We start from the raw sequence: 143,282 nt of genomic DNA, 5'->3' as shown, positions 1-143,282 counted from the left end.
CCTACTTCGCATGGTTTCCTGGACGCAACGGTCGCATTTCTCAGCCGTACACTTGTTCATATTCTTGCTCTCTCTATCTCTCTCTCTCTATCTCTCTCTTTCTCGCACACACACACACACACACACACACACACATATACACACACTCACACACATACACACACACAAAGTCTCATTTCCACCTTTTTGTGTATCTCTCGCTCCTCTCAGGCGGCTCGAGATGAAGCGGAGGCTCCACCCGTCGCACCCCCCTCTCCCACGGCGCCCCCACCCGTGCAGGGAGGGCTGTGAAGACGGCTAGTGCCTCAGGAGGGTCGGTTGGTCCGCCTCCAACCCCTCCTTCCACCACACAGCAGTCACATCGGGCTTGCCTCACACAGGTGCACTGCCCCCACCCCCACCCCACACACACACATACAAATACACACACACCCCTCAGGATGTCTTAACATACTGTACACCTCCCCCCCCACCTTCTCAGAATGCAGAATACTCAGGATATGCTCTGGACAAAGCACAGGAGTTTACATTTATCTGATAATGCTTGAACATTCACATCAGTATTTTTTAGGATCAAACAAGATGACAAAAACATTTACTGATCTCAAAGGTGTATGATTGTTATTTTTGTGCAGTGTGCGTCATTACTGTAAGCCTGTAAAATTAGCCATCTGAATGTCTAAATGGTGAAGTTGGATTAACGTTTTCAAAATGAAATATGGGCACATAAGGCTAAACTTATTTTGTATTTAAAAAAAAATGTGTTTGCTCAAATGAAGGAAATGATTGAAATAGAATTATGAATTGGATATGAAATTAATCTTTCACAATGACTCAAAAACAAATTGTTTCTTCTCAGTGTATTTAAATCCACATATGGTAATGGTCATTTATGGCAAAGTATGGGAAATGTTTCTGTGTTTCTGTTCTGTCACAAGATGGTGTGGTTTGTGAACCAGCACTTTCCTTCTTTATCTTCTGGTTCTTAGAAGTTTTACAGGCCTTCAACTAAAGTGACACTGTGGGTTGAGATTGGCTTTTTTTTTATAGCTATCAGCGTAATGTTTTTTTCATCATTGGCTTTTTTATACTGTATATTGACAGATGCATATGTCACATGTCCTTTCATTTGGTCCATCATTAGATTTAATGTAATACATTTATATTATTCCCTCTCTGCCCTTCTGGCATCTGTTTTTTAATGGATGTAACTATGCTACAGCGGAATATAAATGTATTTTAAAATGTAGATATCATGGAAATGTCTGTATAGATACAACAGGACATTTTGATACATACAGGGGTAGTACCTCATTGTATACACAATATCCTATATTTCTCATTTTGTCATTGAATGGCCCACCATGCTGGTATTGAATGTTGTTATCCATATTGTGTATTTACTTACTTTGCATTTCCATACTTCCGGTTGATTATGGATTTACCTGGGCGTTGATGCTGTAAGAAATCAGCGGATGTTATTATTTGGCTTCAACTCCTGCATTCACTGCCTCTGCACACAACTCAGTACCTCCAAAGCTTCGGATCATCCTCACACCAATATAGTGCGTTACTCTGAGCCAGTAATCCTAACGCTGCAAAATTTACTTGACATGCTCCTCAGCCTCCATCTACTTGAACAATGCAAGTCAGCTGAGTGATGCTTCTGTGGTACCAATGTTGTCATGTTCAAGCACCCTGCATTCACCAAACAGCCTTTATTTGCAACAAAGCCAATTTTTTTTTTTTTTCACATTCAGACTTGCATATGAATATAAGTGTTCTTTTTTCAGGACAAACAATATATTTTCTGCTGGGACAACTTCAATAAGTAAAAAAATCACTTTTAGTCTTTTGTAATCATGAAGGTTTATTAGAACCCTTTGTTCCATTATAATATATTTGTTGACATCTGTTCATTGTCATCGTATGCTAAATCATGTATTTTGTTTTGTTGCTTTGAGCTAGTTTGCCCAAGTTTTCATTGCCTTTACCTGACAAAGAGAAAATTGGAAATGGTCATTCCTTATACCTCAAAAGCATAATTTTGTTGTATTTTTTTTTAAAAAAACATTGCTAATAAATTTTCCTTGAGTTTTCCTATCATATTGTTTGTTGTGATGTTGTTTGTGTGTGGCTATGTGTTTTCATTCAATTGATTAAAGTATACAACAGGTCTGCACTATAGGGTGAGTGTGAGTCTCTCTTGGAGTAGGAAGGAAGGGCGTAGGTTTAGTCTCAGCTTTGGTAGGGACAGATCCCCAACTCCTGTTGTCACGATGCCAACATTATTGTTTCAATACCAATACCAAGTGAAGAATCTCAATTTCGATACTTTTGCGATTTTTTAAAATTTGATTTGGTTTGGGGGCCCCCACCTCCTTGACACCATCAGTAATACTGAATATTGTGTGATCATTCACATCAGTGGCAATCAATTTGATTGACTCTCCACACACTCACACACACACACATACACATAGAAAGTGATGGTTGTCATAGATTTCTATTTCATATTTTGGAATTCATATAAGTGTATACTTTATACTTTATACTTTATCATATGTTATGATCTGCATAATTACTAATAGCTAAACATATTTAGTCATTTGAATTAGGGCTGTCAATTGATTACAAAAATTAATTTAATGAATTACATACTCTGTGATTAATTAATCTAAATTAATTGCATATATAATTTTTGCTGTGAAAGTATTTTAAATATTTAAATTCAAATGAATCATTGAATAATCAGCATTAGTGACATTAAAGTTCAAAAACTCTTTTACTATTATTTTCACTGTTCAAATAATGGCCATAATAATCTATAATATGACCTAATATGCGGAGGAAATAAATTCAAATGTGCTTCGGGAAGAAGTTTTTTTTCACTTACAAGGCATTTCAGGCCACAGATACTGTATAACCTAGGGGACACAATGAAAATAAATTAACACTCCCCTCAATGTCAACACTATTTCTTTGCATTGATGTGCGACTTTAGAGTTGACGAACTCCGGTGATATGCAAATTCATTGCTGCAGACATTGCAGAGGACTTTATTTTAATCAACACTTTATTTTTATCAAAACCATCAGGCTGTTTTTTAAAAGTAAATGTTCCAATCAATGATCTAGGCAGCACATTTTCTTCTCTCTCCTTCATTTTACAGTCTAATTGTTACTGACTAGAACGGCTCGGGGTCAAAGGTCATACGGAATCGATTAATCTGTGCTATTTTTTTTAATCAGTTATTTTTTCTCAAATTATTTAATCGAAATGAATCTTATTTTGACAGCCCTAATTTGAATACATAATTTTGATATTTACTGTAAATTATTAGGCTACACTTGCTTTTTCTGAAACCTGACTCTGATAACTTTTCATCTGAGACCTTTTTGTCTGACTCCCCTTTTTCTGACAGCGGTTTTCCTGAGACCTGACTCTAACATTTTATCTGAGACCTTTTTATCTGATGTCTGAAACCTGACTCTAACATTTTATCTGAGACCTTTTCGTCTGACTCTGCTTTTCCTCAGACCTGACTCCTTTTCATCTGATTTCTGAGACATGACTGTGTAATTACATAAAAACTTGACAGCAGTTTTCCTGAGACCTGATGCCTTTTCATCTGATGTCTGACACCTGACTCTGACAGCTGAGGATGTCCTAAAATGTACACCTGAGGATGTCCTAAAATGTACACCGTACTCCCAACTGAATACAACCGTTTGGCCTTACATTACTGAACATGATTAGCACCACCAGGATGAAATAAACACATTACTGTAGCTGACTGCTACTGTACTGGCTGAAGTATCAAGTGTGTTTATAAGAAAATAAGTGAAATTAAGTCTATTTTAAAATCTATTTATTGACAGGAACTTATTTGTATAACTCTGCCTGTCATCTGCAGAGACTGAGCACAGGGAACTGATTGATTGCTTTGTGTTACATTTTGGGAGGATAACCACCGTGTTTTAAATGTGGTGAAAGCAACTGTAGACTTTAGAAGGACCAGGACTGAATTGAAATCCCTCTCCATCCTGACAGAAGAGATGGAGGCTGTAGAGGTACATGGGTGTTAACCTTGAAGACAGACTGGATACAGTAGTGTAATAGTGTCGAGCAGACTCTATATCTTGCGTAAGTTTAAAAAACACTTAATTTACAGTTTAGAAAGTATTTGTTCATGTATTTATTCCCTTAGTCACAAAAGTATATTTAAAACACTAAATTCTCACAATGGTCCCCTTGTAAAGTATGTCAGGTGGGGCAGAGGACATTTCTTCTTTCTTTTATTATTCCTCTCTTTCTCTCTTCCTCTGATCCATCACTCTTCTGTTTCCCTTTATCATCCGCATGTCTTTTCCACACCTGGCCAACTATTGTTGTTGAAGGTTCCCAGGACCCAGCGTTAAGACATTCCATGAGACACTAAAATGCATGCAGCAGTGTATCCAAACAACAGAACAGTCATCAAAGGAATCCAGTCCACATCGTCCGCTTAGCCACAGAAGCGTGTGTCCAAGTGTCATCTAAAAGTCAGCTTAAGAGTTCAGAACTCTGATTCCAGTCGTCTCACCAGCTCCAGCAACATAGCTCCAGTCAATATTGCATGGGCATAAAATGAAGTGCAGTTACTCCAGTTTGAAAGGGGACACTTGAACGTCATCACCTACGCTGCGCTAACTGGCAGAATCCACGGCAACGATAAGTTCATGTTTTCTAAATTCTTCCCACAGGTGTTCATATAAAGTCATATTTGTATGCCCTATTTAGAGGATTGGAGTGACCATAAGGAAATAAACGTTGAATACAAGAACACTGTTGACATGCCATCCATTCAGCAGTGAATTTCCACACAAAAAGGTGTCAGATAGTGCAATGTTCTCAGATACACCTACAATAAACAAGAAACGACACTCAGGAAATGATTGCTTGAATACATGAAGCCTGAAATATCAACAAATTAATATCACCCCTATTCATCATTCAACGTCGACAAACATCATTCTCTGTCCATGACAGACAAATTCGAATTGGAAGACAAGATGTTGTTTGTGGTGCAGACCAGCACAGATAACAATCTTCCTCCCTCTCATCACACACCCAAAGTCATGGCTAAAAACCTGGAGCTGTCCTCCAAGGATGTCATTGCTTCAAAGTCTTCAGTCCATCTTTTCAGATCTTTAGTCCTGTCATCATTCAATTTAGTTTGTCAGGTTCATGCGCATTATGCGTTGATGGCGTCAGCCACATCGGTGAAGACCAGCCGGCTGGGCCTCTGAGTGGTACCCTGGCTTGTTGTCAGTGTCTGGAAGGAGGAAGGAGAAACATTTTGGTGTACTGTTGAGTCCTCACGTCTCATAAGGGAATGCAAAAAAACATTATGAGAAAAAGAGAGACAAAATGCAGAGTAAGGAGAGAAGATGAGAAAGGGAGAAAAACAAGAGCAGAAGAAAACATGGGGAAATAAATACAGATGGAGGTTAAGTGTGTATGCCAAGTTTCCTCACTGAAGGACATGGTCAAGGTCAGTTGAAACAGTGTTTAGTCACAACTTTTCAAATAGATTAAGTTCATACCAAGAAAAGAATCAGACAAAGGTGAAGAAGCAAAGCTGCATGCATTCCAAATTCCACACTGACTTTGGGCTTTGATACACAGAGAAGGGGGCAGCCGTGGCCTACTAGGGGGCAGCCGTGGCCTACTAGGGGGCAGCCGTGGCCTACTGGTTAGCGCTTTGGACTTGTACCCGGAGGGTTGCCGGTTCAAACCCCGACCAGTAGGTATGGCTGAAGTGCCCTTGAGCAAGGCACCTAACCCCTCACTGCTCCCCGAGCGCCGCTGTTGTTGCAGGCAGCTCACTGCGCCGGGATTAGTGTGTGCTTCACTTCACTGTGTGCTGAGTGTGTTTCATTAATTGGGATAAATGCAGAGACCAAATTTCCCTTTTGATCCTCACAGGATCAAAAGTATACTTATACTTAAGTTTTCGACCACCATGCAACTGAGAGGGGTCAAGAACAAGTAGGTCTGAAAAAATTGAGCGTGAGGATGTGGCATAGTTTTTGATTTAAGTTAAAGAAGGTTCAAGAGACAAGGAGAGAGAAAGAGGGGGAGGGCTGGTTGTGACAGTTAGGTACAGCATGTCTTTGTTTCCTATGGTTTGATCTGCAGAGAGAGCTTAAGTTCTATAAATAAACATGGATGGGTATGAAGAAGCCAACAATGGATCACAAGAGTGATAGACACTCAAAGCAAAGACACAACTGGGCATACTTTACCACACGGTACTACCACCATTTCACCAGTCAGGTGTCATAACTTAAAGGCCATGCAAAGAAAAAGAACAAAAAAGCAGCAGATATGTCTTTTAATAAAAAAAAGATTGATTGGTCAACAGCACACAAAATCATGTGATCAAAACACTCTTTGGAGCGACAATTGATTTATTACAAATGGCGACCAACTAAAGCAAAAACATGCATACTCTTACTCAAATAAATGTAAAAAAAAAAAAAAAAAACAATTCTCCTGTGAGAAAATTGTCATGAAAGAAAGATGTCATCCAAAATAAATTCTCCTGTGAGAGTAATATTGAAAATTGCAAGTAATCTCCTAATCCACAGACTGCGGCATTGGCTCACCTTGGCATTGGGCCCAGCTGGGCTGCCGTCTCGCCCATGGTCCAGCAGCTCCTGCTCCAGGTCGTCCTGCTCCTCTCCCGGGTCAAAGTTGTACATGGGCATGAGCTGGTGCCGAAGCTTCTCCAGTCTGGCAGCGGGGTCAGAAGTCACAGTGTTAATGGTGTGACTGATGTACACAACTCCATTATGAAGGGCAGTGTCTGCTACCCAAGTATTAATCTCAGTTTATCAGTGTGTTAAGGTGCGCATAAGAGCTTTTACCTTTTCCGTTTCCTTACATATAACAGCTGTGGGAAAGACATCAACAGTCAAATAAGTATCAGTAAGCAACTTAGAGATAGATAGATAGACATTAGTTGGAGGCAAGCCTATCCTATAAGATAACATCAAGAATGCTAATACAACTATCATATGTAATATGTTGGGGGGGGGGGGGGGGGGGGGGTTGAGGGAAAGCCCTGCAGCGCATAGTGAACACAGCTGGAAGGATTATTGGTGCTTCACTCCCCTCCCTGAAGGACATTTACACCACCCACCTCACCCGCAAGGCGACCAAAATTGTGAGTGATGCAAGTCACCCCGCTCACAATCTGTTCGATCTACTGCCCTCTGGGAAGAGGTACAGAAGCCTGCGCTCCCGCACTACCAGACTCACCAACAGCTTCATACACCAAGCTGTAAGGATGCTGAACTCTCTCCCTCCTCTCCCCCCTCCACCCTCAGCTACATAACATCCTGGACATTGGACCCACAATGGCCGCGTGCACTACTCCACTTGCACACTTGCACACTTGTACACTTTACAACTTGTTGTTGTTGTCCTGAAAACACAACACTTCTGCTGCTCTTACATAACTCGCACCACTATGTCACTTTCTTTCTTACTTAGGTCAAACAGAACTACCCAAGCCTTTTATTGGCCTGACTTTGCACTAGTATTTTATTGACTGTCTATGCACAATTTCAACCAAATTTTGCTGCTCTTATTTTTTTCATTATTATATGTGCCCTCTTATTCACTTACTTTTTTGTTTACTTGAATGTTATGTTTGTCTGTGGACTTAAATTGGTAAAATATGTCTTGTCTTCACCGTGGGATAGTGAGAAACATAATTTCGATCTCTTTGTATGTCTGGAACATGTGAAGAAATTGACAATAAAGCTGACTTTGACTTTGACTTTGACTTTGAATTAAAGTCACTGACAAGTTTGTCATAAACCTATATTGTCAAAAGTTCTAGGCATGTGATTGACTATAATCTTGGGGGAAAATAGTGGATCTAGGTTTTGCATTGCTCAAGAAAGTCTATAAAAGTGGCAGCTGTAGAAAGGTAGTATTACGGTCAGAGCCTGACATTCATATTAACTAAGAAAGGGATCCATTCATTCTGTGGGCCTAGAAGGAGGCATGATTGACACCCTGCAAAAAATGGTCATCCAAATCCATGGTGTTTAATACATTTTGGACATTGGCACAAACTGAGTTTTGTGTGGGCCGGTCGAATAAAGGCTCGTCTCACCACGATTATCAGCAGGCCAAGGACAGTGATGATGGCGAAGGGCACGAGCACCATGCCCATACCCGCAACCTGCTCCGCCAGCTGGGGCAGCCCTGTGCCATTGAAGGCTGTCTGGTTGCCCGACAGCGTGGTGGTCAGCAGAGTAGTCAGAGGGATAGTCGGCGCGGCAGCAGTCGTGATGTTCTCCGCGGCAGTCGTGAGCCCCACGGTGGTCACAGGGAAGGAGGTGGGGGTGGCAGGCACGGCGGACAGCGAGGGCAGGGTGGTGGGGTTGGGCGTGGGAGTCAGGAAGAGGTCCGGTCCTGCAGCTGTAGACACCGCCATGCTGAGATGCACCGAGGAAGACGAAAGAAGAGAGAGAAGGGAGAAAGAGAGAGACGGGGGGGGGGGGGAGGGGAAGCGTGGCAGACGAGACAAACGATCAGACGGCGGCGCTGTGTGGGGGTGGTACTGGAGCTGGGGCCCGTTATCTCAGCGCGGCGTCTCCGATCTGCGCCTCAGTGCTGCGCCTCGGCTGGCACAGGGCCGCGGCTCGGCTGCTCCCAGGATGCTGCTTCCGCCAGAGACATGTCCCGGCGCCCCGACGCAAAAATAGACCTGCAAGACACGGGGCCACGTCTCTCATCAGCACTCATGATATCATCATCACCATTATGCTGATTTAGTCATTCAAAGACATCTGATTGAATCATGACAGTTAATTACAGCTTGATCTTTTTTTGAGTGTGTGTGTGTTAGAGAGAGATGGAGAGAAAGAGAGAGATAGAGAGAGATAGTCTGTGTGTGTGTGTGTGTGTGTGTGTGTGTGTGTGTGTGTGTGTGTGTGTGTGTGTGTGTAGTGGATGAGCATGTGGCACTGAATGTCCAAACCACTAAAAGGCCCCCTCACATCCAGTTGAAGACCGTTAGGATGTTGGTTTTGTTGTGTGTGGGGTCTAAGACAGAAGGAAGCCTGCTGTGTCTAACCACAACTTTGCGAGTATTGCAGTCACACTGGTTCGAACTGACACCGGCAGGTCAAACACAACCAATGTCATTCATGCACGTGTGGTTTGCTTGTGTCGACACACTCCAAAATTTAAAGAGAACTTCATTCATATCTTTGAGCCGGCATCTGTTTAGCTGAGGGCAACTGTTTCTCAACTTGTCAAGATGTCAAAGTGTTCTTAGACAGTTTCTGCTTTGCTTAGTTTTCTTGAGAATCGAGGTCTTGAAACGATTTGGCAATAGCAGGGTTTGGTGTTGCAACACATACACCATATGCTTAAATTGAGCATCTACATACGCATGTGTGTGTGTGTGTGTGTGTGTGTGTGTGTGTGTGTGTGTGTGTGTGTGTGTGTGTGTGTGTGTGTGTGTGTGTGTGTGTGTGCATGTCTTTGTGTGTATTTGTGTTTACTTTGAGGAATGAAAGAAGCAGAAGCGGTTCAGTGCACCATCTCGGGTTCCAGCGGCCCTTCCCTGCCCGGGCAGTAGCAAGTGTTGTGGGCAGGATGTGGTCACATGGTAAAGCGAGAACACAGCCTGGCACAGCCTGGCAAATACTGTACCGAGGAAAAGCAATACCCAGAAGACGCGGCTTACGTATGTGAAGGGGCGTTCAAGAGGGAGAACACAGGTACACACGCACATCACATCGACGCACATCACATCGACATAGATACACAGTTTCACCTGCCTTAAGGGGAATTTGATGCTAGGCATAAGGAACTGCAAGCAAAATGCCACCACAGCACTGTCGATGGTTGAATGCAAATCAAATGTAAACACTGTAGCTAGAGATAAGACACAGGAAATGTCAGATATTAAGTTTATGATTTGTCTCAAAATATTTAAAATGTACAATGTGTAGTTTTTTTGTTTTAAGTCATTTCAGGCTCCATGCATTCAGATGACGTTTCCAGTTTTTAGGTCCAAAATGTAAAGAAATACATTCTGAAGCCCAAAACACAATAATTAAGCAATATGACACGAGTGGGAGTGGGGCTGGTAAAGGCTGGCTATCGCCACGGCTGTAACTACGAGGGCGCCGAAGGCAGTTACAGTCGTGGTGATATCCTTTACCAACCCCACGACCATGAGTGTCGTATGGCTTTAACAGTTCCATTACAAACTAATTTATTTTAAGATACAAAATTGTGTTTTCTATTGTTTATTTTAAATTGTTTGTTCATTCACCCTAAGCACACAAAAATAGTTATAATCTTAGCCTTGCACCAGAGGAGAGTCAAGTTCAGTGAGAGGCTATGTGCTTGTGCACACACTTGCCTACTTAATTGTATGTCACATTAAATTGAACATTCACCTACTCTTTATTTGCTCCTTTTTCTCACTCAAATGTGATGTTATGAAGTCACTGCTCTCTCGCTTTGAATTAATGGAATGTTCGCATTGGATCATTTAAAAGTGGGGATGTCCTGGGATATCACCATTAGTCATTCGTAATGACTAATACCTCTCATCCTATGTTATCTGAATTACTTCATTGTCATCTAGAATAAGAAGTTAAAGGCAATTTGTATAACTTACAAATACACCACACATGTAAATGACCGTGTTAGTTTTAACATGAAAGACACTGTTGGAAAACACTGACATATATGTACATCCATAGACTGTATATATAGAACAGTCTATGTGTACACTCAATGCCCTAATGCATCAGGAAACACAGGACTATCCCAGCCACTATAGGAGAGAGTGTTCAAAATCATAGTCTCTCTGCCATTTGACAATGGTAGTTGAAACCTGATGGGAAAACCAACCCAAGGTTATGTAGATAAGTGGTTTATTGGCCCAGCGATTTGGCACCATCTTTAGGATAAAAAATGTAATGAGGTTCAAGAAAGAATTTTGTAAGAGTGTAGTTGTCCTTGGAAAGTATTGATATGTTGAGCTGCCGAATAATTTCCATATATGTCACAATATAGGAACTCTTATACAACTAGTCATATGATTATCACTTCTACAGCTAGAGGGTCTATCAAGGACTTCAATTGTTTAAAAAAGCAAGACATATGGTAAATAACTTGATAAGTTGACTGCATTTATTGCTTCCAGAACCACATCTGAAAGCTTTTAAGAACAGCATCTACTATTTCCCTAAAACAAAACAAGTAAGAGGAAAAAAGACAGGCCAGACCAGCAGGATCATCATCATCTCTACAACGACTGACTCACCAACAAACTCAACAAATTTTAAGTTGCTCTGGACCTGATTTATTCTGGCTGCTGTACTCGAGTTACATACAGTTAAAAATATTGTCCAAATCAGTCCAAGTCAAATGCCAAGGTTAATTTTGGCACCAGTTTAGCTCCAATTAAAAGGACCTCCTGTCTAAGAACAACCCAGGGTCAATTTTGGATGGTAACGAGTGTAACATTTCGCTGTACACCAAAATTATTCCAATCGAAGTAGTTTCGAGTAAGACGGGAATATGCATTTACAACGAAATAGCATATAGCAATAGCCTTGGGGCAAGCTTGCTTCATCAAAGTAAATCACTATAGACCTACTTTAAGCCACTTTACAACACTTCTCTGATAGAGAGGATGCCTACAGACAACCCAAAGTAATTTTAACTTTGTAAGTGTACAGAAAGGTTATAAAAAAAGTACTGTTTGTGTAGTCAGTTCATTACATTATTTCTTCTTCCAGTTGCTGCCATCTTGCTATATGAAGTCCATACAAGTCGATTAACGGATGTCACACAAAATATCAATGGACACAAAAGGAGGAGAGTTTGGGAAATGACTTGTACAGACACAAGATGGCACTGAATAATACCCAAGTACTCCTTTGTATACTCTTTCTGTACACTTACAAAGTTACAATGACTTCGGTGTGACAGTAGGGATCCTCTTTACAATACCACAGAAGTGCAATGATCTTTTGAGCCTTGTCAATAACCAGATTGCCCCAGGCAATTGCCATATGGTATTTTGTTATTTTGTTGTAAATGCATAAACCAGTCTTACTCAAAACTACTCAGATCAAGATTTTTCTGTCCTTAAAGAAGTTTACACTCATTATAATCCAAAAATAGGTTGTTCTTAGATCGCAGTTGTACTTTAAACCAAAGCAAATGTCCCTAAATGGAAATGTACCAAGCAAAAATTTTTTTTACAAATCAAGGGTCAGGCAATTGGCTTCACCTTCTCATGACAGTGCAGAAAGATGAGTCCCCATGAAAGAGAGGTAGATTGCCCCACTACCGATAGGCACCTGACTGTTCCCCAGTTACAATTTACCAACAAAAGTGTCAAAGTCAACTCACACAGGTTATGGCGAGTATTTCTTGCAATGGGAGGAAAATAGCAGATTATTTTTCTCTCTTTATGTGACCTTGTGTGCTGCTGCCACAAAAAAATAGATGTGTTGTCCTTAAATGACACTGTTCAATGTCTCCTATAATCCTCTTGAAACACACACAGCACACAGTGTACATACACACAGTGAGGTGAAGCACACACTAATCCCGGCGCAGTGAGCTGCCTGCATCAACAGCGGCGCTCGGGGAGCAGTGAGGGGTTAGGGCACTTCAGCCATGCCTACTGGTCGGGGTTCGAACCGGCAACCCTCCGGTTACAGGTCCGAAGTGCTAACCAGTAGGCCACGGCTGCCCTGAAAATGGTAATTATGGGGAACAGACAATGTTCTACTGAGGCTTTCAAAACACAACAAATATGAGGTATTTGGCTGATTCGCCTACCCTGCTATAGCAACTATAGCCTACCCTGTCTACCTTTCTGCCAACCTCTTCAAGAAGTTCCTGCCCATGTGTTGCTTCCCCACACCAGTTAATTCACACATCAATGGAGAAAGCCCTTTGAGTTGCCATTCCAGAAAAACTATAACAAAAGACCAACAAAGATATTACTGATATTGCTCAAATAAATGCTTCATGATCCTCTGAAAGAAAGAGGGAATATGCCAGGAATGCACAGCAATATCGGCCAATCATTAAACATTTTATGGTCTGCGAATCACACCTTTTGAGACATTTCCTAGTATATTTATGTCCAGTTCCTGTTTACTTTCTAATGTTTTAAGCACCGTGTGACATCCAGGTTTGAAATGTCACTGATCTCTCTCTCTCTGTGTATGTGTGTTTGTGTGTGTGGATAGCTGTGAGAGTAATCCCCTTATGTAACGGTAGACTCTGACACTTATTTAGTCGACAGGAATAAGCCAAAGACCACAGCGCTGCCTGGAGTGTGTACTCTCAGTCTGCTGGTACTGAGGAACATGTGAACCTCCCAGCCAATCAGACAGCTTAGACCCATCTGAGCCTCCCTTCTCATCCAATGAAGCTCCAGCACTGCACAAAGACATACACACAAATATTCCCAGGAGGAAAAAAATTATGCCCCACTGCCTCCTCGATCAGTGTTTTGTTGTTGTTGCTGTTGTTTAACCAGAGTCCTACAAAAAGTCTATCACATTGCAGCAACACTGGCCTTGCAATCCCTCCAGCGTCACTGCATGGATAACCCCTCCTGACCTTCTAGATTAGAGATGGAGGTGCTTACCTTATCTGGAAGGAATACACTGACACAGCTGATAGTAGGAGCCACAGGATAGGGTGATGATGAGGACCCTGTAAGAAAAGAGATAACCTCTCTCTCTCTCTCTCTCTCTTGCTGTCTCTTTCTCACTGTTTTTCCCTTCCACTTCTCTTTCTCCTTCTCCCTTTCAGATCCAGAGGAAGAGGAAGAGGAAGAGGAGGAGGATCTATTGCTGAAGGGTTGTAAATTTTTTAACAGCAAAATCCATTCCCGGTGAGTCAGTAGTTCCGGGAGACAAGGATGCACCAATGGTTGTGCTGCCCACTCAAGCGTTACTTGCAGCGCTCTCCAGAGCTCTCCCTTTAGACCCCATTGTTTTCCTCCTGCTCCTTGCAGTTGAAGCAGCGCAAGCAGCTTCAGGGATGCTACACACACACAGAGGCTGAGCTCCCCGAGCCCCTGAGCAAAGCCACCAGGCCATCCCCCACCACTGTGCCATTGGCCAGCTGGGATGTTATCGGACATTCTGGTTGGCTCCTTGGGCTGTCCATCTGTCTTACCAGGGATGTCAGCAGGATTTTATGGCTGTGCACACCAGATGCCATGACTGCATCCGGGTAGACAGCTAATGGAAAATTAACCCTTTCCTGTCAAAGCTGACCTGAAGATATACTGTACAAACATGAATGTATTCGCTCATAATAGCAGTCAGTGCTTGCAGTTTAGCAGTGTAGAATTAAGAAATTGACATATTTGATCATACTTATATGTGAAATAATAATGGTAGATCAGTATATCATAACCATTAACTAAAGAAAGTAAACAAATGGGTTGGAAAGTTGTTTTACTGATAATAAGATGGATGTTCATGTGTTAACTTTGGAATGCTTTATGCTGTGCTATTTTAATGCCCTTAAGCCCTTTTCCATTAATTTTGTTGGGGTATTTGAAAAGCCTTTTCTCAAGATTATGGCCTTTGTTTTTATTGAATCAGTAGGGTGTCCACTGAGGGGAGGTCTTAAGACTTTCAAAATCAAGTCACAACTTCAAAGAAAATTACTGTTTGGTTCTATATTTAGTACAGGGTCCAATGCCTGGTTATAAACTGGTTGAACAGAATTCTTATTGATCTTATTGGTCCATCCCAAACTACAATTCTCTCTCTCTCACACACACACACAAACAGAGAGAGAGAGAGAGAGAGAGAGAGAAAGAGAGAGACATGCACACAGACACAAACACACACACACTGAAAAGGATGGATGGCTTATTGTACTGGAAAATTTGGAAATATCAATATCTACTTTACAATTACAATAACAATTTTGTTCTCAACAAGCACTACAACACAGAACAATAATATTCAGAAGATATTTTTGTTTGTATGTTTATTGAGGATGACTGGAAGTTCTCAAAAAAGACAATGCAATAATGACAAATAATGAATCTTAAGATAAAAAAAACAATTTATATAATTTATAATTTAATTATTTAATATAATTTAAATAACTTTGATATATGGCATCTCATTTTAAATGTAATTTTTTCTCACTGTTAGGTTTTTGTTTTCTCTCAATGGTGTTCTATAATGATCATCCAGTCCGCATTGCTTAATTCACATCATGACATTTAGCTCATCCTGAATGAGTCTCCCGTCATCATAGCCACAAACTCTGGGAACATGAAAATTAATTCATGGTTAACATAAAATAGAATAAAGGTATACCAACAAGGTACCATTTTATTTTTTGCATTACCATAGTAAAGTAAGAAAGTACAATTTAAAATATACACGTACATTAATCTTGCATGTCGCAGCTATTTACACTGCAGCCATATTAATATTTGGAAACCAACAGTAAATGCTGTTACCTTCGTAATCAATGGTTCCATCACCATCTTTGTCAGCCTCCTTCATCATCTGCTCCGCCTCCAGCTCATTCAGGGGCTCTCCTGCATTCATCAGTACATATCTACCACAGAAGGGAATTCATACATAAAGAAGGGCATTTACATAAATAAATAGCTCCTATATAAACTTCAGTTCATATTACTCCCATGAGAGTCACAAAGATCATCAGTCCTTCCAAATTTAGCTACATCGGTGCAAAAATTGTTTCGAAGTCCATATTCCCGTTCTGATTATTTCCAAGCAGTAGCTAAATAAAAACCAAGTTTACACAGACAGGAGCACATAATACATTTCATTATAGGCAAATAACACTTATGTACAGACATATATTTTAACGATGAACATACTTCAGTGTGTTCCAATCAATGTAGCCCTTGGCTTCTTTATCAAAAACTTTAAAAGCAGCCCGGAGCTCTGCATCCTGATTCTTTGTCCTCTCAAGGTACAAGGCCATCAATCCCAAGAAGCTGTCACAATTGAAAGTTCCTTTTCCTGCAATTGCACAAATATGACACCAGAGGTCAGTAAAGCCCTGGCCTATTGTTTGGAGATGGGTAAAAAATTGCTTGAATGCAGGTTTTTTGTGGATTATGTAATATGTTCTTTCCTCCAGTTATGCATTGCATTGTAATCCTTCACTTAAACAATGAAAAAAAAATGGTGGCAGATTCCCATTTGAACACTTTTCACCACCAATATTCTTCAAGTTCAAGTACAAAAATCATGAATTGTTAAAATTATCATCCTAATATCACCAGAATGCATTTAACGCCGATCGGATGTAATAGGAAAAAAACAAGACTTTTTTCCACTTTGCTGTGCGCTTACAGTCTTCCTGTCTGACATGCCTTCCAGTGAAAGTGTGCAACAACAGTCTGGGTGCTACTCTCTTCCTTACTGGCAACTCTCTGCCGGCAATTTCCTCAAACTCTGACATTTTTGTTGCATTCCTTTCTACAGGTTTCTTCTGGTATTCACCTTACAATTCATGAGGCCTTTGTGGCTTTTAACCCACATGTCCCCAAAGTGACCCCCATCAGTTATTGGGCCATTTGCATGACCGCTTTAAAACAACCCATTAAGGAACTGACAGACAAGTTTCACATGTGCCACTTGAATGGGCTCTAGAATACAAGTCACTCAGTTCCACTATCATAAAGGGAACCACAGTATGTCTAAATTCGAATTTGAATAATGTTAATTCAACGAAAAACTGACTCTATTACATTGACTTGAGAGACTGACAAGTGCATTGACTGGGTAAAATCCACAGAACCGTACCATTTTGGTCCACATCTTTGGCCATCTGGACAAGCTCCCTCTTAGTGGGGTTGATGCCCATCAGACTCATGAGCCTCTCCAGTTCCTGGGTCTTCACGTCTCCATTTCCCTCCTCATCAAACATCTCAAACACTCCCTTGTACTCTGTGATCTGTTCTGGAGTCAGTTTGTTTGCCTTTTTGGTTGGAAAAATTAAAGAAAAAAAAAAAAACACAGTGTTCAGTGTTCACAAACATTTAGGTCAATGTTATATTGTCAGATAATTTTAATTTAATTTCAACTGACCATAGAGAAGAATATGAACTGTTGACTAAATCAGTGAACAAATTAATAGGTTACTGCAACAACAATATCATTTCTCTCCATTTGAGAGCACTGGAGGATGTGTTAAGACACATGTAAAGCTCAGTGTTTCAAAACTATGAAAATGTGATCCTGTTCTTTGTGAACACAAACAGGAAATAATTAAAAGCCTTGTCTGGGTGCCACATGCTAAATAATGAATGGATTTAAGATTTAAACATACCATTCTAGACACGAGAAATCCTCCACTGAGCCCACCGACACGGCTGGTACTTGTGACTTGAAGTGGCAGACCAAATCTGTCTTAAGATTTGTTGGGAGGCTATGTAAAGAGATCCCACAGGATTTAGATCTGTCTGGTCCTTTTAAGGCATACAGCTGCAATATCCACCAACATTTATGGTTTTGGGAGGAGAGAAATAGAACTTGATACAATTCATTGTAAAGAGTTAAGAAAATATGTCTTGAGAACATTCAATCACTTAAAAGTACATTTATATGTGTGATTGCTAAGAATTATTATGTGCACAAATCAAACATAACCCATATGACCACCAATCAAAGGGACTAACAAACATTACCACAAAATGTGTGAACCACTCACACAGCAAACAAGTAAATATATTTGTAGATGTAATACATTTGTATAATAGTGCTCCAATTTCAAGGAGCAATATGTACACTCTTAAAATGAATGTGTTGAAACAACTTGTGTTGTTTTTAACACATCTCATGTGTCTAGATAGGGACAACACACTTTGTGTTGTTTCCTTTTTTATTTGTTACACAATATGTGTTGAAAATAACACAACTTCCATTGAAAACAACATAACTTGCATTGTTTTTTAACACACCTCTGTGTCCAGATATAGGGACAACATATTCATTTTAAGAGTGTAGCAACTCTTGCCCTTGACTAATAACTCAGGCGTGTCATAGCTCAGGCGTGTCAGCAGGTGTTGTGAACTCCCAAGTGAGGGGCTTCCTTGACGAACACCAAATAAGGACACTGCTTGGGCTCCTGTGTTATTTCAACCATTACATTGAAATCCCCATCAGGGATGCTGGATATAATGACACCGCTGAATGTGAACTTGTGAATGTGAAGCCAAATGCCTTTCTGAGTTAACAAATTCTGGAGGTTGTGATTTTTCTGATGCTGTGTTATTTCATCATAATAAATGGCAATTAATAATTACTTTGGACTTCTATTTGATATGAAAAGATATTTAATGGTAAAGACTAAAACAGCCCATGGGTCACCTGAGTCACTGTAACAAGAGTTACAATCGATTGTGATCTTATGGTAAAATCCCTACAGTGTTGCATTAATCCCTTCAACATTGATAGCAATCATAAATCAGAAATATTGATAACAATCAATTCCCTTAAACATTGATATCATAAAATCACAATATGATCTCAAATACTGTAAGTGAGTCAAGCAGTTCAGCATGAAGAACATGCAAATAAATGGCAACCTGCACAATCCATTGATTCATGATCTTGTGATATATGAATCATAAACATTGACACATGTTTGATTTGTCTCAGTAATATGACCATTTATTCTAAACTTTTTACACCATGCCCTCTAACCATCAAATTGCAGCTTTCCCCAACAGTGCTACCAAGGCAGAAGTTCACAACAGAACTCACATAATGATGACACACAATACTGTTATATACTTCTGGCAAATTAATGTCAGCGCAGCACAATGTTGGTGTAAATTGACATCAAAGAACATTTTAATGAGTGTAAGAAAAGAATAAGCTTGGCGTTGCGCTTTACGCCACCTTGGGTCCCGGGTGCACGATAGGGGTCACGGTAAGCTGTAAGGAGAGCTGGACCGAGGCGCAGGGCAAGTCGAGGCAAGACGAGATCGAGGCACACTTAGTGAAAACAGGAATCTTTAATGCGAATGCACACTACAGCAAACCCCGAAACAACATCACTGACCGACAGGGGACTGAGGGGAGACAGAGGGTTTAAATACACGGGTTAAACAAGGCTAACAAGGCACAAGTGGACAAGAAACAAGAGACAGGTGAACACAGGGCTGGAAATCATAATTAAACTAGCAGACTAATAATGAGGAACAGGTGAGGGGCAGAGACACAGGGAACTGAGACATGGCAAGACAAACAAGGTAAACAAAGGAGGGACAGGGAACACATGATCGTTACAATAGGGGCCCTAGTCTGGAACACCATAGTTCATAACAATTCCCCCCAGAAAAAAAGAATGTCAGGCAAATCAGCGACGAGAGGGGAAGATGAAACCAAAACTTATTGTGATAAACAGAAGCAGCAACACCTGCAAACGCCAAAAAAATGCAGTTGGAAAAATGCAGAAATGTATTTACAGAAATGGTAGACCCACATACATTGTTTCCTGACTGTTGATGCCTTTTTATGCCAGTTGTGAAGTTTAGGCGAAGTAGGAAGTAACGTTAGGAATCTCTGATCAATGTGATTGGTAAGGCTAGACAAATGATTTCAAAGTTAGTGCCCATTGCGATGCAAGTGTTTCTCAATCGAGAGTCACCAGACTCTATTCACTTTGTGAGTTGAGATTAGTTGGCTTTTTCCAGGCTAATCTGCATCTGGCCACCAGCCTGATCAAGGCCATTTTATTAAGTAAACTTTAGTGCAGTTGAAGTATAAATAAATGTACTTGTGGCATACTTGTAAGTGTACTATCGTAATACTTCTTCGGACTGAATTGGCCCACTTTATAATAGTAAACTTGTAAGTATACTTTATTTTGTACTGCAATCATACTCACAACTGTACTATAAGTAAACTAGTGAAGATACTATACTTCTAGCCCACTTTTTTAAGTTCAAGATAGTATGCATAAAGTATTTTTTGGGTTTAAAAATAGTAAACTTTTAGGTGCACTTATGTACTGTTAGTTTACTAATGGTAAAAGCGCTTTACAATCTCATGCCTCACATTCACCCATTCACACACACACTTACTTTTGGGGTTAAGTGTCTTACTCAAGGACACTTCAACAGGGTCCAGTGGATTTGGGGTGGAATCACCAACTCTCCAGTTGCTGGATGACTTCTCTACCTCCTGAGCGACTGCTGCCCACTGCCGTCATGTACTTGTAAACCAACTTTTTAGAGTTCATGATAGTATACTTTAGGTATGTCCAGCAAATTATATGTTTAATAGATTTTATACTGATAGATAGTATCCCGACAAACATGGGACGTCCCCGGACCTTATGCCGACATTCACGACGTCCCCGATTGGTCCCGAACGTCATGTTCTCTAGCGGACGTTCCGGTGACCTTATTGACGTCCGGAGCAAGTTATTGTTTGGTTATTGTGTGACGTCCGGTGCAGGACTTTCTGGGGACGTCACCGTCAGGTCCCTCGGATGACATTTGCATTTGGTCATTTCAAATACCTCCTAAGGACCCGAAAATAACGTTATACCGGGGACATGGGGGGGACGTTTGTTTATTCACACATGGCAGCGGAGTTGAGAGTGCTCTACCGCCTGCAGGACGGAGACATACATCCATGTAGCCTACGACTTCACGTTACACGTCTGGGGATGACTAAAGTTTCTATCTATCTAGTCTCTAGCAGTAGCTGCATTAGCCTTCCGTAGTCTAAGGCAACATATCATACATTTTATTAAGTTGTGCGTCTATGAGCAAAGTAGAACCATATATCTACTTTGCTCATAGACGCACAACTTCATAAACTGGGAAAAGGGTTGTGAACGTTAAACTCAAAATGTATGTGCTACATAATTCAGCATGACATGACATGCTGAATTATGTAGCACATACATTTTGAGTTTAACGTTAATGTATAACGTTACAAACTAGGGAAGGGATTTTATCAAAATGTTAGCTGATGTGATGCTTGGTGTAACGTTAGCAAAGTCGCTGTTCTTAGCTTCTAGCTTAGCCTACAATGCGCATTTCTTCAGATAACTGTCATTACGTAATGCATGTAACATGCTCTAAATAGGCAGTGGTTTATTTAACGTAGTCACGTACTTATTATCTGTTTTATTTTCAGAAACACACACACGGCCGAATTGGGACTGAACCGGCTTTTGGAGCTGAATACGATGCAATAAAACTAAATGTTAAAAATAGACCAGTTTAGGGTTGTCTAGCAACAGAAGTGACTACTTAATTTGTAAAGCAAAACGATCTAGCTCTACATTGCAGAATAATTAAGGATACTGCTTCTTCATGTCTTGTTTAAATGTCATTGTAATTTATTTGACGCATGCTCGCGTTTAAAAGTGTCACGCATAGGCCTAGCTGTCTCGATGTTACAGCAGCTCCTTGTGGAAACAGCAAAGAGTGCACATATCCGATGAGATTTCTAACGAGGAGCAGAAGCTCTCACCAGAGCCTTACTGTTTATTAATAAAACAATGATATAGAATAGAAACATCTGGAATCTATTTATTTCATCTTAAAGTTGGCTACAAAGAGCATTCATAGCCTAGAGAAAACGATAGCCTACATTTTTCTTTATCTGCAATGTTCCAGGAAGATAGGCTTACATTTATAGGCTGTCCCTGTTTGATCACAGGTCCAAGAAAGGATAGAGGATTATAGAGGATATAACGTCAATGCATTCTAGTTATGTTTCATGTACTTTATTTCATGTTGAGTTTTGCTTCCCATCATGCATTGCGATTCATTTAGTATTTTTGGCTATTATTAGTTTTTAATATTTTGAAACAATATTGAACAATTTATCTTAGGCTAACCTAGGCCTACTCTGATGATGTTTTGAACAATATGCTACGGGATATGCCCATTAAAACGTCGTATTAGTTTATTAAGAAAATAACACCGTAGATGTGAAAGCAGCACACCCTTGCCCGGTATAAATATCGATGTCTACTCATCATTAGTGTAATGCATTCGGAGGACGTGATTTCATACATGCGTGAAAATATGAGGCGAGTAAAGTTGATTGTGCATTTTTAGATCAAGTCATTCATGCGTATTCATGTTCCGTCTATCTCTCTCCTAGCAACGCTGAGACTTACAGGATGTAATACCATACCAAATCACGCTTTGTGTTTTTTTACCATAAACGTCGCGCGCATAACGTCGCGGTGACCATTACAGGACGTCCTCTCAAAGTCTCGTGGACGTCTTTTAGACCTCCCGAACAGAGGTCCGCGGGACATAAAGGGAACCCTACACAATGTCGAGGAGGTGACGTTCGCCAGGGGACCTTTAGGGGACGTCGCCAGGACTTTATTTTGTTTACTGGGATACTTGTAAGCTTTCTTTACATGGACCTCACATCCTTCTTTTAAAGTAGGCTATTTTACTAGGTTTCCCTTCAGGCATTATTTTTATACTTGAAGCATACTTTGTACCGTCCTGTCTTAAAGTTCACACCAGTGGACTACACAAATGTTCACAGCTGATCAAACCAACCTAGTTTTAACCCAAACACAGTCTTTATGGAAGGGTAATATTCAAATCTGTCATGTAGCCTCTCAAAGATCAGTCCCTGTCTACAAGCACAAGTAAATATACTTAGACTCTTCTGTCAGTATAAGACAAGTATATTTAAGTATAAGTACCAATAGACTAGATATACTTAAACCTTATCTCTGATCAGTTCACAAAGTCAACTATTTTTTTTAATAATTAACTATTATTTTTTTAACTATTTGGTAACACTTTAATTGACAGTATTGACATAAGAGTGACATGACACTGTCATGAACACATGACACATGAAACCTAACCCTAATCCTAACCTCTAACCCTAATCCTAATCCCAACCCTAATCCTAACTCTAAACCTAACCCTAACCTTAATCCTAATTTGTTATGACAAAAACCGAATGTCATTTAATAACAGAAGCGTTATGTCATAAACATTTACGACTTGTTCATGACATGTTCATGACAGTGTCATGTCACTCTTATGTCGACACTGTCAAGTAAAGTGTAATAAAGAACACATCTTTTTCCTTTCAAATACAGGACAATTCCGTATTTTACGGAATGGTTTGCAAATTCAGTCGGGCTTTGCTCCATTGACAAGCCTCTATGTGTAAGAATCAGCCGACCTGTCATGAGCTCTCTCTCTGCCTGGTAACACGTGCTGATTGAAGTCTGATGACCTCCACCTGTTCCTGCTCTGCTCTGCCTCACCCTCGTTACCTACCAGCTGCACTGCATTCACCACTCATCATGCCCTCTATATAAAGCCTTGCTTTTCAGTCCACACTTGTCAGATCGTCTGCAACCAGCACCAGTTACCTGCCTGTTTATTGAAAACGCCTCTGACTCTTTGCCTGTGATCCCGGACCCGCTCGACTACTTCTGTGTTCTCCAGCCCCGGTAATCTTGACCTGCCTTCCGTCCCTCTTCTACGAATACCGCCTAGTCCTTGACTGTACTGCTGCTTCGTTTCAATTGCTGTTGTGTGTGTGTTTCCCCCAGGACTTCCCGGATCATCCAGCTCCTGCCTTCGCTGTTCGGCTACTGGGGGAACACACACACGCAGACTCTTGGAACTCCTGTACCCCCCCCGGAACCCCTGAAACCCCCAACCCTTAAATAAACTTTTGAACGTGACGCAATTGTGGTCCTCGTCCTGTTTGGTGTCTGACAGTACGATCTGACCAAACATGGACCCAGCGCACGGTCGAACCAGCATGGAAACCGACGAACCAGAACCACCCACCGCCATGCAACGCCTGGAAGAGACAGAGAGAGAGGTAAACCGCAACACTGCTGACATTGCCTCCCTACTTCAAGCCGGCTTGAGCCAGCGTCAGCAGTTCCAGCAGCAACAGCAACAACTTGCAATGATCATTCAACTTCTCACCAACCTTTCTCCTCTGCCTGCTCCCACCGGCCCAGCCCCAGCCAGCCTGCTCACCGGCCCAGCACCCGAGTCTCCTGCCCAGTCCACTGCTACCGTGGCTGCCGGAGCCCCAGAACCCAGGATCGGCAATCCAGAGCGGTTCAGCGGCGACCCAACCCAGGTACGGGCGTTCCTGACGAGCTGCCGTGTCCAGTTTACCCTGCAACCCAGGACTTTTGCCACTGAAGGGGCGAGGGTCGGTTACGTGATCACTCACCTGACGGGCCGAGCTCGACTCTGGGGAACGGCGGAGTTCGAGCGCCAGACCCCAGCATGTGCAACCTTCAACCTATTCGCAGAGGAGATGCTCAAGGTATTCGATTTGGAATCCACAATAGCCGAGGCATCTCGGATCCTGATGAGTATTCGCCAAGGCAGAAGGACTGTTGCGGATTACTCCATCGACTTTCGAACCGTGGCAAGTCGGAGCTCCTGGAACATGGAAGCATTGGTGGATGCTTTCCTCCACAGCCTGGCGGACTACATAAAGGACGAGCTGGTTTCCCATGATCAACCCCCCACTCTTGATGAAGCCATTGCTCTGGCTGTCCGCATCGACCGCAGGATCCAGGCCCGCCGTCATGAGAGAGGGCGCCAGAGTCCATCCACCAGCACACGGAGTGTCCCAACTGCCCTTCTGTCCGCACCTGCCACACCATCTAGCCAGCCGGACCAGTCTGAACCGATGGAGATCGGCCGCACCTCCCTAACCCCTGCAGAGCGCCAGCGACGCATCACCTCCAACTTGTGCCTGTACTGTGGTGGTGATGGTCATCGAGTCGCCACCTGTCCAGCAAAAGCCGGAGCTCACCAGATGTAGGAGGAATCCGGATGAGCTCAATGAACATTCAGCCCTCCATCAGCCGTAAACCCCTCATCCAAGTCTGTCTTCACCTGTCTGATTCCACCCACACCCTGGCAGCCCTGGTGGACTCTGGCGCAGAAGCAAACATTATTGACACAGGACTTGCTCGTCAGCTGGGCTTGGAAAGCCATCGCTTGTCCACTCCTGTTCCAGCCCGGGCCCTGGACGGTCACGCAATTGGCACAGTTACCAGCATCACAGCCCCCATCTCAATGATGGTGTCAGGAAACCACCGAGAGACCATCCGCTTCCACCTGCTCAGCTCTCCAGGCCAACCCCTAATCCTGGGCTACCCTTGGCTCCGTCTCCACAATCCTCACCTCGATTGGGCCTCCGGAACTGTGAAAGAGTGGGGAAATGCCTGCCACCTGACCTGTTTGCGTGCTGCCTCGCTGCCCCCCGGCTCAGTACCCCCCAGCATTGCCCACGACATTTCTAATGTCCCTGAATGTTACCATGGCCTCCGAGAGGTGTTCAACAAGACCAAAGCCACATCTCTGCCCCCACACCGTCCGTACGACTGTGCCATTGATCTCCTCCCTGGGACTGCTCCACCCAAAGGTCACCTCTACTCACTATCCCCTCCTGAAAGAAAAACTATGGAGGATTACATCAGGGACTCCCTGGCAGCTGGACTCATCCGCCCGTCTTCCTCTCCTGCTGGTGCCGGGTTCTTCTTTGTGGGAAAGAAAGATGGTTCTCTTCGCCCCTGCATTGATTATCGAGGTCTGAATGATGTCACAGTGAAGAACCGGTACCCTCTGCCTTTACTCACCTCTGCTTTTGAATTGCTCCAGGGATCCACTATTTTCACCAAACTGGACCTTAGAAATGCTTACCACCTAGTGCGAGTAAGGGAGGGTGACGAGTGGAAGACAGCATTCAACACCCACACCGGCCATTATGAGTACCTGGTAATGCCATTTGGCCTCACCAACGCCCCAGCGGTATTCCAGGCGCTGGTGAATGATGTGCTGCGGGACATGCTGAATAAATTCGTCTTCGTGTACCTGGACGACATCTTAATTTTCTCCAGAACTCTGTCCGAACACACCCGTCATGTCCAGCTGGTTCTTCGACGGCTCCTGGAGAACTCTCTCTATGTCAAGGCGGAGAAATGCGAGTTCCATGCTCAGACTGTGTCATTCCTGGGATACATCGTCGCTGAAGGCAATATCCAGATGGACCCCGCAAAGGTCTCGGCAGTTACCTCCTGGCCAGTTCCGGGGAATAGGAAGAAGCTGCAGCAATTCCTCGGTTTTGCCAATTTCTACCGGAAATTCATCCGGAACTACAGCTCCGTCGCCGCTCCCCTCACAGCTCTGACCAGCATCAAACACCCCTTTTCCTGGACCCCAGAGGCCAACACAGCCTTTCATACCCTCAAGGCCCGGTTCACCACTGCCCCCATCCTCCAGATGCCGGATTCAGACCGGCAGTTCGTTGTCGAGGTGGATGCCTCAGACGTGGGAGTCGGGGCCATACTCTCTCAACGGGCAGAGGAGGACAACAAGTTGCACCCCTGTGCATTTTTCTCTCGCCGGCTTTCACCTGCAGAGCGCAATTATGATGTTGGAAACCGTGAGCTGTTGGCTGTCAAGCTTGCCCTGGAGGAGTGGCGTCACTGGCTGGAGGGGTCCACAGTTCCGTTCCTGGTCTGGACCGATCACAAAAACCTCGAATACATCCGCAATGCCAAACGTCTTAACCCCAGACAGTCCCGCTGGGCCTTGTTTTTCACCAGATTCAACTTCACCCTGTCATACCGCCCAGGTTCTCGGAACACCAAGCCGGACGCTCTCTCCCGTCAGTTTCATAAGGATGACGCCCCTTCCCAGGAACCTGCATCAATTCTGCCCGATCCCTGCGTCGTAGCTGCCCTGACCTGGGATATTGAGGAGGAAATTCAAGAGGCCCTCCGTGACCATCCCAGTCCCAGTGCATGCCCAGACGGTCGTCTCTTCGTCCCAGATAATTTGAGGTCCCGGGTCATACAGTGGGGACACAACTCCCGCCTTGCCTGCCACCCGGGCTCCGCCCGCACCTGCCATCTCCTTGCCCAGCGCTTTTGGTGGTCGTCTTTGAGAAGGGATGTCCGAGAATTCGTCCGTGCCTGCCCCACCTGCAATCAGAACAAGTCCTCCACTCGGCCCCCCGCTGGTTTACTCCAGCCCTTGCCTGTGCCCACACGACCCTGGTCCCACGTCTCCTTGGACTTTGTAACTGGCCTCCCACCATCAGGTGGGATGACTGTCATTCTCACTGTGGTTGACCGGTTTAGCAAGATGGCACACTTCATTCCCCTCCCTAAACTGCCATCTGCCAGAGAGACTGCCCAGGCTGTTCTTGATCATGTCTTCCGTCTACACGGGCTGCCCAGGGATGTTGTCTCTGACCGAGGCCCGCAATTTACCTCTACATTCTGGAAGGAGTTCTGCCGTCTTCTAGGGGCCACAGTGAGTCTCACCTCTGGGTTCCACCCCCAGTCCAATGGTCAATCCGAGCGGGCAAACCAGGAGCTGGAGAAGGCGCTGCGGTGCATGGTTTCTCGCAAACCCCAGGCTTGGGCACAACAACTGATGTGGATAGAGTATGCTCACAACTCCCTCACCTGCTCTGCCACTGGTATGTCACCTTTCCAGTGTGTGTATGGCTACCAGCCCCCCCTGTTCCCCAGCCAGGAAGGAGATGTGTCCTGCCCGTCTGCCCTCGCCTATGCCCGCCGTTGCCGTCGTACCTGGTCACAAGCTCGTGCCACGCTACTCAAGTCAGCTGTCAGCTATGCCACTGGGGCTAACCGCCGAAGATCGCCGGCACCCGCCTACCGTGTTGGCCAGAAGGTGTGGCTGTCAGCCAAGGATCTCCCACTGCGGGTGGAATCGCGTAAACTGGCACCTCGATTCCTCGGCCCGTTCCCTATCCAGAGGGTCATCAGCCCAACCGCAGTCCGGCTCCAGTTGCCAACCTCCATGAGGGTGCACCCTACTTTCCATGTTTCGAAAGTCAAGCCGACGCATGAAAGCCCGCTGGTCCCCGTGCCGCTTCCTCCTCCTCCTCCTCGCCTCGTTGACGGTGGGCTGGTGTACACCGTTCGACGCCTGCTTCGGTCCAGACGGCGAGGTAGGGGCCTCCAGTATCTCGTCGACTGGGAGGGCTATGGACCTGAGGAGAGAACCTGGGTGCCAGCCAGTCGGATTGTGGACCGGACACTCATCGCCGACTTCCACCGTCTGCATCCTGATCAACCTGCAATCCGTAGGGGCCGCCCCAGAGGGGTCCCTAACCGTCCTGCCCGCCCGGCTTCCTGTCATGTGCCTGACCCTGACCCTGTCTCGGTACCTGTCCCGTCTTCTGTCCACGACCCTCCAGCTCCCTCCGAGGATGAGGATGTTCACTCGGACCGCTCGGAGGAATTCTAGCCCTCCACCGGCTCCCCTCCGCCCTCCCGACGTGGTGTCACTCTTGGGGACTTCTGGGGCCGTCCCTTAGGGGGGGGGTTCTGTCATGAGCTCTCTCTCTGCCTGGTAACACGTGCTGATTGAAGTCTGATGACCTCCACCTGTTCCTGCTCTGCTCTGCCTCACCCTCGTTACCTACCAGCTGCACTGCATTCACCACTCATCATGCCCTCTATATAAAGCCTTGCTTTTCAGTCCACACTTGTCAGATCGTCTGCAACCAGCACCAGTTACCTGCCTGTTTATTGAAAACGCCTCTGACTCTTTGCCTGTGATCCCGGACCCGCTCGACTACTTCTGTGTTCTCCAGCCCCGGTAATCTTGACCTGCCTTCCGTCCCTCTTCTACGAATACCGCCTAGTCCTTGACTGTACTGCTGCTTCGTTTCAATTGCTGTTGTGTGTGTGTTTCCCCCAGGACTTCCCGGATCATCCAGCTCCTGCCTTCGCTGTTCGGCTACTGGGGGAACACACACACGCAGACTCTTGGAACTCCTGTACCCCCCCCGGAACCCCTGAAACCCCCAACCCTTAAATAAACTTTTGAACGTGACGCAATTGTGGTCCTCGTCCTGTTTGGTGTCTGACACGACCAATCAAATCGTCCGGGCGGGATTTAATATTGACAGAGCAATAATAATAATAATAATAATAATAATAATAAAACTAACAGAAAACAGTAATTAAGGCATTTGTCGAGGAGAAGGATGCTTTGACTGTCTACAGGATTAGGCTATTTTGTTGTGTGGATTGGTTAGGTCTATCTAATTGTGTGCAGAGGCATTTTTCCTCCTGCATTGGTTGAAACCCCTATAATCACGTCCCAATGCTTCAGTTCCAAACTCATATTCTGAATAGAATTGAGTTCTGGCTACGTCAGGCTAACAAATCACTGTTAAATTTACAGTATTTTAAAGTGATTTTTTTTTCGCCATGCGCTCCTCTTTTGTTAAACCTTGCGCCCAGGGGTGTGCTAATTAGCAACATAAGGTGTTGTCTGGCGCATGATCCAAAAATCGCTATCTTACACCCTCTAAAAATCATCATGCCACTGACCAAGAAAAACCTGGTCTACAGCGAAAGGCACATATAAAGCACAGCTGAAGATGCACTATTACGAGATGTAAGCAGCAACTCCTCTGTAGGATAAATATCCTTAGGATTTTTATTCAGTCATTCGAACATTATTGGGGTAAGTGTTGCTTTTTTCAGGCTATGTTTTCGATGGTAACCCCTTTTCAATCTATAGTGAAAGTAATTAACTGTATACTGTTTTGTCATTGACTATAGACCACGTAAAGTTAGTTTCACTTTGCCTATGAGTTCAATAATAGACGAGTGCAGATGCGTGTAGGCTACACTCTGCTAGTCACAAACAGGTTTTAGTAAAGCAAGGTTTAGTGGAATCCCTGTTCCATACGGTCTCGCGGGCAAGCAGATTCCTTCAAATGCACCGCTGACTATCAAAATACTGATGTGCTGTTTGAAGTTGCGCTGCTTGCTGTTAAAGGGAATAACAGATGACAGATGTCATCTGGGAATGACAGATGACGGATGTCATTCTCATTGGTACACCCAAAACACACCCATGACTGATTAAGAAACATAAGAACAACCTTTTTGCTCTAAGCACCTGACATTTGACCACATAATCGATAAAATTAAATTAGTGAATGTGGACTGATCATGCCTTTAATGTCTATAAACTTTATACCTCTGACCATCCGCTTGAACGCCAAAATAAGGCCCAAGATCTCCCTGAAAGATGATCTAGGTGGGCGGGGCAAGGCTAGATATGGATATCACATGACCCAGAAAGGGTAGCTTTGGCTTTCCGAACTAGCACTTTGACATGTTGAAGTTAAGGCCAGCATTGTGTAAGCGCTGGAGCACTGCTTTCGCTTTCACAAGCCACTTGGAGCTAATCACCATGCAAATAGCCAGGGCGCCTTCAGATAAAGAATTATGACACTGACATAATCTACAACCCTGGCAAGGAAATGATGGTTGCGGGCACAATCTCCAGGGCTGTCCTCCTATTAACCACACAAGAGGACTGTGAGCTTGGGAAAGAAAAGGTTGTGTATGACATCCAGCCAATGTATCCTTTAAATGGCGCTATCAGGAAACAACTAACAGTTGCAACAGAGCTGTTTATAAAGCTGCACATAGAGGGGTGACCGGACAGATAGAAGTGTTTGCCACCAGAAGCAGTCTTATTGGCATGCCAAAAATCTCACTACTCATGGACAACTTCCATATGATAATTCCCAGAGGCTTCAGGTGGCTCAGACGGCTGTACACGGCGCACCAGGGCATCCACATATGCCAAAGCCCTGGTTAACTGGCCTGGCCTCACTGAAGATGTAAAGATGATGGTTGAATCATGTCCCTCCTGTCAAGACAAGCTGCCTGATAACCAGAAGGAGCACCTCCTTCCTCACGCAGTGCCTAATGCACCATGGACAAAAGTAGCTGCTGATATCTTTGAATTTCCAAATATTCTGAGGTGGACGTCTGACAAGTAATGTCATTGCTAAGTTTAAGGGTGTTTTTGCAAGGCATGGTATACCTACCGAGCTGATTGCAGATCATGCACCCTCTGCTAGTGCTGAGATGGCTCAGTTTGCAAAGAAGTGGGGCTTTAAGGTAACACAATCTAGTATGGCCTACCCTGAGTCAAACGGGTTGGCCGAGAGAACCGTCCAGTCAGTGAAGAATATGCTGAAAACCACGACACAGACCCTCGACCCTCACATGGCCCTGCACTTCAGAAACACACCAATCACAGGGCTGAAATACTCACCTGCACAACTTCAATTCTAGTCAGAATTTCTCTGCTCAGGTGTCATGATAGATGAGGCACTGTTGCTCATCTGTCCATCATCGTACAAAGCCTGCCCAAGCAATTTGATTAGTTCGAACAGCATTAGTTCGGGAATAGTTGCTTCTCAATGGAAGAAGTCCATTGATTGAACTTCCCGACCTTAAAATTTGAGGGTGGGGCTAAGTTTGAGCTGGCTTTCCAGGCTATTCTTTGCTGGCTTTGGGTATCGGATGTTGCAAACCCATTTTAGGTCAGAAGACTGTATCAAGGACAGGAAGTCCGCAGAGCTTGGATTGACTAAGAGGATGTTGGACATCACCATGGATGAGCAGGATGGAAAGCAGCAGCTCTTCCACAAATCACCTCAGTTTTACTTTTGAGCCATTTTCAGACATGATTTCCAGACATTGCCCCATTAGGTCCAGATTCCTGTGTATTTCTGAAAGCGGCTTTATTGTGTTGGACAACTGTGGAAATGAATACTTACTGATATGTCTCCTATTGGATGGTATGGCTATTATCCTTAACTTCCTTTCCATAAATCTTCTTCCAAGCCAGGTGGGTCAAACTTTTTGCTGAATGTGGATTCAGTAAGAGGAATGTTCTATCAGTCCCTCTAGATTTTCCTCCTTGGAGAACTCAGGAATAGTGAACCCATAAATGGGTGACAGTCTCATCTCAAGGATGGGTGAAGTGCCATCTGAGTTATGCACAATGGCACCCCCTGATGCGGCAGCCCCTTGTATTTCACGTGTCCCCATACATTCTATGTCAGTGACAGAGGCTGCCCTGCTTACTAATGCCTGATGGCTTGGTGAGGCAATAAGGGTGCATAACAGAGGCTCACATTAAGTGATTGGCTACTGTCCCACTTTGCCACAGGTAGCAAATTGGCAACACTGGCAATGTAGTTTAAGATCCCTGAAACTAGAGAGCGAAATAATATTTCAATAAATGGCTGGCTTGAACGGCTGTTATGGCTTAATGTGGCAAAGCATAGGCCTATGTAATTTTCCCAATTTAAATGTTCTAATTCCTTTGTTATTTCAAAACCTAGCTAGCATTCTACCACTATCAAATCAAATATGATATATTCTCATTTGAGCTGTTGAGTGTTAAAGTGATAAAGGTTACTATTCTAATTCTTAGAAAATGTTGAAAAAAGGCTGTTTACTACATATGTAATAATTTTCTTGAAAGGTATTGCAAAACTATCGAGTAGCCTAGACTAGCATAGCTAGCCTACTAATATAGATGCACGCTCCATTAGTTGATAGGCCAATTTGAAAACGACAGTTGATTCAGAAACAGTTAAAACACGTCAAAATACTGAGAAAATCAATAACTAAAAAAAAAAAAGTTTCTCTGTGGCTACAGATATGCTGTTTGTTATCAATAAGCTTTAGTTAAGGCTTTACTGTATTGCAGGTAAACATACAGATTGTATTGTTTATTTTAATATATTCGATAAACTAATCGGAGGAATTTATGGGTATTTGATTTTTATCCAGGACCCCTGTCGGCGTTCAAAATTCGGGTGGTCGCTCCTACTGAGCGTGACAACGTTACTGCAGCGTGGGGTTTCCCAAGGCAGGCTGCAGGGTTACCGCGCCCATCTCTTCGCTTTCTGATGGCCGGGTGAGGACAGAATTGTCAGTAAACTGTTCCTTCAAGGAAACCCACGGGAAGGGACGCCAAACGGACACATTACGGCGTGAAAACTGATGTATGGACATCAATGATTGTTCCTCCCTGTGATTAAAACGGATATCTCCGTCTTGTCGCCCTCAAAGACAGTGTGATTTTTCACAGTTGACACAGGTTCTTGAAATACTGGGCTCGTTCGGGAAGTGCCGCTCCTCCGAAGCTAGTTAGCAAGCTAGCTAGTCTTGTTTGTTCGTTGATCTGTGGATTTCAGAGCAACATTATTGTTTTTCCGGTCAATGCGATTTAAACAAAAGCCAACAACGACTGAGTACAGGTAAGGGGATATAAGTACTGTTTAATCTGTGGATATAAGATTCAAAAATCACTGTTCGTTATTGCCAATAGTTCTCTGTGTTTTCTGGGGGGTGGGGTAACGTTAGTATTTTAGATAGCTAGCCATCACAGGACTTCCTTCAGACATCAAGCTAGCTAGCTAGGAGAAATGGTTGAACTAACGCTAGATTACTTGGCTACATCGTTAGCTTCATTTTAACAGTTAGTAGTTGAGGTTAATTAGGTTCACCCCAAATAAAGTTATCCTCATGAAATTGCATTATGAACTGGTTATGTTTGATCATTTTGCATTTCAATCTAACAAAAAGTTACAGTAACGTTTAAACCGTGTTGTATAACGTTATGTTAATATTAGCTAGCCAGATAACAGAGAGGCAAATTAGCTGGTTTGCAAACGACAAGCCTCTGAGGGAATTGGCTAACTCACGTTGTGTAATTGGCCTGTAATTTGATTTTTTTTTTTTAGAGTGAGGAACGTTATAACGTTAGTGAGACATATTCTGTTTGTTTGATAACCCGTTAATGTTAATCTTACGGATTGGTTTAAGCAACACATACAGCATTGTAAGTTGTTTGCTAACCTCCCTGATTAATCAGTTTAAGTTGACGTTAAAATTGTAACTCCAGTCATTGATAACGTTAACGTTACGGTTAGCACTAACTTGGCTGTTTATGTATCATCTTGACTTCCTCAAGTAACGTTAATTTACTCTTTAGGTTAATTGAAGACATTAAGTTGTATCTTCATAGATTGACGTTATCCAGCAATAGAAATAGACAAGTGTGATGACGAAGCTGGCAGTAGTTCTAACTTAACGTGTTTGTCACAACTCTGTGATTGTTAAATAACGTGTATTACTATGTTTACCTCGTTAGTTAGTCAACATTAACTAAGGTCACCATCATAATCCCAAGTCAAGTCTCGGGTCATCCTCTGAAGTAAACATGTTACTTTAACATCTCATTTTGCGAATGAAATATTGCTAGATATCGTCAATTGGCAAAATATCACTTCGAAAAATACTTATCCCTTAGGAGAATCAGCAAATGATATAAAAAAATCACCTGGTTAACAGTGACGTTAGCTAGAAAGTTTGCAAGTAGTTGTCGTATGAGTGTTGAATAGTAATTTTTAGGTGGCGGAAACGCTAAACCTTGCGTTCTTCATGTAATGTCAATCATAGTTAGTTCGCTCTTTACAACAAGTTTTAAATTATGTAACCATAGCTTGTTACATCGAAGCTAGACAAATATGTGTTAAGTTAGTTCATTTGAAAGCCAAATTACTTGACCAAGCTGACAGGCTTCCCTGCTGGGTCGATTAGTTTGACTAACGTTACTGACTGTATTTCCTGTCTTGATCGTACTGGAAGGAGTATGGTGATTCACATTGGCTTGGAAATCAAATGTGTAAACAGTTATTACTAGCTCACCCAGTTAGCCGTATCAGCCAGTTAATCACTCAGTTTTGCTATTTAAGCGTGCGTTTTACTTAGGTGGTGAGCTCCCAGGTTAATTGGTTCTAATCCTTCATCGAATTAAATAGGACCGACGCCTTTAACAGCTTGATAATAAGATGACGTTAATTGGCTTATCCTGTGAGATGTAAAGTTACACGCTGTGCTGCTACTGTGATTTCTCATTCCACCAACTAACGTTACAGGCCTAGTTTTAAAGTCTTGTTTGTAATAAGTGCTAGCTGGTTTGCTAACATATTCTTCCGTTGCTTGCTAGCGAACATTAGCTAACGTAGGTCCCTGCCCAAAGCCACAATGATGCGCTGTTCGACAGTAGACGAGTATCAGTTTGTGTAGATCAAGTACAAAATCACAGTTGATGTAAAACGACATTGTGTTGCGTTTTCGATTATAGTTGAATGCAAGCTAAAACTGTATTATACATGTGTATTGTTATCATAGCTAACAAGCTATCAGAATGAACAGCCTACTTTAAAGGACGAGAAACAGCTAGCTACTTAGCTTAGCCCGCAATTGAGGTCACTTGAATGATTGGTGAAAAATTACCCCCGTTGCATTGGATAGAGGGTTTAATTTAGCAAACCAAACTAGTTTTAAAATCCAAGTGTACTCTTAACAGCTAAACGAAACTCGGACACTATTCTTTACCACACGACCGGGAACTTATCGGGATCAATGAGTTATGCAGTATTGGGCCTAAATAGCGGTAGCTACAGAACAAGATGGCGTTTGCAATCCTTGCTGGTTTCACTCTGCAAGACATCGATTGAGCCTTCGAAAAGACCAAGACAATTTGGTGTGGTGGCAATTCTACATGAGCGCCATGGTTTATCTTAAATAAATGTTTTTTTTCTTAGGTTAAGGCGTGACTGTTTCTCTAAGTGCAACAAATGCACCGATTGATTCAAACTAATTATTCATCTCCGCGTTCGTACATTTTTGTATGGTTAAATGGACCAGGATCCCTGACGAGCTGTGGGTACATCTTTCACATGGAAATCAAATCTCACGGCAGTTTACTTAGTCTGATGCAAAATAACTGGACTTTTTATCCAAGTGAAATACGCCTAGGTATTTACAACTGTAATCGCTTAAAATGGGCAACGAATTGACACCGTCTGTAGGTGAAGTTTGTCTCTTCGAAATCGAATCGAATGTATCTCTGCCATAAAGTGCTTGTTCAGAGTTCGGAAATCGTAAGCACCATTTCTCATGCATTCAAGTCCCTGGTCAGAAATCTAGCACAAATAAGGCATCTTTTTTTAGAGTCGTCCTGTCAAAGACATTGTTTATATGTTAGATGTCTTTTCGCGTCATAAAAAAAGAGGTTTTGTGTGTCAAGAGACAGATGATGTCTTAAGTGTATCTTATAAGAATACCAACAGTCAACAATGCTTTGGCAAATTACATAGATGAATTAAATGCAATAAATTGAGCTCCAGAGGTTCATCTTGTGCTAACTTAGATGGCGTTCTGTTGAAGAAAATAACTTTTGTATGCTACATGATTATTGTAGCACACCATAGTATTAAATAAACGGATTCTTATCTATTCATACCATGCCTCGCTATTTTTGGAAGTGACCTGCCCCTCTCGACTTCCCAGTAGTCATTCATATGTTTGATCATTCATATGCTCAGATCTGGTGATCACCATATTTATGATAGGATGTGAAGACTACATAATTATTATATAGTCTGCAGTGGGGGGGGGGGGGGGGGGGGGGGATAGAAACGTGAAGAATGAGGTGGATCCCTGTTTAAATTGTCATTATTAGGTATTTTATATGCATTATGTTTTCAGATGTTGATGGGGATTAGTGAAACCATCAGTAGTGGGTTAAATAAGAGGTGCTGGAAAAAGATTATGTCCTAGTTGTAAACCAGAACATGCTGCTGTAGGGTTTCCTGACCCCGGGGTTGGCTTTGGCCAGCTGTTTTCCTGTTGGAGGTTCTGAATGGGATTAAAGACTTACTGTCTGTGGATTTTAGCTTTTAGGATTACTGCTGCCGTTAGTGATATTGCTGGTTATGGTCTTTTCTATGATCCTGCTTTAGCTGAACTGAAATTATTGAAAGAAAGTATCAACACCACTCAAATATGATAGAGCCAGGAAGTTGACCAGCATGAGTCTCTTAAATTGTATTAGTTTCTGACTAATCCAGTATTCTATACATGATGTGATCTATACATGATGTGCAACTAAATGACAGCCAGGACAGTGTCTTAGGGAATCAAATGACAAACCACACCACACCCTCAGAGTTGCTTCTGTGTTTGGCACATGCAAAGGTATGTCAGTTTTTGACAGCCAGTTTGTCTTAGAAACTGTTACAGCATTATGATATGGCATATAACCGGGCATATGATGTGTTGTTTTTAATTTGACAAACGTCATTCACAATGTGAATTTATTGTTGACATAATGTCCATGTAGTCCCAACATTTTTGTAGTATACCTGCCGTTCCAAAGTCTGCTTGTATTATATTGCTGTTGATAGAACTTTGTTAGAGATGTTAGAAAGTTGAGATCCTAAGCCAAAGTGCCAGTTTGACAGTCAGCCCCTGATGGTTCCATTTCTTTGTACCAAAATGATCACTCCTGAGGGTTCACATCTTTTTCACCTTTGATGGGTTTGCATCTGGGATGCATACCACAGTGGCTCAATTTAGGCTGCATAATGATGGATATTAATGTCATAAATGGAGCTTATTTTGTGTCCGAGTGCAAACATTTGCAATGTAGTCCAGTTATTCACTGTAGCCTATGTTCATTAGGTTTAGGGTTAATGGCCTAATGTATGAATAAATGTGAATGTCAAGTTATGTAATTGAAATGGATGGTGATTTATCATAGTAAGGCCTAGTCAATTCACAGATTTCAAACATGGAGGTTTTGTTTTTGATGTGACTTGTCTGTCTGTGTGCAGGAATAGCCTATAACTACTAGGGATGTAACTAAGGGTACACATATTGGTACTGAACCATTTCGATACCGGACGTTAGGTTCAGTATTGATGTATAGGTGTAGATGTACCGAATGCAGAGTTAAACAGTGGGCTTTTTTGCATGCTGACCATGTTTCAAATTCCAGTTCCCACACAAACATATTAAGTGGCGGGCCATATGTCAGTTAAGTTAATTAACAGCAAAAGTATTTGACACCTTTTCAAAATATTATTCCTGCTTATATGGGTTGAGCATCAACTATATTTGTAGTGAATGTTAGGCTAGCAGCAGTACTTTCAGGCTTACTGTGCTGAAAATTAACAGAACAGTGACTTCAACACAGAGGTACGTACTAAATTGTGATTTGTTTTGTATCCGTTACACCCCTAAAATGACCAGCCTGGTTTTCATGAAAAACCTATTACATTGAATGTATTGACAAATTTAGTTTCACTTTTACTAATGTTTTTCGCTTTCATTTGGCCTCAGAGCATTTTATGTGGTTTAGTTTTGATTTGGAGGCATTTAAAATCCTCCACAAACCTCTGTCAGCAACAGCCCACTTAATAAAAGTTTGCTAAAAAAACTGATGTGATGTGAATGCAAGAAAAGCTTTCATAGGTTTTGCAGTTTTCTATCGAGATAGAAAAGTGCATAGCCAAGATTAGTGAGAACAACTGATATGTTCATTGGTCTTTCACATGACCGTATACCATCAAAATGGATTTGAAAATTAGTACATTTTTGACCAATGCAGCTCCCATATTCCGCCTTGATCCGATTCAGTTTAAGTTGAATTCTTGCACAGAAGTGAGTTGTCACTATGAGCAAACTGCCATTCGGCGGGGTGTTATTGGAATGGTGAATAAAGCGTCGGGCTGGAGTCGTCTTCCTTGACAGACCCTGAGGAAAGGCAGCGTGCCACACCCTCGGGTCCCTTCGCCAGCTCCTCTGTTTGCCACACTATCAGCTGACTCTTGTCAGGTGCTTGTTTCGATGATGAGAAGGAAAGGAACATAGCCTGACGAGCCAGACCCACATTAAAATGTAGGGTCTGGGCACTCACCGTTCGCAGTGCTCAGTCCGAGGGGCGGGATAATCAGTTGTCTTTCAAATTCCCTCTGCACGCAATAGGACAGCGGCAGCGCTATGAGTCCCATGCGTTTCCCACCAGCGGAGCTAGTTGGCTAGTTCAAACGTTTGGCAAGTTAATAAAAGCTTAACTCGTGTCACACTGTTCGCCAACAGCACCACCTAACGACTCTATACACGATTTCATTGGCATGATTGAGTTTCGATTTCTGGAGCTCACAAGCCAACGGAGAGTTGCTAGACTAGCCCTGGCAGCAAATGTAATTCGCGTGTAGATTTCTAGGCTAAAAGGAACAAGCTGCATGCCCAATGCTATGGACCTTTAGAACCCAAGACACAAAGCTGTGGGTTTGCTTCAGGTTCTGACTTTTAAGAGCCAAGAAATCCTCTTGATATAAACAAATTGCACAACGTTTAAAAAAAAAAAATAAATCTCATCCTCTCCTGAGGGTAGCTGTTGCATCAGCTGTATTTGGAAGCTTCCAGAAGCAGGAAATCGCTTGCTCAGTATCTCCAAATCTCTACTGTGCCAAAAGAAGGGTTTTCTGTATTTGGGGTGGGAGCGTGGTTGGGGGTAGGAGTAGAGCCTACTGGATAGTATAACAAAGTGGAGTAAGGTCAGCAAATGTTTGTGTGGATGTACCTCAGTTGCATTTTGAGATTTATTCTGTGGCAAGTGTTCATTGAAGGTGAAATGGAGGAATTATTATTATAATGGTGACGTTTGACAAGCAAGATGAGAGGATTTGGAAACACTGAACAGGTTAAAGGCTGGCTCACTGGGTCAGGGAAAGTTAGTTTCCATTAATTCACACATAATGTGGAGTGATGGTGTATTATGAAGTGGAGTTGGTTCTCAGATCCTCACAGACCACTCTAAAACTATCACCAAGGTAAGGAAAGATTGGTAAGATCAAGTTGGTATGCAAGGTATGTCTGGGGTATTGTTGCCAGTGGGAATATTGTTTTTTTGCCATTGTGTTGAACCCTTCAAACTATACAGATTGTGTATAGTCACAATCAATGATGTGTGTTTTGCTTGGATGAGATATTTAAGCATAAAAGGGGATGAGTAATAGACCATCAGGTAAGGACTGGCATTTTACTGCTGTAGGATGAGATTAAGGAGATAATCTCTGATGGCAGCTAAGGAGACAGCCATGTGCCAGTCTTAAAGTCAGAGATAACTGTTTGAGGAGTGCTAAAGCAAGGTCTCTCTCTCTCTCTCTTAGGATAAGTTTTGGGGAAACGGTTAACTTTTATCATATATGAATCTTATTTAGCAATGTTATGCGAGTCAAGGACCTGCTCTCTGTTACCCTTTCTGTCAGGTAGCAGTTTGATTTCCTTATTCTTCTGAAAGCAGTAAGTGGTGACAATTACATGTTGATGCTTAGTCTGAACCTGAGAGGTGTGTGTGTGTGTGTGTGTGTGTGTGTGTGTGCGTGTGCACCTGCCCTCTGAGGATTGGGGTCAGTGGGATAGGTGCTGTTTTTCCCATCAGCAACTCCTCATATCTTAACAACCTTAAACAGGATTTACCTGTCAGAGGCTGAATCAAGTGTGTCCGAGGATTATGTCAGTGGCAAAGTGCAGAGACGACAACAGCAACATGGATATAGAAAGGATTATGGGTAGAGAGAAAAAACTTGGTCTTGCCCTGCCTTTGTACCACCACTCTGCCTGCACATTTTATAAATGCTAGGCATTTAGCAAGCCTATCAGAAGTTGGCAATATTCAGCAATTTTCAGTCCCCACCATCTCCACTACCAGTGTATGTGATGTCTGTTGGGCTACAGCTTCTAGGTTTGTAGGCCCAAGTAAAAATGAAACTGAAAGAGAATTGTGTGTCATTCCCATCGGATCCAAAACACAGGTCCACAAATAAGTTGGTACGTCTGTGGTTAGATAACATTGTAAAGGCTGCCAGTGTTTAAGGTTGATCATCACTTCTGTGAAGATGAAGTTAAAAGTGTGTGAACATCATAGGCTACGTGTGTGTGTATGTAATGTGAACACTCGCAGTGGGCGAGCTGGGAGAAGAGTGTATTTGGTGTTGTGTGGGGCTGTGAGTGAGTGAATTCTCTTGATCTGTGTGTGTGTTTCAGACCGTGTGTGGGCAGCTGGAGAGAAGCAGACTTCTAGTGGAGGAAAATGAGTGAACTGGACCAGTTACGCCAGGAGGCTGAGCAACTCAAGAACCAGATCCGAGTAAGGACCCATTCTTCCTCCTAGTCTTCCTTCTCACACAAGTCTTGCTGTATGGGTTTCAGGCAACAAACTAACTCTTGGAGTCCAGGCTAGTTTCACAAAGTATTCCCCGAATGAACACAGAAATACAACAAATTCCTCCGATAATTCCAGTAACAAAATGGATGTGTGCCAGACCTGATAGTTTTATTTCTGTGGGTCTGTGGCCAGGGAAACACAGTGACAGCCTGTGGTAGCCAGACCACGGACAGGTTTGCATAACTGAAAAACATGCAAATCTGGTGATGCCCATTTCCATAGCTCCATGGCATTATATAACTGTGCAGAGCTTGTAAATGGAAGTGAAAACATGTCGTAAATATTATGATGTAAAAACAAGGAAATGGTTTAAGAGAATGTGTGTGTGTGTGTGTGGCGGGGGTGACCGAGGGAAAGATGAGTCTTACCCTTGAGTAATTTTTTCTATCTCTTCATCCACTTCCAGGATGCCAGGAAAGCATGTGCCGATGCTACGCTCTCACAGGTAACACTCCATGCTAGACAGTACCCTGAAACGTCATGCCCTTTCCTCCCATCCCTGCACACATAAACAAACAAACAAACATACACATTCCATCACTGCTCTGTAGCCAAGAGTGCCATACACTACCGTTCAAAAGTTTGGAGTCACTTACAAATTTTCATTCCACTCCATTATAGACAGAATACCAGCTGAGATCAGTTACATTGTTTTTTTTAATCAGGGCAACAGTTTTCAGATTACAGTATGTGCTTACATAATTGCAAAAGGGTTCTCCAATGTTTTCTCAGTTAGCCTTTTGAAATGATATCAGATTAGTAAACAGAATGTGCCTTTGGAACATTGGATGAATGGTTGCGCATAATGGGTAATGCAGATATCAGATCGCCCCCTATTACCACCAGTCCCGTGTTTCCGTCCTCTTACATATGTCACTTACTATTCATTTCCATACAAACCAAGACGGCGGATTCCTAAAGAAACGCAAGCACCCACACCACAAGTGTATCTAAATTAGCTATGTACTAGGGCGATATGCGATTCGAAACCAAAATCGCGACTCTCATATCCACGATACTGTGTCGCGGTGTGAAAAGGCAGAACCGCGACACACCCTTTCTAGTGTTTCACGCAGTGCTTTGCAGCTTACGCGGCTGTATAAGCAACACACTCCCGCTTTACTTACCGGTAGCCTACATTGTCCAAAGATAAATAAATAAATAATAATTCCATACCTCTCGTTGCTTTCATTGTAGACTATGTGTTCAACTTTACCAAACAGTATAGAAGTGAACCCCCTCTCCTTGCCCCGCTCTCTCGCTCTCCCTCTCTCTCCTGCTTAATTGAACACTCGCGGCTCCGCCAACACAATCCAAATAAAACATTCACTTTCGAAAGCAAGGACGCATAGAAGACGACTAGCTAAATTACTATTAAATCAGCTTAGCATCATTAGCATGCTGCACATTGTAAAACTCTGCATTCAAGTTGACTGATCATCTCAATACCAAAACGTTTCCCAAAAGGGCCTGTCCCAAGGAGAACAAGTATTACCTTGAAACTAAACACACATGGGGGAACTGAACAGTCCAATCGGTAGACTATGATAAGCTAGCCAACTATGCTACTTTGTTTACAATATTTCCAGGCTTCAACCAGACAGCTGAATTAAAGAGGTAGAGTTGTGATAAAAATAGTAATAGGTTAATCTGCATACAGTGTGCTGTCATAGGCTAAATATCAGACATTCAGTAGGCTAAAATATTTTTATATCAGGATATAAAATAATACATATATATCATACTATATATTATATTCTAATCCTCTGGTGTAAGGTAGGCTATTAAAATGTTATTTAATAAAATGTCTAGACCTCTCCCAAATAAATAAATAAATAAATCTAGGTTCGTATTGAACCGTGGGTCAAAAATCGTGATACACCAACCTCGCGATTCGGTTTGTATCGTTACAGCCCTACTATGTACCAAAAATTACATTTTACCGTGACTCAAAGAGCTGTAAACAGTCTTGTAAGGCTGCGTGTACAAATCCACTTGGAGCTCCAGTGGAATTTTGATGGTAGCGATGAGAATTCTCAGTCTAACCTTTCATGTGCTGTTGAAAGGGTGGAAGTAGACGACCCACCAGGCCAACACTAACTTCCGAGTGCGGTAAACAAAATCGGATATTTCAGGCAGTAAAAGCCCCGGTAAGAACCAAACCAGATTTTGTTCAAATCTACACACCTACTGAAAAACTGGCTACTGAAAAATGTAAGGTTAATTTATCAAATGTTATTTTGAAGTATTGAAAAACTTAATTGTTTTATAATTTTCGAACGAAATGGGTGATAAATGGAGGTGTTACGATATTGCATTAAAAATCAGCCATTTCTTTCTACATTAGTCGAGAACCCTTTTGCAATTATGTTAGCACATAATGTATTCTGAAAACTGCTCCCCTGATTAAAAAACAATGCCACTTTTGTCTTGTCAATTATTGACATAAACATTACAAATCTTATTTATATACAGGGGTAGGTGACTTCAAATTCAATACCCCAATATACAAAGACTGTTTGTACCTGCTGTTGTCATCTAGGGGTGCATGAATAATTAGACGGTTTATCTGTTCTACAGTAATTATACTGAATTTACAGGTAATAAATGCTATAACTGCTACACAACATATGTTGCATTGTTAGAAAGAGCAGCAGAATGTGTCACCACTGATACAGATATAAAAAGTCACTCTAGTTTCAGTGGAACACTATTATGCAAGATGTATGCAAAATAGGTGAAACTTCAGCTTCTCCATCCATTTGTTTCATTTGTTTATTGTTTTTTTTTAAGGTGTGCTCCCCAGCAAACACTGCAGTTGGAATATCTATAGTACCATTGTCTCGTTGTTGACTTCTTGGGAAAATGCTCCTTTTTCTTCAGATTACCGCCAACATTGACCCTGTTGGAAGGATTCAGATGCGCACAAGACGAACATTGAGGGGGCATCTTGCAAAGATCTATGCCATGCACTGGGGCACTGACTCTAGGTAATGTCCTTTTAAACACACTGCAAATAAGTGTTGATGCCATTTTGGGCAAGCATTTGTGTAGAAGAAGGTAAACTTTATAGACAGGCAGCGACGCTCTGGTGATGGTGGTTATGTAACTTGACTATGCCACCTGTCTCCATCGTGCACCTCTGTGTGATTTGGAAACAGAAGAATGTGGCCATGTTACTGCTCATATGGTCATAAGCGGTCTTTAAGTATTCACATGCCAAGAGTGTGTGAAATGTGTTGTCAGAGTTATCATGTTTTATTTTGTCTTGAAGACAACTGTGTGTTCATCTCATTTCAGCTTATTTTCACTGTCAAGCTAATCCTTTTGACATCTGCATTTGTCAAATGGTCGGGAAGCTGCCAACAGCGTGGTAGCAGTGCAAAGTTTATAAAAAAAAAAAGGCTCAGTTCAGTGCCAGTAGTTCTGTCAACAGCGGAGGGTAGTTAATCCTGTATCATGACCGGAGAAGCTGATGGACAGGACTAATTGAAATGACACAGAACGGACCGGACAGGAAAACTCTTCATGAGCACTTAAATGGGCACACACAGATGAGAAATCTATTCACTTTTAAAGACAAGTTTACTAATAGAGCAATGGCCAACTTGTTTGCAGACATATTGCAGAGTGACACTGAACCCATTTTTAATATCTCCCAGTCTGTTAAAGAAAACAATTCTGGGGAGAAAGTCATGTCCACACAAAGTACACCCCCCCCATCCCCTTGCGCTTCAGCTATCAATCCCAAGCAAGAGTCTGCAAAGCATATTCTATATCACAATATAACAAGCAACAAGCAATATAAAGTCACAGTATTTAGTTCTGCACTACCTTTAAAGAGATTGCCGTGAATATTAGTTTTAATTATTGTAACATCGAAGGTAAGGCGTCCTGGTGAGCAGGTGATACAGGTAGCAGGTAGACAGGTGGTTTCCTACACCCCAGCACTGTGTCTGGAGTGGGAGACCATCTACACTGTAGGATGGTATGACTAACCGGTGAGTTGTTGCAGCAGTGTCACAGTCCTAGTCAAACAGGCTTCTTACACATCAGGCCAGACATGCCTTGTTTAAGAGCTTTTCAAGTGAAGTGCAATGGCAAGAGGGAATTCTGCCCTCCATCTCAGTGTTTTAATTAGACAAGGTCTCATTTGTCTGGATCTCCATAAGGCCATATGAAGATCCACCGGTGATCAAGACTTCTTAATTACACTACAGTGCAGTAGACACATTTGAACTGCGATCCTCTTTCTGGTGTAACTAAAATATGCCTGAATTAGCTTGTGAGATGTTGAACATTGTGTGGTTGTCTAGTTCTGTGTACATTTCTTACAGCAGTGTGTGTGTGTGTGTGTGTGAGCAGTGTATGGGGACCTGGACGAATCAACACTAAATCCTCCTGTTAGAAAAGAGCTTGGTCATGTGACCTTTCAGCTTCTTGTCTTCTCATGAGCTGTTTATAACCTCCTCTTCCAATACAGGCTCTTGGTCAGTGCATCTCAGGATGGCAAGCTCATCATCTGGGACAGTTACACCACAAACAAGGTAACGAATTTATCCTTTACATTTGGCACACATCAGAGTGCCTGAATTTGAGATGAGTCTTAAGCAGTGAATTCAATTTTAACAAATTGTGCCAGTTATTGGCAGGCCTCCTTTTTTATATAATTCATAGTCCCAAAATGTGATTGGCTCTATAGGCCATAGACCCGTTTCCAGTTGTGTTTGTAAGTTGTGGGCTTCGCTGTGTCCTCTCAGGTCCACGCCATCCCACTGCGCTCATCCTGGGTGATGACCTGCGCCTACGCGCCCTCAGGGAACTACGTGGCCTGCGGTGGCCTGGACAACATCTGCTCCATCTACAGCCTGAAGACCCGCGAAGGCAACGTGCGCGTCAGCCGCGAGCTCGCCGGCCACACGGGTGAGAGTTGATGCAGACCGCAGATCTGCACTCCACACAGCTGCCCATCGAGATACCCTTGTTCTTAAGGCCAGCGCTCACTGACGACGTCTGACGCGTATCAAGTGATGCCAGAGTTTAGAACTCCATTACTTTTAATGGAGCAAAGCCCACTGGCGTGTGTTGACACCAAAGTTCAGAAAATTGTTCTATCAAATCCATAGACGCGAATGTCGCCGCCAGTGCAGGGCTGTACAGTGCGACGACGTATTTGTCACACGTGCTACACAAAAATCACTGTGCGATGGATGATTTACCAATGTAGCCCTGGTGCGATACAATTTTGCGTATGACACAATGCATGCGTGTGAGACTGACGGGGAGGCTACAGAAATTAGCTTCCTCTGTGATCAGTGATAGTGGCGCGTACGTTCGAAAAAGATTGACCAGTCTTCTACTATTTTTGCGGGTCGCGAACTGAGCACTTCAGTTACGTTCCCGGTGTAGCCTCCCTGTGAAACGCTTGTTTGTTTGTTTGAAGTTTGTGTGTAGGCTATACTTCTGTGAGAAGGATAATAGATGTAGGCTACTTTGATTTTAACTTGGTAATTGTGGTCTACGCAATTACAAAGCATGTCCACTTTTGTGTAGGCCTATCCAAACAGTCCAACTGATCTTGGACAACAGATCTTTTAACCGCTGTAGCACCAGTGCTACATTTAAAAAAGTTTAGTGCATTGACACACTTTTTACTGCCTAGTTGTCAAACATTTGAGGATGTTTTAACTGTGATGCCAGACCGTTTAATTGTAATGAATGAAATGGCCCTTGCAGCACATATATTCGTTTTGATATGTTGCACAGGTTACCTATGTGTAATGGAACTGTATGATGCTGCCACAAAGGGCACAAAGTGTTCACGCGTACAGGAAAGGGAAGTAGATTTAACATTGATATCATTGTATTTAAACACACTTCTCCTGACACAATGTTTTTTTTTTGTGGGTTTTTCCTTAAGGACTTGTTTTTGCCAGTCATCCACATTCTTTTTGACTGGCCCAGTGTTGTTCATGCAAATTCAGGGGTATTCCCAGTCAATGTGTGGTGAGTTTTGTTCCACTTGGCAGCAAAGTTGTGAATGTTGTCTTGTCTCTCAGGCTACCTGTCCTGCTGCCGTTTCGTGGATGACAACCAGATTGTGACCAGCTCTGGCGACACCACCTGGTGAGTTGGGGGAACTGCATATAGGTGACTCCACTGCTCCCCCTGGTGTGTCCTGAGGGTTTAGCTTCAGTAGTGGTTGTAATATCCCACGGCTGACGTTATTCCAAGTGTACATGCAAGCGTTGGTCAAACTGAAGTTTGTGTTTCTGTGCAGTGCCCTGTGGGATATTGAGACTGGCCAGCAGACCACCACGTTTGCGGGTCACACCGGTGATGTGATGAGTCTCTCCCTGGCCCCGGACACCAGGTTATTCGTCTCGGGCGCATGTGACGCCTCAGCCAAGCTCTGGGACGTACGGGAGGGCATGTGCCGGCAGACCTTCACTGGCCACGAGTCAGACATCAACGCCATCTGCGTGAGTGAAGTCCTCCATCCTCTCTCCCCTGTTCATGCCTTTTTCCCCCTTTGCCTCTTCTCTCCTCTCTTCTGTAATCCTCCCTGTCTGTTCTCGTTTACCCCATTAGTATCAGGTAATCAAGCTCCCTCTTAACAGGTGTAGAAATAAACGGCCCCACCAGTGATCCAAATCCACTTACGGAACATTTAAAGCTAATTAGACTAAAGGCACAACTGTAATTGAGTAGGGCCGTGTAGTTAAGCTCTGCATGTCTCACAGTGTGGCTGAGTGCTTGGGCTTCAGTTCAACCTGGAATAGAACACATGCAATAGTGACACTTCAAACCAGTATATCAATGTTGTAGTAACCAGGGCGGGAAACCTCATACTCCCTATCTGAGTGGTATAGAGGGTAGGGGTGGGAATGGGCAAAAATGTGACAATACTATTGCGATATTTGGGCCATGATATGATATTTTACAAACCGAAATTGCATTATCCATTGCATTACAGGCGTCAATGAGAGAACAGTCATAGTCTTTTACTTAGTCTTTACTTACGTGATTTTGGTTTTGATTTTCTAATAGGAGTAAGTGTTTTAGTATGAAGCATCTTTCACGTAATGAATGCGCACTCTAGAAAGTAGTCTAACCTAGGCCAAGCGCTTGGTGTCTGTAACTGTCAGTGCACGTCCGCAATTAATTGCGTTCTTCAAATGGAGAACACATCCATGTTCCTTCTCGTCTCATGGCCACTCTATGTAATCCTTCTGTGTTTGCAAAATTCCTGACAGTTCCTGATCGCTAAACTTAGCAGTTGATGTAGAAGCACCTAGCATAACTTGACTTCAGCGGTGACGAGTCCTGCTACGAGAGAGAGGGCGCGCACCTGGAAAGTGGCTCTGTGTGTGTGTGTCCCTGCATGGGGTTACGTTCAATTCAAGTCAGAAGTTGGTCCGTTCGGTCTAGGGATGTCCCGATCCAGCTTTTTGCACGTCCGATCCGATACCGATATTGTAGCTTTTAGCATCGGCCGATACCGATACCGGCCGATCCAAGCATGTATTAAAGATTAAAGATATTTACTTATTTTGTTGTTATACTCATGTTGAAAAGGGTTTTACTCTTAAGAACAACTAGCCAACTTAATTAGGTTAGTTTGAATAATCCACAGTGGTTGGTAATGAGAAGCTGACCTGTTTATTCTTAACAGGGTTAAATAAACACAAAATAATAAATAGTCAATTAACCACACAAACTGAATTGGCATCAGTGCTCTGCTCTTGAACAACAAGAGTGTAAACCAAGGCTTAAAAAGCCATCAGTGCAAACAATATTGTAAACTGTATAAAAAAGCAAAACACACAGAAAAGCTGAGTAGAAAATAAATAGTCAATTAACCACACAAACTGAATTGGCATCAGTGCTCTGCTCAAGAGTGTAAACCAAGGCTTAAAAAAGCCATCAGTGTAAACAATATTGTAAACATTCTAAAATTATATATAAAAGCAACACACACAAAACCTGAGTAGAAAATAGTCAAATTACCACACACACACTGAATTGGCTATAACAACACAAATAACGCCTTCTACAGTATTGCTGTCTCCTCCACACTTTACTGCTCCATCTCCATACTCCCTTCAATTTCTACTGTTTGCCCTGGCTGCAGTCTGAGCATGATGGGAAGATTCTTCTTCTATTCACAAAGGTGATCATTTCAACATGCTCAGGTGTCAGCCTGCTCCTGTGCTCATCAATGATAAGTGAGACTGCGCTAAAAAGCCTCTCACTGTTGCGTTTTAAAAGCGAAACTGATGCCACAACTGGTCTGGGTTTGCTGAAGTAACCTAGGCTACAGGCTGCATTTATTAGGCTACAGAAAATCAACCAACATAGCACGTAGGCCTATCTACACTATTTAGAGACAGGAGCTTAAGTTTACCGCGACAACAGCTGTCACTAATTCACATCGTCTTAGGCTGCGCCGATGCACAGACTAAACGGTAAAAAAAGTTATGATCGCCTACTGGAAGCTTCTACCCTTTTGGATGTGTAGAGTTGTAGGCCTAGGTGCACTTAATTGTTAGCGATTGACCAGGTTGCTTTTTGAAATTAAATGCGTTTGTTAGGCTAGCCGATTGTAAAAATAGGGAAATTAAAGTGCGTGCTGTGCCTATACATTACACAAACAATCTTAAATCGCGGAGATAACATTCGTTAGACAGGCAACCTGTCAGCAGCAACATGCGTAAGAGCCTTAATAGTAAGAGGGTCTCGCGGACACTCGCGGTCGCGGTTAACATTAGGCTATATTAATTCAACTGTGACATGAAATGTTTGCTCGATAACTTTAAATTCTTAGTGGGACATGCACAGACAAGTGGGATGCTGGACAGGTCGCTAGGTGTGCTGAAAAATACGGACCGGATTTGGGGGAAAAGCTGAAAAAAACTGGAATGGATTACCTACATCGGTGCGCTGGAAAACACGGACCGGAGTTTTGAAAACAAACTGGATCGGGAGTCCGGATCGGGATTTTCCCGTGCAGGCCGATCCCACATTTTTTGCTAATATCGGCGGCCGATCCGATCCAAATATCGGATCGGGACATCCTTAGTCCGGTCCGGTATTCATGCCGCTCCATTATTAGATTAACGTTATCAGATAGCGCTGTAAAATGTGTGTGGGAATTTCTCGCATTATGATGGCTAAAGTTGCGGAACTTGCAATCCCGCGCTGAAATTTGGGCCCTGAGAATAAACCCTGAATAAACCAGACTCAAATAAAAGTGAAATAGATAATTAAATAATGAGATACTTTGCACTACTGTATTAATTTAATTGTGTGCACAAAATATTGCGATACTGAACAGAATCGATTTTCTAATAGAGGGCTGGTGGTACTGATAGCCAGCCGGTGGTGTTGGTGTTACCAAGGTTGTAATATTAATTCATGTGCTTGTCTGCTTTGCAGTTTTTCCCCAACGGCAATGCATTCGCCACCGGCTCGGACGATGCCACCTGCAGGCTGTTTGACCTGCGTGCCGATCAGGAGCTGATGGTCTACTCCCATGACAACATCATCTGCGGCATAACGTCTGTGGCTTTCTCCAAGAGCGGCCGCCTCCTGTTGGCTGGATACGATGACTTCAACTGCAATGTCTGGGACACCCTCAAGGCAGACCGTGCCGGTAAGTTGACATACACCTGCTTTTCTAAACACCTAATGTTAACGAAACATGTACTTGAACGAACACACACACATACACACACACTTCAACTTTGTTCCACATTTACGAGTTGAGTTTGTATATAGCAGTCCTATTTGATTTAAAAGTCCTTGGGTTGGAAAATTATGTGTGTGTACTTAAAACACACACAATTAAGTAATGCACATATCTCCACATGGAGTGTGTGAACTTATGAAGTTTCATTGTTATCCGTCACATGGAGTGTGTAAACTTATGAAGTTTTATTGTGATCTGTCTGTTGCTTTGTGTAGCCCAAGATGACTTTTTAATATACATAGGCTTTGAGACTTGATGGAAAACTTGATTTATAATACTTAAGATTGTTTTTGGTCATTTTGAAGAATATTGTAAGTGTTTGTTTATTTCTACAACTTTGTTATACTGGCTCTGCACTTAAGAATAGACATGTCCAAGCATTTTCTTTTAGTGTATTTCTGATCATCATTTAAATATTTATTCATTTGGCACTGTTACCCAAAGCAGTTTGCAATTGAGTGATAACAATGAAGCTACGGTAAGATAGAGGACATTTAGAAAGTGAACACAAAGTAGTCTGCTAGTTCTTAACAACCTCAAAGTTTACAAATGGTCAGATACAAGAAGTAAGTGTGTGTGTTAAGTGCATTAGGGGTGTAGAAGGTGATCTTGAAAGAGATGTGTCCCTGGTCTGATGTCTGCTCTAATCCTACCACATATTTGTTCCAACCATTCAGTAAAACCAGCTGATTCTTATTGGCTCAACTCTTCAGCCAGGTAGTTGAGCTAATTAGTGAAATCACCTTGTTTTTAGGTACATGGGTAAAATCAATACATGGTAGGTCTTTTACTTTCTCAAGCTAGACTTTCCATCTCTGGTTGTCAGTGGAGGTTAATGAGCAGTGGAGTGATGTGGTTGACCAAAATCTAGATGTAGGAGGCCCATAAGAAGAGCATTTCCATAGCGGAGGCAGGGATATGCATAACCAGTCAGTGCCTGAGCTGGGTTGTGTACTACATAGCCAGTCAGTGCCTGAGCTGGGTTGTGTGTTAGTCAGGTAGGGCCTGTTTTTTTCTGAAAGAGAGAGTTGTGACACTCTTTGATGTCACCGCCACGCGATCAACAGTTCCAAAAAATCTGTGCAGATAGAGATAGATAGAGAGACTTTATTCATCCCGAGGGAAATTTTAGGCATCCAGTAGCTTACACAACCATAACACAAGAAACGCATATATACAAAAATCTCACATAAAAATCACTCACAGAAATGTCAAAAATGATGAGGTGCTATGGTAGAGTGTGTGCAATGGTGCTAGTGCAAAAGTGCACAGTGCAGGGATAGAATAGTGCAATAACTTTGCTTGTTATTAAATATTAACGATGACTGAAAAGACAAGACTGTAGACATAATATAATTGCTTAACAAACAAGAAAAAGAATATTCTTTAAGAACAATATGTAACAGGGAAGAAGCTGTAAGGTGTCGATGTTACGACCACAGTCCAGATTGTGTAGAAGGGCTGAAATATCCTGTAAAACAGTCAGATGGACAGCAGACAGAGTGATGGGATGGTAGGGACTGAGAGAGACAGGCTCATGCTGAAAAGTCCATTTCTCCCCCTCCCCTTTTGTGTGGCGTTGAAGAAGAGTTGGATGACCGTGGGGACAATGGACCTCCTCCACCTGTTTGTTGTTGAGCATGACGGTGACAGAAGTCTTCCACTGAACATGCTTCTCTGTTTATTGAGCGTGCGGTGTAGTGGGTGGCGGTCATTGTCCAATGACGTGTTACCAGCCTGTTCAGTCGCCCAGTGTCCTCCTTAATGCTGCCTTCCCAGCACACCACAGCATAAAACAGGACACTGGCAATGACAGACTGGTAAAACATCCAGAGGAGCTTACTGCAGACATTGAATGACCACAGCCTCCTCAGGAAGTAAAGCCGGCTCTGCCCTTTCCGATACAGTGCATCAGTGTCGGCTGATCAGTCCAGTTTATTGTCCATGTGTATCCCCAGGAACTTGTATGTGCTGACCACCTTCACATTGACCCCTTCAATGGAGACTGGCAGCATAGAATGGAGAATGGCTGTTTTGCAGGAGGGTGGGATGTATTTCTGATGCTGGATGGCGTATACTATTGACCAAGAGATCGGCTACTAACCAAGTGATTGACAGTGTTCGGTTCCAAAACCCGGAAACTAGCATGGAAAAGCGCTGGCATCTTTTTCCACAGTCTCTTATGGGAGTGTCACCACTCTGTTTTCTCTACCATGCTGGTATAGCCTAGTGTAAAGAAGCACAGCTGAGAGACTTGGGCAAAATGCTTAGAGAAGGTTAGCTGGTCACCAGGCGTGACTCCCAGGTTTCTCACAACTTTAATTGGGATGTGAGATGAAGAGGTGATTTTTACATTGATTAGGGGTGGTGTGAGTCAGTGAATAATTATTATTTTTTTTTTTGATTATGATTCCAAATGTTAATACATCAAATACCAAAAAAATAAATAAAAAAATAAATTAAGTAATCTATTCACTACTAACTCTTCTGTCCTCCACCTCCTTGTACAGAGTTGAATATGAAGTTTTTATTGTGTTTTTTCAGTTCCGTTCTGTTACACAGATATTAAGCATCACAGATTATTATTTTCAGAAGTACTGTCTGTTTCATGACCTAATTACAATATCATTGTTATCATTATCGTTGTGGGCAATGTATGATGATGATGGTACCGTACCATGAGTTACGTTGACATTGTGTTGGATAGATGGATTTGCCGGTGTGATAAGTTCAGTCTCAGAGGTTTAGTGGGAAGGCGGTGGTCATTCATCTACATGGAGGCATCTGAGAAACGAGCTGAGATCCATGCTAAACCATAGGGTCATAAGGTGGGAATGACGAGTATAGTTGGCTATCGTGTGTGTTTGTGTCCAGACTGATATGATGAACTGCGTATGTATGACACGCCATTGGCCACTAGCGTGTTATGTAACGCATAGTAGCATTTTTGGCGTGTTTATCAATGCCATAACCCTAACCCTAGAGGACGCCATATACTTGGCGTTGACATACACGTGGAAGTGAGACGATAAGTGGCGTGTATGTTTACGCGGCATTGACATACACGCAGATAGCTCAAAATGCGTGCAGATAACACGCCAGTTCACTATTTTTGAAGTGGCGTGTATATTTACGCAAAACCACGATAACCATTTTGTTGTGTCTGTGTCAGGGATGGCAGGCGGATAATTGGAGGTGTTATTTTGCAAGAAGGGTCCCTAGCACAGAATCTGTCAGTTGTCATCCTAATGTAATGAATGAGAAGACTGCTACACATATAAGTGACCTGGGCACCATGTTTACCGCAGTTTTCTCAATGCCCATTTTCGAGTTGGTGTTCACAAACTATTCCAGTTGATACTGGTTTTCTCTGGTTGGTTCTTAGGCTTGTGCTAGCTTTTATTGAGGGTTGTACTTTTAACAATTGCTTCCATCACTGCTCTGAATTTTAGATATACACACAAGCACACACCTGTTCATGTCTGCAACGAGTTGGTTGTTGAGCATATGGTCTTGTGCCTCTCCACAGGTGTGCTAGCCGGCCATGACAACCGTGTGAGCTGCCTGGGCGTGACCGACGACGGCATGGCGGTGGCCACCGGCTCCTGGGACAGCTTCCTGAAGATCTGGAACTGAGGCCACCAGGCGCACCACCCACGGCGCGGCAGTGATAGTAAGGTTCGGCCTCCCCTTGCCCACTCCTTAACTACAGCCAAAAAGATTGGTTGCACTCATCAATTTAATTCCAAACACTATTTATCCCGAAGGGGCAATTTGTACAACCACGTAGAGTAGTAAGATATTCATCATATTAGCTTGTGTTGAGCTAAGAGATCTTTTAATAACACAAAGGATAAGACCTATTGTTTAGTTTAGTCGTCACCACAGACATGCATTATGTTAGTGATGTTAATTATACACCCCACACTTCCAAGCAAAATGTGCTTACAATTTCTGTATGACGCATTTGATTTAATTCTTCAGCTGGGGAGTGCCGAAGCCATGACGTGGCATTGAGGTAGAAATTTCACTGGATCAAAACAAATCAATCAAACCATATTGGTGACCATAGCGGTGGCTTTCTTAATCAATTTAAATATGTTTACGTTTCTATGACGTTAGTATTTTTAAAAAAAAAAATTACACTGTAGGAATCACATACTATACAACATACAGTATAGTCATACTAACATGATCAGATTCATGACTACATAATTTTATTTTAGCATGGTTTTTCTCTGAAAGAAATCTGCATTTAACTTCACAGCCTGCGGTTAAAACCCTTAAATACAGAGACATGTCTTGGCTTTAAGACAAAAAATCTTCACTCTTAACGGCCGCCAGCCTTTGATAAGACGTGAAATATCCACTGGGATTGTATTTCTTTCTAGCAGGTAAAACCCGTTTTAACAGCTGTAGCCTACATTTAAAAGCAATTTATTAGGTAGAAATGATGCCACATGGCTATATGCAATGCTACTGATGCCACTTAAAAAGTTTGTTTTAATCCAGTGAAACTGGCTGAATCTTCCAGAACTGCAATCATAATCAAGGACCGGAACTATCAGTTTTAGAAGGTTCATTTTACAACAGAGGGTGTAATGGTACCTGCTGAAGGGTGCGACGGTACCTGTTCACATCATAATACCAGCATTATTGTTGCAACAGGGTATTTAAATAGTATCTCGATGAAGTAGGGAGAAAAAACAGGTGTTGCTGGATGTATGTGCGTACCAGGGTTCCCGCGGATCCTTAAAAAGTCTTAAATACAGCTTTCGGTTTTTAAGGCCTAAAAAAGTCTTAAATTGTCTGGGATGTCTTGAATTTTCGAAAGGGAGGTATTAAATTTGCGTATGGGACCGCCAGCGAGTGAGCGAGTGCAAGAGAGCGAGTGAAATGTCTCCATCAGGTTTCGTGTATTTAAAAAGCAATTGTATAAGTGACTATGAGGCTACGGTAGGAAGTGTAGTGGTTGCAGAGTGAAGATGTTTTTCACGGTGTGGTTAAAGGTGTGAAAACGGTACAGTAGGCTATGAACAAATATGCCTGACGTTTTCATGCCTGAGAGATACGCAGGTAGCCTACGTGAGCGGGAGAAAGAGTTGGTAAGCCAGTTAGCGACAGGTTGGCCATACGTTCGAATTTAGGCCGGACATATAGATTTTAAAAGCCCTGTCCGGCGTCCGGTGCAGCCTCAAACCGGACGCTCATTTGTCCTCCTTTTTGGAGTTGCGGTGGGCATCAAGAATCTTTGCTCCGACGCAGCAACGTTTCACAAACTATGGACGCGAAGACTGCTGGTCAAAATATGCGCAGTGCTTCTGTCACTCGTCTGATAATTTGCTGCGCAATTTATGTAGGAACCACGGACTGACATAAAAAGAAGACAAACGTTTTCGCAGTCAGGAGGAAATACTGTACATGTTAAGTTGATCTTTCCACCGTGTGTTGCTGGCCTAGCCTAGGAAAGAAAATATCTGTCTAAGTTATAATACCTGTAATATCTGTCAGCAGCTTTATTGCCAGCATTTCCCAGTAGGCCTAGCCTACTTTGCAAAAGTTGTGAAATATAACCGCATATTTTTTGAATGTCGGCGACTGGCTACATTTAAAAAAAACGTGCGTTCATAATACGTGCGTGTTTGAGATGAAACCAGCAGTTTTCAGCAGGATGCCAGGAGGACCTCTTAATTTAAAACAAGTCAATGGTCCGTTTTACAATGATTCAGTCAAAGCTTTGATTTGGTTTAGATACAACTGGTATGCAAAATGTAAAGTAGTGGATTAACTTTAATTTGCTGTGCTGCATATGGGACAATAGATGCACATAGTAAATTATATAAAGTAGGCCTATTAAAATATTTAAATAGCTTAGTCTAACTTTGAAAAAAATATTGAAGGGAATCCAGTCCAGTGCACATGTCTTTGGCAAGTAGCCTAGGCTACTACAGACACAGGCGAAGAACAGTCAGCCTCAGCCAGTAAGCACAACCAGATATGTACAGCCAGCTTCAAAAGCAAGCAGCCCAGACCCTAAAATTGGGCATTTATAGCTGTGAAGGTAATTCTCACACACTTATTTTTCTTTCGCCAAAATATATTTGGCAACTTCTGTAGACATCCAAAATGGGGTGGGGGTTAAAATTAGTAGAAAAAACTATTGCATAAAACAGTTTTAAGTTGTCGTATGTATCTTTTTGCTGTGGTATAGTCTTAATTTTTTCATTTAGATGTCTTGAAAAGGTCTTTAAATTTGCACTTGGAAAATGTGCAGATACCCTGGCGTACCAGTACTTACTTATTGTGCCTTCTCTTTTCCTCCCTTCAGATGTCATTTAAACTCCAAAGTTGACTGGAAGACCATTCCAACTTTAGAATGTTCAATTTCACAGCATCTTCTCGAACACCGAAAAAAAAAAAAAAAAAAAAAAAAAAAAGGAGAAAAAAAAACAAGAACTGACTCGAACACAACAGCAGCAACAACAACAGAAACTTGTAAGGGAAACCGATGCCTTTCCTACACAAAGAAGAGCACAATTTGTTTGATCACCCAGCTTACGTGAGAAGGAAGAATTCCTGTGGTATCAGTTTGAATAACTGTGCATTCCTTTTACGGACCATTCAATTTCACCCCTATCCCATGCTTGGCTATCATGTGTCTAGAAAGCAAATGTTGGAGTGTAATTGTACAAATTATTTAACTTTTTTGTGAAAAGCTCATTTCTCAGACGTATGATTTATAGTAGTAATTTTTTTGTCATATTTCTTCTCTTTAGATATGTTGAAGACTAGCATTTCTTTTAATCCAATTAAATTGTATGAGAAAGATGAAACAAACAAAGAAAAAAAAAAGGAAAAAAAACACAACGTAATATTAATGCTGAAGCTTGAAAAGAGAGTGCACGAGCAGCTTTCAAAGAATGCCAATCATGTATCTATGGTGCATTTACGAGTGTGTGCAAAGTTCATAAACATGCTCCTCTCACCTGTCAATCATGATCCTCTGAGTCTGGCCAAAAAAGAAAGGAAGAAAAAAAGAGGTCAATCTGACCGGCTCGTCATGTAAAGCTCCTGTGGGTCGTCATCTCTCCAACCATCGCTGATGATTATGAAATACAGCCTTAGCTTTTTTAAAATGTGTGCATTAGTTGATTTTAATCAGAGTGGTTAAAAAAGAATCTCATTTATGAATACCGAGCAAAATGCCATATCTTTTAAAGTTTTTCACTGTTTCCAAGTCTTGAGGTACTCTCGTAGTGGATTCAGAAATGACCTCCTGTAAATATGAGTATCAGACTTGCACGCAAACACAGCGTTGTATTCAAGCTGTTTCCTTTCCTGTCTTGTCACCGCTTTGTTTGCACAATAAAGAAACTTGACTAACGTTGCAAGCGTTACTAACCAAGCACATGTTTTATCACATTTGAAACACGCATTATAACTAAAAGTCATCAAAATTATTTTTAAAGTCTTTTTTTTTTTTCCAATTCATTGGGTGATGTAGCGTAAAATATTATGTTATGAATTCCCTTTCTGATAGATTTTGTTGGGGGGGGGGGGCGTGGTTATGGATGAAAAACTGGGAACGCTCTAGTGTGGGTTTAGATTTGTCTTGTTTCTTTGTTTCTTTCTGTTATTTTCTCTCCCTTTTACACCCTCGCCTATTTTCAGAATGATGGTTTAACAAGAGATGGCCCTTCCTGTGCTTGGAAATGCAGTTCCTCTTATGTGAATGAAATGTTGTACAAATCAATGTCTGAAAATAATGATACTGAAAATTTTAAGTTAAGCGTAAATGTTCTTTTCCTGTTTTGAATCTGCCATGAGTTGAACTTATAGTCGCATGCTGTACAATTGCTTCAAAGAAAAGGTGCATACGGTTGTCGTACATCTGATGTTCATTTGGGATAATGTATTAACCCTTGAATCAGTCACAGCATAATGTCGAATGGGTTGGCTTCTGCGTACACACTTTCCTTCTCCTGGCAAAGCTATGCACCTGAGTGAGGGGGGAGGGAGCCTTTTACACACTCTAAGTATACATGTCCTGATCAGAAGAAAATGTTTTTGTTACTTTTTTTTTTAAAGGAAAACAATGACTGGGTCTCAATAAAGATCTTTTTCAAAGTTCTACTTAAACTAATTCCTGACCCACATACCCCCCTCCCCTCCAACACCTGTCAGCTCAGACACTTTTCTATTTGAAAATGGAGCAAAATTATGAAAATGGGGGGTTAGATTGTTTTTTTTTTGTTTTTTTTCTTTGATAAGAGGAAAAAAGACAAGGATTTCATGTGGCTTTCTTTGATTTGGGTTGGCATCTGAATGGCAGATTTCTCTTTTTTCCCACTGTAAACAGATGCACTTTCTTTAATAGTTGTGACTTTTTTTAAATTGTTTTATTTCTCTGCGATAATGTACAATAAATGTGATGTATTTGTGTGTGCTGCCATTGGTTAAAAAAAAAGAAAAAAAAAGTTAAACTGCAGATACAGACGAATTCCCCTTTTCTCTCCATTATTAACCTGTAGACCTCCGCATCCTTCTGGATCCCTATACTCTCACCTTTTGTATTTTATTTCAGTCTGTCGGTGTACAACAGAGAGATGGATGCAAGATAGATACTATATTAAAATGTACTGTTATTTAAAATGTAATAAAGAGGTTTGAAATGTCCTGGTGCATGTGTTGTCTGTCAAAAGGGTCGTCCACCTCACAACTGGAAGTAAAGGATATGCTTTGTGTACACACAGCCAGGTAGGCCTTGCAAATGACTGTACAAACGTTTTGCTATTGTGAATTTACAATGTATTTCCTGTTTATCAAATGTTTTAATTTCTGAGGCTGGCTTCACAAAGTGTTGATATAACTACTGCTCTCATGGGGGTTTTGAGGGGGAAATGGCTTAGAATTTGAAGATCATTGAGTATGACAAAGTGCACTGTGAGGTTCCCACAGACACAGAACAACAGCTCAGTCCACTTGCCCGGATGCTGCCTGCTCTCCAAGTCGAACTTGTTCCACTGTAAGCCTTATTATCATTCTATATTGATTCATGGAAAACCTTTTTCATCGAATGTTTTGAGTTTGGTTCATAATCCACTTCCACTGTATTTCCAAATCCATTTCCACTGTATTTGTTGCACAATGTGTTGCAGCCATCAGGGACCACTCAGGCAGATGCCTGTGATATGACATCTTGGCTCGCCCACTCAGGTTGACTGACTCAGAAAAGAGACTTATTTTTAGAATGTGTTCTATTTTTTATGAGTTCAATGTCAAGTTGGCTAAGTATTACAAGGTTGTGTTTCAGGCCTTGTGTATGTGCATCCTTGTTTAAAGGAAACAGGCATGTTTCCGTCCTTGCTCTGTGAATGAGGGCAAGAACTCCTATGCATCCTGATAAAGTTCCCTTGGCCTTTGGAATTAAAATAGCCCCACATCATCACACACCCTTCACCAAGATCATGGTTTTTTATTTCAGTTAGCCTAATAGCTCAATGCCAATCAAACCAGCTATTAGGCTAACTGAAAGAAAACCATGATATCTCTAGGTAATGATGTGGGGCTATTTTAATTCCAAACTTTATTAGGATGCATAGTATCCTGGATCCATGAAATAACTGGCCTTTAAAAATTGGGGATTTAACATAGAGGTTCCTATTATGCACCCTGTATTTTAATGAAGGACATTTATTTATGATACATTATTCCTTCACAGAAAACTCTGACGTTCCCACAGTGGCCATGTTAGGTGGAGTCTGTTCTTGCCTTCTTTTGTCTCTTCAGTGTTATGGTTGTTTTTAATTTCAAGTATGTGTCACTGAGATATTTTAATGATGTTTACTGAGCCACCTTGCACTACAAGTATAACAACTCTGGTTGTTCCATGCTCATGTTTAGACATGTTTGTTACCTGTCAAAGAATTGCTAGTAAATCACTGACTGCTAGACTGCTTGGACGAAATAGAGTTGGGCTGAGTTAAGACCACAGGGCGTGCAGTTTACAAAAGATTATTTTGTTTATTAGGACCCTATAGGGTTCTCCAGCTGGGTTGGTTTCATGATGAATTCCATGGGGATATCGGAGACAGTTGTTGTAAACAAAAAGGTTTGCCTCTTGAAAGCAGTCCAAGACATTGGTTCATTGTAAGCACATTTCCTCTGAACTAAAGAAACAGTCCCCCCTTATAAAGTGCAAAGCATGAAACACTCATTTCTAATGATAGCAGTGTTAGTTTCATCAGATTTCGTTGGTATGTTGCAGTCAAATCATGGTCAGTTTCATCCATAATGATTTGGTGCTCTATTGAATTGTGATCAGCATTATACATGTATGTATTTCTTTTGGGGGATCATGATCATGAAAACAGACCATGCCCCCCTCTGTTGTAATACCCTCCAGAATTATTGGCACCTTTGTTAAAGTGGATTAAAAATGGGTATAAAACATAATCTGTTGGTGATTTATTGTAATCTCACAATAAAAAATAAGAAAAATCCAACCTGGAAGGGAAGCAAATTTATTTGAGAAAAAGGAAAATCTCATAAAGAAATAAATATTTTTTTTTAACAAAAACACGTTGCTCACAATTATTGGCACCCCTGCTTATAATACCTTCTTAAGCCTCCCTTTGCCACTAAAACAGCTTGTAATATTCACCTATGACACTACAAAGCAAGAGATTTAAGACCGTTCGTCTCCCCAGATCGTCCAGATTCCTAGGTCCACACTTGTGCATTCTCCTCTTTGACTCACCCCACTATTTTTCTATGGAGTTTAGATCAGGGGACTGAGATGGCAATGGCGAGGCTTGATTTTGTGTTCAGTAAACCATTAATTGTTTTGATCTGGATAATTGTTTTGGTTCATTGACCTGATGAATGATCCAATCATGACCAACCTTTAGTGTCTTGTCAGAGATTTCCTTTGAAAATGTTCAGGTTTTGTATATAAGATTTTTCTAGGGGTGCCAATAATTGTGAGCAACGTGTTTTCGTTAAAAAATATTTATTTCTTTATGAGATTTCCCTTTTTCTCAGAATACATTTTCTTCCCTTCATGGCTGGATTTTTCCTTATTGTTGTCATTGTGAGAGTACAATGAATCATCAAAAGATTATTTTTTATAACTGTTTTTAGTCAACTTTACCCAAGGTGCCAATAATTCTGGAGAGTACTGTACTTAAAGTTTAGGATTTCTCAGTTTTAGTTAGAGATATGGGTGAAGCTTGTTAATCTCCCTTGATGCGCATCATTGAAAAAATAAAGCCTGTTTCCTGATTGACCTTCATCCTGACTGAGTTTCCAGATAACTGTGGTACTAGGAAAATTACCATCACTATGCATACAAAGAACTTATGTGTGATATTGTGTGTATTCTTTGCTTGTTGCCAGATGTCCTATTTCAAACACATCATCCGCAAACATCCTCCTGCTCAGTTGAATCCAGTTACCAAATACTTATTCTCCCAAATGTAACTTACTAAAAATAAAGTGATCACGCCCTGCACGTCCAAATGTTCCTAAATAAACAAAACAAATTCTAAATAGTAAAATCCCTAACCCTGAAGAGGAAGTGTTACTTGAGATATCTGAGCTACAGTAAAGGAGTAAATGTTGGATTTAAAAAACACAAAAAAAACAATAGGTAGAATAAACACCAGATAAAACATGATGTTTTATGTTACCATTTTACTATATGACATCAAGCCAGCACACAGTCTAAATGTGACACATGATGATAAACAATGCTTTATAGTGTTCCAGGAAATGTTGGATAGGCACATTTGTTTCTGTTCCTAGACCCCCAATTTTGAACTTCAGAGGAAATGATTTTCATGTTTTCATTTACAAAAAAGATGTGTTTGTTGTACTTCTGAAATCCTTCGGTAAGAGCTTAATGTATCAAGTTAAGTTTAATTTTATAGCGCTGGTTACACCTCTTGGAAACTGGACATGAACCAAAAAATTCCAGATCAATTCTCTTATGACAGTTGGTTTGGTAGCCAGGCCAAATGAATAGTACAAATTCCCCCTAACAGCAGGCTACACCTTCATGGTCTTCACAGTGTTCTAGGCCTACTTCATATTTAATTACAGTTTTTCTCGATAGCTTTGACCTGCTTAAGGAAACTGGGATCCACTTGGTCTTCATGAACACTTTCTTTGCAGCAAAAGTCATCTCTTGTTAATGTGTTCACACATTTCTCACACCCTTTTGCAAAACAGCTAACACAGATGTCATTCAAAAACCCCAAACTCTATTGGTTTTCCCGTGCTAAACAAAATGAAAACATCTTTTCACAGGTGGTATAGTCCTTGCATAAGTCTGAATCTCCGATACACCTGTGTGAAACTCCTTTGCACATCTTCAATCAGCAATCATTCATTATCCAAAAGAGATGCCATGTCTGTAGCCTACTGTGTTGCTATTTGCAAGTATGGATCTAATGCACATTTAGACAAAGTACTGTTGCCTATTTGGTGAAGAAAACAGTAGCCTACAAAAGGTGTTTACTGTATGTCTATTTCGATGAAAAATGACTAGTTCAATGAAATTTGTCTTGCCTAGGTGTTTGCTGCAGGTCTTACATGTCAATGACAGTTACATCTTGGGAGGAATGAGTAAATTATTTTTACACTGTAATTCATTACATTTTGTCTTTTCACAGTTTTCTCTGATACCAGAAAAATGAGAAAGAAATGGAACAGACATAGCAATAATGCTCATTTTGAGAAATATATTTTGCATTTTGTTGTCCAGCGTGTAATGATTGATTTGCTTTTGCTGCATGTTTTAAATGTTTTGATAGAGTAACAGCCTTTTGCAAGCCAGAGTGCTTTTGTTCAGACACGGGTATTAACTGTTTTGAGAATGTGATATAAGAGTTGACACAAGCATCAAAACGATTGAGAAAAACTGTAAACCATAAATGACCATTCAGGCTTCAACATTACGTATAATTTCAGCTGCAGTAACCAATCTATTCCCAAGAGTTCCTTAACATGACTTATATTGCCTCTTTTTCCATAAAATGAATTCTATAACATGAGTTCCATAACACACACACCTACATGACTTTTAGCACTTTTACATCCCTCTCCCTATGCTACAGACCTTTTATTTATTTTCTTATTTCATCACACGTCAACACACACACACACACACACACACACACACATATCTGACTTTCTCCAACTTTTGCACATCTCCATAGAACTGTTTATTTATTATTTTTGATTTCTCCTTCATCTATCTACCCATGTCCTTGATTGCCTAGCCTTTCTGCCCCCCTCCCTTGTAATCCCCCCAACACACACACCAAGACCCCTGGCAGTTGGGTTAGCCCCTTGAGCCGTGGATCTGCCCAAGGTTTCTTCCTTGGTAAGGGAGTTTTTCCTTGCCCCTGTTGCTCTTGGGTGCTCCTTGTTGGTGCCCCCCCCCCCCCCAATCCCAATCCTCCCCCACCTTCTTATGCAGCCCTTGCCACTTAATCTACTAAACTTTTTACCCCCCCCCCCCCCATAAATGCACAAATAGGCTGACACCAGACATAATTTCACTGCATTTCTTACTTCCAGTAACTATATGCATGTGACAATAAACTTCCTTGTATCTTGTATCTTGTATCTGTAACCCATCATCACAGCCCATCTCAATCCTGTGGTCTGAGGCTAATCTCTGGCAGTCCCTCAGCAATGTGGGACAAGGGGTACTGTGATCGCTTCCTCCTGCTCTTCCAGCTACTCTGACCAATGGAGCTGAAGGAGGTCGACCTGAGGGTGGAGCGGACAGTGGTGCGCACCGTGGTGCGGAAGGATTCTCCGGCAAAGTAGTACATCAGTGGGTTGAGGCAGCTGTTTGACGCGGCCAGGCAGAGCGAGATCACCAGCATGCGCAGAAGCCACCCGGTGATGCAACAGTTCCAGCGATGCACCACAGCGTGGAGGTGCAGCGAGCGCAGCAGGTGGTACGGCAGGAAGCACAGCAGGAGACTGCTCAGGATCACTGTCACCAGGTAGACGGCGCGCTGGCGGTTCTGCCGGCTTCGGCTCGGCCTCTTCTTCCTGCTCACCAGCTTGAACATGATGGAGCCGTAGCAGCCCAAGATGGTGGTGAACGGCAGGAGGAAACCCAGCACCAGGGCGACATAGTTCAGGACCAGGATGCGGTACCAGGACGTGATGGCTCCTGGCTCAAAGCAGCGGGTCTTGCCCTCCCTCTCCAGGGTTCCGGTCATGAGGAAGGGGCTTGAGAGCAATGCCACACCAACCCAGATCCCCACGCAAACACATACACCCCGTTTCACTGTCACCAGGCTGCGGTTTAGAAGTGGATGCACGATGGCGATGTAGCGCAGCACACTGAGTCCTGTAAGGAACAGCACGCTGGTGTACAGGTTCATGTAGAAGGCAAAGACACATATGCGGCACAGCCAGTCTGGGAAGTCCCACTCACTGTCTCGGAAGTAGTAGACCAGGCGGAAGGGCAGTGTGAGTGAGAAGACCGTGTCCGACAGCGCCAGGTTAATCATGAACACACTGTTGGCCGAGTATTTACGGGTGAGCCGCAGGAAGACAAAGAGTGCCACTGAGTTACATAAAAAGGCAATGGGAAATACTATGCAGTAAGTCACTGTATAGGCCATGCACTTGAAGTTCTGATCGCTGTTGCATCCTGCTGAACATGTTTGCTGCTCAGGTAACCCAGAAGTGTTGAGCAAGGAGGAGGTCTGGTGGAGTGGTTTGCCAAAGGACTGAGGAGGAAATGTCACTGACATGTTCTGTGAGGGAAAAGTGATTAGGAAAGTAGTTAGGGAAACCTTACACCCATGCTCTATGTGGCAGGATTATATTTAAAAAATATAAAAATATATTAAAATATATTTGTATTTATTATACGGCTCTTCACAATGCTAGTAGAACGCTCCATTGACTTGAATGGGATTTCCCAAAGTTCTAGCGGTAAATAAATTAATGTAATTACCGCTGCAAACATATAATTACCGCTGTCAATGGCAACGGGTTTTGTGCTTCTGATACGTCTTTCATATCACTACGCAAGGACTGGAACTTCATTCAAACGTGAAAGCAGACGGTTGATCAGCTGTGTTCTAAAGAATGTTAAATTCAAGTTCAGCAGCGTGTGTTCAGAGACGGTTGGCCACAGTTTCACAAATTAAAGGCCCCTTAATATAAATTAAGTGGTTTTGGTATGTTTTCAGGGGTATTTTAAGGTAAATTTGTGTATAGGCCTATCATGTCTCATAGTGATTGGCAAGTGTGTATGCACGGCAGTGTTTTTTTTTAATATATTTTTAATATGTAAGGGATAATGTATAGAACGCCGGTCATTACTGGGAAAATAAGTCCCGACAGGGCGAACCGGACCCCGACGCGCAGGGAAAATGTTAAGGAACCCTTAAGGAGAAAAGTTAAGGGTGTTTGTGCAACCGTTTTTATTTTAAGGGACCCTTAAATCAGATTTTAAGGGAAAAACTTAACTTAAGGTGCTTTGTGCAACCGGCCACAGGCCCTTAATTTTACTTTAACCTGTTGAGGAGTGAATTCTTTAAGACAATGCCGTTCCCGAGAGAGTGATTATTTTCCTGGCTCCTTCTAGAATTCTATGCAAACATTCTATAGTTTCAGTGAAGAGCAAAGATTCTAGAGCTGTTCTAGAATCTTTGGTGAAGAGTCCCTGAGGGTAATTGTTGCATCATAGTATGGAACTTTTTTAGAAAACTTTCTAATCACATATTTGTGATCGTACTCCCAGGGGCCCAGCTGCGTCTGATCACATAATTTGTGACCATACTCTTCAACAGGTTAAAATGCCATTTTAAGGTGTGAGTGTGAAACCCGTAATCTATTACATTTAAGGTGCCAAGTCAGGGGTTTACTTTATTTGTTGTGATTAAGGAGGTAATTAAGGACAATTTAAGATATCTTAATTTTATTTGAATGTGTTAATTCAGGGATTCTTTGATTAAGATGGCCGAAATTAAGGGGAATTCAAAAAAGTAAAAGTAAGATGTTCTCCTTAATCGACCTTAATATATGCACATTTCTACTTAAAAACTAGGCCTACTAGAAGGGTTTTAAGGTCAAAAGTAAGACATTTATAAGGGGTTAAATTAAGGGGGTTTGTTTCGTAGTGAATGAGGAAGAGTTTTACTGCAGGCCTACAGTAACTGAAGACTTGCTGGTTTGAAATGATTATGTTTTGTACCTGATCTAAACATGCAGTTGAACCTGGAAGTGGAACACTCATTCGAAATTATACTGATTGTTCACCCTCGAAATGAGGAAAAATTCCACATTGTCTCATAGGCATAGGCTAATAAAACATTCGTTGATAGCAACCCATTTGACACTGCTATGCAAATTGTATGGAAATCGAAACGAACTAAGGTCCTGATGCATTCGCTCTATCCAGTAAAATGTTATTGCTATTACAAACTGCTATGGGTCCATAATTAATCAGACTACTTTCCCGTAGTTTAAAAAAATATTGTAACGCAATGTCAGTAACTTTTCTGCTTAAGTCAAATTGTTTCCCTTTTGTTTGCCACAACGCAGTAGCTTAACACTTCAGCCGTTAAATTTTTTTCCAACCGGGTATATTAATTGACTTACCTGTCATGTTCTTCACAACATAGAGACTGTGTCTGTACCTGCTCAATTTCTCCATAAATCCTCGGCTAGAAACTGGTGCATTATTTCCTTTGAACCAGAGGAGGACAATCGTCGAGTTGGGACATTGCGCACAATGCGCAGACGGTCCATGTGTTTCTGAACTACGTGCGGTATGATACGCTTTTAACTGGCTTGTTTGGCGTCGTCAATCTCCTGCAGGAAACTGTCATTATAACCAACGCTTGGTGGTATTCTTGTTAAATTCTGCGGAAGCTGAAGCTGTGAGCGTGTATCCGCACACAGTAGCGGCTCCTGGGTTGACAAATAGGCGGGGCAGAGTCTGTTGATCAAGTTTAGGAAATTGGCATAGTTCCAGGTCACCGGCAGCTGGACGCACAAGGGCGGTCCACGGAGATTTTGTTCATTTTTACGACTCTTTCTTTCTATGGCTAGGCTATGAGCGAAATCTGGGGAATGGAATTCCATAATGTTACCACTTGCGGTCAAAATACCGTTTTGTTCATGCATTATTAACCTATGTTAGCCTACTTAATGTTATTTTATTCATAAGAAGTGAAGTTTAAAATGTTGAGATTCCAGACAAATAAAAGCTACAATGTAGGTACCGGTAATCAGCTCATTAGCTCAGGGAAAACACTCGTAGATCTACGAGTGCTCCAGAGTAGCCTACTCGTTACCGGCTAAGAGCGTCTTAACAGTACTTCTCACTGAGGTCACCAACAGGACATACAGAGGAATTACAATTACCACTTCCCCGAAAGCATCTTAAGCCTAAGAGCGTCGTAAAGTCCCTCTTACGAACGTCTTAAGATTTGCCGACTGTTTCCCGAAACCATCGTAGCTTAAGAGCATCGTGAAAACACTCGTAGATCTACGAGTGCTCCAGAGTAGCCTACTCGTTACCGGCTAAGAGCGTCTTAACAGTACTTCTCACTGAGGTCACCAACAGGACATACAGAGGAATTACAAGTTAGAATACATAATCCAATTTACGTTCCCATTCTTTTTTGTGTTTACCTGTGATGAATCAGATTTTAGCGTGCAAAATAGCCTACATTTAATGGTCATAATAATGTGATGAAAAGCGGACAAAAATGCAATCAAGTTATGAAACGAGACGTTGCCAGAATAGTTTGACATTATCTTTGCTAAGTGAATATTTCATTAGGCCTATGAGGTAAAAAGCAGAGAAAGCAACATGTGGTTTAGTCTGTAGCCTACTGCATCAAAATCTAAGCCTATCATTTCCTCTCTTTCTTACTCGACTTCTTTCTTATCTTCAAACGTGTTCTTAAGTGGCACCGCGAAAAATTATTGCATGGTGGAACAATCTAATCTTAAAATAGCCTAATTAGAATTATTTATGTCTCTGTGTGGTATATAACCTACTTGGGATGCTTACATGCAGATGTCAAAGTGTTTCTATTTTCGCATTGATGTGAATTAATGTGTAGATCCGAAGTTTAAATGGTAGGCCTATAGCTGTGACGTGCAGTCACCTGACATCACCGTCAAATCAGAGGATATTTCAGAACTATTAACGTGGACAGCTCCCCTTAAGAGCATCTTAAGAGCAGTGCATGCGCGTTCACGCTACGAGCATGTTCGGGAAACAGTCGGAAAAACCAAACGAACGATCGTAAGATGAATCGTAAAATCCTCTTGAGCGTGTCTCCGTCGTTATCGGGGAAGTGGGCCCTGATCAGTGGAGAACTACTTTGGGGGAAAACTCAATTGGGAAACAAATAACCGAGAATTCGAAACAAAATTCCACTAGAGCTCCAAGTGTAGGCTAGGCTTCACGCCGCCTTACACCACTCAGCTCTCATAGTCAAGTTTAAGTTGTTTATGTAGGCCTAGCCTACTCATAAAAGAAATTATAAGTAACGAAATGATTGTGTTCAAGAGCCAGCTCAACTTTAAAGAGTAAATTTAAAGTAGGCTATTCATTAAAAAGGTAAATATTCTGTGTGTATGAATGAGTGCTTGCGTGTCCACCGTGGTTTGTATAGAAATTAATATTAAGTGACACATACACGTAAAAGGGCAGTTTTTTTCAAGAGCTCCTTGGGGAATGATTTGGAAAATTTGAGGAAGCTTGAACTATCAAATAGGATGGCGGCAGACAAATGGCCAGTGAATGAAAATCTGTCGGTGGCGGTAACTATGATTGTCACACACTTCATAGGCAATTTGCGCAAAGTTACAAGCGGTCCTGCGCTTATCCTGGACATATGTTTTGCACAAAGGCACGGGACATCACGTAGGCCTATCGTTCTCATGTTGGCCACAAACGTGTCTGTAACCCTGTGTGCCTCCACTGCATCGATTGCTCTTTTCTGCAGCTGTGCATAGAGCACATCTACACAGGGCATGATCTTAGAACAGGTCTAAGGAATAAAAACTCGGGATCTAAGAGCATTCGAGAAAACCCTTTAGCCTCTCTAACTGAGATTGTATTAAAATCTCCAGATGTTTCCATTATTTCGAAACACTCCAAAATAAGCTTTTAAATCTTTTCGGAGATCTTGTGAAAAAAGCGGAGAAACTATAAAAATCCGAGAAGAAGACACGCACTGAGGATGCTGCTGACGCAGCCTTTTCCATCACCAGGTTCAATTGATGTGCATAGCAATTAGGGTAGGCTACACGTCTTGCACTTTCTTACGCACTCCACCAGATGCTCCTCCCATGACACTAGCCCCATCAAATGTCTTTGCAATCAGCCTTACTTTATCTCAGTGTCACTCTCAGGTGAACAAACTCGTACACGATTTCGCACTTACAGTGTAGACCTCATCGAGTTGTGCTGCAATATTAGCTTTCCCCAGCATGGCTAATTTGCACAACTCAGATGCTAGCCTCATGTTTTTTGCCTTCTCTGAAAAATGTTTCATGTCACACACACCTACACTAGCCTACTCCAAACATCCCCTTGTCCCCCGGAAGATCGGAAATGCAGGCATGGGAAAACAGAACATTTTATTGCGTTCAGGACAACCAGAGCTTCTTATCAGACATATGGCCTACCACGAACGTGAAAATGTCCGATTACAGTTTTTTCTGATTGCTTAAGCACATTTTTTGTAACTATGGCTTTTTTTGCAAAACTCTACACACAAATGGCAAAACCTCTCACCCAATCAGCAAAACATTGTAGTTCTCTTGCAAAAGCTAACACACCTTGCTTAACTCTTCACACCTTCGTAAAAATGGTGTTTTCGTATCTAACAGTAAACACAAGCCATCACAATAGTAAGCACACAATGTGCCAACAACACACTGATGGTATGAATAAAAAACACATCTGGCTTTTGCTTTCTCTGTGCACAAGGTAGACTATGTCAGTTTGAGGTCATACTTTTGTCATAGTTCTGTAAACATACAGGGATCCCAACTTCAAGTACTAGTGTTTATTTACACACATCAAAACAAACACAAGTGTGTTTTTCCAAGTCAAAACACAAAATAGCATTTCACTGAGACAAAACAAATCAGTCTACATCGGGTCGTCTCTCTCAAAATTCGGTCTACATCACATGCAATGTCCTAGTCCAAGGCACCGGGAAAAATATATTCTGGAATGACGTATCCAGGCCTGACATGACAATATCCCCACATGTAGACTGTTTTTTTGTCTGTTTTTTCTCTTCTCACTCTTCCTGCTCACTCCATCGTACCCATTGTACATTACCTGTGGCTTATTTATAGTGCTTAGGCTGATTGCAAAGTGAACTAATTATCTAAAACAGTTTTCACATGAGAAAGTGTGCCAGAGAGTTGGCAAAATAGTGTAAATAATAGCCATTGTGCCTACAGTTGTGCAAAGTGTGTGTTACAAAATTGCAAACTGAGTGCAAAGCAGTGTTTGTGCTTTTAGTTTTGCGAACTCAGTGAGTGGTTTTGCCATTTGTGTGTAGAGTTTTGCAAAAAAAGCCATAGTTACAAAAAATGTGTTTAAGCATTCAGAAAAAACTGTAAATGACCGACTCTTGTCCTTTGTTTGTTGGTATACGATGTTAATGTCGGGCTGATCAGGTCCTAGGTCTTTGATAGCTAAGTTAACTACAAACTCAAGTCTTTCGAATAAGTTCTTTAAGAGAAACTCCACACTATTGCACACACACTGTTCACTCGACGCTGTCTGCCTGACCTCAACTTCGAGCGGACTAATACAGTAGGCATAGGCTACTACAGTAGGCAGTAAGTTCTGACGTCGTATAGGGTGGGCAGTGGCATGATCTGCCCACCCGACCTTCTACTAACCGCGCTCTAGCTGCAGTTCCATTATCGGTCGACAGATTTACATAGACAAACAGCAGGCGCTGTTCAATTTCTTCAGGGCAGTGACGTCACTGCCCTACCAGAAATGAAATGTAACGTTACAGTAGGTCTACAACAACTACGGATATGATCAACGAGATCTTTGCGAAATTTCTTTGCAAATCATACAAAAATGTAACATGATTGAGTACTTTGCCACTGATTACAATAATAAACAAACAATATTTTATTTAAAAAAAATATTTTGTGGATCTACTTTTCTAGTGGATGAATCTTTAGTAGGGCTCTGCCCCTCCTGCCCAAGTGAACGAGCCGCGTCTGTCCGCACACCTGAATAATAGATGTTGTTCTCTGTAACTTAGGTTGGAATTCTTTTTGTGTACATTGATTACTCAATTGTAGGCTATTCATTTCGTTATAAGCCTAAAACACAATAAGGACTGGACTGGACAACTCTGTAAGTCACTGAAGCTGCCCTTACAAAAATAACTGGACAACTTCAAATGGCAAAACTGCTGTTTTTTGAGTATCAAAAGTTGGAGGAAGTATTTGCCGTTTGTAGTCCTATGCTAGTAATATGTTTTGGACACAAAAGAAACGGCATTGAACTACTGCACTTTATTGCACAAATGCAATAATTTGGTTATATAGACGAGCATATTACAAGGATACAAGGATACAATGAAGTTTATTGTCACATGCATATAGTTACTAGATGTAAGAAATGCAGTGAAATTATGTCTGGTGTATTTATGGGGGGGGGGGGGGCGTTAAAAAGTGCAGTAAAAGAGGGGTTTAGTAGGTTAAGTGGCAAGGGCTGCATAAGAAAGGTGGGGGAGGATTGGGATGGGGGGGAGGATTGGGATGGGGGGGGGGGGGGGGGGGGGCGGCACCAACAAGGAGCACCCAAGAGCAACAGGGGCAAGGAAAAACTCCCTTACCAAGGAAGAAACCTTGGGCAGATCCACGGCTCAAGGGGCTAACCCAACTGCCAGGGGTCTTGGTGTGTGTGTTGGGGGGATGACAAGGGAGATGGGATAGTGTGCTGTGTATGTGGGGAGAGGGCAGTGTGCAATATGTGTGTTGGAGTAGCTTCCTCATGAGACATTGTGCTGTGTATGGGGGGGGGGGGGGGTACAGTGTGCTGTAAGTATGTTGGGGATGTGTGTTGGAGAAGCTTCCTGATGAAATAATGTTACTGCATTGATTTCAGAAAAAAACTGCATTAGGCTAGTTGTCCTGACTACTGTTATTTGGCCAGAGCCTTCCTGAAATAAAATCCTAAGACTGTGCCAAATTAGCCTATCAGCTATTAAAGGTTAAAAGGTTGTGCCCTCCAGGCAATTTAGGAAAAAGGCAAACATGTAGGATGATGGTCTTTCTGACGAACCATTTCCAATGTGAATAACCTTTCACTTCACAAGTCATTGGTTCTCTGTGGAACCTATAGTGATGAAAATAACCTCTTAAGCACCTTTATTTTGTAGAGTGTATAGTGCTTAATTTGTAAAGTGGGAGGTGCCGGAGCGCAAAGGCAGGGGGGATCCGGCGACTCAAAACGGGGAGTTGAGGTTACGGACCAACAACAACAAAAACCTGCGTACATAGCTCTGACTAAAAAAAAAAAACTAAAAAAACAACGCGGTGTGTACACCAGGGCAATGTTTATTAACTTCAGAACTTGCAACACACTGCACTGCATGGGTGTAAAATGTAAAAAAACAATTATCCATTATCAAATTATCGAAAAAAAACTAGACAAACACTCTACGCATAGGCCGAAATAAAAACATATAGGCTATAGTATGCTATGCTATATGCGTACACCTCCCCCCAATCAAAACACATCGGAACTGACACATAATATGACACAGAGAGGGAGCGGGAGACACAAACACTCACGCCCACACACACACACTCAAGCGCGCACACAGACCGGGAAAACAGGAGAGGAACCAACAAAACAGTCCAACAAGCCTCGGCGCTAAAGTATGCCAGGGCTCTCAAGTTTTGAATTTTGCAAGGAGTGAGACTTTGTTTTTGTCAAACAGAAAACAACCAAATGAGAAAAAGCACATTTAGCCCCAAAATGGTCTTTTGAACAGTGGTGGTTCTGTGTGTGTGTGTGTGTGTGTGTGTGTTTATGAGTGATGTTGTGTGTTGTAAGTGTTTGTGGCAGATTTTGATGCCTTGATGACTGATACTGGGGGCTCCCATTTAAAGCACTGTGGTTCAGCCATTGTCAAAGTCATGAGGCCATTCTTAAAAATATTCTTGTTTGCAGTAACAGCCAAAAAAAAAAAAGGGTAGGTAGGTAGGTAGGTCAATATTTTTTTTTTTTCAAGATTCAAAGTAAAAAAAAAAAAGTACAATTTTGGTCATGGTGATTACGTAGGTATGAATTTAAACAAATGTGCATATTGTGATGTAACTGACTGGGTCCTTAACCCGTGCCTTCAGGCGCATCACTCAATCTGATGCAGGTTATGTAGACCAGCCTTTCTCATACTTCTTTGACCTGAGGCCCAGTCATGGCAGACGTTGGGGTCATAGGGCTCATCTACACGTACCCAACCCCACTCCCTCCAAATCAATAGTCATTATCATTATCACAATCATTATTATGCCTATTTTGTTATACATGCACTTTCACTTAAATGTTTTGTGACATGCACATCAGAGGACTGCTTTACTAATGTAAGATATAATTAGTTTCATTGCTTTTGCATGGTTGCATGATGCTTGCATAAGAAAAGAAATACTTCTCAAAACAGCAACAATTATATGGGTGCTATTGTTTTGGGTGTGTGTTTCCCTCATGCAAGCATCATACATTGGTAGGAAATGGAGAAAAAAATACATGTTTTTTAATTAAGTTTAATTTGAATGCCTGAAGGATTCAGGAAACACAATACCAGCTTTTTTGGCGAGCAGATAGGCGTAAATCACTGATCTGTTGATCTTTAACAGATAGAAAGAAGGCTACAATAGCTTTTGGCCACGTTATATTCAAATTTGACTATACAATACTCAGTGCTATACAGTGTATTATACAGTCTCTGCTCTGTTTCTATGGAAGTTCCAAAAATCAACCCAGAGGAAAGAAAATGTTAAAATGAGAGCTCCTCTCTTTCTCAATTGTTTCTCCTAGACAATAATGAGATCACAGTGATATAAAAATGAGATTATTGCTTTTGTCTCCCGCTTCTCAGGTTTGTCTTTGGAGCAAAAGAATTAAGTTATCTCAGTGTAGACTCCCTTTAATCTACAAATGAGATCTCATCAATATTTTAAATAATGCTCAGTGTTGTCTAATTTATACATCTCATATTTTACTCAGGCTGATCCACCAGAGAGCTCTCTCTGTAAACTCATGCAATTCTCATTTCAGATCTTTTTGGTAAATCTCAGATTAGGCTCCATCAGTTCTGTAAAAGAGATCTCTTCACAAGCTTGAACCGTTCTCATTCTAGTCATCTCAGTTTAGTCCTTTTTTGATTTACAAAAGAGATCTCAGCAAAGGCTTATACAATACTCAGACTTGCTCAATTTATATATCTCATATTTTACTCAGGCTTATCCATCAGAGAGCTCTCTAAGTGAACTCATGTAATGCTCATCCAGACCTATTTGTTTTATAAATTAGTCTGATCTGTAAGAGCTCGTTGTTGTCAAGTGTCGTTAAACAATTAAATAGCATTCAACAGGTTGAAGCGGAGCTCTGATACCAACGTTATCGATTAGTTTCAGTTTCTCTCGCGCAGGCGCCTGCATTGAATGAACACTCATACCACCACTTTATTGTATGGCTCCATGTTTAATGACATCGATAGCAGAAACGTTTGTTTTCTTTTTTTGTCGGGTCCGCGGTATCTTGATCAACTGCGCAGCAAATTATCAGACGAAGCACCGGGCCTAATTTCACTCCACGACTCCGCGGACCACGTTGCGGACCCACATCAAAACAAAACTATTTCCTGATTGGTTGAGAAATCCTATTTTCTGATTGGCCGATAGGTTAGTAACTCAACATCAGCTCTCTGAGATGAATGAGCGCACAGACAGCAACGTTGTGTGACACGTTTGTAAAATATAGCCCTTAGAAATTTCTGTGCGGGCAAGTTAATAATTTTTCGGAGTGAGAAATGCCATGTGTGGCGTGTGAGCGTGTGAAGTCATTGAAATGCGTGTGTCTCACGCTCAATGCGTGAGACTTGAGATGATGACCACCCACACCCAGTAATCAATGATCAACTTAATACAGCGTGGAAGCACTATTTCTACCTACCGTAGCCTATACTTGTCCAAAATGGCCCATACAGCATCCAGACCCCCGGACTCTCTGCTTCATTCTCTACATTAATGTCCTTCCGTAATCCATGACCTCACGCAAGTATAGGGGTTAAACCATAGACATAATATACATAGACGCCGCATTGGCTGCTGGAAACAAGAAATGCGGCCGCCATCTTGGACCTGTCATACTCCTCATTGCGTTGCAGCAGAAAACACAAGATGACAGCACTGTGCAGCATGTTCCTGCTCAAATCGGCGGACCATACTCGGGGGGGATTTACTTTTCACAAGTAAGATTTAACATTACCGTGCTATTGGTTGTATTTTGTATTTTCGAACAATGTGGCCTGTATCATAGCTACATGTATGACCTTTGCAGCAAAAAAAACCGCGTGAAAATCTGTTCGGTATTCAGTGAGATATGATTAATTAAGTGTGCTGACAGCTCATTGCACCGGCCAAACAGATGACACTGAGTGGAGTGGATGACCGGTCCAAGATGGCGGCTCCAAATCTCGTCAGCGCTAGTAGGGAGCAGCGGTCGATGCGGCGTCTATGTATATTATGTCTATGGGTTAAACCGGGCAAGCGGCGGACCGACAAAGCAATTGGGAGGAGATGGTAGAAATGGTATTCCCTGAAATCCAGTAACGTCAAACCAATAGTGGGTCCAGGTGCGAGAGCGCTACGCGGGCCCCATACCAACATGTTCTGGCCCAGGATGAATTAGCTCTGATACATGCAATACACATTAAGGGTGACTCAATTGTTTATGCAAAGGGCCTGAGGCACCGAAGTAGTTTAGTAGTTACAGATTACAAATAAATGTAATCTGGCGTGGGTGTCACGCCAAATCCCGCCAATTTTTTTTGCAATCCGTTCATTTTTTGTTGATGACTAGACTAGACTTGTTTCTAAATGACAGGATACGAGTTTAAGGCATACATATGTCTAGACCAACAGCAGGTAGGTCTAATATCCGCCTACAACGTTCTCAGCGCAGTTTTCTCTGATTGTTGATTCGCTTTTCTCATCTTTTATAAGGTGCTATAGCCGCTATTTGCTGCGATAAACGGTTCGCGAGAAAATTAACTGTCAAGAAATAATCATATTAGGCTATAGCTCTGCGCTCATTTCAATTCATATAGGTGGAATATCTCACAAGCTTTTCGTTCCACACATGACAAACCGTAAACCAGAATAGCCTAAACAGCAGACCTTACCGAACACAAAGGTGTAATGCAATCCCCTGTAAAATAAGCCGTTCCAAAGTAATCCGGTTTTGAAATGGTAGCAAATTTCTATATGGTCTCCAATTTTGGGCTTTTAGTGTCTTAAAACTGAGCTGTGCTTTATATGTGTAAATATTAAAATCAGAGGATATAGCCTACAGCTCATGGCTAAGAGTTTGTCGATGTAGCCATAATGATTTGTTTTCACAAAATGCTAAGCATGCATGTATTTATGTGTCTTAAAAAAGTGTGCTTATATTGGTCAATGCATAATTTCATAACAGGCCAAATAGAAAATAAATGTTAAATATAGCCTAGACATAATATTAAAATCAGATGATGTAGGATAGTATAGAGTTAGATAAAGTTGGATGGCTCCAGAACTCACACCAGTGGATTGGGTCTTAAAGGAGCCACACCACTTTTATGACAATATAGCTGTTCTGTTGACCTTTAGATTTGTTGCTACTGGGCATGAAGGGCAGGCCAATTATGAGTTCTGTCCAACATTGATGGTAGGTTTAGAAAAATAGTCAGCACATTTTAATCATATTGCAATAATACCAATAACCGTGATCATTTTGGTCATGATTTTCATCAAATGTTCATACTGTATTTCTAGTGGCTGGTAGACTTTGGAATCCACCAGCCACAATGGTAGGTGGAAAAAAATATTTTAGGCTATTTCCATCCCTGATACATAGGTACACTCATACACACATTCATAAGTCTTAATCTGTCCATTTCTTTCCACAAAACTCGCCAGAAGTCATCATTTAAGGGGTTATTTTTCAATTTTTTCTACTGAGCTACTACCTTTTTCAGATGGGCAGGGGGGCCCTTTTCATGTCTGTGCCCAGGGGCCCAGTGGCTCATAATCCTTCCATGCCACGGGGTTAAAACAGTGGTGTTGTTTTCAAGTGCAATCAATAATTTAATTGTACATTTTGAAGAAACTTTTCCATTCTATTAGGGTTTTTTAAAAAAAAAACATAAATCAGGGATTATACTGTACATAGCAAAAAAGTCAGGCGACAGACATTTTTAAAATTAGGTTTAGGGATAAATTTAACGCACACGCACTATGACTTCACAAAATCTCACTCCAGCCAAACACCCAAAGTTGGCAACCCTGGTTTAGTAGATTAAGTGGCAAGGGCTGCATAAGAAAGGTGGGGGAGGATTGAGATTGGGCAGGGGGCACCAACAAGGAGCATATACTAGAGACACACACAAATATGCATGACATGTTTAAAAGTCAAAATTGTATGTAGTACTACATGCACTGGACCATGAATATGCCACCCAAAAAACAAACACCTAAATAGCATAAATTAACTTCACGTGGGTATCGAAACACAAATAAATTGACCTGTTTGCTTGATAATCAGACGTCTATCAACTTGCGCCACGAGCCAGCTGACGGCACTCACAGAAATTGACTTCATTTGTATGATTAAAAGAAGTCAGCTAACATTATGATAATTGTAACAAGTTAACATAGCTGTTCATGTTATCTGGCTACCATGTTATCATGCTACCGTTGCCCAAGCCATTTAGTAGGCCTTCAAAGTATCATGGTTAAGTTTTACAAACGTTTCACTGAGGTTAGGCTGTGGCCGCCCCTACCTGAAGTGTCTGTAGAGCAAATAAATCAGCTATATTGCCAAAAAAATGTGTTGCCTAATTGTGTATCCTTTTGTCCAGCCTATTCTTTTAAGAATTCAGTTCATGAAACACAGGCATTGAAACCCACACTGCAATGGGCAGGAGAAGTATATAACGTGTCCATATTTTACACAAAATTTGCGCACAGGGAGAGTCAAAACTCTTAGGCGTATAGGCTATTAACGTTAATGTTGCTGACATGTAAACATGGGTTTGATATTTTATTGATATTTTATTTCCCAATTCACACATTCGTGCTTCTCCTGTGGCGCAACAGGTTAATGCTTGTAAATTGCTTTTTCACGCAGTCGACATGGGTTCAATCCTCCCCATTACACGTTTTTTTAATTATTATTTATTTATTTTTAGACCAGCAACTCTTCCTCAATTTAGGCTACAGATACTAGGTGGCCACAGAGAGCCTGACCAGCAGTCAGTGAAATGTTTGAAAACTTAACCATGATACTTTGAAGACCTACTGGCTTGGGCAACTGCTGTAGCAAGACAACACCATCAGCTGTGTTAACTTGCTACAATCATCAGCTGACTTCTTCAAATTGTATAGACTAAGTCAAGTAAATTTCACTATGACTCATCAGCAAGAAATCAACTCATCTGAAATAGTAATGTATGCTTGGACGGGCTCCTTTTGCAGAAATTACTGTGGCGTGGTATGTAGGCAATCTGCCTGTGGCACTGCTGAGGTGCAGGGTTCTAAATAAAAAATTTTGATCACCAGCCAATGTGGCTGGTAACTTTCTAAAGTTACTAGCCAATCAGAATTTCTATTAGCCATTTTTTTCCCGGTGAAAATAAGAGAATTATGAGTTTATGAGATGAGTGTCACTGAATGCATTTGGTCATTGTATTAACATTGTTGGCATGAATACATACCACAAAATATACACAGAAAGTGCACTTCACTTCATTTCATGTTTGGGATCTCTATCTATCTATTTCTCTGTCGATATCCTCATCCCTTGCTTCATTCCTATTCTCGCCCCCATAAGTCTGTCCCAACCACGGCCGCATTTAGTTTAATCTTAACTTAATAAAAAGGAGATATCAACTATCATCAACAATGAAAAGCCAGCTAGAACCTGCCACTCGTTTTTTCTCCCTCTCCTGCACACTCAGACACGTTCTCAATTAAATGGAGTAGCATAGGGCCTACGACGGAGTATTAGGGCCACAGATGAAGGAAAAAAAAAAATGGCCATGACGAGATTAAACTCGACATGTCGATTTTAAAGTCGCCATGTCGACATTAAACTCGACTTTTCGAGAAAAAAATTGAAATGTAAGATTGACTTTAATCTCGACGTATCAACTTTAATATCGCCATGTCGACATTAAACTCAACATTTCGAGAATAAAGTTGAAATATCATGTCGACTTTAATCTCGACGTGTCGACATTAAACTCAACATTTTGAGAATAAAGTTAGTTTGGAGAGAGAAGGACCGCTCGAGACGATTGAAAGGGAGGACGAATGAAACAATGCAACTAGTGCAACAATGATTCTATAGGACTATATCATGTGGACAAAACATAGAACATATTAACCTACGTTGCTCAGCCAAATAGGCTACTTTGCTGTTACAGTAGGTCCTATCACGGAGTTACAGGCGATAAATGCGATGGTCAAAAGTAGCCTAAACGTCATTAGCGGTTTATTTATTTATTGTAGGCCCATTATTAAAGTGTTGTTTTTCATCTAAAGGTTCAACTGCATACTAGGCGCTCTCCCCAATCCTAGACTTTCACGTTGCTTGTTTGAAATGGATGCAAAACAGCCTATTGCTGAATGTCTATGGAGGGACGAATGAAGCTGTCCTCCCGACCACCCCATGTAGGCTAGTAGCCTACATGCACACATAGCCTAGTGCATAAATAAAGTGCATGCACACATATTCTCTCCCGGGATCAAAATAGTATATATGCTTAGGCTATACCTGTGTTTCTAGCCTCCTATAGGCTACGTATTGCAGGTGAGACATGGAAAAGCAGTTTTGCCATGTTATCCTATGGAGAGTGACGGCCTGTGGGTCATGAAGGGCAGTTATTTGGATGTGCAGTGGCCTTACCCACGTAAAACAGAGTGAAATAAAATTTTGTATAGAAACATTATATCATTGGATACATATATTTTTCTAGCTATTTAGCCTAAACGGCATAATGCATGGTATTTCCATAACCGCGAGACAGCACTTCACGATGACGGCAATGAGTAGTAACAGACAAGACGCAATCTATCTGAATATCTGCAATCTATCTGAAATAACAGCTATTTGAAGCCCATTTTTCATGTAACATATTGTGTATTAGTGTAGGCTACATAGCTTAAACTGTGTAGGCTATGTTTAAACAGTAGGGCCTATTGCGAGTTTAATGTCAGCATGTCGACTTTAAAGTCGACACGTCGAGATTAAAGTAGATATGATATTTCAACTTTATTCTCGAAATGTCGAGTTTAATGTTGACATGTCGACTTTAAAGTCAACATGTCGAGTTTAATCTCGCCATGGCAAAAAAAAAAAAATTCTTCATGTGTGGCCCTAATACTACTAATGCTGCATTTTGTATCACCTGAAGCTGTTTAATAGTCTTTTTAGGAAGGCCTGTGAACAGTCCATTGCAGTAATCAACCCTGCTGGAGATAAATGCATGAATGAGTTTTTCTAAGTCATGTTTTGACATCAGCCCTCTGAGTTTGGCAATATTTTTGAGGTGGTAAAAAGCTGATTTAGTTATCGCTTTCATGTGGCTGTTGAAATTTAGCTCACTGTCAATTAATTTTAATTTAAGATTTTTAACAGTATCCTTTGCCTTCAACCCTTTTGTGTCAAGGAGAGTGGCAACCCTAAGTCTTTCCTCCTTTTTACCAAATATAATTACTTCAGTTTTTTCTTTGTTCAGCTGAAGAAAATTTTGAGACATCCAGGTGTTGATTTGTTCTATACACTGACACATAGATTCAAGAGGACCATAGTCGTTTGGTGATAGAGCTAAGTAAATTTGTGTGTCATCTGCATAGCTATGATATTAAATCAAATTATTTTTGAATGATTTGTCCAAGTGGGAGCATATAGAGGTTGAATAATAGTGGCCCCAAGATCGACCCCTGGGGAACACCACAGGTCAAGGACGTTGGTGTTGAGGTACAGTTTCCAATGGCAACAAAGAAGCTCCTTTCTTGTAGATATGATTTTAGCCAGCTGATAACTATGCCTGTAAATCCAACCCAGTGTTCTAGTCTGTGTAGTAAAATATTGTGATCAACAGTGTCAAATGCTGCACTAAAGTCCAGTAGCACTAGGACTGATGTTTTACCTGAATCTGTGTTGAGGCGTATGTCATTGGAAACTTTAATGAGAGCTGTTTCAGTGCTGTGATTTGCCCGAAAACCAGACTGAAAGTAATCAAAATACCCATTTGATGTTAGGAAGGTGGTTAATTTTTAAATAAAAGATTACTTTTTCAATAATTTTGCCAATAAAAGGTAGATTGGATATGGGCCTGTAATTGTTTAGCATGGAGGCATCCAGGTTATTCTTCTTGAGAAGTGGCTTTACAACAGCTGTTTTCAGTGACTTAGGAAAAGTGCCAGACAGCAGTGATACATTTACAATTTGAAGGACATCCGCCTCTATGAGGTGAAAAACAGTTTTGAAGAAATTGGTAGGCAGAGTGTCTAAGACACATGTGGAAGAGCTGAGATTCTGTACCGTTTTTTCAAGTGTTTCGTAGTCTATCAAGCTGAACTCTGACATCAAGTTTAGTTTCCCTCTGTTTGTTGCTGGAAGTTCAGGTTGTTGAATTTGTAATTGAGCAGATATGTTGAGTCTGATGTTGTCAATTTTACCTTTAAAAAAAGATGAAAACTCATTGCATTTATTAGTTGAGAGAAGTTCAGGCGCTAATTGTGAGGGGGGATTTGTTAACTTATCAACAGTTGAAAATAGAATACGAGTGTTATTTGAACTTCTATTGATAATGTTAGAAAAGAAAGACTGTCTTGCTTTGCATATTTCAGAGTTATATGTGCGGAGCATCTCATAGGATTTCATAGTAGATCGGAAGTTTGTATTTACGCCATTTTCTTTCAGTCTTCCTACACTCTCTTTTTAGAAGTTTTCTGATATGTCTCATTCGAATTCCATGCCATCACAGTGATCGCCCTAGCAAAACTCTGGTCGTCTACCGCCCTCCAGGCCAACTAGGCGACTTTATGGACGAACTTGACACTCTGCTGTCCTCCATCCCTGAGCATGACTGTCTGCTTCTCGTTCTCGGTGATATGAACATCCACTTAGACGCCCCAGGCTCAGCGGACCTTTTGGCCCTGATCCACTCTTTTGACCTCAAACGAGTTCAAAGCCCACCTTCTCACAAAGCTGGCAAAGAGCTTGACTTGATCCTCACTCGGAGCTGCACCACAGACACCCTCATGGTGACGCCTCTCCATCTTTCTGACCACTTCTTCATCCAGTTCAACGTCAGCCTAACAGCCTCCGGTTCCTCAGCCAATGGTCACGTTCCGCCGCAACATCCGTAACCTGTCTCCAACGCACTTTTCCTCTGTAGTTGCCTCCGGCCTACAGTACCTCCACTCAACACCTTCTCCTCTCTGGAGGTTAATGAGGCCACAGACTCGCTCTGGTCCACACTGAGCTCGTGTCTAGATGAGCTGTGCCCTCTTACCACAAGGCCAGCTCGATCCAAACACTCTCATCCATGGCTAAATGATACCCTCCGATCGCAGCGCACCAAACTCAGAGCCGCAGAGAGGAAATGGCACAAATCCAAACTAACTGATGACCTCAAAAACTACACTCCTGACCCCCTTCTCAGCCAGCATCACTGCTGCTAAGACGGCTTTCTACAATGACAAAATCAACAGCGCTACAGACACTCGAAAACTTTTTTCAACCTTCAAATCGCTACTCAACCCTCAGCTGCCTCCTCCTCCATCCAGCCTTACTGCGGATACCCTCGCCTCATTTTTTACAAACAAAGTGGCGGCAATCAGCAGTCAATTCTCTACATGCCCACACAACGCATCTGACTCAGATACCGCACTCCTACAACCTCTAGGGGCTGCTGGAACATCTTTTTCAGCATTCGCGCCTCTCTCCGAGAGTGAAGTATCTAGACTCCTGACATGTAGCCGTCCTACCACATGCTCGCTGGACCCTATACCTACGAGCCTACTTCAGTCCATCAGCCCGACCATCGCACCAGCTATTACACATGTGATCAATGCCTCGCTTACCTCCGGCACATTTCCAACAGCATTCAAAATGGCTCGGGTAACACCGTTAGCCTACTTAATGTAGTGGGGTTAGATTGCTCACGCTGATGTTTGTCACGTCACTATCAGCCTAATTACTTGCCAATCCCCCTGATTAGCAGCCGCTGCCGTAACACCTTTAAAAAACCTGGAAGTACCGGTGAGTGACTGCGCTGTAATTCTTGCTCCCCCTCCGTTGAGAATGTTCCCTCTCTAGCGTGGTAGGTCTCTTTTCTTAGCGAGTTGTGTTGGCTTTCCACACTTTATGTTTTATTGGCTTACCTTTTGTCTTGTAGCCTCGTAACTGCTGTTTACCTCCTCCACCACTCCTGTTGAGGGTATTCCTATTTCCTGTCAGCTCAGGTATGCTTCTTAATGTTAGTCTACGCGACACTGTCGCAGCAAGTTTAGCCTACACAAAATGATTTTAACTGTGTTTATAGTGCGGATCTGTGACCTCACCGTATCTGGAGCGGGTATGTAGCGCAGCATTTTATTATGAAGCTATCTGTAAAAATGTATCGTATATTTTAACTCTGATCTGCATCTTGCAGGTGCGTGTAGCCTTGTTGACTGGAAGGCCGGACTTCACAGGCGCTGCTGTTTTGTCTGATTGATTGCTGTCTAGTGTTTGTCTCTTTGTCTTGTTTGTAACTTGTGACTATTTCGTGAGTTTATTTTGTTTGTTTGTTCCGTCTTTTGTCCAGTCGCGTATTGTTAGTGTCTGCGTCTGCTTTCGTAGACTGTCTTTATTTTGGGTTTTCTTTTGGTTTTGTTGGTGAAGCTGCCTAATTATAACATCTACTGCATGAAGCTGCCTAATTATAACACCTACTGCATGTTGCCAGTGTTTCCCGTGCGCTGTGGCATGATACGTATCTCCCTCAGTTTTGTTTGCATGTGATTGTGTATGCTGTAGCTTTGCATGATTTAAGCTTTGTCAGTGTCAGTGTTAGTGTTGCTGTCATCAGTGTATTGTGGTTGTGTCCTCTTTGGTTTATTTACTGCTATCCTCTGGTGCCTTAATTGTTTTGTCTGTTTGTTTGTTTGTTTGGCAGGTCGGGGCGCTCCTAAGGGGAGGCTAGGCACCTGGTGGTGGGACCCTATCACTGCATGTTTGCTGTGCTTTATTGGGCTGTGCCGTGCTGTGTGTTGCTGTGCTGTGCTGTGCTATGCGGTGAGCTGTGCGGTTCAGTGTACTGCTTACCGTAGTCTGCCTTATAGAGAAACTCACCTCACTCTGAGTGTGTGTACACGTGTGTTTGGTGTGAATCTTGGAACACCATCATCCGTAGCGTGCCTCCCTTGGGTAAGCTCCCGCCTAGCTGCATTTATTGAATTCTGTGGACGTTTTGTCTCCAATGCCTAGACTCCAATGTATGATCCCTAAGATCAACTTTTAAGAACTTGTCTTACAACAATATTTAATAAATATATATTTTTGTATTGTCCTTAACCATTGTGAGTCTTTTAGGTTTCCCCAGCATAAGAGATCTGCAGTTCCACTTCCCCTTTCCCTTCACCATAAATAAACTTTCATTTTATTGGAATTCACGTCTGTTGCGTAGTGCATTTGAACCTGTGTGGGTATTCTATGTGAGGTTACCTTGGTTTTTCCCTGGGGGGTAATTACAGTGGTTCCCCTGGGGTGGCGTAGTCGGGACTATTAATTGGAGTACACCTTTTCCCCCTCCCCTTATACTGCTCTGTCACATTAAGAAAGCTTCTCTCAAACCTGCTCAAGTCGAGAACTACCGCCCTGTCTCACTCCTGCCTTTCCTATCCAAAGGCACTGATCGAGCAGTCTCCAAACAGGTCTCTGACTTCCTTTCACAGAACAACCTTCTGGATCCAAATCAGTCTGGGTTCAAAAGTGGCCACTCTACCGAAACGGCTCTGCCGTCTGTAACAGAAGCCTTAAAAAAAGCCAGGGCGACCGCTCGGTCATCAGTACTCATTCTGCTTGACTTATCGGCTGCCTTTGACACGGTTAATCACTGCATCCTTCTCTCTATACTCTCTAACATGGGAATCTCCGGTTCTGCTCTCTCCTGGTTTGAATCCTACCTCACATTTAACGTATCATGGCTTGGTCAGCTATCTGCACCTCACCATCTCACCACAGGGGTCCCCCAGGGCTCAGTGCTGGGCCCCCTTCTCTTTGCTATCTACACCACCTCCTTGCGGACAGATTATCCGTTCGCATGGCTTCTCATACCACTTGCTATGCAGACGACACACAGCTCTATCTGTCCTTTCCACCTGATGACCCCTTGGTTTCAGCACGGATCTCGGATTGCCTCTCAGACATAGCTACATGGATGAAGGCACACCACCTCCAGCTGAACCTCTCAAAGACTGAACTGCTGGTCCTCCCAGCTAAACCTACCATACACCAAGACATCAACATTATGAAACCCCTTCAGATGATCCAGAACGCAGCGGCACGCCTGGTGTACAACCAACCCAAAAGGGCACATGTTACCCCGCTGCTCATCCAGCTACACTGGCTACCTATGGCGGCCCGCATCAAATTCAAGGCTCTAACGCTTGCCTACAAAGTAGTCTCCGGTTCTGCTCCCGCCCACTTGATTGTCCTCATACAGACATACGCTACCTCTAGACCGCTGCGCTCCTCAGGCGAACGACATCTAGCTCTACCACCGGTACGCTCAGGCCAATCCAAACTTTTCTCATCTGTTGTTCCTTGTTGGTGGAACACTGCCAGTTCCTACAAGGGCAGGGACATCCCTCTCCATTTTCAAAAAACTCCTGAAGACCCAGCTCTTTAGAGAACATCTCCTCTCCATAGCACCACTTACAACAAATCTTGCTGATCCTAGCACTTACCAGCCGTCTTGAAATGACACGTAACTGTTAAAAACAGCACTCACTGATGCACTTATTCTTACTGTACTCTACCGTTTTTAAATTGTCCTAAAATTGTTGAGAATTGCTTTAAAACTTCACTTTGTCACTTTGGCTAAAAATGCGTCAGCCAAATGTAATGTAATGTAATGTAATGCATCCAGCCATAGTCCACTCTGTAAAGTTCTGTAAAGTTCCCCCAAGTTCTTAAATCACCTTTGCAATCCTCTTAGGCCTCAGTCATCCCTGTTGCTTGCACACCTTTTCCAGCCACACTTTTCCCTTCCAGTCAACTTTCCATGAATATGCTTCGATACAACACTCGCCCGCCCTTTCAGAAATTACCTTCTGTTGTGTCAATGAGTGTCTTCTGGACAACTGTCAAGTCAGCAGTCTTCATCACATTCTCTCCACATAAATAAATCACGCTTGTCAATGTGTCTCCCATCTCTTACCCAATCCTCTACTTTTGTGTATGTAAATGAGTGTGTGTTTGTTTTTGTGTATATGTGTGCTTCTCTGTATATGTGTGCCTTGCCATGCATTCAGAGGGTGCCATAATGATCCTAAGCTTCAAATTTTGTGCAGTTTTGAACATGTCAGCCAAAGATACCTTCGATTACAATAGAGTGGCGAAGTCCCGCCCCTTCTACTTCCGGTCCATGGGACCTATCTTTCAAAAAATTATGAACGGGAGTTAATGGAGAGATAACAATTATTTTTTAGTCCAGTTTGAATTGTGCCACGAATTTCACATATGATGTGTGTGAATTTAAAAGAAAATTTTTCACGTCAAGAAAGTACTGTTGTTCGATAGACTTCAAAAGTTATGTTGGTTTTGTGCGAATCCACTCAGTGGACTACATCTCTCGTCTCGAACGATGTACGTCACCACAACGTAATGAAACGCTAAGAGCTGTTATGCTAGTTAACGGTTGCATCTTGCTGCCTGCTATGTCACTTAACAGTATGTAATGTACAGTCTATGGACGAATACAACTTACCTGATGTGTTTAATCCTCTGACTCATGGTATTTTCTTCGGCAAGGAAAGCCCAATTAAGACCTGTTGCTGGTATGCTTGTACAATCTAGTGTGGCTGTGAATAAGCTAACGTCACTAGCGCGACTGATGGGTTTGTAGTCGTTGGAATTACGATCTTTCACAATGTTGTAATTCAATAGTTACGAAACAAACGGCAAATGTCTTTACATGAAAAATTGTCTTTAAAATTTACAAACATCATATGGGTAATTCAAGGTACAAGTCAACCGGGACCAGAAAATAATTTATTTTTCGCCATAGACTGCCGTTCACATTTTTTTGAAAGATAGGTCCCATGGAGGCAAACGGAAGGGGCGGGACTTCGCCACTCTATACCTAATTTTTGCTTTTTCATAGGTGCTGCTATACCTCAAATGAGTGGATATGAGATGGGTTGGCATGGCCGACCAAGTTTTGTGCAACCCGGTCTTTCAGTGTCCCGGGAATCCTGAATCCTGTCATAATGAATAAATCTTGGAAAATGGAAAACATTCTGTCAGTGTGTACAAATGGCAACAATCCAATGGTTACTTGTTGCCTCCTTACAATTATTACACATGATAACATTCATGTTGTCTTGAGGTTATGCTGCTTTATCAGTAATTGATATATCTTTATAGTAATGAGTGAGTCAGCAAGCGCATGTCATTTCTTGTCCTTGATTCCTCCACCGTCCATCTTTGTTCCATTCCTTCATTGTTTTCATCATATTTATTACAGGGCAGTTCCAGTGTTATGGATGTGACAATTGGACTCATATTGGTAAACAAAATGCCTTAGAGCATGGACACAATTAGTATCATTGAATTAATTTGCATAACCTTTAATGTAACCTCTGTCCTCTGAATACTGACAAATCCTCAAATTTAATATAATCATTTACATCCTAAGAATACAAAGAATTTTATCAGGGTTATGGATGTGACATGAAATAGACACACTTTTATGAGATTACAGGTTTTCTACAAATTCTGTGAATTTTGAAGGAAACTGCCAAAACCATGATATATGTAGCATGAAGGAGACTTTGAACACAAAACATGTGTTTTTGAAACTATGTGTCATTTTTGTAATGCATTATGTAGGGACAACTGCCGTTATGGATGTGATGTTTTCACATTATGGATGTGACGTGTCTGAACCAGTCCTCCACAAACTACATAAAACACATACTGAAGTAATGAATTTTGATATGAAACAATTGAAATAGTAATTATGAAAAACTAGCAATGAAATGATTGCATCCTCAGTGCCCAGTAAGATCCACAGGAAGAATCAGGACAACAAGTAATTTAAATATAAAAAAAATATATATATTTTTTTCTTTTACCGTCATCAATTTTGGTCAATGATTCCAGGATTACTGAAACACCATACCCACTAATTTATGATTTGCACACATGCATGCACGTGCACACACACACACAAACACATACAGACAGGCAAGCACAAACACATGCACACAAACACACACATAAACACCCACCCACATGAATGCACACACATAAACACACAATAGGCACGCATAGGCACGTGCGCATGCACACGCACACACAAACACAAACACAAACACATACACACACACCGTTAGCACCCTAACACACACACACACAATTCACATTATGTAACATCCACAACGCACCAATAAAGGTTTTAAAAGTAAGAAAGGGCCACAATTTGTTCTTCATACTTTACATTGATATAAATCAGCTTTGCACAAACACTTTGGACATTGTCGCATTAACACTGTAGGCTATGTGTAGTATAAACTTTGGTTACACTTTACTTGACAGTATCGACATAAGAGTGACATGACACTGTCATGAACGTGTCATAAACAAGTCATAAACGTTTATGACATAACACTTTTGTCATTAAGTGTCATTTGGTTTTTGTCATAACAAATTAGGTATAGGGTTAGGGTTAGAAAATTAGAATTCAAATTTATTTTAGTGTGTAGTTGGTTTGACTATTGTGCACTGGCCAGTTGTTCTCACCCCACTATTCCCATCTAAAAGTCAAATAAAATAAAATAAAATGAAATAAAAGTTAAAAAGAGAGATAAAAGAGAGGAACTATAAAAAAGACACAGAGTGGTTTAAAACTTTAATTTAATTTTTCATTCAGACCTTGTGGGTGTAGTGTTTGAAGTTTTAAAATCCACAATCTCTCTGCTCTTTTCCTCTGTAAAATTGTTCAGCCTGGGTTCCCTTCAAGGCCACAGACCCTCAAATGTGTGATGTTGTGCGTCTGGAAGTGTGTGACGAGGTAAGTGTTGAGTGTATTTTGTGTATGTTGTGCAGGTGTTGTTTAAGGCATGTGCGTAGTGTATGTCCAGTTTCCCCGATGTACAGCATGCGACAGTGAGTGCAGGTGATAACATAAACTAAATTGGGAGTGTCTAAATTTAATGGGTTAGTGGGTGCAGAACAGTGACTATGGATATTGATGATGAATAAGTGAGGGGTGAAATGTAGGTTTTCCTTAGGGGGTGGGGGTTGTAAGTGACGGGTGAAGGTGGTGCGTATGAGGAGGTCTTTGAGGTTTTTATTGCGTCTATATGCGGAGATGAGTGTGTGGTGTTGGAAGGTGGGGTGTGTTGTTTGGAAATCAGTATAGTGTTGTTTCAGTGTGTGGTGAAGGTGTTGTATGCCGTGTGAGTAGGTGCCAATAAGGGGCAGGAGATGGGGTGGGTCAGGGTTGGGGTTAGGAAGAGGGTTGGGGTTAGGGTTAGGAAAAGGGTTGGGGTTAGGGTTAAGGTTAGGAAAAGGGTTGGGGTTAAGGTTAGGAAAGGGGTAGGGGTTAGAGTCAGGGTTAAGGTTAGGAAAAGGGTTAGGATTAGGATCTGGTTTGGGGTCCGGGTTGGGGTTAAGAGGAAGGTCTGGTGTGGGAGTGGGTGATGGGCAAGTGTTTGGGGTGTATGAGTGAGTGGGAGCAAGGCCGGCCAAAGTCAAGTGCTTAATGTGGCGGAGGAAACGTTTAGAATAGTGCCTCTTACGGAGGGCTTGAAAGAGTTGTTGTATGGCATAGTGAAGGTCTGTGGGAAAGGAGCAGATGCGATGAAAGCGGATTATTTGTGATTTAACTATGGATCTAAACGTGTGTTTTGGGTGATTGCTGTGCTTGTGCAAAAGTGAGTGAGTGTCCGTGGGTTTAAAATAAACTTTGGAGCTAAAAGTTTTATGTGTAGGTGAAATAGGGGTGAAAAAGATGGTGGTGTCTAGAAAATTAATCTGGTGAGGGTCAATAGTGGCCTTAAGTGAGATGGATGGGTGATGTGAGTTTAAGGTGTCTAAAAAAGTGTTGAAATCCTGTAGGGGGTGTGGCCAAGCTCCAATGATGTCATCCAGATACCGAAAATAAAAAGTGGGTTGAAGGGGGCACCTGGCCAGGGCAGCCTGCTCCCACTCACTCATGTAGATGTTGGCGTAGGAAGGTGCAAAGCGTTGACCCATGGCAGTCCCGTGTACTTGTAGGTAAAGTTTATTGTCAAAGTTAAAATCATTGTGAGTGAGACAGATTTCTAAAAGTTGCAGGAGGATGGTGTCCGGTCTGTGAGGGTCTGGGTATTTTTGAAAGGTGTTTTGAACTGCTTGTAATCCGGCGGGGGTGTTGATATTGGTGTAAAGGCTATCTACGTCTAAAGTGAAGAGGTGAGTGTGGTGTGGGACCGCCATGGGTCGAAGCCTGGTGAGGAAGTGGTATGTATCCTTGAGGTAGGAGGGGTGTCTGTTGGAAAGGGGGTTGAGATAGGAGTCAATATAGATGGAAATGTTGTATGTGGTGCTCTTGCAGTCTGACACAATGGGACGACCAGGAGGAACCTGAGAGGGAACTGTCCAAGTGTGTGGGGGTTTGTGAATTTTGGGGAGGAGATAGAATTGTTGTGGTCGGGGGTGGTCTGGTCCTTGTAAAAATATACTTTGTTTATGGTTAATGAAGTGTTGTTGATAAAGTGAGGTGACTAACCGGCGGATTTCAGACTGCTGCGGGTTGGGTGGACTGTGCTATGGGTGAATAAAACTGGGTGTTGTTGAGCTGTCTGTGTGCTTCAGTGAGATAGTGATGGGTATCCATGATTACAATTTTGGAACCCTTGTCCGCCGGTTTGATGACTATAAATTTATTGTTTGTGAGTTGTGAAATGGCCTGTTTTTCTGCTAGTGTGAGGTTACTGGTGGTGGGGGGAGGGAGGTGTCTGAGAAAGGAATCGAGTGCCTGCCTGTCCCTGTGAATGTGCTTAACTAATTTCTTATCTAATTGTGAAGTGTGGGGTTCCCAAGTGGAGGGGAGAGTGAAAGGGGTGGGAGTGTAGGTGTCCTCTGAGGAAAAGTGATGGAGTATTTTAAGGCGGCAGTGATAAAGGTGTAGGTCCCTCTGGAGTTCCTCCCGGTCCATGCGAGTGGTGTGTGGAATGAATGTAAGCCCCCTTTCCAACAGAGAGCGTTGTGGGGAAGTGGGTTGGAAAAGGGTGGAAAGGTTCATGATTAAATCATGAGGGAGGGTGGGAGTGGGTGAGTGTGCAGGAGGGGGGGTGGGGGTGGGAGTTGGGGGGGCCAGGGTTATGGGTGGAGTTATTGAAAATGTAAATATTGGCATCAATGTGTAAAGATTGTATGAGCTGTATGGGGTGTCCAGTGTATGTTATCTTGGGTGGTGTGGAAGGTGTCTGGGGGGGATAGTGGGGATGTGGGAAGTTATAAAGTTGTTAATGTGAGTGAGATTGGCCTTCTGTTGGGTAGTGAGGCGGGGTGAAAAATTAATAAGTGGAATGTGTATGATTGCATCGGGGAAAACTGTAGAAGCATGTTTGTAGAGGATGAGGAACTGTCTGATGCTGGTCTTTTTGGAGTCGTGGTCCTTGTTGTTGAGGCCCACTGACAAGACCACCGACTTCACTTGGGGAAGGGGGGTGGTTTTCTGTAAAAGTTTGGCAAAGTGGTAGGTGGTGGCTCCGGGGTAACTGTCAATTTGTATATCGGGATGGGTGAAGGGGGGAATCCTGTTGAGATTGGAATCTCCTATGAAAACTAGTGGTTTGTGTATTGAAATTGACCATTCTTCCAGTTTGTTTCTGAGGGCACGGTGATAGGTGGGGTGGAAGAGGTGTGTAGTGGGTAGTGTGGGTTGTAGGAGGAGGTTGGAGATGGTGTGTGGTGAGGTGTGGGGTGTGGAAGGGATAGGAGGGTTGGGTGTCTCCGGCGGTCCCACAGCTTTTGATGGAGAGGGCTCAGCTGCAGTTGTGACAAATCGTTTGACTTGAGTCCGCCCTTTCGTCATCGCCCTCTCCAGCTGTGGAGGCGCCGGAGTCTCCCTCTCCTCCTCTGGTGGATGCTGTGGGGATAAGGAAACTATATTATCAATGGTGTGTACTACTAAATGGTTGGGGGGTTGTGTATGTGTTGGCCTGGGTGAGTGTGTGGTGGTGGGGGTAGCGTTTGCTTCAGGTTGGATGTGTGCTGTGTGGTGAAACTGTGTTGTGACTCAACTTGGGACGCTGGGGTAGTGGTTCTGCTGTATGTGCTTGTGATATTATGTAGGGGGAAAGGTGTGTGGTTGTGTTAGCAGGAGTGCGTGGAGGTGTAAAGTGTGGTGTAGTGAGTGTGGCAGCTGTCAGTGTTGTATGTGTGTGAGTCTGTAAGTTGGTGGATCCTGGTGGTGTGTTGTGATTGTGTATGGTTGGAAGGGTGGAAGTGGGAGGGGAAGTGGAAGTAGGGTTGGGAAGTGTTTGAGCCAACGTGTCTGTGGTTGTGTGTGATGGTGAAGTTGTGGATGAAAGTGGTGGAAAATCTGAAAGGCATGTTAAAGTAGATGGGGGGGGTATGGGGAGGAGGGGGTGTAGGCAAAGGGGCGGGAGTAGGGGGGTTGAGGGCCAGGTGAACTGTGGGAAGAGTGGAGTCGGTGAATCTTTTCTGGTACCTCTTCCTGGCCCAGCCACACGCTATTTGAAAAGCTGTGTTGTTAAAAGGTGCTGAAGATGTAGTAAAATTTAAAATTTGTGAGGTGTAGTGGTTGTGTAAAATTTGTAGTTCTAGTGTCTGGGGTGTGGGGGCGGCTGGTTTGATGAATTCTGTGAGTTTGGTGACCTGTCTGTACATGCCTGTGGGGAAAGTGTGTGTATCCAGAGCTGTGTGTGTGATCTGTTTGTGATGTGTGACTTGGATTAATTTAAAGTATTGTTTGGCTTGTTGGCGTGTGAGGGGATCTGGTTCATGTCTGAGTGTTTGTGTACATGTCTGGTGGTGGAGTGGGGTGTGTGCGAAGAGGGGGGTCTAGTGGAGGTTAAGGTGGATGCATATGTGTCTGTGTGGGCCTAGGGGGTCTATGTGTATGAATGTATCTGGTGTTGGGTGGGGGCATAGGTAGGAGAGGACGTGTTATGTGAAGGTAGGAGTGGGTAGGGTATTGTAAGGGAAAGCCTCTCTGTGTGGGGTTGCATTGCATTTCTGTAAGTGTGAGGGGGGGTGGGTAGGAGTGCGGTAGGTCTAGGATGGGGTTGGGGTCTAAGGGGGGGATGTCTATGAGTGGGTCTAGCTAAGTGTTTGGGAAGGGGAACCGTGGCAGACATGATATGTTATGGGTGGATGGAGACAAAACATGCAGTAAAAATACAAAGAAAAAATTAAAATAGATTAAAAAAAGGAGGATATAATTAGAATAGGAGAATTGTAGATGTATGTGGGGTAGGGATTAGGAGAGAAGGAAAGAAAAAGTGTGTTTGTGTGGTGTAAAGAGGGCTAAAGAGTGGGGACGGGAGGAAGTTAAAGTGAGTGGTGGAATAAAAAGAAAAAAGAAAAAGAAAAGGGCTGTGAGTGTAAGGCTAGGCTAAACCATGGGGGTATATGAGATTAAAGTAAATGTGTGTAGTTATAGGTAAGCAGGTGAACAGAAATAGAAGGGGCAAAGAAAAAGTGTGGGTAAAATGACTTGTATAAAAAGGGAAATAAAATAGTTTTAATTAAAAGAGAAGGACTAAAATGTGAAGGGGATAGCTAAAATGTAAGAAAACAAAGAGTCAAAACAGGCTTAAACAAGATTAAAAGGGGATAGCTGTGGGGAAATCTTACCTCGGTAAAAGCAGTAGTCCAAGTAAAAAGGCTCACCTAAGCAGTTAGGTGAGCCTTGGAGTCCAGTAGAAACTTTATTGCACAGCCAGTGGTGATGAATCCTTGTGTAAGGTTGGAAAAACCTGTCCGGATGAGTTTATAGAGAAGGGTGAAGAGTCCTTGGTGGTTTGTAGAGAGAATATTGTCCTTGTTTCTGAGGGGAAGCTCCACAGCTTCCAGATTTAAAAAATTAAAAGTGTTTTAATATTAAAAAAGCCAAATAGCTTAGGTAAGAACTTCTAAGATCGAATTTTAAAAGTTCCAGCACTGTGTTGAGTCTTTGTATTAAAAGTTATAAAAGCCGACGTTTCGTAACATTGATACTTCTTCAGGGCTAGTCTGTGTTTGCAGTGTGGTGTCCTATATGTAGGAGGGGAAGTTGGGAGAAGGAAGTGGGAGTCAGGTGTTCTAGAAGAGAACTTGGGATTGGTTAAAAAATGATGATGTAAGGTGATGGATGTGATTGACATCCAATTGGTGTCTGGGAAAGAAAGGATAGAGGGACAAATAAAAAACTAGTGGATGATAACCTTTGAGTGCCCAGTGGTAAAGTGGCTAAGGCACAGGTCTGGCGATGGGAAGGCCATGGGTTCAAAGCCAAGAGTGAAAAGAACAAATAAACAAAAAATGGCATTATGGAAAAAAGATATTTATATATTGTAAACGAATGTTGTGCATGTTCTCAGATTATGAAACACGGATGTGCAAATGTGTTTCGCACCAACTGCGCTGCAACGATTGGAGCAAAAGTGTCGAGTGCATGACTCTTGAAAGTTGTGACTCGCAGGATAGGATTTGTGTACCTGTAAAAAGGATTTGTGAACCCATAGCCCCTATTTTGTGTTAACAAGATATTAAAAAAACAACTTCAACTTTACTGTTACACATTTATGACTTTAGTGTGCACATGCAAAATCTGCAGTTAAATGTGCTCGCCACTTTTGCACCCAATATACCTTCATAGACCCCCTTAAAGACAAAAAGATAATTTGGGCCCTGTTTTCCTTAGCTATACTGAAATAGGCTAATGATGTCAAGTGCGCTTCTGTGGGGTTAGGGTGGGCGAGGTGGCTTCGGATTGCTGTCGCGGAACATTGGAATTTGTGGCTGCCCAGGACTTTTCTAAAACGTCTCTCTATCACCTGCACACCACATTAAAATTACGTATTTAGCAGTCAAAATCCGAAACATGTCCAGGAGGGGAGAAATCGTCGGACATCCATTTTTTTTTGTTATTCAGCACCCCTGGTCAAAAATAGGTTCCCGCGCGCCTGGATGACGCCTGTCATGACTATACATTTCCGCCAGTGCGCAATGAGATTCTACAAATGTTAAGAATCTGTACTGTGAGAAACATTGCAAAATCCATCCAGTCTTAAGCAGTTTTGACTGTATAATCCAGGGGTGGGCAAACTTTTTGGGTCAAGGGCCACATTGGGTTTTGAAAATGGGCCGCCCCCCCCCCCCCCCAATGGCTATGGAGTGGCTATGGAGGTTGGGTATCGTTTGGGTTTTATCCGATACCGGTGCTAAATCGATACTTTTAAAACGGTGCCTGATCCGGTACCCAGATGGCACACATAAATCTTACCGATGTCGGGCCGATGAATGCCGTTACAGTCTAGAAGACATCGCATAGGAAGTGTTTGCTCATTGGCAAGACATCACCGGGATGTCGGCAAATCATCGAAGACGACAATGAGCCAATGTTTCAACGACTCATCAAAGCTATGCCCACCCCCGGCTTATACAACCTTTATTTATTTAGGTCGGAACTTGAGATTGCACATTTTACACTAGGCTATAAATGATTAGATCTATAAAGACACAAGAAAGATGCCAGAAATATTTTTAATTCATTTTATTTAATGTTTAAAAAAGTCTGAATGATGAAAAAATACTGTTAGAAAATGTTCCCCCAAAAATCAGGTTCTTCTCCTGCAAGAGACAAAAACAACAATTAATTCACCGCAATACTTTAATCTTTAAAGTCTACCCTTACTGATTGCTGTTAAGGAATTTTCATAGATGCAGAGAACCACTACTGAGCTCGGAGAAATAGATTTCAAACCCATTAGCATTACCTCAGCTGATATTTCAATCAAGCAGAGGCGAGCTAATGCCGTTACTTGGCTAGCGCGCTAACGCCGGCCAAAACACGAACTCTGGAAGTGACTAGAGAAAGTTGGGACTGAAACGTAGCCTACATTTGCTTTGGGAACTTCGGCTGATGCATTTATCTGTGCATTTCCTCTGTGCAAAGGCGTTATGATGACACGACCAGCAGGTTAGCTCAGCCAAGACAGTAACGTTAGCTAATAGCCTAGCTCCCACTCCTCTCCATACAAAAACGACAGCCTTTCCTGGGTTAAGTCTCACGGTCAAATAATAATTGCTATTCTTACACCCAAGCATATTGCTGTCCTTGTACCGGTAATCATGGAGGCTGTAGTGTTAACATTTCGCCATAGCCGCTAGCTAGGTTTAACATATTTTCCAGTGTTAGCTCAACTAGCTAACGTGAATTAGTTCACAACGAAGTTGTAATTACCCCAAAACAGCTCTTTATAAAGTAATGTACACCAAGTTATGGCTTAGCCTAGCAGGCATAAACAGTCATACAATTGACACAATGCCTATTTTCTGACAATTTACATGAGTGAATTTACCAACCTGAAAATCGCTGCTCCAGGAGGCTGATCTGACGTGCCTGGCTGCCTGCTACACACGCAGAAAAAGAACAGATAGAGCGGGATCTGCGTCTGGTAGTAGGAACGATCAAAAGCCAACATAGATGGAAGCTGGGGTAAAAAAAACAAGATAGCGGGATCTGCTTTGGATAGTAGGAACGATCAAAAGCCAACATACATGGAAGCAGCTTCAGGCCGATACCCCTGCGACATTATTATATGGGAGGATTCCATGCTGATCTGAAACCGACATCGGGCAGATGTATGTGTGATGTCTGGGTACTTTGTATTTAAATTAAAATGGTCTAAATCATGAATTGCTTTTTTTATTGATAAGACAAATTTGAACAGGAAATTGAACTGTTATATTCAATTTACTATCAATATCTCATTGCTCCTACGCATAATAGTCTACATTTAAATGTTAAAACAACTTGCCATGGATGTAGGCGGTTTGCCATAAGGTATGTTAAAACCGCTTGCCATAGAACTGCCAGGTCATGGACAACGGCATTTGCAAGCAGCTAATCTAACAGGGACTCTTCCTGAATTACTTTCCAGTTAATTTAGTGTGTTCCCAAATGCTTCAAGAAATTTCATGTCTTCCCCCATAACACGCAATTTGAACATGTTAGGCTGTCAGTGTTGAAGTGTTTAGATTCCCAGCGCTATAGGCATTTTAACAGCATGGTATGCGCTATACCAGTCAGCTGAGTTTAATTAGCGATAAAGTACAGAGATGGTTCCGTAGCCTCTTTGACAGCTCAGTGACATCAGGTATGTAACCTACATATTTATGCTTTTGCCAGCTAACTTTTATCTTCATATTCATTGTGATGTTATATGGGCCTCATGCACATGAAAGATTAATATCATGTCATTATGTTGTTTAGAACACACCGTGAAATAAAGTTTTCACCTTACAACTTATATTGTGTAACGTACTGTTGATGTACTGTTGATGTTGTTTCATAGCCTTTTGCTTGTGTGTAGTTAGGCCCACTGCTAGATTTTGACAGGAGCTTGTGATATCGCTTTAAAGCTACTTGGCCTCCCGCAAGCTGTCAAACTCTGTCCACTCGCCTATAGTGGTGCACCCCTCTGGTTTATACATCCAGTGTTTATGTTAGCTAACTGTATCTGGATGTGTGCTATCAGAGCAAGACGTTAGAGATAGCGCATGACATGCAGTGATGCCTCGTACAAAAAAAAAAACCTGATTTAAGCACCGAAATGAGGCACCGAAATCCACGTTGTTATTCAATGCAGTTACTACCGTTTGCGTCGGCACCGGTGCAACCGTGTTTCGGTGCCCAACCCTACTATGGAGGTTCTTTTTAGGATGGAGGTTCTTTTGAGGCTTAAATCTGTCATGGCTTATTTAAGGGGTCAGACATGTGATGCTGTTACCACACACTGATAAACACATACAGTACAGGAACAGAATGAAATAAAACCAGTCATCTCATATGTGGAAGAACACATAGGCAGACATGAACTGATTATGAAGATAAAATTCATAATTTCTGATTCTGAACAACCAATGGCATTGTATTAAGCATTATGGTACACATCATCTTAACCTGATCACACAGTCTGCATGCCTAGCCAGTCCTCTGATACGTTTGGGATTCCTTAGAATTAGAAGTGACTAGTACAGTGCCTGTTCAAACATGTCATTCCTAGAAAACCTGTAGTCCAATTACATGCCTGCAATGCCTGCTTTGAAAATAGAATGATAGGGAAAAACATCATTCTAGCTAAGCATTCAATAATGAACTGAATATTATATTATAATATATTAGTCTATAATTACAGTTTTTCTTGATTGCTTTGACCAGCTTAAAGAAACTGGGATCCACTTGGTCTTCATGAACACCTTCTTTGCAGCAGAAGTCATCTCTTGTGAATGTGTTCACAGTTACACATTGGGTTCACACATTTCCCACATCCTTTTGCAAAACAGTTAACACAGATGTCATTCAAAGACCCCAAACCTTGCTAAACAAAAGGAAAACATCTTTTCACAGGTGGTAGAGATTCCTTGCACAAGTCTGAATCTCTGATACACCTGTGTGAAACTCCTTTGCACAATTATTCAATAGGCAATCATTCATTATCCATAAGAGATGCCTGTTCTGTGTTGCTATTTGCAAGTAGGCTATGGATCTAAGGCACATTTAGAGAAATTATTGTACAGCCTATTTGGTGAAGAAAACAGTACAAAAGGTGTTTACTGGAGGTCTATTTTGATGAAAAATGACAAGTTGTAGTTAAATGAAATTTGTCTTGTCTAGGTGCTTACTGTAAGTCTTAGTTGTCAATGACAGTTACATCTTGGGAGGAATGAATGCAATTATTTTTTCAAAACATGGTTCAAAATGTTATGTGATCACGGCTAAGTGAATCTTCGGTGCATTTCACCTGTGTCGACAGCAAGCAGGTTCAAAGATTTAGAGTGGGGCATGTAGCACTCTAGAATCTTTGGTAGCAGTACAAACTCCACTGGTACGAAAAAACGTGTGCTGGTCAGGTAGGGCTTTTATCGGAGATCTGCAGCTGAATGCCACAAAGACCAAGGAGTTGGTGGTGGACTTCAAGAGATCTAAGCCACATACTGTATGCTACCAGTCTCCATTGAAGGGGTCAGTGTGAAGGTGGTCAGCATATAAGTACCTGGGGGTACACATGGACAATAAACTGGACTGGTCAGCTAACACAGATGTGCTGTATTGGAAAGGGCAGAGTCAGCTTTACTTCCTGAGGAGGCTGCAGTCATTCAATGTCTGCAGTAAGCTCCTCTGGATGTGTTACCAGTCAGTCAACCAGTCAGGAACGCAGCGCATACCACGTACAATGTGAACCCGGCTTAAAGGTTTTAGCATTGTATTGTTACATAACCACTCATTTGGAGTATAGCGCCATCTAGTTAAAAAATAAAAAAGCAAAAACGAGGCGTTGTAATTGTATTTTGGCTGACATGTTCAAAACTGCATTATGAACACATGAACTTAATCATAAACACACACAGGCACGCACGCACACACACACATAAAGGCACATATACTGTACACACGCACTTATACGCACACACACACCCATTACCCCCACACACACACTACAAGCGAACCCACACAAAGACGCACACATATACACAATAACAAACACACACTATGCACACACTCATTTATGTACACAAAAGTAGGGGATGGAGTAGGAGATGGAGACAGATTAACAAGTGTGATTTATTTTTGCGGAGAGAATGTGCAGGACTGTGCGGCGGTCATATTTTGCACCACTCTGCGGTACATCTAGTTCCTTTCCCAAACCGTCAATATTTACATTATCTAGACTGTACTGGTCTTATCAATATGTTTTTCTTTCAATATCCTTTCTTTTTTTATCTGCTTGTTCTGTGTGTAATGTGTAGCTGTTTGTCTTGTGTTATATGTAACCATAGCTGTATTGTGTCTTGTCTGATAGGTATCTTTGGTCTGGGAACCAGCTTGCACAGCTTGCTTAGTCACTTGTACCCTTTTTATATTTTTAAATTGTTTTATTTTTCAGTGTGCTCAGAAAGAAGTATAAATTGGTACAGGCTAAGTAGATGGATATATAAAATATTTTAGATAGTATCTGTACTTGCTTAATTTTTGACCTGCCAATGTTTATACAGTATTTGATTGTATTCTGTATTCTTAGATATTTGTATATTTGTATTTAAATTTGTATTAGGATATTTTGTATACTGGGAAGTGTGTTCACGTTGCTGAAACTATTTAAAATATGGCAATTGTAAAAGACTAAGACTCGCATATATGTCATGTCATGTGACCAGTACGCATTTCGGCACACCTGAGAATGCTTAGACCATACCTGAGCAAACCTGATGACGCTCCATGCATGTTGTTCGCTTGAAATAAACCAGAGTAAATTCTACGGTATATCAGTGTGCAGAGGTTTACTTATTTGTTTTATTTTTCTGTTTGCTCTTTTATACCCCTTTAAACACACCTTAAACGTTGCACTTTGCAAATCATCCTCTTGTTATTTTGTATTGGGTCTAAAGGTAGTTTTTAATATAAAAACTAAGGTCTCCTAGTGCACTGTAGCTTGAAATTATTCTTCATTGTAAGTGACTTTGGATGAAAGCACCAGCTGAATGGATAAATGTAAATGTAAAGGAATGGCAATGTACAGTATGGCAGTGTCTGAGGTTTCTGGGCCTGATGACAGCAGAAAATCAGAAAATGGGTTTTGTAAAAGTCTGTTAACTCTGAGATTTGGGAAACTGTGGGCTTTACGTTACGGAACGAGGCTTAACACAAACTTTGGGTTAGTTGCCACAGCCAGCCTAACTGACTTTGTGAACCAACCTGCTTGCTAGCCGGTTTTCTTGAACAAACAGTGAATTTCCATATCTACTCCCTGCTGCTGAACAGCTAGGACACAGTTGCCATTATTGTATCTGTTTGATGAAAAGCTGAATTAATGTGCATGAAGATTCAGAATAAATGTGCCATTCCCTCATGACTAATCGGAGGTTACTATTTTGAAATTAAATTGGAAGAGTATTCAGTAGCCAAACACCATGTCACCACTTTTCCAACTGAAGGCAAATATTAAAAGAGGGAAGGCCTAAATTAATCCAGAATCTAGACTATCTACCCCTTTGTGCTGGTTTATGGAGCAGGCCTAGACTAAAATAATTGTTTGTGCTTTTAAGGAGATGCTACAGAAACTCTTTGAACACTGTTGCTGGACAACCACAGAACTGGTTCTATGTCTGGTTCACAATAGGCCTATTCAAGAACATTGCTCAACCACATTGGCCAAAAGGTTGCCTCATGTAGCCTATCATCATTTTTTCATTCCATTTTTCCATAGTCTAAATAATCATAAATAATTATGAAACAAATAACAGAACATTTAATGATTTACAAACAACACAACAATAGACTATTTCATAACTTAAGTCTTGAATGATGTCTTAAATGGTTGTTTTTCGCCAGCCAGGATGTGCTATCACATGGGCCACATATCTAAGCATGGCAGACGGATTCAAAGTAAGTTCACAACTCATTTAACTTATTGCCATTCTAGTTGGCTCTAGTGGGGAAGATTTTTTTTTAATCAAAAGGTTGATTAATATTTGGTATAAGACCACAAACACTAGGGGCTCTTTCTTGCGTCCCAGCGCAATTGACTTTGTATACTCGCGCTTTTGTCTTTCCTATTTTGCAGTCAGCGCATATTGGAATTTTCCCTCCACGGGTACATGCCTGTAAATTAGGGAATTTGATTGCGCCCACGGGGGCGGTTCAGCGAAAAGACGGGGCGTGTTCCGGCGCAAACGTTCACTGTTGATATTTTGCAGTTTCAGAAAACAATTCCGCTGGAACCCCCTGGAACTCCCTGGATCCTAGTCTAAAGTCTGTGGCGCAAATTCAGATGCTATTTTAAGGGCGCATGCATGACCACAGTAGCCTGGCCTCGGCCTGCCTACGTACTTCCGGTCGATTTCTTTTCCCTACAGTACTCCGTCTGGAATAGGTTGATTCGCGCTCGTTTACTTCGGAGGTTGGGCAGCCGACCAACCAGCGAACAGAGGGCGTCCCTGAGAGCGATTACGTACCCAGGCATGGTGTTTCAATTACTACGTCCCCGCCCCCGAAGCAGATCGCTTGGAATACATCAACGAGCGAAAAGGGCTTATACTTATGAAATCTTTGAGCAAATGTGAATAATAGTTTAGCCTATTAACAGGAGTGTCACGAACAAAGTCACAGTGGAATAGGATGTTATATCGTCAGCTAAACTTTAGTCATAGATTTTGTCACTTGAAATAGGCTACGAACGTACCCGAGTCAAACTTTAGTTTAGTAGGCTACATGGTCGCATCAAAATCGCTATTTTTCAAACACTAAGAAGGCTCGACATAACTTGACACTGGTCGAAGCATCATCAGTGTCTCTAGCCTACATATGAACTCGAGCATTAAGAACATTGTTCGTGTACACATAGTTTACTAAAAAGAAAGATTTTGGACAACTCACTCCTTGCAAGATGGCAAGATGGCAGCAAGCAGAAAAAACTTGAAAAGTGAGTTGTTCAAAACCTCTCTTTTAGTAAACTCTATGTAGGCTACACCAACAATGTTCTCAATGCTCTAGTTCATGTGTAGAGACACTGATGATACTTCGATCAAAGTTTCATGTTGTGTCAAGCCTTCGTAGTGTTAAAAATAGCGATTTTGACGCGATTGTATCAAAAAAGTAGTGGCCCTATAGGATTCCCAAAAGGATTAAAAGTGGCGCTTTGGACGTACTTATGCATTTATATGAAAGTTTCACCTGGGTACATTCACAAAACACTATATGATGCATTTTGGCAAGAGTTACGCTGATGAAACGTGTGATTGTTTGCTGATAAGATGCACCCGTGCTTGTTATGGGCGTGATGCAGAGAAACTTCTCTGTATGACGAAACGCCGGTTGTTAGTGATTGGTTCAAAGCGGTTCAAAGGAACTCCAATGATTGTAAACCTCAAACTGTGCCCTCCCACCCAGAAATAAACGTACGCCTATGGATCTAGGCCAGACTCTCTGCAAAGTCAGTTTCCAGGCTATGACCACAGGCCTGCATGAATAGACCTCTCCAGAATAAATCCCGCCTCCGTAAAGTCCGTATCCATCAAACTTCCGGGCGTCGAATGTCTATGGGAAATAACATGGCGTTTCGAAATATCATACCGGTAAAACATCTGTAGGTGGCGAAGTAGAAAAAAATGGTGGGCCGATTGGCCTACACACTTCTGCCATCTAGTTTCCACTGGGTTTTTTTATTGTCAGTGCTGTTAAAGTAGAAATATATCAGTAAGAAGCACTAAGCTAACGCACGCTTCAGACGCCGCGACTCCCCCAGTCAAGGTTGCCTAGCAACGGCAATGTTTCATAGTTTGTCTTCACCGAAATGGAGTTCGTGACACCAGAGCCTACAGAGTTTGACAGGTACGATCTTTAGAAACGCCATGTTATTTCCCATAGACATTTGACGACCGGAAGTTGGACGGATACGGAAGTTACGGAGGCGGGACTTATTCTGGAGAGGTCTATGAATGCGTTACACACACATCAAAGCCTTGATAATATTTGTCCATTTCCCGGTTTTGTTCGTGCATTGGTGACCTAAAAATTTAGTAGCCTATAGTATAACATCTACATGCAATATCTTTTATATATAACATCTACATGCAATATCTTTATCAACAACAACGCCTAATTACGACCTATTAATTTGGACAACGTTATACAGCCCTATAAAGGCTAGTTACCTTTAGTTTTGTTCCAATTTACGTTGTGTATGGCTTTAAACATGGCGCGCGCTTTAACATCAGCCTAAGCATTATTCCAGCTGCGCTAAGGTTTTAAGCACCATAATTTTGCCTACCTTGTTGTAGCCCATTAGCCTAGAAATCTAGACGCGCCCCTAGCGCGTAGCCCATCTGAAATAACTCCAAGCTTTGCTATGTTCCCTCCATCCTTTCGTTATTATAAAAAAAAAACGTTATATATATACATGATGGCCTTGAGTTAGTGAATTAGCTTAAATCAGCTTTTTATGTGCTGTTAATCAGCAACCATAGATAGTACAAGAAAGCAGCAAGTATGGCTACAATTTCTGTAGTTGCTGCATCCATTCATTGTTATTCTCTCTCCTGCTCAAACAAATGTTGTGCGTGCATTAAGTTGATGATAACGTGTTTACAAACTCTACTTTACAGAAAATATTGTAAATAGCCTACTGTCATGCAGTTAATGGGATACTGTGCAGAGTTGAAAGTTAGGTCAACTTGGAAACTGTTTCTCGTTGTTGAGTTGCCTGAAGGAGCCCTTGCTTGGCTGCCTGTGCTGCGCAACGCACACTTACCATACATAATTTAAAAGAAAAATATGACCACTCAAGGGAAATCAGTGTGGTGTCCATGTGAAAAAATAGGCATAAATCTAGCATACACATTTTCACGAATCACTGATGTGTTGATGACATAAATTAGGAAATATTAGACTTAAGGAGACGTGATGTTGAATTGCATGCCGATGCCATTTAACCCAAATGCCTAAGACGGCAGCACGGGAGATAAGAGATTAACTGACAGAAGATATGCATTGTCTATATAGAGAGGTAATGTTAGATTACATTGTACATTGCAAATATATCACCATGCATTCATAACCTCGTGATTCAGTGAGAATGATCCCAAAACATCGGAAAGTATGTCTTTGTGACAATTCTGTATTACATTTTGTCAAGAGGAAAAATCAATAGCTAACTGTTCCCAACTGAACAGTGATTATAACGCTGTGAACGCTCCTGCTGCGCCTGGCAAATACGCCACCATAATAGCAATCATCTATGGAAAAAGTGTGCCTGTTGTTAAAGGGAATGTGAGATGACGCTCTGATTGGTTTATTGCACGTTACACCCAAACCACACCCATGATTAATGTAGCTACTTCAGACCACCCCATTTTAGATTTGCGTCGGGCGCAACAGTCAGTTATCCCTCTGGTAAAATAACATCAGCGCCCAAGATCCACCCACAAAGTGACTTGCATTTTGTGCAAAGACACTTCCGTTTTAGACCATTAAAATAGAGCCCTACATGTAGGTGTTTTAAGGTAGACTACCCTATTTCAACTGCCTTTTAGTATATTAGTATAGTATATGTCTGCCGAGCTAATGCTGTGGGTTAGGCTACTTGATTTAACACAGCTTTGTACAGGTGCACGGGCTCTGAACATGACAATAGCCGTTTCCCAAAGTCAAGGAAGCATTCAGTATACTCAACGGCCGCCTTTTCAAGGACGCCACGTCATCGAACGCCAAGCACTGTTCCAATGTCCAAAATGCGCGTCCTTCATTCTGAGATTTTTCAAGGATGCATCTGTGAATCCTCAGGTGAACAAAAATACCCATAATCCTCTGCGTTGACATACATCGGAGCAGTGCCTCTACTGAAACAGAAGCGTACAGTTAAAAGTGGAAGTGCTCAGGTGGAACCGTGGTGACGTGCACATTCACACTAGCTAGTCTGTTCCAAAGTAGAGTCCGAGAACGCTAGGGAGGCCTCTAATCTCATTTTTAGAAGCAAGGAAGCATTCTATCAAGGAAGCATGCTCAACTTTGGGAAACACCAAATGGCTGTCTACATGTTTTTTGTCAAATGTAAAGACACAGGGTTGACAGTAGTGTTGCGCGGGCCGGCTTATGAACCGGCGGCACCTGTGGGTTGACCCGCGGGTTGGGCGGGGGCGGGTGAGATTTACAACCAATATTTCGGGTTAAGAAGAGGGACGCTGGCCGACTGAACAGGCTGGTAAGGAAAGCTGGCTCTGCATTGAGCTGGAGTCACTCACAACAATTGCAGAGAAACGGACCATGAGCAGGATGCTGGCGATCATGGACAATGACTGCCACCCACTACACAGCACGCTCAATAAACAGAGGAGCGTGTTCAGTGGCAGATTTCAGGTCAGGTTGAGGAGGTCCTTTGTCCCCTGGGCCATCCAACTTCCAACTGGGGGCAGCCGTGGCCTACTGGTTAGGGCTTCAAGCTTGTAACCGAAGGGTTGCCGGATGATCCCCGAAAAATGTGGGCAGGGGAAGTGGTTGAGCACTGCTCTCCCGTGCCCACATCCACGGCTGAAGTGCCCTTGAGCAAGGCACCTAACCCCTCACTGCTCCCTGAGCGCCGCTGTAGCAGGCAGCTCACTGCTCTGGGTTAGTGTGTTTGTGTGCTGTGTGTGTTTCACTAATTCATGGATTGGGATAAATGCAGAGACCAAATTTCCCTCACGGGATCAAAAGAGTATACAGTATATACTTATACTTTTCAATGCCACACAAAAGGGGAGGGGAGAAATAGACTTTTCCATCATATCATTTTGTGTGCTGTCCACCTGACTGTTTTACTGGCTATATTAGCCCTTCTACACAATCTGGACTGTGGTCATAATATCTACCTTATAACTTATTGTTACATATTTTTCTTAAAGTATATTCTTTTTCTTGTTTGTTAAGCAATTCTATTATGTTTACACTTTTGTCTTTTCATTGTCATAGTTAATATTTAATAACAAGCAAAGTTATTGCACTGTTCAATCCCTGTACTGTTTACTTTTGCACTACCACCATTGCACACACTCTACCATAGCACCTTATCATGGTCAATGCATCACATGGTCAGTCCAGACCTTTGTAATCACTTCACATGCTCTTTCATTTTTTATATATCTGTGAGTGATTTTTACAGTATGTATGTGAAATATGTGTGTGTGTGTGTGTCTACCTATATATCAATTAGGGCTGTCAAATGGTTATTTTTTTTAATCATGATTAATCACTGAATTTCATTTTTTTTTATCATGATTAATCGCTGAATTTCATCGCTGAATCACTGTGTAACTCACTAGCATGAGTGACCCAATCTAACATTGCCAGATTGCAAATGGTACAAAATGCAGCTGCTAGACTCTTAACAGGCACTAAGAAGAGAGAGCACATTACACCTGTCCTGGCTAAATTGCACTGGCTACCTGTAAAGCAGAATAGATTTTAAAACGTTACTCTTTGTTTTTAAAGCCTTAAGGCTTAAATGGACTAGCTCCTTCTTATATCTCAGACATGCTATCCCCTCATTCTGCATCTAGATCATTCAGGTCTTAAACAGCTTCTCACAGTTCCTCATTCAAGACTTACTGTGAAACAAGAGGCGACCGGGCCTTCTCTGTAGTTGCCCCAAGGCTCTGGAACTCTCTCCCACCACACAGTCCTGTCCCACAGAGAGAAGACCTACCTCTTCTCTCTCGCTTTTACTTCCTCCCGAGACTTCCCTTGCTCTTTTATGTTATTTTATTTCATTTGCATGTTTGACTATTTTTATTCTGTTTTTTATTCTGTTATTATCATTATTACTTTTATTTTTTTTATTTGCATGTTTTACTGTTTTTATTCTGTACTATTGTTTTTACCAGCCAAAGAGGATTGTTGATAACAGAACAAGTGACGGTGTAGCCTAAAATAAAAAATCTTTGGCGTTATATGATTGGTCCTTATTACACGACTCTTCACAAGGCAAGTAGAACACTCCATTGACTTGAATGGGCTTTCCCAAAGTTCTACGGTAAAATATTTTCATGTAATTACCGCTGCAAACATATAATTACCGCTGTCAATGGCAACGGAGTTTGTGCTTCTACTTCAGGTATTTCATATCACTACGCAAGAACTGGAACTTCATTCAAAAGTGAAAGCAGACAGTTGATCAGCTGTGTTTTAAAGAATGTTTGATTCAAGTTCAACGTGTGTTGCTGCGAACTATGTTTCTCAGCAAATGCCACGATGAACGGCAACAAATAGGCTAGGGCTAGGCTATGTAGGCATAAGTCATATCGTGGGAAGTTTATTATTTCGTTTTGGCAAGTAGCCGTGTAATAAGCGGGATAATGTATAGAACGCCGGTCATATTGGGAAAATAAGTCCCTTCAGGGCGGAACAGGCCGGTTCACCCTGTCAGGACTTATTTTCCTAATAATGACCAGCGTTCTATAGCTTACATTATCCCTTACTTAATTATCGGGTTAACCTTGACATCCCCAATATCAATCAATCAATCAATCGATGTAATTCACGCTGCTAGGCAGCCTGGATACCATGGAGCAAATTTTCGCCTCAGTTAGGGGACCAATCACAGAACGGAGGGAGGGCAGCAAGACGATGACGACACACCAAAGCCGTTATGAGCTACGTACAGACGCATTTGATAGACATTCGTACCGCCCAATAAACGGCTCTGGGCATTCGTAAACCACGTTTCAAATACGAGAAAATGAATGCCTAGTTCCCAGACCCCGTCTCATTTGAGATGAGGGTATGACGTTAGCCAGGCTACAGAAAAAACTGCCTCAGCATCAGAAAAAACAGACTCAGGTATCAGACTCAGAAAAACATCTGTCATCTTCAGACAAAACTGCCTCAGCTTCAGAAAAACCTCTGTCATCTTCAGACAAAAAACGGCCTCAGCGTCAGAAAAACCTCTGTCATCCTCAGATAAAACTGCTTCAAACCAAACGGCCTCAGAAAAACATCTCAAAGGAGTCAGGTCTCAGAAAAAACGCTGTCAGAAAAAGTGGAGTCAGGTCTCCGAAAAAATGCTGTCAGAAAAAACAGAGTCAGACGAAAAAGTCTCAGATGAAAAGTTATCAGAGTCAGGTATCAGACATCAGATGAAAATGAGTCGGGACTCAGGAAAACCGCTGTCAGGATGTCCTAAAATGAACACTGTACTAACATCTACAGTAAGTTCTATGTGTTTTACTGTGGGGTATTTCACAAAGGCAGAATTAAGACATCCAGAAATGCATGGGCTTAGTTTGTAACGCCAATATGGCAGTTGTCTATGCATATCACACCCCTTCCGCGGCAAAACGTTGACAAGTCAATACATTGAGCCAATCATGTGCTATGTTGTGAATACATTGAGCCAATAATGTGGTGTGTTGTGAAGACATGGTGCCAATCATGTGTTGTGATCTCGCCGCTGGAGCAAGATTGCAGTAGATTGGTGTAGTGAAGCCTTGCGCACGCGCATTTCTGCCGAGATGGATGCCCGATGAGTGCCCAAAAAGTGTTGCCATATGGCCGCCGAGTGGAGGGACTTGCCTAAAAGGACTTTGGTAGAAGCGACTGTCAAGCCAGGTGTAAGTAATTCAGGATGTGTGCACGTTCTCGTTTCTGCTCCAAAGTCCCCACGGTTGGAATAAAAAAGACGCGGAAAATAGAGTCATTCACACAAAGTGAACAACCGCTTTTGATATAGACTAACAATGAAGTAAAGTTGTCCTTTTTGGAATGGGGAATCATTAACCTGACTCTCGCCAGATGAATTTCGTTCCGCCTAGCTCCACTCATCCATCTGGGATTGCTCCATTGGAGAGGTGTTTCAGAAGGCTGAAGGAAAAACAGACTCACAGTCGCTCTACGTCACATCTATGAAACTCCCACCCTGCGTCCTGATTGGCTCTATCATAAAATCTGGTGCCGAAATCACTCCCAATGGAAGCGATCCCAGATGGATGTGAGTGGAGCTAGGCGGAACGAAATTCATCTGGCGAGAGTCAGGTTAGGGAATCATGGCTATTTCTGTAAAACAGCAGGAGTAGGCGTGGTAGACCAACTGAATGCAAATTTACGTAGGCTATGCACCCACGTGTGAGTGCTTCCTTGTCTCGGCACGCAACGTCATTAAGAAAGTGCTTGCCACTGCAAAGATGCACATAGTATGATATAGCCTACCTTAATATTATAGATGAAAATACCTTCGAAAACTTGCCCCTCCACTTCCAATCAACTACAGTAGGCTATTCCTCAAACGTCTATCATTAAAATAAGCAAACAATGAGTACCTAGGCCTATGTTAATAATTATAAAGGCTATCGCAATTAAAATAATAACCATATAAAATAATAACCATATGGTAGTAGGCAGACAATCTGTTTTGTTTTGCGAGCAAATACATTTAGCAAATAGTTTATAAATGGAATAAAGCTCCTTAAAAATTATCACGGAGGTCTGATGTGAATGACACCTAGCTGAACCAATAAGACGACATAATTACCATTAGAATTAACAGCTTGGCTGTTAGCCTGGTCGGGACCAGGCTAGGTGCAGAGAATAAATCCCCATGGTAGCCTAACTTATGTGCCATCTCTTTTGTGGAACCAAGTCAAGGCTAGCCTGACGAGCCAGACCCACATTAAAATGTAGGGTCTGGGCACTCACCGTTCGCAGTGCTCAGTCCGAGGGGCGGGATAATCAGTTGTCTTTCAAATTCCCTCTGCACGCAATAGGACAGCGGCAACGCTATGAGTCCCATGTGTTTCCCACCAGTGTAGCTAGTTGGCTAGTTCAAACGTTTGCCAACTTAATAAAAGCTTAACTCGTGTCACACTGTTCGCCAACAGCAACATCCATCTTATTTGTTTTCAAGTAGCAGGGAATTCAAGCCAAACCGTTGCAACTCTGCCATCAATCGTTATGTTAAGCCCACCTAACGACTCTATACATGATTTCATTGGCCTGATTGAGTTTCGATTTCTGGAGCTCACAACAAGCCAACGGAGAGTTGCTAGACTAGCCCGCTAGGGGCTCGTCTAGATTTCTAGGCTAAATCAAGGCTAAATTCATCCAGGATAACATAAAAATCCGAGCTTAATCCCTTATCTAGGTTTTGTGAAATACCCCTGTGGTAGATTTGACTGGGACCAAATTACTTTTTAGCAACAACGCAACAAAGAACTCCATTGCCCATCAACCTATGCGGCAAGAGGGACATTCACCAAGAGAACTCTGGGAAAGAGAAGTGTGAACCATTTTCTCTCTTAGCTAGTAGGCTACTATCGTTAGCTTTAGGATCAAGCATTTACATGCAAACGCGTAAGCCTAGACGTGGCTTTTTGCAGGGCTTCAAGTTGCGTCCGACAGTGAAGCATAACAGAATTTGCATATAATAATTTGAAATAAGGGTAAGTCATAACATGCTGAAACGTATGGTTCATTTGCAAATTGAGAAAGGTAGAATCCGAACGCGCTTGTGGTTACAACAGGACGTCTCCATCTTGATTGCCTGGGCCCTGCGCGCGACTTTAATGTTTTATGTTAGCTTGTTAACTGGCGACCAGACAAGCTTAGTAGCTGTTTACCATATCCTTTAATATGGACATAATATACGTGTAACAGTATTTATACACAGATTTAGTGTAATGACAAATTTCAAACCTTGTTGTTTAATGTGCTAACGTGGACAAACATCGGTAATATGATCTCTGATGATTAACGTTAACAGCTAGCGCTTCTACTGTTTCAGGCAGCTAACATTCGTATGATAGCAGACAGCTGTAACGTTAAGCCTATAACTTTATAGCGGTAACTTAACGTTAACTTTGTTGGTGTTTTGGTTAGCTATTGTGAGAATGATCTCCCTAAATGCCACGTTAACCAAGAATGGAGAAATAAGCGAGCGAGATCTTGTGCCAGTGCAGTAGTCGCTGTTAACGTCGTCAATATAGTTTAAACGTAGCAGCTAACGCTAGGCCATGACTAACGTTACCAACATTTCATCGTTAACGTTAAAGTTGTTTTCCTGCTGGTCAGACAGGTTAAGATACAAATATGTTCATACAGACCGGCTTCTACATATATCTAAAGTTTGATATAACAGTTGACAATTACCGAATGTTTAGTTTGGCCTACTGCTCATCTTGGAGGCCTCCGCACGGAATTTCAACTTCTCAGTCTACTGTAATCACTCCATCTCAATCTCAATCTCAATCAAATGGCAAAGGATTTAGCATGATCAACGTCTGCAGGCCTAGCGTTACAGTAGCTACCAAAGTGCTTTGGAGAGTTGAAGGTGCTTGTGAAGCAGGAAATGTAAATTTAAGGCTATTTAGGTAGTGTTAGCTAACAATGTCGGCTTTTTTGTAAAAATACAATTGTAATGCACATTTCATTCAGTAAAATATGATAATAAAAAAAAAAGGAACTGTTGATAAATAATTGGACAAGCCTTAATGTTTAACTTTTGTGTCTGCTTGCAATAGTTGGGTAGATACTAGGGCTGCAGCTATCGATTCTTTTTGTAATCGATTAATCTAGCACTTTATCGATCGATTAATCGGATTTTTTAGCATTTTTAAACGACCAAAACAAATAATGCATAACAAAAATGACATTGCTGTAAAATGATCAAGCAATTGGCACAGAGGTCTTTATTCTAACTCCAACATTTGGCTCCAAAACTGAGCCCATTTATTGCAATTTACCCATTTAGTGTTTATAAGTGCCAGTGCCAACAATTAAATAATGTTCAAAATGCTCTCTGTAAAATTGCAACCTCTTGTGCATGACTTAGCTGGGCAAACAAAGCTGTCCATACTATGTTGTGAAGTGTTGGGAGGGAGAAGAGGGAAAGCAATTTAATGTATTAATATGCACAACAAGTTTCATGCTATAATCTAGACCTGACATCAAAGTAAATATCTGTTTTATGTAGATTTCTACACCTGCAGCATTTGGCATTAGGCTACTAACAAATAATTTTACCATTCAGCTACTAAAAGATAATTTTTGGTGTGAGCCTATTTGCTATGGTGACCTAGCAACCTGTGTGTGTGCATGCGGTGCGTGAGGGAAGATGAGGGTGCATGCATGTGAGGGGTTCTTTTTTAGGCATACTGTCTTGCAATTGAACGTGAATAATGATTAAAATCAGCCAACATCAATGTAGGCTATAGGCTACGTAGATAGATAGCCTACTTTATTGACGCTTGATGAAACAGCATGGAGTGGATGTTTTCGGTTCAGATGCTTGTTCTTTTCCTTTTTGAGTATGTAATGATCCCAAAACTTTACTTAAAAACTTCAGACATTCTCTGTCATTTATGGACATCTTGACTCCACAATCGCGCCAGCTAGATTCAGACTGTATCACGATTCACGCGCTAGTGGTGTGCTTCCTGAACAACGGTCCGTGTGGAACAATCAGATCCCTGCGCGTATAGTGTGCATCATAGGAATTTAACGAGGCTTTGAGGCAGGGTTTTTGCCTCGAGTAATTTTTGTAATCGAGTTATTTGAGTAACTCGATGAATCGTTTCAGCCCTAGTAGATACATTTTTGGTGTCAGTTTTACAGCTTTTAACAGCTTCTCTTCCTCTTCCATCTTCAGTTTTCATTCATTGCCTACCATTTGCAAGGAATGGGAGGAGATAAACGGTGAGCGCTAAGTCAACATGGTCTCCAGTGCCTTTACATAACCTTTCACTAAACTTTCAGTTTAATGGAATAAAATCATGAAAATATAATTTATTTCAGGGTGAGTCGCTCTGAACGCAGTGGGCGATACGGCTCAGAGCAGTCCCGGGACGAGGGTGGCTGGAGGGATCGACGAGACAGAGATCAGGACAGGGGCTATGACTCTCATCGCTGGGGTGATGACCGTCGCAGTGACCGTCATGGAGATGGAGAAAGATGGTGGGGTCGGGACAGTCCTGAGGTTGGTGCTCTGTCAGTCTCACTGAAATTTGTTTATTTGACTATTATTACCAAAAGTGTCCTGTATTGTAGCTTGATTGTTATTCCTCATTTTTGTATGTTGCTTTGGATAAAAGCGTCTACTAAAATCAGTGAATGTAAATAAATGTAAATGTACTCTTGTGTTTGCAGAGGGGGAGAAAAAGGCGTAACAGCGATGGCTCAGATGATGGCCACCATTCGGATGGAGATTACTGTGAGCAGGACTACAGGGGTGAGCCTGGCGAAGAGAAGGAGAGCAAAACCATCATGCTGCGGGGCCTGTCGCTCAACGTAACTGAGCAAGATGTAAGTTTCCTCATTCCCTAACAGTCACTTAGATTTTCAACATGGTGGTGCCTTTAAGATCATCTTCAGACAAGAATAGAGTTCATTCTAACTTGGGGCCTTTGGGTGCTGGGTGTTATGCAGCTCCACTCCAGTGTAGTTATTTTAATTGGTAAATATTTCTTTTTGTTGGTTGGTGTTAGATTCGGTCCGCCCTTGAGCAGCTGGAGGGACCCCAACCCATGGACATCCGCCTGATGAAGAAGAGAACAGGTGAGGCTTTGGCGCTGCGAGGTTCCTTTCTCTCCCAAATCCTGTGTCCACTGGGCCAATCTGCTTCCATTCCCAATCTGTTTTGCCATAGCAAAAAAGATATCAGGACCACCTTGTACAAATTAAGTTCATTCTCTAAGGGAAACACGTGACATTGTAAACATGGTCCTCCATTTATGGTTCTGCCAAAGGTAAGTTTCTGTGTGTAGTTCGATGCAAGCAGACCCATTATAAGAAGAGGGTGTTCTTTTTCTTAATGGTCAGAGTAGTCACATTTATGGAGTTAGGTGTGGGAGTGGGAATTGCACATTTAATCAGATGTCAGTTCAACTTTGGGTTTTTTATTAGATGTATTAAGTTTATTTAGTAATAAAAATTGCCAAAAGAAAAACAGCTTTCTGTCCTTTGAACTGCTGTGCCTTAGAAATACCTCACCAATAAATATCAGAATAAGCATGTACAGCTGTGTGCTTGCGTTGAACTGACCTCTTTGATTTCCTTTGTAGACAACATGAAGTTGGACAGTGTACAGTTTTTTTTCTCCTAATGGATAACCAAGACTTTGTTGCTATGGCAAACGATTGATCCGTTACTCCTCCACCGTTTTGGCCTGTATCAGGCTCGGAGGGGTTTTACGAAGCAGTTTGTGACAGTTTGAATGTTATGCCAATGAGCTCTTGAACTAACACGCCTCCCGTCTATATCTGAATGCCTTCTCTAGGTATAAGCCGAGGTTTCGCCTTCGTGGAGTTTTATCACTTGCAAGATGCTACCAGATGGATGGAGACCAATCAGGTTGCTTCCTAATCACCAAGTCTAGTGTTATACCTTGGGGATCAAAAATACAACTATCAAAAAAAAAGTCAAGAAAGGGAAAAAAGTGAATCAAAGACTGAAACCCCATGAAAAGAATGGACTGTGTTAAGATTTTTGGAAGTTTCTTGGGAAGTCTTTTTCTCTGAAGTGTTAGTGGATAAGTTGCTAGCTAACCAAAACCTTCAAATACGCATGATGACAAAAGTGTTGTCTGGGGAATTTGTTAAATGAAGACTCATTACTATTAGTAATGTCTCTTCTCATGGCTTTCAAGACCATTATCAGAACTATTCTAGGGTGTTAGACTACTTGGAAAGCCTCTCTTAGTAGTGGGCATCTATCAAAATGCACTATTTTGAAAATGTCCCCAATCTACAAAATCTGTTTCTCATGGTCTCATGTTAAGCTTTGGGTCACTCAAAAAGACTTTTGCAAGATAATTTTGTAATTAGCCCTTTCTGTATGCATTCATAGCTTGTGCTTATATAGACCTGACGGGGTTGTGTGAGCTCCCAGGAAAGTGAGAGTCTAGGACGTACCCTTTTTTGTACACTCTGTTCCGGCTCCTTCCGGACACTCGGGTCCCAAACACCGTAAACACATGCACCTCATGCACACATGCGTGCACACACGCACACACACACACACACACACACAGTTCAGCCAGCAAGGGGGTCCCTCACCCCCCAACCCTGCCTTGCCTGCCTAGTAGTGGCTGTTCTTGGGCTGAGAGTTGGAAGGCACATGCCAAGAATCCTGAATGACCATGGCCTCTGACTTCCCTCCACAGAAACTGCTGATCATCCAGGGGAAGAGCGTGGCCATGCAGTACAGCAACCCCCGCCACAAGTTTGAGGATTGGCTCTGCAACTCAGTAAGTGGAAACTACTGCCAAGTTGGCTACATGCATCTCTCTACCCCAGTCACTCACACACACAACCACAGGGAAGAAAGCAGTCTGGTAGTCAAGTGTACAGTCTGTACTTATAACAGGTGTGTTTTCAAAATGCAGTAGGCTGGCATGTCCTTAATCTCATCAGTCATGCAGTTATGTGGGTGTGAGCTCTGTCAGAATGTAGTTAATCAGGTTGGTAAAATTGCTACTTCGGTCAACAACCTGAATGAAAAGGCAGTGTTAAAATTACACTACATTATCAAAATGTGTATTGATAAGGGTATGGTCTTTGTACCAGTATTGAAAAACAGTTTTTACATCAGTGCTGATTAGCTAAAATCCAGTTATTTGCCGTTAAAAAAATCTTGTAATGTCAAGTCTAAATGTTCCAGAATTTCCCAATGCTATTTACAGTAAATAGTATTGCAGGTGATGCTTAGGTGAGGTTGTATTCCAGGACTATATAAATATTGTTGTAGCCAGGTGTTACTGCTTTGGTAGAAGTAGGGGTTTGTGTGGACAAAAGGGTGGGCAAACTTACTCTGAGAGATCTGGTATGAGGCAGGGTTGAACCTGCAGTTCCACTAGCCTTTTCCCAGGTAACCTTGCCCACCCACCCCTATATTGAACCTAAGGTAAGTACTGTGTTCCTGAGAGAAGACCTGAGAGTTAGCCAGTAGCTGCTGTTGTCAATTAAAAAAACGCTCTGACCGGTTACTTGCAGTGCGGCCTGTACAATTTCCGGAGAAGGCTGAAGTGCTTCAGGTGTGGCGCTGCCAAAGCAGGTAAGTAGAGTCCGACTTGGAGGCCACACCCATCGCTATGTCCTCCACTCCACTACTGTCAAGTCAGTCTCAGCCATGCCCTGGTGTCATTGTCAGTTCCCATATTTCTCTGTCATCAGGGCCTTGATCTTTATTGACACAAATGTTAACCAATCCTCTGAAAAGGGCTATTCTAAAACACTCTAGCATTCACTGCTAATGCTTAGGCTAACTACCATTTATGATCCACACTCATTTCAGTAGGCAGCCAGCTGATGATGCCTCAGTCATTTGTTAGCATTAGCAGCAATGTGCTTGACTGAGGCGGCCATGTCCTCTGGTTTGACAGAGCAGCGTTGTAAAGCTGCCGTGAGGTTGAGGTGTCTTGTCTCTGTTTGCGTCCTCAGATGCTGACACCCCAAGTACCACTGGCACCACGGATGCGCAGCCCAGTGGAGATTATTATGGCGACAGTAAGCGATCTTGCTGCCTTTATCTGTATATACATATGTTTTGTTTATTGCGTTAAAGGTGCAGTCAAGGATTGTGCCGGAAGTCACATTGTTGTTTGTGTTTATGTTTATATTTAGATTTATTAGCAGACACTATTGTGCAAAATAAATTACATTATATTTTATCCAAGGACCAAACGAAACACACTAGAGAGGTAGCTCACCCCTACCTTCAGTATTCCCAGAGAAACTCCACGCATGGTTTTGTTTTTGTTTTGGGGGACAGGCAGCCCGCACTTTGTTTCCAGTTTTCGGAGCCTGGGCTGCCTACAGAGACTGGAGTTTATTACAGTGTGCTCACGGAATGGGCAGCTAGCGGTTGTGATTGTTGAATGTGACAAATGTTATGGACTTGAAATCGCCGAAAATCCCTGACTGCACCTTTAACGTTATTATGCATTGAAGTTTTGCATAATCATACTCAAACAGTGTGGTTAATATTTGCATAACTGCTCACACATTCAAGTATACACGTGTGTCAAGTGTCCTAACTGCATTGGGAAAGGACCTTTTTCAAGTTGAGTGCTGAATTGTGAATTTGTGTGTGTGTGCGTGTCAGCAATTATCCTGAGGAACATTGGTTCTTTGTCCACGGTGGAGGGGATCATGACCGCCCTGGCGCCCTATGCCAACCTGTCGGCAGGAAACATCCGGCTCATCAAGGACAAGCAGACGGGCCAGAACCGCGGCTTTGCTTTCGTCCAGCTCTCTTCGCCCCTGGTACATCACCCATTCTAACCTTTTACCATTTACATTCAAATAATTTCTTTTGCAAAAAAAGGCCCTCCTGCAAACCTTTGCATCGACTGCTTCCTGGCACATAGCTGCACAAGCTGCACAGCCAGGGTTGGGCACCGAAACTCTGTTCCAATAGGTAACCAGCGCTGAGGCAGACGGTAGTAACGACATCGAATAACAATGTGAATTTCGGTGTCTCATTTCAATGCCACTTAAGTCTCTGGCGCTTTTTTTTTATACGAACCATCACTGCATGTCATACACCTTCTGTAGCATCTTGCTTTGATAGCACCACATTCTATATACAGTTAGCTAACATAAACACTTCAAGATAAGCTTAAAGCAGAGGGGTGCACCACATAGGCTAGTGGACCGTGTTTGACAGCTTGCTCGAGCCAATGCCATTGCCAAGTAGCCTACTTTAAAGCAATGTCACAAGCACTTGTCTAAATCTAGCAAATTACTACACACAAGCAAAAGGCTCTTAAACAACACCAACAGCTTAGTTTACACAAAAACTTGCTAATGCGCTAACTGGCATCTATTTAAAATGTTATCAGCAAAATTGTAATGTAAGAGCTTTGTTTTACGTTATGTTCTAAACTTCCAAACTTACATAGTGACATTAATCTTTCATATATGCATGAGGCCCATATAGAATCACAATGAATTTGAAGCTCATGCTGAAAGTTTGCTTGTAAAAACATAAATATGTAGGTGACGTATACCTCAGCTGCATTGATGTTTCCGAGCTGTCAAAGAGGCTACGGAACCATCACCGCACGATATCGCTAATTAAGCTTCTCTGACGGGAGGTAGCATAATGTTTTGCGCATAGCCTAGTTCAGGGGTGGGCAAACTTTTTGGCTCAAGGGCCACATTGGGTTTTGAAAATTGGCCGGCGGGCCGCACAACAACATTTAAAGTTACGGCAAGCCATCTGCAATTAGAATTATGCCTAGAAGCAATGAAACTACAGATATTGATAATAAACTAAATATATAGTTCAATTTCATGTTCAAATGCGTCTTATCAATAAAAAAAAGCTATTCCGTTCCCATTGGTTTGGGCATTTTATTGTAAAAACAAAGTACCGGTTCAAGCACCGTTTTGGCACCGGCATCATTTTAAAAGTATTTATTTAGCACTGGTATCGGATAAAACCCAAACGATACCAACCCTATGCACAGCTAAACAAACTTGTTTAGACTTGATGAACTATAGTGGTTTTATACATGAGGGAACAGAGCATAGCTCCTTACTCTACCCATCATATTCTACTACTCCTTACTCTACCCATCATATTCTACTACTCCTTACTCTACCCATCATATTCTACTACTCCTTACACTACCCATCATATTCTACTTACTCTACCCATCATATTCTACTACTCCTTACTCTACCCATCATATTTTGCTTCTTCAGGAGGCCTCCCAGCTGCTCACAATTCTGCAGGGTTTGCAGCCGCCACTCAAGCTAGATGGCAAGACCATAGGCGTGGACTATGCAAAGAGTGCTCGCAAGTATGTGTGAACAGTTGTTTTTCTACGGTTGTCTGTTCAGATATGTATGTTTGTTTGTTTTCGACCTGTCTCCTGTATTTATGAAATGTGGCATGCAAATAACCAAGTTTGGGAATTCTTTGATAATTTTCTTTTACCTGATGGCATTTTAGGGATCTGCTGTTGCCGGATGGGAACCGTGTCAGTGCGTTCTCTGTGGCCAGCACGGCCATCGCTGCAGCCCAGTGGTCATCCAGTCAGGTAGGCCTCCCCAAACCAGCAGTTCCTCTAAAAGCATCCCTTTTTTTATTATTATATTCTCTATGCTTTTTTTTTTTTTTTTTTTTTTTTTTTTTAACTATTGCCAGGGCTCTACACTAACATTTTTTTTCCAGGAGCACTTGTGCGCCCAAGTTAAAAAATGTAGGAGCACAGACAAAAATGTGGGCGCACAGTCAGTTCTGTACTTAACTTACACATAATCTAACATTACACTCCAGCTAACAGTTAAACATGCCAGTGCACCAATTGCGAATATTAAGAATGACTGGCAACATTTAGGCTACAGGAAGCAGGATTTTAAAGATCAGTGCCTACTTTATTTTCAGTCTGTTCTATTTTCCTACATTTTGTTAATGTAAAATAATATAATACATTGCCATATTTGCATTTAGCCTGTATATCAAGTGTCCTGCCAAATGTAGGCTAATTTATTTATTTGTGAATCCATCTGTAGCTAATATGCCAAATATGCCCATGGCTGACTGCATACTGCCTAATACTACTACTAAAACAGTCCATTTTCTCTTCCACAAAACCCAACATAGGCCAATAAAGGATATATATTTTTTTATTCTTTTATTTTTTATTTGAAATATCTGCATTGATGGGGGCAGTAGGCAAACGTTAGGCCTACTTTCATTTTGCACTTCAGCTTGTATTCGGTGTAAACAAACAAGCATGTGTGGAAGTCTTACGGGAGGCTACTTTTGTGCCTGTTCGCTACAGCTATATTTTGCATATTGCAGCCAATATGTCAACTGGGCTAAAAGGCATGTTAGATTACCTTTCCTTCTCTCACTGCATTCTCAGAATCTCATCCTGTTCCTCCTATATCCGATGAATTTGGTGGATAGAAGAACTAATTTCTTCAATCTTTGCATCTTGGCTGGCTAGTCTAACTTTCCGCTTTTTCTGCGCGCTCCTGGATTTGATAGAAGCGACTACTAGTGCGAAACTGCTAACGTTGATGGGAGGTGTAGTTTTTATGCTGCATTCGCAACGTGATTCTATGGTTTGCACCAGTAATGTTTCTCGATATTGCGGTGTATTTTGTAGACAAACACTGACATGGTTAGAAGTCATTCGCACCAGTGCGCCTAAATATTTTTTTGCACTCGCACGCCATCATTTTTACTCGCATGTGCGAGTGAAATGGGCGCACTGTAGAGCCCTGATTGCCCTTTTATGCTTTTATCTGCTTTTGTTTATATAAAGCACATTGAATTACCCTTGTGTATGAAATGCGGTATATACATTGTGGGTATTAGTAGAACAGTACTGATAAGGATTATGTGTTCACATGGTCTGTCTGTCTGTCTCTCACCCCAGCCTCAGCAGGTGGATGTAGGCTCTGAGTACAGCTACCTGGAGGAGGGTTATGTGCCTTTTACACCGGTGAGACTACCTACCTCCACAGAACATTCTCTACATATGATACTCACCTTTACACCATTTACCATCAAGATATAAGAAATGAACAGATATGGCCTAGAGAATTGGTGGTCTGGATATTGTAGTGTTAATATATGGTGTGTTGTGTTGTGTTCTGTTGTGTCAGGAATACCAGGCCTATTACCAGCAGGCTGCCGGAGCAGTAGAGCTCAGCCAGGGCAACGGCATCCTGGGAGGTGGGTCCTCCTTTTATTCTGGCATTGAGACTCTCAGTGATGTAAACCATGCGCTAGTGCTCCAAATATGCAGCATTTAAGTGTTGTTCTGTTGTTCCCCCAGCTGCCCCAGGGGTGAAAGTGGTCCCCGCAACCTCGGTGGTGATTTCGCAGACTGCTCAGGTGTACCAGCAGCCACTACTTGTCGGTCAGGCCAGCCAGGTGAGACGCGTTAACCTCTCTGTAGTAGCTAATGTGGTGTCCGACTCCCATCATCATCTCCATACTGACATGGTGATTAATGACCACGTGCTCTGCCATGTGAACTTGTGAAGCTTCTTTACAGTCGGTCACACTTACTTAACTTAACTTAACTTAACTTAACTTAACTTACTTACTTACTTATTGGAGGCCTAGCACCGAAGCTTCAGGACCCCATTGTGTTTCTATGTATTCTTCTTATTATACTTTCTTCTGCCATGGGAGTCTATGGCAGCCCATTGAGGCAGCCGTGGCCTACTGGTTAGCACTTCGGACCTGTAACCGGAGGGTTGCCGTTTCGAACCCCGACCAGTAGGCACGGCTGAAGTGCCCTTGAGCAAGGCACCTAACCCCTCACTGCTCCCCGAGCGCCGCTGTTGATGCAGGCAGCTCACTGCGCCGGGATTAGTGTGTGCTTCACCTCACTGTGTGAACACTGTGTGTTGTGTGTGTTTCACTAATTCATGGATTGGGATAAATGCAGAGACCAAATTTCCCTCACAGGATCAAAAAAGTATATATACTTAGAAGCGTCTGGTAAAAAGTTTTGAAATTTGCTACACTGATTGGGGACAGTCCCCAGTTCATTTCATGTTTGCACTTCAAGCACTCTAGCGCCATCAATGGGTCAAAGTTGGCATTACATTCATGCGATTAACTTTTGAACCGTATGCCCATTTTGATGTTGCCGAGTTCAACGCATCCAATGACGTCAATTTCCGCCATGTTGGATCTGCCGCCATATTGGATTGTATCGAAAACACTAAAAACGTTTTCAGGGGTCACAAATTTTGTCCGATTTTCACGAAACTTGGCACAGATGATCTTCAGACCAAGCCTCACAAAAGCTAGTTATAGCTAGTTTCGATATTTGTGTGTTCAGAATAGCGACAGGTTCAAACACACCTGGCTCCACAGGAAACAAATGAGCTCACCGAGAGCCTTTCGTGCAACTAGTCCATAGGAAATTGGCATTAGGCTGCAATACAGGAAGTGAGCTTATATCTCAGCAAGGCTTCGATGTATAAAGTCAAAAGGCTTGTTCGACTTGATGCAGATCTGACTTGATGTGATGCATGCAGGGTTGAACACAATGCATACTGGGATGGACGCAATGCTTACTGGTTAGAAATCCTGTCCGACTTCTTTCAGCCAGGGAGGGACTTACCACCGTGTAACCATGTCACATGACCTTAAAATATCGCGGGAGTCTTAGCCTGCAGACAGATCTTGCAGTTGCCTTCCACGGTCTGCACTACCGGAAACCCGCCCTCATGACGTCAGTTCAAAGACGTGATGGGGCCATTTGGGAGGAATCTCCTCATGACGATTTTGACGGGTGTCATGCTGCTTCCTTATGTTGGAATATGTGAAAATGAACCGAAATCGAAGGGATACCTTATTATATGTGATTTCTACAACAATGGTAGGCTAGCCTACTGAAAACGTTTGGATATTCTGTTATTTTCTGCTGTTGGTTAAATAGATACACACATATAGGGACAACACTTGATATTGAATTTATGTGCTACAATGCAGGCCTGTTAACTGTATGACAACAGTGGTTTATTTAAATTACATCATAAGAATTTATTTTGTCAGTCATCATGCTCATTTTAATGAGTAAGAATGAAAGTTCTGCTGTATTTATTGCAAACAACATTCCGCGATATCTCCCGCGAGTCACGTCCATAGACAGTAAAAGATCCCGTCAGGCAGACTGTAGCAGGTCTGTCCGGGATGAGCTGTCGTCTGTTGTAGCTCCTTCCAGCTAGCCTCTGAAGTTCACGTTCACATAGAAAGCCAGACAAAGTCAGACGCAGCTCATCTCGAACAAAGTTACAAAGGAAGTGAGCTCAGCCATCAGCTCAGCCATTCTTTATCCAATTGCCATGAAAGTTGGTAGTTGTCATGCCATTGCAACACCATTCCTGCTAGTGTACTGCTAGGCCCCCACATTGCTGCTTGCATATATATTTTATTTATTTATTTTCTTCTTGCTTTGCACCATGTAGTCATTGCTCGGTGTGCCTCAGGTGGAGGGTAAGCCCCAACCGGTCATCTCTGCCAGTGTCTCCACGCCTGCGGCCTCTGCTGCCATGGCAGCAGCTGCAGCCACCAACACATCTGCTGGTGACAAATCAGGTGAGTTATCAGAGCCATGAGCACCTACCAGATGAACAAGTTAATGAACAAATGTGTTTGTGTTTGTGGAGTTCATTATTGTCTTGTCACACACCAGCTCCCGACACGTCCACCTACCAGTATGATGAATCCTCGGGTTATTACTATGACCCTCAGAGTGGCCTTTATTATGATCCCAACTCGCAGGTACGTCTTCCTCTCGTTCATTTTTAATATATAAATATAAATTTTATTTAGGTGTATGGAAAATCTTTGATTGGTGAACCAGTCCACGGCTTGTCAGTGTTGTTCACATTGATTTCCACCCTGCTTGCAGTACTACTACAACTCTCAGACACAGCAGTACCTGTACTGGGACAGTGACAAACAGAGCTATGTGCCGGCAGCGGACGGCTCTGCCCAGGCAGCAGCCTCGGCGTCTGGCACCCCTGGCAAAGAACCCAAGGAGAAGAAGGACAAGCCCAAGAGCAAGACTGCTCAGCAGGTTAGCCCGCGCTGCGTGCCGCTCACGGTCACAGATACTATCTGCTATTACCACAAAACGACAAAAGAGAAAAGGGAGGGTTGATGTCAAAAAAGGATCAGTGACGTGGGCATTCCACAAAGCTGTGTCACTATGACCGTTTACTGGAGCATAGTGCCAAAATATGTAGCCTGTCTGAACATGCTTGTGAGGGGTGTTTTAGTTACATGGAAATACTGAAGTACTGATTCACAGCCACAGGCTGCCTTGTTGTTGTACTGTCTTGATTTCTAGGCCATCCTTAAAAATATTCTTGTTTGCAGTAACAGCCAAAAAAAAACAAATGGGTCGGTAGGTAGGTCAATATTTTTTTCAAGATTCAAAGAACAGTACAAATTTGGTCATGGTGATTACGTAGGTATGAATTTAAACAAATGTGCATATTGTGATGTAACTGACTGGGTCCTTAACCCGTGCCTTCAGGCGCATCACTCAATCTGATGCAGGTTATGTAGACCAGCCTTTCTCAAACTTCTTTGACCTGAGGCCCAGTCATGACCGACTTTGGGGTCATAGGGCTCATCTACACATACCCAACCCAATCAAATTGTCATTATTATTATCACAATCATTATTATGCCTATATTGTTATACATGCACTTTCACTTAAATGTTTTGTGACATGCACATCAGAGGACTGCTTTACTAATGTAAGATATAATTAGTTTCATTGCTTTTGCATGGTTGCATGATGCTTGCATAAGAAAATAAATACTTCTCAATGGGTGCTATCGTTTTGGGATGTTTCCCTCATGCAAGCATCATACACTGGTAGGGAATGGAGAAAAAAAATACATGTTTTTTTAATGAAGTTTAATTTGAATGCCTGAATGTAAGGATTCAGGAAACGCAATACCAGCTTTTTTGGCAAGCAGATAGGTGTGAATCACTGATCTGTTGATCTTTAATAGATAGAAAGAAGGCTACAATAGCTTTTGGCTACGTTATATTCAAATGTGACTATACAATACTCCGTGCTATACAGTGTATTATACAGTCTCTGCTCTGTTTCTGTGGAAGTTCCAAAAATCAACGTCGTTCTATTAGGTGTCGTTAAACAATTAAATAGCATTCAACAGGTTGAAGCGGAGCTTTGATACCAACGTTACCGATTAGTTTCAGTTTCTGCATTGAATGAACGCTCATACCACCACTTTATTGTATGATTCCATGTTTAATGACATCGATAGCAGAAACGTTTGTTTTCTTTTTTTGTCGGTCCGTAGTATCTTGATGTACTGCACAGCAAATTATCAGACGAAGCACCGGGCCTAATTTCACTCCACGACTCTGCGGACCAGCAGTCTCCACGTTGCGGACCCATATTTTGAGAGATGCTGAATAGACCACAACCAATTTCAATTCTTCAACACGGTCACCGTTAGACTAGAGGGGAGAAGGGATGGGAAAAGATCTGGCACAGTTCTTCCAGAACTTTGTGCCAAGTAAAAGTGTTGTCGAGATGTTTGTCAATGAAACGAAGCGTATAGGCCATAGTGTGAGATGCGTAAACCAATGGTGTGATGGAGATGACGCCACAGGGTTTTATTTGAGAGCCTACGTTTGTATGTAGTCAATTTATATTCACTCAATACTTAGGCCTACTAAAATAAATAGTATTTTATTTGTATTGGTTGTTTAGAGTTAAAAAAAAAAAAATCGGTCGGTCCTAACGCAAGTTTACAACTGGCAAGTCGGTCGGACTAAAAGGGGGGAAAAAATATATATATTTGGGTCGGTTCTAAATTGACAGGGTCGGTCGGGTTACGGCAAACGAAAATATTTTTAAGGATGGCCCTATCTATTGTTATTTGTGACTGGATCTGGGGAGAACCTTTTTTTTTTTTTTTTTGCTCCGTTTCAACCTTAAGATTCTGATACCAGTCTAACAACATCCTGGATAACGTCCCCTATCAACGTTGGTAGGATGGTGTCAGAATCATAAGTTGGTGAGATTTCACCATGTCATGGGTTTTCCCAGATCCCATTACATTTTAAATGTTTTATTCATAGAATAACTTGTTCATGTTCGATCATAGTCTTACTTCTAGGCCTCACTTAGTTAGGTGAAGTGACCCGTGATCCTCTGAACAGTGTTTTTTTCGATGTCAGTACATGATTGTTGTACCCATAACTCTCGGTGTTGTCTAGCATATTCATGTGTGCAGGCCCTTACCTTCTGTTTTTAATGTCATTGTACCTGCAGATTGCCAAGGACATGGAGCGCTGGGCCAAGAGCTTAAACAAACAGAAGGATAATTTCAGGGGCAGCTTCCAGCCCATCAGCCAGGAGGAGAGGAAGGAGGCGGCAGCGGCCGACGCCGGATTCACACTGTTTGAAAAGAAGGTAAGATCATGGTGGGAGAGGTGCCTGAGGGAGATTGCTAGGGTTGGGATTGAGTAGCAGTAACAGTAGAAGTAGACAAGCAGTAACATTGGAAACCGATTAATGACATCCACAGTACCTTGCGTATCCATAGGGGGTCGCTCCAAAAACAAGCAATATGCATAGACTTCCCATGTTAAAATGTCCAACTTCACAGCTGACATGGATTCACTTACATATTTACTTGGTTCGGAGCAGCTAGCATAACAAACATGCCGATTCCCATAGCCTCATTTCATTCGGTGTCACAGAGGGGTTGTCCACTTAAACAATTTATGATGTCAGAATCTCAGTTTGTAACAGTTGAAGATGGGCTCCTCGAGGAGCCATTCCCAGAGCAGAGTTAAGTGAGTCGAGTGTGGTTTTGAGTTTGTACTTGAGTGGGTTTTTGAGTGCTCTGTATGCTCTCTTTGTGCAGCAAACAGGAGCCCTGGACCGACTGGTGTGTGAGTCAGCCAGGGCCGCAGAGGAGGAAAAGCCACAACCGCAGCAGCCTCCTCCCACCACATCCAAGGTCAGTATTTCCGCTCTCTGGCTCACCATTAAGAGCCCTCTGGGTTTATGTTCAGAATGCAGTAGGCATTTAGAGCCTTTTGAGAAGCTGATGAAAATAAATACATGATATTGGGGAAGGACTATTAAGATGTCATACAAAGTAGATCCAAATGTTTTTTTATTTGCTGTCTTACTCCAGTTTAGACATGAAGCTTTGCGTCACAGTTTAGACATGAAGCTTTGCCACACAAGATTTGGAGCAGTTAAGAATATAAGCCCTCTGTCTGTGTTTGTCTGCATGTAGGTTGGGCTGGTGGCGGCCTACAGTGGTGACAGCGAGCCTGAGGAGGCGGCTGAGCCAGACCGAGGCGAGGACGGCTCAGACAAGCTGACCGACTGGAAAAAGCTGGCCTGCCTGCTGTGCAGGAGGCAGTTCCCCAACAAAGAGGCATTGCTCCGCCACCAGCAGCTTTCTGATCTCCACAAGGTACTCCGATCACTTCCATTGATCCATTCCCTGCTAAATCCAGATAGTCCTGCAATCAGCTACTCTCCTGTGTTCATGTTTCCTACTTGATCTGCACCAGATGATGTGAGTCCCCTTTTATGGGCTAGTGTTTTAGAGCTGTACAGCTAATCCACCAACTCCAGTGGACAGATGATGTTCCATTCTCTCCATTCTAATGGACAGATGATGTTCCATTCTAATCCTGATTTTAACAGCTCTCAGCTTACAGATGCTTGGCAGTGCTGTGTGTCTTTTGACATTTATTTCACATCTGTGTCCTCTTTCCTTTCAGCAAAATCTGGAGGTGCACAGGCGCTCAAAGCTGAGTGAAGAAGAGCTAGAGGAACTGGAGAGGAAAGAAACTGAGGTTAGTATCCTTATCCATTTTGAGACAAAGGCTTAAGTGTGTGGTGATGGGTTTGTATGTCAAGGTTTTGGAACCAAAGCTTTTCATTATTATTATTATTATTCCTGTCAAAAGTGATTATGTGAACAACTCCCCACCTTTCTATAAATAGATGAAATACAGAGACAGAGCAGCCGAGAGGAGAGAAAAATACGGTATCCCAGAACCCCCAGTCCCCAAGAAGAGGAAGTTCACCCCACCTCAGCCTGTGGTGTAAGTTCTGAATCTGATACTGTCCTTTATCGCATTTGCGTTTGCGTGCAAGCAATAATGTGTGTAGTTCCTAAATATTAGCTTAAAGCCATGTTGTTGAACCCTAGAGGCCTCTACTAGGTTTGAAAATGTTTTGGTTTGTTCTGCCACAGGAACTACGAGCAACCCACAAAGGATGGCCTGAACAGCGACAACATTGGCAACAAAATGCTGCAAGCCATGGGCTGGAAAGAAGGGTGTGGGCTGGGCAGAAACCGCCAGGGAATCACTGCCCCCATCGAGGTGAGAGCATGTCGCACGCACGCACGCACGCGCACACACACACACACACACACACACACACACACACACACACACACACACACACACAGGCAAAGTGTGTCTTGTGCATGTACAACAAGGCTGAAAAACCCAATAAGATTTCACACAGCAATGGTTGGTTTTGTCAATATGCTGCATGCATACATACACAAAAGACCTGGAAATCCATTTGCATTATGGCTCAAATGTGGCATGTGTTTCCACTGCCCTCTGCAGGCCCAGATGCGGATGAAGGGGGCAGGGCTTGGCACCAAAGGCAGCCACTACGGTGTGGCAGACGGGGCCTCCTACAAGGACGCGGTGCGCAAAGCCATGTTCGCACGCTTCACTGAGATTGAATGAATGACTTAACCTCCTGAACCTTATTTGAACCTTGATTGTTCTTCCCATGAGCTCTCCATTCTGTCTCATGAAACACAGGACCACGCCTCGAACTCTTCATGATGCAATAGTTTAACGGGTCCCTGAGATTATTTTGTTGTATATATGTACAGAGTGTGATTGTCCCTTAAAATGTGGAAATGATGTGGGTGAAAAAATTTTTGTTTTGGCGTGGGAAACTCCTATGTTGGTATGATTGGCATATTGTAGAGTTTGTATGATACTGGTATGGTCTCTTTTTTGTACAGAGAATAAAAGAGACGTAACTTTACCATGTGCCTTGGTCAGTTTTTTTTTTTTTTTTTTTTTTTTTTGCATGCCTTAATACAGTATAGCCATACATTTCTTATTGAGGGAAAGGCAGTTCAAATCTGGATCTAAATAGTTTTGCATCTTGTTTGTATAGTAGTTGTATTTCCATAACCCCAAAATTCTCAACACTGTTTCACTTCAGGCTTTGCAGTTTATTGTTGTTGGCACCGGAGTACTGTCTGCCTTGTATTTTAATTTAGCTATTGGATTAACATTTCTGCAGTATCACTTCACACAACCGGTCAACCTAGTATCCTTGTTTTTATTTTATTGGTATTGGCATGAACAGGTACCTTATTTACAATTTCTCATTTACAGTGGTCAGTCCATCAATGGCTATAGGTCACAGGGAAAACAACTTTTTCTAATATGTGTGTGAATGCTAGCTGTTCACATGTAAGCAATTATGCATTTGGTATAACACAATTATGTTGTTGTGCTCCGTTTACATAAGTGCTGTAATGTTTGTCCTGAACGGAGTCACGACGGCTGCATTAACCGCGTCGTCACTGTCAGTAGGCTGCAAGGCTTGTACACTTCAGCTATGAGTCTGCACTCGTTCACTCGGAAAGTTTGTTGATGTCTCCGCATTTTTCATACGAAGAACTATTAGTCTGGTGTTCACACTAAAGGTTAGTGTGCTGTGACCCATGATCCTTTAAACCCTTTTACAAAGTTAATTTGAAATATTCTCTAGTGTTTTCCATTGTTGCGACAGTTGTTTTTGAATGGATGCCTTTGTGTCTACATAGCAGAGCCGTACTCACTCTGCAGCTTGGGAAAACTCCGCACAAAGTCATAATTTTTGTCCTGCATTGCCTAGCACTTTAAGGCCAGAGTGGCACTAGCTCTGATGGGAGCCAGCTGGACACGAAGCTTTAGGAAAGAGTTCCAGGTGAAGAAGCTTCCTCTTTTTCCAGCTACACTTGAACTCTTACTTGAACCTCGGGTGAGTATATATGAAGAAATGCAAGGGACTTAATACTTACTACTTTATATGGTTGCATATTTGAATGCTCTTCTGGTCAACAACTTAAAATAGAACCTATTAACTTGTGTCAAGAGGATCGATTTGGCAGGGATACAGAGGTGGAATGGGATCAACAGCTATTAATCTGCTAGACTCCCGATTAGTGTTTCTCTCACTGTCTCTGTCTCCCCCCCTCACCCCTGCTCCTCTCCTCAGTGGTACACCCTGTCTCTCACCTCTCTCCCTCACCCCTGCTCCTCTCCTCAGTGGTACCTCCCTCCTTGGGTCTGGCTCCTGTACCGGCTCTCAGCGCTGGTCTACACGCTGGCCTGGTGCATCCATTCTGGCCTGCTATTTGCCTCCCCCAAATGGCTGATCCTGTTGTGTCACCTGACCTACTGCATTCTGGGAGTATATTACCTCATCGCACTGGTTAACCTCATTGCCATGCTGGTTTGCATCAGGTGCTTCTGCAGACGGGAGGTTAAAAAGAAGAGCTCAGGTATGAGAAGATGGGTAGGTGGGTGTAAGCTGTGGATGCAAAATGTGAATTTGTCAAATGTAATTTCTCAGCCATCAACTGATATATTACTTGAAGCATAATTAAAAAATGAAAATGCTCATTTAAAAGAAAAATGGATTTAGAGGGTTTTGCATCTGAACTCTTCAAATAATGTTGGCTAGTTCGCCTTTGCGTTCCAGACAGTTTGGACACCTCAGAGGGGGCCCCCCACACGGAGTCCTCCCGTCTCTGGGTTGAGCAGTGGACATTGCTTCGCCTCACACCTCCTCCACTGGCTCTTTCGCTCCGCCTGCAGTGGCTCCTGCAGGTCGTTGTGAGCACCTTCTCCCTCACGGTGTCCGTCCTCTACTGGTCCATCAACTACCCCGTGTCCCACCACCCAATCAGGCCCTTCAGCATCAACCTCCACGTGGTCAACAGCGCTCAGGTTCTCCTGGAGCTCTTCCTGTCCGCCACACCTGTGCACCTGGTCCATTACGTCTACCTGCTGGCAGCCGGGGTTCTCTACCTGCTCTTTGTCCTGGTCTTCTGGTTGGGGGGCTTCACCAACATGAACGGGCAGCCGTACGTGTACCGCGTGCTGGACTTCGGGGGTAACCCGGTCCTCGCCACCCTCTGCACGCTGGGGTTCAGTCTGGTCTGCCTGCCCCTGTTCCACTTCGTCCTGTGGAACGTGCACCTCCTGAGGGAGCGGCTGGCCCGCGGGCCCAGAGGCAGAAGGTTTGCCCTGAGGAGGGAGGCCTGGTGGTGGGGCAATGTGGGAGGTTTGTCACCTTTCCTCACGGCCGCTCCAGACCCTGAGGTGCTGGTCTTTGCAAGCAGAGAAGGAGAGCCACAGCTCCTTAGAGCGTTGTCCCATGGCTATTGCAGCATGACCACTGAGTCACCAGCTAATGGTCACAGCTCCGTCAGTGCCTAACTCTGGAAACAGCCCAAAGCAGGGACTGAGTGAGTGTCTATTTTACTACCACAAAAATGTCAAAAACTTGATTGTGCCCCTTGAGCCATCACGGTCAAATCCCAATCCACAATGAGAGAGGAGTTGTATTACACTGCTAAGCACACATAGAGAAGCAGTATTTTTTTATGTATATGTACTAACAGAAATGTATCTTTTTGTATTTGTTGGTATTGTATGACAAATACTGAAAAGCAGAGGTTCATGCTTCTAATGTACTTTTCTCTGGTCATTAGAGCTTGACCGATGTCCGAGTATATTATGTCGATAAAATGTGCAACATGTCACGCATACTGCCCCTTGTGTAAATTAAATTACCAACATAGCCCAGCCAGAACTTTGGAAGAGTGCAACATTGATCCTGGGAGCAAATGATTAACCCTTAATAGTCTAAGCCTTATTTTTTTTAAAAAGCCCTATTTCATTGGTCAGCTATGAAATGTTACTTTCAATAGGGAGCCTTCCACCAGCTGTAGTTTACAGGCCATATTGGCTGACTTCTACTGGTCGTGGCTCTGCATGGCGTCTATTGAACCATAAAATGTCAAAATAATATAAAATAGTCTTCTCAGCTCTCATCTGGTGTTAGTTTGTTTTTAGCTAAAGAAAAAATTAGTTTCTTTAATTTGTAGCATTGCTGGTCTCCAGTATTTTTGTCATTTCAATGTTTAGCAGAGTTTTGCTGTAACCAGCGGTGTGATCATAATCACCAGCAGAGGGAAGCAGCATTGCTCATTTCAGCAGCTTCCCACTCAGTTTCTCATTTTGTGACACAGCTGTTAAGTGATGGCTTTTTTTTTTTTTTTAGCTTTTCTATGTATTCTTATTTAACTTTGAGCCAGATGTGGTTTTGGTCATAAGCATACCAAAACAGTCTAATCCTTGAATTTCCCCTGGGGATCAATAAAGTATCTATATCTATCTATCTAATCTACACTCGTGTCAAAATATTTTTGTAGATGAAAATTAGAGGCAATTAGAGGCCTCCTCCTCCTCCATTCCTGATCTGTACCCTGTACCCAAACTGATCTGTACCCTGTACCCAAACTGATCTGTACCCTGTACCCAAACTGATCTGTACCCAAACTGATCTGTACCGTGTACCCAAACTGATCTGTACCCTGTACCCTATACCCAAACTGATCTGTACCCTGTACCCAAACTGATCTGTACCCTGTACCCTATACCCAAACTGATCTGTACCCTGTACCCTATACCCAAACTGATCTGTACCCTGTACCCTATACCCAAACTGATCTGTACCCTGTACCCTATACCCAAACTGATCTGTACCCTGTACCCTATACCCAAACTGATCTGTACCCTATACCCAAACTGATCTGTACCCTGTACCCTATACCCAAACTGATCTGTACCCTGTACCCTATACCCAAACTGATCTGTACCCTGTACCCAAACTGATCTGTACCCAGTACCCAAACTGATCTGTACCCTGTACCCTATACCCAAACTGATCTGTACCCTGTACCCAAACTGATCTGTACCCTGTACCCTATACCCAAACTGATCTGTACCCTGACCTATTTACTGGATGGCCTACTTCCTGTGCACTTTCAACCTACACACAAGTCAACTTCCTCATTCACAACATGACACAGGTGCATGTGTGGGCATTTTTAACCTGACTCATGCCTGTTGTGTTCCTTCTAGCTACCCCACATACCATTTTAGTCCTTTTTTTCCAAAAAATCATTATTGTAAAATGAGTCATAAATACTCATTATGACTCGTTTTGCACAAATCTAGGGCCTTATGTAAAAACAATGGGCAGGGTACAAACTATAGTCCCGTCATGCTGAGAACATGTTTGTCTTCCATCCTACTTAGTTTGGGCAGGCTAGGAATAATACTTCCAAACAGGGCCTCTAAGATAAGTATAAATGTGATTATAAAAATCAAGGGTGAAAAAATGTGTGAACATGGAATTCGACAAAAATATTTTACAGGTCGTAGTATTGGGATCTAAACATTATGAAGACAAACTTTTAGCAAAAATTGAGACCGTAGCCATTTTCTTGAATTCTATCTGATTTGACACAAAATGGCCCTCTTCAATAAGAGGAAGAAGTGTACAAGTTTCAACTTATTGGAAGTAAAAAAACAAATGGTCACCTGCTGAAAGTAAATGGGCGTGTTTGTCTCAGTGCAAGAAAATGGATGCACATCATTAAGTTTGTCTTAATTAATATCCACTTTAGGTGCCTATTACATCTCTTAAGTTGTCTTGAGGAACTCATAGCTTTATTTCTCAAGGCCTACTGTAACACCTGGTTTACCCACTAGCTAAGGCAGTAACTCTTCCAGATTGACAATGTTACTAGTACACATTATTAGTTATCTGTTATATTTTCTGAACTTGTGGAGAACGGGTTGGCATAAACTTTGGAAATTACGGGTAATGTTGGCTGTGGACCACTAAAAGCTACAGGGGCCTATTAAGGACATGGGGTTTCAGTCTGGTTTGATGTGGTTCGGACTGTACTCTTAACACAACCCGGCGCTCTTGAGGTCCTCTCCCCTGACTCGCTTGCGGTGAGATGGTCAGTAGGGTTCTGTGAGAAGGAGACGCTTAAATTCTGCATTTCTGGAAAAAAAAACACTGCAAGTTATATGTAGTTGCAAGCAAGCCACAGAGTGAAGATGATTTTCCTCTCAGTAAGTTTTAAACCGTGCTGTTACAAGGCATAACAAGGCAAAGCTTTAAATGTGAAGACAAGGAAGTGCTAGCCATGAAAATTTACTTGGGATTATTACTCTATTATTTTGGTTTCAGTGGCTTTTTCTGTCATCAAATCTCCCATGTCCCATTATAACATCCAAACATGTTGATCAAGTTAGCATGAAATGTCCACTCCAACACAACAAACACATGATCCTACTCCTTCACTGAGAGGCCCAAGGCCTCATATCCTATAAGGCTCTGAAGTGTCACAGGCCTACAAGGTGCCATGGGGTGAGTGGCTCTTTTGTTTGGGATGATCCACAAGCATTGCAGTGTTGAGAAATTGTTTGTAAATATACTATAGAGGAGGACTACAAAATGACACATATCAGTAAAAACTTATGTTCTAAAAACCTCATGGAAGGGAGGATTAGCAATTATCTCCTCACAACCTGCTAGCTACCTATTCCGTGAGTACACTGTGTAGGCAGCCCAGGCTCCGAAAACAGGAAACAAAGTGGGGGCATCCCACCCCATCTCTCTCTCCCACTTGCTTCCTGTCACTCTTCGCTGTCCTCTATCAATAAAAGGCAAGAAGTCCAAAAATATATAAAAGTGTCTGCTAATAATTTTAAATGTAAACATTAACATAACAAACGCAACTTCCTGCGCAATCGATGACCGCATCTTTAAAATGAAATTCATGCTTGCTGCAGTCCCCAAAACCAAATGCAATATTGTCTTTCTGTGAGCCCTATAAGAAAAGAACAAACAAGATTCCTTGCACTCACTGCCCAGATCAGGCACTTGGCACATGCTTTGAGAATGCGTCCCTTTCAGACCCTTCTGGAATAGTGTATTTTCTACAAGTATTACCGGTATGCCATCACTACTTGGCAATTACATAAAACCCAACCCCTGCCTCTGCCTTAACAATTCACAGCTATCTCTCACTCTTAATTGGCAGACACTGTTTTGTGTTCCTTGCCACAGGAGTTCCATTGACTGGAGGGACATGAGACCTACTTCCCCCCTCAATGTCATAGGATCATCATTATTCCACCTTTCCACCTTGTTGTTCAGATGATGCACATCAAATAACATCCAAATGTAGGCCTAGGTGTTCAAATTCAGTCTTTTATGATATTCAGCCATCTAAAATCTTACTAAAATGGCTGTAGCCCCCTTTGCTGAACTCTTGAAACAATTGTAACAGTGAAGTCACCATCAGGTCATCTGCTTTGTACAAATCTGCTTTTAAACCAGGGCATGACTTACAACCTAGACGGAATGGAAATGAGAGTATATTGATGAAGGGAGAGTTCTGATGTCATGATACTTAAATGATGATGTGTTTGCCCATCTGAACTCATCATTTTTTAGAAGGAGACTCAGCAGGATCACTGCTCTCCACTGGTTTCTCGGGTCCACTGTTATTGTCTGTAGTATTAGCCTTCTGTCTTGAGCCCTCTCTCTGGTTAAACCAGCCAAGCAGTTTCCTCCTCCTCTCCTCCTTGTTCTCTGTCTGCGGAGGTTAGAACTTCACACCACACAAGTGTGGTGGGTGGTGGCAGGTACCTGTGCCAGTCCAATCTCAGATGTAACATGGAACTTGCCTCTTTCTCCAGAGCTTCTGCACCTACATTAGCCATCTCCTATTGCTGGACTAGCATCTGCACTAGCGTAAGCCTTCTCTTTTGTGAGCTCCTCTCAGTTGAACCAGCCAAACAGCATCCACCTCCAGCTGGTGGCTCTCTCAGGCTGGTGGTTGTATTTTAATGCCGGAGGAGAACATGATGACCATATTCCAATGTTGACCTGTCTTCTTAAAGTTGAAGGATAGATCCTCTTTAGTATGGCAGCAAGGAGGGTTGGTTTCTAAATTCCAAGGCAAATAGCTAGGTATTTCTGTGCAGACAGAGACCAGGAATCGCTGGATTCTATGTATGTTTGGAACATAGTATCATGATATGGCAACAATGTCAGGCAGCAAGGACAGAATGCAAAGATCTCCATGGGGTGTTTTTGGACTACCATGCACACAATCTGTTGTCGATAGTATTCTATTACATTCAGGTCCCTGAGAAGATTTTAATCTTAGTCAGCATATTTTGAGGATATTCTGTTATGCATCATGGCTGGATGGCTGGCACCATTTCACCCTTGGATTTTACCATGGTGCAAGAGTTTTTTACATTGATGGTGAGGTGATTCCTACGGAGCCTCGGATATGTCATGGGGGAAAAAAATAATAAGTTGTGGCCACAAAAAGCAATTCGTTCCCACAAAGTACTAATTTGTGGCCACGAAATATTAATTCGTTCCCACGAAATAGTAATTCGTTCCCACAAAATAGTAATTTGTGGCCACGAAATATGTATAGTCTAACGTGCACTGGACAGCTGGGTGAGCAAATCGAGCGCCAGTAGAAGCCTGTCGTGTCTTTTCTCATCACTCCCCACCAGCTCTCAATTCTCTGGTTTGCAGTAGGGTACAACCGGGACGATTGAAACGGGGGACGAATGAAACATTCTGGTTTTCTCCGAGTGCAACGATGATAGACAGACATCATTTGGACAAAACATAGAGCATATTAACCTCCGTTGCTCAGCCAAATGCCATCCTGTTACGTCCTGTTATCACTGAGTTACAGGCGATAAACGATTTCTGATGGTCACAAGTTTACTTCATTAGCGGTTTATTTTTTTTTTATTATTAAAGAGTGTTTTTCATTTAAAGGTTTGACTTCATGCTTATTCAGTAGAGCATTTAGTGCTCTCCCCAATCCCAGACGTTCGCATTGCATGTTTGTTTGTAATGGATGCAAAACAGCCTATAATGCTAAATGTCTATGGGGGGACGATTGAAACACCTCAATGCACACGTATCTGTGTTTATACTATATTTAATGCAGGTGAGACATGGAAAAGCAGTTTTAGAAAGATGCAAATATATTTAGGGCTATCAGGTAGGGGGTCGAGTTTTGCCATGTTAACCTATGGAGACTGACGGCCTGTGGGTCATGAAGGATACAAGGAAGTTTATTGTCACATGCATATAGTTACTGGAAGTAAGAAATGCAGTGAAATTATGTCTGGTGTCAGCCTATTTGTGCATTAATGGGGGGGGTAAAAAATGCAGTAGAAGAGGGGTTTAGTAGATTAAGTGGCAAGGGCTGCATAAAAAAGGTGGGGGAGGATTGGGATTGGGTGGGGGGCACCAACAAAGAGCACCCAAGAGCAACAGGGGCAAGGAAAAACTCCCTTACCAAGGAAGAAACCTTGGGCAGATCCATGGCTCAAGGGGATAACCCAACTGCCAGGGGTCTTGGTGTGTGTGTTGGGGGGATGACAGGGGAGATGGGATAGTGTGCTGTGTATGTGGGGAGAGGGCAGTGTGCAATATGTGTTCTGGAGAAGCTTCCTCATGAGACAATGTGCTGTGTATTGGGGGGGGGGGGGGGGGGGGGGCAGGGACTTACTATTGCAAGTAATGTAAGTTATGTGAGTGATGACAGTGAAGATGTGTGTGTGGGCGGGAGGGGAGTGGAGCAGTGACTGTGTGTGTGTGTGTGTGGGTAGGTGGGGGCAGTGAAAGGCTAGGCAATCAAAAATATGAAGGGCACTTATTTGGATGTGTGGTGGCTTTAACCACATAAAAACAGAGTGAAATAACATTTTGTACTATAGAAACATTATATAATTCGAAACATGCATTATTCTAGCTATATTAATGGCATAGTGCATGCTATTTCCATAACCGCGAAATACGCGCATCAGTTGTTGATGAGTTGTTGAACCAAGACATATAGCATATAGACATATAGACATGAACCAAGACATATAGCCCAGCAATCTATCTAAAATAACACATACTTGAAGTACCATTCATGGTATGTTGTCAAATATTGAAGTTGTTGGAAGTTTACATAATTTATAACGCACGTTCGACTTCTCCTTAAATAACTCTTGAACGGTTTTGTTCAGAGCTGTAAATGCAACTGTATTTGACAGAGGACAGATGTAGGTTGCTAGTGACAAAATATTAACTTTCAGTGTTTTACTATGTCTTTGTAGGCTAAATTACGTTTCATTAAAAAGTGTTTGATTTGTCCCGGTTCTCCATCAGCCTCGGCGTTGCTCCTGACCGTCCATCTATCTCGGCACAGGTCCTCGGGTCAGCGCACCTCTGCGACGCGACGTTTTACAAAAGATCGAAGTGCCCGAGATATGATTTCATCAGCGCGCAGCGTATGCAAATAATAACAAAGAAATGGAACAGTGATGGGTGTGTGGGTAGAAGGCGTGAGATGAGATGAGATGAGGATGGGGAAAAAGTGAGAGTGAGGAGGGGGGGGGGGGGGTGTGAAGATTCACCTCCAGCTATCTGATGCATGTTTTAATGGAAATGTTCACGGCCGCCTTATAAAAAAACGCAAACGAGAGAGACACGTTCAAGTCGTACCTACGCCGGTGCAGCGACCTGGCTCTTAATAGTCTGTGGAGATGCCTCTCGCTAATAATGAATCCCTCCAATCCCAGGCTTTTCAAAATGTCTGTATTTCATTCCCAGCCTAAAATAGCACTCTACCATACTATCCCTGTCCATTGTGTGACAGCGACTGTTTCTGTTTGAGGAGTTGCGCTTGACTTGCTCATCAAGCTGTCCAGTGCACAGCTTATAGGCCTACCTATTTCGTGGGAACAAATTAATATTTCGAGGCCACAAATTACCTTTTTCGTGGGAACGAACTGCTATTTCGTGGCCACAACTTATTATTGTCACATATCAGCCTTTGTGTGGTGATGTCTTTGGTGTTAAATGTATGTTTCTGTGTAAGCTATGACTGGGGTGGGCTGAACTCTGAACAAAGCGTCTGAATACTGATATTGAGGGATAGGAACTTTGCACTGATTACACGGACTAATGGACTGGTGTTGGGGTTAATTGAATGATTGGGACATGGGCGGGGATAAGTGCTTTTATACAGGCCCACGAAGACGGAGGGCAGAGAGAAAGTGGCTTTCCAACTGGCAACGGAGGGGGTACGCGGTCCGAGATGCAGCAGCAAGCAGATCGATGGGTGTCTGCAGGATGAATGCATGCGTACATGCCGACAAAAGGAAAGTAACCTACCTATTCCTACTGTTGGGAGTGAGTGGGCCAGTGTCGGGACTACCGCGATTGTAAAGGCTGTGCATTGTTTTGTCTGTCGTTCCGGAGAGCTGTGGAGTTCGGGACTGTCTGGATCAGCGAGGGGAGAGACAGAGAGACGCGCGCTGTCACCTACTAAAGGGGAGTAATATTTCTCACCTGTGATGAATGAGTGGGCCGCTGTCTAGCCTGTAGCTGTCTGAGACGCTGTCTAGCCTGTAGCTGTCACTTTTCCAGCCTGTGAGGAAGAGGATCGGCGCTTTGGGACGGGAGAGTTTGCATGCAGCGCGACTGAAGTGGGCATGGAGTGCGAGATGTTCCAGTCAGCGCATGGCTAAGGGAAGTGATCATAATTTGTCGCTCAGTGAATGGGCTGGCAGATGACTGAGTGGACACTGAGTGTTTTTCCTTCGTTTAGCAGTGACTAGGAGAAGAAGACGTGACACAGCCGGAATAGGAAGACACAGCGGGCTCAACTCTGGGAATCACAGAAAGTGACTGAGTGCCCCGCACCTTCTCCCAACTCCGGTTCGTGATTGGCCTAGAGGGACTGAGTGCTTTGTGGGATTTATGTGTTTTGGTCGGCGAGGGGAAATCTCCGACCAATTTTTTTTCTCTTTATGCGGGTTGCGCACGCGCCCATCTAGCTGGGCAGCTGTGTACTGGGCCTCTCTTATTGGGGTGACATGAGTGGCAAAACAGTCAATACCCTTATGAATGGACTACCATTGATTAAGAAACTTCCATAGTGAGTGTTGGGTGTGATTAGTAGTGTTCAGTGCTGTGTGAACCTATTTGTGTGAAGTGATAAAATGAACTGTGGGCTGCTGTGACAACTTTATCTGCATGTCATTTTCTTATTCGGTGTTAATGTTACTTATTTTTCTCATTGACTATCTTTGTTATCTGTGTGGTTAATTTCCTGTTATTCGGCTGCCAAAATCGTGAGGTTGTATTGCCTGCCTGCTCCTCCTTAAACCTGGTGTCTGTGTGGCTATCTGTGTATCGGCCACTTCTGTGTGGGGGGATTAGCCGGGGCGGGATATATTGGTGACTGGCCTGGCCCGGCTGTGTATCACCTGCTTAGACACTGCATTACGCTGGGGGGTGTGGCTGCCAACCCGTTCAATAAAACCTGTGAAATTTAACCTTGTCTGGTGTGATGTGTCACAGAGAGGACTATATTTGAGTACTTGCTCGGGTAGCCCGGCGCGACACTTGTGTTAATTTTTTTTTTTTTTCCCCATGACATATCCGGGGCTCCGTAGATTCCTTCTATAGACTTCTCCAGAATAAGTCCCGCCTCCGTAACTTCCGTATCCATCCAACTTCCGGGCGTCGATTGTCTATGGGAAATAACATGGCGTTTCGAAATATCATACCGGTAAAACATCTGTAGGTAGTGAAGTAGAAAAAGCTGGTGGGCAGATTGGCCTACACACTTCTGCAATCTAGTCTCCACTGGATTTTTTTGATTGTCGGTGCCGTTTAAGTAGTATATTATAGACTATACTACTTAAACGGTGCCGACAATCAAAAAATCCAGTGGAAACTAGATGGCAGAAGTGTGTAGGCCAATCTGCCCAGCAGCTTTTTCTACTTTGTCACCTACAGAGTTTGACAGGTACGATCTTTCAAAACGCCACGTTATTTCCCATAGACATTTGACGACCGGAAGTTAGGAGGCGGGACTTATTCTGGAGAGGTCTATTGAATTCTCCAGTCTATGTTGTATGACCATAGACAGCTTGAAGGTGGGTAAGGCAATATGTTAATTCTGCCAAGTTTCCCTTTATCTATTTCCCCTTCTGCTGGAGAAATTGTGCATTATGCTTTTTCAAACTGTGAAAAGCACATGGATTTGTTTACAAGCTAGCAAAACGGTTAGCATAAGTTCGGAAGAACAATGGGGATGTTGCAAGGTAAGAAACACGATTTAAAACGAGTTTCTTGTTTCTCACTTCCCTTTCCGGGACGGTAGTCTGTTGCAAGGTTGGTTTTCCGCCTGGGGACGCTAGGGCAGCGGGGAAAGTCACCATTTTCACTGGAACAGGTCATTTAACCATCCAAAGTATTTCTAAACGGGTTTATTACGTTGAGATAGTTGCCAAGTTTCCCTTTAAGACCTTATTTCATGTTAAATTGTTGTGCTTTGGGTTTGTACCATGCAGAATGTGTCCTTTGATTGAAGTTGCTATTTCAGGGATAGAGAAATTTGAGAGAATCAATAATAATGCAGTTAGGAGATTACTTGGAGTGCCATTGGCTATGATTTGAAGTGACAATTATGTCCTTTTTTTGGAGTTACCGAT

General features: G+C 42.4%; 7 protein-coding genes and 3 long non-coding RNA genes across 17 annotated transcripts in view; 6 read left to right on the top strand and 4 right to left on the bottom strand.

The window, feature by feature from the left end:
* Positions 1-2,060, top strand: part of si:ch211-161c3.6 (high mobility group AT-hook 2b) — an 8,707-nt gene extending 6,647 nt beyond the window's left edge. The window contains exon 6 of the mRNA XM_042090926.1: positions 211-2,060. Within this exon, the coding sequence (XP_041946860.1) occupies positions 211-291 (81 nt within the window). The 3' untranslated portion in view covers positions 292-2,060. The remainder of the gene's footprint in view (positions 1-210) is intronic.
* Positions 2,061-4,183: 2,123 nt separating this feature from the next.
* On the bottom strand, positions 4,184-14,137 carry si:ch211-161c3.5 (uncharacterized protein C3orf18 homolog). Of its 3 annotated transcripts, none has more exons than XR_006031426.1 (6): positions 13,706-14,137; positions 8,174-8,770; positions 6,915-6,940; positions 6,654-6,780; positions 5,113-5,317; positions 4,184-4,903 (listed from the first exon to the last, which is right to left on the bottom strand). XR_006031426.1 is itself a non-coding variant. In XM_042090921.1 (6 exons), exons 2-5 carry the CDS (start codon positions 8,495-8,497, stop codon positions 6,325-6,327), a joined length of 483 nt encoding a protein of 160 aa, XP_041946855.1. In that variant the 5' UTR covers positions 8,498-8,770; positions 13,706-14,137; the 3' UTR covers positions 5,231-5,317; positions 6,291-6,324. The 3 variants fall into 3 exon arrangements, 2 of the variants coding, with proteins under 2 accessions (XP_041946854.1, XP_041946855.1); XM_042090921.1 differs by lacking the exon at positions 4,184-4,903 and adding an exon at positions 6,291-6,330 and having other exon boundaries at positions 5,231-5,317; XM_042090920.1 differs by having other exon boundaries at positions 4,184-5,317.
* Positions 14,138-15,200: 1,063 nt separating this feature from the next.
* LOC121707925 (calglandulin-like) lies at positions 15,201-17,861 on the bottom strand. The gene is made up of 5 exons (XM_042090925.1): positions 17,401-17,861; positions 16,875-17,049; positions 15,941-16,085; positions 15,554-15,654; positions 15,201-15,354 (listed from the first exon to the last, which is right to left on the bottom strand). The coding sequence occupies exons 1-5, from the start codon at positions 17,401-17,403 to the stop codon at positions 15,311-15,313; spliced, it is 468 nt and encodes a 155-aa protein (XP_041946859.1). The 5' UTR covers positions 17,404-17,861; the 3' UTR covers positions 15,201-15,310.
* Positions 17,862-32,786: 14,925 nt separating this feature from the next.
* gnb1b (guanine nucleotide binding protein (G protein), beta polypeptide 1b) lies at positions 32,787-59,453 on the top strand. Of its 2 annotated transcripts, none has more exons than XM_042090903.1 (11): positions 32,787-33,197; positions 40,846-40,948; positions 41,433-41,471; positions 43,910-44,016; positions 45,510-45,573; positions 45,787-45,949; positions 47,086-47,152; positions 47,307-47,508; positions 50,465-50,681; positions 54,307-54,450; positions 57,106-59,453. In XM_042090903.1, exons 2-10 carry the CDS (start codon positions 40,892-40,894, stop codon positions 54,411-54,413), a joined length of 1,023 nt encoding a protein of 340 aa, XP_041946837.1. In that variant the 5' UTR covers positions 32,787-33,197; positions 40,846-40,891; the 3' UTR covers positions 54,414-54,450; positions 57,106-59,453. The 2 variants fall into 2 exon arrangements, with proteins under 2 accessions (XP_041946837.1, XP_041946835.1); XM_042090901.1 differs by having other exon boundaries at positions 54,307-54,455.
* Positions 59,454-64,315: 4,862 nt separating this feature from the next.
* Positions 64,316-67,939, bottom strand: cysltr3 (cysteinyl leukotriene receptor 3). Of its 2 annotated transcripts, none has more exons than XM_042090894.1 (2): positions 67,419-67,939; positions 64,316-65,563 (listed from the first exon to the last, which is right to left on the bottom strand). In XM_042090894.1, the coding sequence occupies exon 2, from the start codon at positions 65,558-65,560 to the stop codon at positions 64,436-64,438; it is 1,125 nt and encodes a 374-aa protein (XP_041946828.1). In that variant the 5' UTR covers positions 65,561-65,563; positions 67,419-67,939; the 3' UTR covers positions 64,316-64,435. The 2 variants fall into 2 exon arrangements, with proteins under 2 accessions (XP_041946828.1, XP_041946829.1); XM_042090895.1 differs by having other exon boundaries at positions 67,457-67,939.
* Positions 67,940-84,257: 16,318 nt separating this feature from the next.
* On the top strand, positions 84,258-85,617 carry LOC121707928. Its single transcript, XR_006031427.1, has 3 exons — positions 84,258-84,575; positions 84,656-84,688; positions 84,767-85,617. It is a non-coding gene; the product is annotated as an uncharacterized LOC121707928 (long non-coding RNA).
* Positions 85,618-87,875: 2,258 nt separating this feature from the next.
* LOC121707930 lies at positions 87,876-100,278 on the top strand. Its single transcript, XR_006031429.1, has 3 exons — positions 87,876-87,888; positions 99,816-99,824; positions 100,141-100,278. It is a non-coding gene; the product is annotated as an uncharacterized LOC121707930 (long non-coding RNA).
* Positions 100,279-112,346: 12,068 nt separating this feature from the next.
* Positions 112,347-130,641, top strand: rbm5 (RNA binding motif protein 5). 3 transcript variants are annotated; one of them, XM_042090862.1, is made up of 25 exons: positions 112,347-112,503; positions 114,708-114,754; positions 114,854-115,034; positions 115,205-115,360; positions 115,543-115,612; positions 116,334-116,407; positions 117,219-117,302; positions 118,048-118,108; positions 118,495-118,560; positions 119,159-119,319; positions 120,766-120,863; positions 121,016-121,103; positions 122,454-122,519; positions 122,683-122,752; positions 122,856-122,953; positions 125,008-125,137; positions 125,235-125,323; positions 125,454-125,621; positions 127,867-128,007; positions 128,465-128,560; positions 128,846-129,028; positions 129,342-129,416; positions 129,568-129,668; positions 129,821-129,950; positions 130,206-130,641. In XM_042090862.1, the coding sequence occupies exons 2-25, from the start codon at positions 114,738-114,740 to the stop codon at positions 130,329-130,331; spliced, it is 2,529 nt and encodes an 842-aa protein (XP_041946796.1). In that variant the 5' UTR covers positions 112,347-112,503; positions 114,708-114,737; the 3' UTR covers positions 130,332-130,641. The 3 variants fall into 3 exon arrangements, with proteins under 3 accessions (XP_041946796.1, XP_041946798.1, XP_041946797.1); XM_042090864.1 differs by having other exon boundaries at positions 112,351-112,497; XM_042090863.1 differs by lacking the exon at positions 112,347-112,503 and adding an exon at positions 112,641-112,791.
* On the bottom strand, positions 122,954-123,221 carry LOC121707932. The gene is made up of 2 exons (XR_006031430.1): positions 123,134-123,221; positions 122,954-123,095 (listed from the first exon to the last, which is right to left on the bottom strand). It is a non-coding gene; the product is annotated as an uncharacterized LOC121707932 (long non-coding RNA).
* Positions 130,642-130,989: 348 nt separating the features above from the next.
* LOC121707910 lies at positions 130,990-134,067 on the top strand. 2 transcript variants are annotated; one of them, XM_042090897.1, is made up of 4 exons: positions 130,990-131,314; positions 131,435-131,631; positions 131,920-132,154; positions 132,355-134,067. In XM_042090897.1, the coding sequence occupies exons 2-4, from the start codon at positions 131,536-131,538 to the stop codon at positions 133,092-133,094; spliced, it is 1,071 nt and encodes a 356-aa protein (XP_041946831.1). In that variant the 5' UTR covers positions 130,990-131,314; positions 131,435-131,535; the 3' UTR covers positions 133,095-134,067. The 2 variants fall into 2 exon arrangements, with proteins under 2 accessions (XP_041946831.1, XP_041946830.1); XM_042090896.1 differs by having other exon boundaries at positions 132,337-134,067.
* Positions 134,068-143,282: the final 9,215 nt, after the last annotated feature.

The sequence above is a fragment of the Alosa sapidissima genome, chromosome 4, assembly GCF_018492685.1.
Source record: "Alosa sapidissima isolate fAloSap1 chromosome 4, fAloSap1.pri, whole genome shotgun sequence".
Lineage (NCBI taxonomy): Eukaryota > Metazoa > Chordata > Actinopteri > Clupeiformes > Clupeidae > Alosa > Alosa sapidissima.
Note: the sequence above shows the minus strand (reverse complement) of the source record. Positions and strands in the feature narration are given on the sequence as shown.

Bases quoted from the DNA above. Each gene is read 5' to 3' on its own strand.
- cysltr3 (XM_042090894.1), bottom strand. From the start codon at position 65,560: ATGTCAGTGACATTTCCTCCTCAGTCCTTTGGCAAACCACTCCACCAG.
- rbm5 (XM_042090862.1), top strand. The intron at 122,954-125,007 runs GTGAGACGCGTT...TGCACCATGTAG, and splicing joins TTGTCGGTCAGGCCAGCCAG to TCATTGCTCGGTGTGCCTCA. The intron at 125,622-127,866 runs GTTAGCCCGCGC...TTGTACCTGCAG, and splicing joins AGAGCAAGACTGCTCAGCAG to ATTGCCAAGGACATGGAGCG.
- gnb1b (XM_042090903.1), top strand. From the start codon at position 40,892: ATGAGTGAACTGGACCAGTTACGCCAGGAGGCTGAGCAACTCAAGAAC. The intron at 40,949-41,432 runs GTAAGGACCCAT...ATCCACTTCCAG, and splicing joins AACTCAAGAACCAGATCCGA to GATGCCAGGAAAGCATGTGC. The intron at 47,509-50,464 runs GTGAGTGAAGTC...TCTGCTTTGCAG, and splicing joins CAGACATCAACGCCATCTGC to TTTTTCCCCAACGGCAATGC.
- LOC121707910 (XM_042090896.1), top strand. From the start codon at position 131,536: ATGGGAGCCAGCTGGACACGAAGCTTTAGGAAAGAGTTCCAGGTGAAG. The intron at 131,632-131,919 runs GTGAGTATATAT...TCCTCTCCTCAG, and splicing joins AACTCTTACTTGAACCTCGG to TGGTACCTCCCTCCTTGGGT. The intron at 132,155-132,336 runs GTATGAGAAGAT...AATGTTGGCTAG, and splicing joins GGTTAAAAAGAAGAGCTCAG to TTCGCCTTTGCGTTCCAGAC.
- si:ch211-161c3.5 (XM_042090920.1), bottom strand. From the start codon at position 8,497: ATGGCGGTGTCTACAGCTGCAGGACCGGACCTCTTCCTGACTCCCACG. The intron at 6,941-8,173 runs GTGAGACGAGCC...TCTTTCCCACAG, and splicing joins TTGGCCTGCTGATAATCGTG to CTGTTATATGTAAGGAAACG. The intron at 5,318-6,653 runs GTGAGCCAATGC...TCCTCCTTCCAG, and splicing joins CAGCTGGGCCCAATGCCAAG to ACACTGACAACAAGCCAGGG.
- LOC121707925 (XM_042090925.1), bottom strand. The intron at 16,086-16,874 runs GTACGGTTCTGT...GTGCAATTGCAG, and splicing joins CAAAGATGTGGACCAAAATG to GAAAAGGAACTTTCAATTGT. The intron at 15,655-15,940 runs GTATGTTCATCG...CTTCTGTGGTAG, and splicing joins ATTGATTGGAACACACTGAA to ATATGTACTGATGAATGCAG.